General features: G+C 41.7%; 2 protein-coding genes across 5 annotated transcripts; one reads left to right on the forward strand and one right to left on the reverse strand.

The window, feature by feature from the left end:
* Positions 1-1,980: 1,980 nt before the first annotated feature.
* Positions 1,981-54,745, reverse strand: RBM18 (RNA binding motif protein 18). 3 transcript variants are annotated; one of them, XM_033961357.1, is made up of 8 exons: positions 54,589-54,745; positions 53,489-53,617; positions 49,060-49,178; positions 33,962-34,088; positions 33,476-33,562; positions 6,711-6,796; positions 4,037-4,091; positions 1,986-2,284 (listed from the first exon to the last, which is right to left on the reverse strand). In XM_033961357.1, exons 3-8 carry the CDS (start codon positions 49,170-49,172, stop codon positions 2,258-2,260), a joined length of 495 nt encoding a protein of 164 aa, XP_033817248.1. In that variant the 5' UTR covers positions 49,173-49,178; positions 53,489-53,617; positions 54,589-54,745; the 3' UTR covers positions 1,986-2,257. The 3 variants fall into 3 exon arrangements, 2 of the variants coding, with proteins under 2 accessions (XP_033817247.1, XP_033817248.1); XR_004540900.1 differs by having other exon boundaries at positions 2,145-2,284; positions 3,960-4,091; XM_033961356.1 differs by lacking the exon at positions 4,037-4,091 and having other exon boundaries at positions 1,981-2,284; positions 54,589-54,744.
* On the forward strand, positions 54,740-91,264 carry MRRF (mitochondrial ribosome recycling factor). 2 transcript variants are annotated; one of them, XM_033961354.1, is made up of 7 exons: positions 54,740-54,899; positions 66,899-67,099; positions 71,381-71,536; positions 74,361-74,479; positions 83,283-83,374; positions 90,129-90,288; positions 90,854-91,264. In XM_033961354.1, the coding sequence occupies exons 2-7, from the start codon at positions 66,922-66,924 to the stop codon at positions 90,935-90,937; spliced, it is 789 nt and encodes a 262-aa protein (XP_033817245.1). In that variant the 5' UTR covers positions 54,740-54,899; positions 66,899-66,921; the 3' UTR covers positions 90,938-91,264. The 2 variants fall into 2 exon arrangements, with proteins under 2 accessions (XP_033817245.1, XP_033817246.1); XM_033961355.1 differs by lacking the exon at positions 54,740-54,899 and adding an exon at positions 55,896-55,974.
* Positions 91,265-123,083: the final 31,819 nt, after the last annotated feature.

The raw sequence follows: 123,083 nt of genomic DNA on the forward strand, positions 1-123,083 counted from the left end.
AACTGTGGAGGATGCAGACACACTACCATTTTAAAGTACACATACAGAGGTACCAAACAATACAAATTATTCTTCCCATACAAAGGATGCTTAGCACCCATAGATCTAGTTCCTAGTCTACAGCAGGATGTGATCATAGCCTCTCTTCCTCCAGGAAGTTTCAGCCACTGCACACCTATACTACCTGCTTGTAGGCTCTAGTAGGAGAGCGAGCTCATGATCCTTACTAGAGAATGACCCGGGGACAAATTTTTCCCCGGCCCCGCAAATTTTTTCACTGTCCCTGTCCTATTCCTGTAAGCTCAGCCTTAACCTCACAAACCTCAAACACTTATTTATTAATCTTTTTTATTTGAAAAATTTCTATACCGTTTAAAACCTAAACGGTTTACATGATATCACATACATAAGTTTATAAAACAAAATAAAAACACAAACATAAGTAAACAAATTCTCAAAGTATCAGCAGCAGGAAAATCGATACCAGAAAATGCCTAGATGAGCAATTACATACAAAAATCTAAAAATATCAGCAGTCAATGTCTAAAAAAAGGCATTTACAAATAATTGTGTTTTAAATAATTTCCTAAATGTGCCTTTTCACCACATTTCCGTATTTGCCCTACAAGTGAGTTCCACAGTTTCAGCCCTGCACAACAAAAAAGTCATTGCGCTGGTTTCAACATATTTTGGGTTAACATTTGCCTTTAATAAGGCTGAATTCTCAGAATGCAATGTCTTTGAAGCTTGTACAGATGAGGACACAGCTTGCAGGAATGAGGCAGAGACAGTAAAAGAAATTGCCAGGACAGGGAAAAATTTGTCCCCATGTCATTCTCTAATCCTTACACCATTAATGCATGGCTACACTCCATGAAAGGGGGGGGGAAGGTTATAAATAAAGCAGATATATGTGATGGAGACATTTCAAGTCAGGTTCTGGACAAACAGAAATCCCTGAAAGGCAAAAATGAACCCGCTGAGTTACAGGGCAACGGGACTAAATCGCGCGAGACAACGGCGCGCCGACAACTGAGCGCAAGGTTGACGGCGCGCCGAAGAAAAGCACTATTTTAAAGGGCTCCGACGGGGGGGGTGTGGGGGGGAACCCCCCCACTTTACTTAACAGACATTGCGCTGGCGTTGTGGGGGCTTTGGGGGGTTGTAACCCCCCACATTATACTTAAAATTGAACTTTTTCCCTAAAAAACAGGCAAAAAGTTCGGTTTCAAGTATAATGAGGGGGGTTACAACCCCCCAAGCCCCCCCACAACGCCAGCGCGATGTCTGTTAAGTAAAATAGGGGGGTTCCCCACCAACACCCCCCATTGGAACCCTTTAAAATAGTGCTTTTCTTCGGCGTGCCGTCAACCTTGCGCTCAGTTGTCGGCGCGCCGTTGTCTCGCACGATTTTGTCTATGAACCGAGTTACAGAACTATCCTCCAGCACCGCTTTGGAAAGGGCAGTACCAATGCCTCTGGGATGGGAGCAGCAAAAAAGCACTTTGCTACATAGAGTGACTGAAGCAAACACCAGACCACCATGGACTGCTAAAAAGCAATGCAGTGCCACTTGAGTGGATAAACCCAGGTCATGATGCAATGACTGTTTATGTACAGGAATTAATGGAGGTGAACAGAGTCGCTGTGAGTAAGGATATAGAAAGGAAAAAAAAATATTAAAAAAGACATCATATCCAACCACTCAACCCAGTAACTACTGAGCATGATTTAACACCTACTACTGCACATTTCTTTTGTTTTTTCCAGTATTTCAATATGCTTACAACAGTTCATCTCCATCCCAGCATTTAGTTGCAAGAAAGTGAACTTCCAGTGATTCACTGCACTGGCTTTGCAGTTGTAAACTAACAGAGTGACACATCTCAGTGTTAATTATGGTGCTAAACTTAACATGATTTCTACAGGCAAAGTACTGCTGTCTGTAAACACACTGTGAGAAGTAAAGAGACCAGGACATTAAAAATAGTATTCTTCTTTAACAAAATAGACTACAACTGTGCTCTACTGGTTGTGCCATTCCAAAGCTACAACATACAGAAAGCATCTGACAGTTTCTGAGTTTTATACAAGTTGTTCTGCTCCAATAGGCGTTTGTAAGTATTATCTTCTGGATTTCCAACCAGTCCTAGAATAAGGTGTAGTCCTTTTTTTCTCTGGTGGTTTAAAATAGGAATGAGCTGGTGGGCCTGGCAGATCTGCATCTGGGTTTTCTGCCATCATTTTCAATTTGGCTTCAATGGCTTTTATTTTTGCGCTGACACTGGAAAACAAAAATCATTTGAACAATAGAATTTGGAATTTTTATGGACTGGTGCACTATTGGCCTTTTGTTAAAAAATTGAGTTTGCTTATTCATCAAACACTAAAGCAATTAAATAACAAGACTCCTAAGGGAAAGTCTATAAAGATGCCTATTTTTATAACAGCAATACAGATGCTTAGAACAGGCACCCAAAACATGTCCTACACACATGCAAATACTCATTCACAAAATTATACCTACTTTAAAGGTGTATCTGTGCATTTTATAAAATATGCATGTAAATTACTCCATTCAAACTAAGGACTTAGGAACACCTATGCACGCAGTTTGCATTATAGTACATGTATGTACAAACTTTCAGCATTCATACTTTTTACATGTGTATATCCCCACTCATTAAGAGCCCATGTCCACATCTAAAACAGGCTTTAGAGGTGGAGAATGGTTTATAACACCCCCCTCCCCCATTGTTTTCAGTGAAAGACACAATGTTAAAAGCAAACTAATCTAGGCACCTAAGGAGTCTTTTCACATAGTCAGAAACAGTGGTTCTCTACCCAGTGTTCAGAATACATCCAGCCATTCTGATTTTCAAGATATCCACAATGAATACGCCTGAAACAGATCTACATGTGCTGTCATCACTGTATGCAAATTTCTCATGTCTATTCATTGTGGAGATCCTGAAAACCAGACTGGCTGGGTGTGTTCCTAGGATAGGGCTGAGAACCTCAGAAAGGGAGGCATCAATATCTTGTTGATATTAGAGATCCCTGTTCTTGAATTTACTTACATACGTTTGCATATTTACAGTGTGCTATCAAGGGTACCTTACAGTACAGCAGTTAAATCAAGTGATGTAGTCCGCATTGTGCACATTTAGGGAGACTGAATGAAATTAATGCCAAGAGTTGGAGGAATTATTTCACAGATCTGGTACTAAATATCTGTAACCCCACTTCTATGCTTTAACCCAGGGGTAGGGAACTCCGGTCCTCGAGAGCTGTATTCCAGTCAGGTTTTCAGGATTTCCCCAATGACTATGCATTGAAAGCAGTGCATGCACATAGATCTCATGCATATTCATTGGGGAAATCCTGAAAACCTGACTGGAATACGGCTCTCGAGGACCGGAGTCCCCTACCCCTGCTTTAACCTGACACTTCATCAGAAAACTCCTATCCTAGCTATCATCCATTAGTATTCAAGGCTGTATTATACATTTGTTTCTACAGCACCTATTACAAGAATAATAACAATTTGTTTACAGACACCTGAAACAGCTTATAATTGGGGCTAGGGGGAGGGGGATTTGAAACAAACTTTTGGTTCTTGGACCACGTGGAGAGAATGATGAACACAGCTGTAATATCTACTCTCAACAAACTTAGGCCCTCTTTTACTAAGGCACGCTAAAACAACACATGTGTTAACCGCTAACGCGTCCATAGGATAACATGCAGTGCGTGATTAGCGCTCACTAATATTTATTGCGCGCTAAAAAGCATAGCATACCTTAGTATAAGAGGGGGTAAATTTTGTAAAAAAAAAAAAAAAGATTTAAAACGAACAGCTGGAGAATATTGATATTAATGCCATGACCCTACTTAGGAGTCGTACTACTTTTACAGCTCAGTTTATCCTGCTGGAACCAGGAAACAATTTAACCTACCGTATATTTGTTCCTTCTCCCCCAGTTCTTTTGAACACTTGATAATTTGTGACTCAAAAATGCTCTGCCACACTTACTGCTCCTGAAGTGCATTCCATAATTTGTTTGAGGTGTTTCATGCACAAAGTAAACCTTCAATAAATCAAGATCACAGCCTATTAGTTTGCACGGGGTATTTGGTGTAAAATAACACCAATATCACAATCTGCAAGTATGTCACAAGCCTCTTTGAAAGAGGGTACTACACAAGTGCAAACTATCGCCTACTTTAAGGGCATCTCATTGCATAAGCTGTTCTCATTGACTCTCCAATCTCTCACAAACTGACAACTCCTTAAAGACTTAGCCTGGAGTAGCCAGAAAAACCCAATTTGGAGGCGATTTTCAAAACCAATGGACTTCACTACAAAGATAAGTGTGTGCATAGTATTGTTTATAAAGTGCCAGTGTACATAGTCCCGTACAAGATAATTCAGTTAGGTCAGGGGTGTCCAATGTCGGTCCTCGAGGGTCGCAGTCCAATCGGATTTTCAGGATTTCCCCAATGAATGTACATGAGGTCTATTTGCATGCACTGCTTTCACTGTATGCTAATAGATCTCATGCATATTCATTGGGGAAATCCTGAAAACCCGACTGGATTGCGGCCCTCGAGGACCGACATTGGACACCCCTGAGTTAGGTGATCTTCGGTCCACAAGTTTTCAGTTGAAAAGTTAAGCATAATTTGGCCATGTGACAGGGTATATTTTAGGTTTATATATTGAGCTAGTGTTAAAACACTAGCTCAGTATGTTAACACTATCTTAGAAAGGAAATCTCTCCCGCTCCTTAAAAAATAAGCGCAACGAAACATCCCACAGAAAATATTTTTATTCCGATTCCACTAGGGGAAAGCTCCAAGGACAACTGGTGAACAATGGACAAGAGTGAGTAAAAGAATTAACTTTTGGTTCCAAACTGATTTTATTTTTCTGCTAAAAAAATAAAATAAAAGTGCTATCCAGTTGCAAATGAATGGTACTGAAAGTCTTAATGTGTGAATTACTTTTCATGATCTCTGTGCAAGGGAGTTGGTAAATTTCTCAGCACTGCTTTACATTAGGCATTATCACATTAACAGATACACTGTTCAGAGATCTGATTCCTAAAGAATTCATATGAATGACTGCATTACTGGAAAAGATTAACATTACCAAAAGAAAAACAAACAATCTCTATAAGACCTTCACCAAAATGTTTACAAGGCTGTGGTAGAAAGCAGGTCTTTGGCGTGCTAAGGCCATTATTACTGCTGCCGGAAAATGGCCGATTTTCTATTTTCCGAATTAATGGCCGCGTGCTAAATGTTGGCATTGCCTCACAGCCATTACAAAAATTTAGCATGGGGGCCCTTACCGCCACCTGTTTTTGTATGCAGTAAGGGCTCACACACGAATCCTACACTAATCAGTGAGAATGCAGCAATGTAGCAATTCTCCATCCTCCGGACATGCCCCCCTCCCAGAAAAAAATTAGCACATGGTACGCACACGTGCATTCAGAATTTACTGCAGGATGCCTCAGTGTGTCTTGCGGTAAGCTCTTTTAAGTTGTGGTAAACATGAGCTAGTACTTAGTGCAGCTTAGTAAAATAAGCCCTAAAAATTAAATAGTACTGTGCTGAGAGAAAGCCAAAATTTTTTGAGGAGGGGGGAAAAGGAGAAGTTCATAGAAGCAGTTAACAGGAGAACCTTTTGAGCTGAAATTGTCGTCTAATGCTGTGATTGGCCCTGTTTGGGGCTAATGTCATCGGAGTTGCCCTATTTTAGAGCGATAGAGAACGCTGCGGCCATTTTAAGCTGCCAGAGACTATGTTGAAGCATGCAAGCATTATGAATCAAGGTATGTAGTTAGAATTGGAGCGCTTCCCCTGTTATTATATTGAAATTGAGAGGGAATGATAAGTTTTTAAATGCTCTTTCTTTATGTTTTGTAGATTTCCCGTCCTGATGAAGTGATAGTGAAACGCGTCGGCTAAGGGGACAGAAATCATATATATAAAAGCTAAGTTGGCTTTATATACATACATAAAGTACATTACATAGATGAAATAAGTAAAAAGAAAAAATTTGTTAAAACGTCATAAATGCTAGGTTGGGATTAATGAGGATCTTACCACCATGAGCTATGCTACTCGGGTGGCTGTCTGAAAATCCCTGGATACCTAAGCATTGACGTATGCATAGTTAAGCTCACTATAACACTGGTTCTTTATCACTTGTGGAAGTAATATACGAGTTGCAAGGAGTTAAGCAGGTCATCACAAGTAACAAGCCCTTTTGGCACATAAAATGCTGATTTATACATATTTTTTTAAAAATCTTAGCAAGTCACTTCTAAGAGTATGCCAATGCAAGTAGGTGGTACTTGTAGAGTAGGCATACTTAGGGGAAGAGTTTGGACAGTCACAATTTATGTGTGAATCTAATAAAATATAAGCGTACTTAAAGTGTTAATGGTTGAACCTAGTCCAGAGTAGGTATAAAACATCAACACCCAAAGTCTAGGTGGTATTTCTGTAGGATCTGTGCTAGTATTTTATATATAGGCAAATGGGTGCCAGTGCCTCTATAAGATGGGCACTTTCCTGCCCTGTTAATCTAGGTGTCCTGTTATAAAATTACCTTAAAATCTATATACCCAGAGCATCAAAATAATGTTATAATGGTATATTGTTTACTACATTTCAATTGGAATGCAAACTCTTACCTGAGATTAGACTGAGTGGGCTCTGTGCTGGAGGATGGCTCAAGGCTGATTGGAAGTATTTTGTCATTTTTATGGTGGTCATACCTCTGTTAACAAGAAACAAGGAGAAACTCAGACTCTACCATATTTTACATTTTGTAAAACACTTATTTCAAAAATATATAACTCAGCCTAAAAGCACATTAGTTTTCCAGTTCCTGCTCTCAATGCTGTTAAATGTGTAAGGGTTCATACGAGGGTAAATCAAAAAGTAAAAGCAAAATACATTTAACAGCAGTAACTGTGAGCAATTGAACATATCACTTTTCCACATAGTCCCCATACAAGATGACGCATTTGTTGTATTGTTTAGCTAGCTTCTGTATTCCTGCAGAGAAGAAGTTTTTTGGCTACTCCCAAAGCCAGGCGAGCACTGCTTCCTTTACTTCATCATGCTTTGTTTTTTGCTCTCTGGGTTGCAGTGATACATCCACGTCTCGTCGCTGATGACAATTCTCTCCAGAATACTCTGATCTTCTTCATACCGTCTCAGGAACCGGGTCAAAATCTCTATATACTGTTGCTTGTGCAGATCAGTAAGCTGTTTTGGAACCCATCATGCACAGACTTTCCTGTATCCCATAGCCGATATCCAAATTTGCAGCGAATTGAGAGACTGTTATCTGTCGGTCTTCTCTAATCATGGCATCTGCCCTATCAATGTGCTTTTGTGTGCGCAATGTTGATTGGCAACCAGAACGACCTTCATCAGTTACACCTGCTCTTCCTGCTTTAAAACCTTTTTACCTACTCATAAACCTTTCGTTGATTCATGGTGCTATGTCCATACTGAGTCAGTATCTGATGGTGAATTTCCACATGTTTCACTCCCTCTGCCCATAGAAAGTGCAATACTGAATATTGTTCTTTGATGGTGCATCTTGCAATGGTTCATCCATGTTTCTGACCTCATGGCTGCCACACGACTAAAGGCCAAATGGTGCACTTTGTGTGCACTATCCAACAGGCAATGTTCAACTATATATGTTACATTTCGTTAGCTCTGTTCCAGTTATCGCGTAATTTAACAACTGCCTTTAAATTTTTTGATTCACCCTAGTATAATACCTTCCATTTGGTTAGGACATATCCTGAAAGGTAACACTTAGACATCACAATTCATCCTTAGCTCTTATTTATAAAAATAAATACAAGCAATAAAGTTGTTAGTCCATTAAAAAGATATTATCTACATTGAGACATTTTTTACTAGTTTTTAGTATCTGAGCTTTCTAGTTTGAGCCAATGAAGACTAATCCAATATGCATCACTTATAACTTGTTTACCCTAATTTCTAAATTTTTAAGGGGCCCTTTTACTAAAGCACTAGTTCAAGTTCAAGTTTATTTGATAAATCGCCTATTTAAAACATTCTAAGCGATGAACAATATTAAAACAAAATATAGGGAAACAAACAAATTTTAAAACAATTTTAAAACAATATGTTAGACAACAAATGTTATTAAGACACAAGTAAAAAGTCAAAGTGCTAAGAGAGTTTCTTTATACATGTGGCTTAGTGACAAACATGATATAAAAGGGAAAAGGGAAAAAGTTACAATATTCTAAGCAAGAAAAAACATAAAAGGGATAAAAACACAGGGAGGGGGTAGGAAATTGAGGAAAAAAAAGAAAAAACAACAACATTAGTTTGGTCGTTTAATTATTAAAAGCATTGTTAAATAAAAATGTTTTTAAAAGTTTTTTTAAAAGAGATAAGGTCTTTTTCTTGTCTGATATAAAGTGGCAAAGCATTCCAGGTTTGAGGAGCTATAACAGAGAACATTTCATTTCTCCTTGTTCCCACAATTTTTAGGGATGGAACCGATAAAGTCTTGAGATGATGATCGAAGAGATCGAGATAAATGATATGGAGTGATCATTCTAGATAAAAACTGCGGTTCGTTAAATAATAGTATTTTAAATACCAGAAATGCTATTTTAAAGGTAATTCGATGATTGATAGGCAACCAATGGGACTTAATTAATAACGGTGTTACGTGACTAAAACGGCTAACGCACCTTAGTAAAAGATGGCAAACCAGTGTCCTTTTAAAAATTTAAATATTACATTAAGATTGCCAAACGTGACAGGAAAGTAAGAAATATACACTATACATTCACTCCCGTGACCTTCTGCCACCCCGGGAATATCCTTCTCTCAGTGCCTGAAAATACACCACATATTCTTTTATAGCTTGCTTGACAACCTTTATTTCAACAAATAACTTAAACCAAACAAGATATGGCTAAAGGGTTGTCAGTTTTAATCATCCAAGATCCTTGCGTGATGGCTTTACCTAAGTGTAAAACCCCAGTGTCTGTAAGATTTTATTTGGGATGGGGTGGATCAGGATTTGGGCTGGAAGAAGCGTTAATTTGACTGGTCAGTGGCTTGTTTCCATCAAGTTTGAAGACATAACAACCATGTGATTACTAACAACTTACCTGAATTTATATTTTAATGTAATTATTTTTGCAGTTCTCCTCCAGGGCAATTTCTTTTGACAATGTAAGTTACAATTTTATTTACTGAGATTTCTAAGTGTCTACAATTTTTAAAATCTGAATGTTTACTCCTGTATTAGGTACCGTGTTTAAGAGAAAAGACAAATATAAAAAACTGGATAAACCTTATTTCCTAGTACAAATAAATTTCAAGCCATTTAAAAGTACAGATTTATAATGTACTGAGTGCATGGGGTATTTTACAAATACAGGTTATTATTGAAGGTCAATAAACAAACCAGTATTTCAAAAAAGACAGATAAAATAATATAAAGTTGAATTTAAAAGAGAAATATTACTTTAAATATTTGGTGCTAATATTCATTTGCAGATGATTATGGTAAAGCTAATCCATATTTAGAAGCCCACAGTCACCTCTGTACTGTGTACACTCCTGACCTTGGTCAGGAAGAAAACTGAAAAGCCGGGCATTTCATCATCATTATTGCTCAAAAATGTTTTGATCCTAATAGCTTGCTGTTGGACAAAATCCTGTTCTCACAGAACAGAGCACAATATTTCCTCTGAACCTTCTTCCCTCTGATGACTTATTTCAAGGACAAGGAGTCATGACTTGAAGCTGGAAGGAAGGTGGGTCACAAGAAACATGGGAAAATACTTTGCTGATAGGGTAGGACCTGCCTGATGTAGTTAGTAGCAGAGATGGTAGAAACCAATAATGTGACAATTCAAGCATACTTGGGAAAAATGGATAGAGGAAAGTAGTAAGAACAGGGTTGAGAAGGGTTGCAGTTTTGGGAAAGAGGACGAGGAGAGAAAAAACTCCCCAAAAGGCAGACACAGAAATGCTGCAGGGTTATAGGGTAGTAACAATGAAATCAGCAGCATACATCACCCTAGCATACAACACCCATTCATCACCTTCCCATTTAGGAATAGAATATAACCAGATGCAATAACCACATCCTGACAGATCATAAGAACATAAGCAGTGCCTCTGCTGGGTCAGACCAGGGGTCCGTCATGCCCAGCAGTCCGCTCACGTGACGGTCCATCAGGTCCAGGACCTGTTAGTAACCCTCTATCTATACCCTTCTATCCCCTTTTCCTTCAGGAAATTGTCCAATCCCTTCTTGAACTCCAATACCGTACCCTGTCCTACCATGCCATCTGGAAGCGCATTCCAGGTGTCCACCACCCGTTGGGTGAAGAAGAACTTCCTAGCATTGATCGACAGGTACAATCCCCTTTCTTCAGAATTTTATCTTGGAATATATTTCAGTAAGCCTTGAACTATCTTCTCTGACTTAACACAAATCTATGCTGCTGCTTCTGAGCAAGTCAGCCTATCCCCTTAAAATGTTTGTGCTGATGAACCTCTGTAAAACTGGTTCTGCTGGTTCTCAGAATTAATAAACTTACCTTTAGTGGGGGATAAAAATGGTAGGAAAATTACAGGAAATCAGCATTCTTGAACTCCCGCCCCCCAATTTTTTTTTTTTTTTTAATAATTTACACACATACATGTTTGAACTGCAACTTAAGTTCTCAGCTTTAAGTGTCAAAATAAATATATGATGTCACAAGCATGTAAGACAAATTTTGTGCAGAACTATATATACATTTTTTTTATCATATAATAAACCATTTAGTGGCAAGTGACCAAGGGTATGGAAGAATTTAAACATTCTTAGAAATCAAACATAAAAAGATAAAGCGGACATTAGAAAATATAAACTGTTTATGCCTCGCATTAGCAGCTGAGCTATTAAATTCTACAAGATTGATTTTTTTTATTAAAAGAAAAAAATAAAAAGGACATATCTTTTCATGTTTATATTTTTCTTAAGCAGAACAGTTTTAATATTTTCATGATGATTTTGAGCTGAAGAAATATTGCATTCAGTCTAACTGAAGAAATTAACAGGCACAGCAAGAGGACTATAGATATTTGAGAGCTCCAGAAAATAAAGTTTCCTGCTTTCTGATTGGCTATGGACATTCCAGGCTCAGACACTACTATAACACTGGCCAACACTCATTTTGATGCCTCAAATGCTAGACTTGTTTCTGGGTATATTTCACCTATTGATTTCAAAAATGGCACCAATTTTCTCCTATCAGCTCTAGTTTTTGAGATACAGAAAGTGCCATATACCATTCTTCACTCTGTTCGCCCATTAAAAAAATCAGGATATTTTAATATCTTTTAAGCATGAAGTTAACATATTAAAAATTAAAAGTGTACAACATGAAAATGTACTTATTTCATGCCAAAAGCACAAGATACAAACTTTCCAGTTATTCGACATTTAAGTTACTTACCTTTTACAATCCAATGTTTTGGATGTAAAACTACAGTTGGAAATATGTAAACTTTCTCACTATATCTGCTAACTTGTACACAAAAACACAAACCAGATAACAGAAAACAAAGTTGAAAAATCCATTAGAATTTAAATCTATGTACAACTGTTTTAAACAGATCAGGTTGAGAAACCTTTGAAATACATATTTATGTAGTCTAAGGAAACCATGTTTACATATACATTTTTTGTATATAATTATGTAATATAACAGAACAAAGGTGATTTTGTCATTTGAGTCTCAAATTTTTATGCCAGTGTGCATTATTGGAAAGGAAGTAGACAAATAGTTGTGAAACAAAGGTCATTATGCACAAAAAATGTGGTCAATCTATATATATATATATATATATATATATATATATATATAAAATCGGAGGTATGTATGTGTGTATGTATGTGTGTATGTGCCGCGATCACGCAAAAACGGCTTGACCGATTTGAACGAAACTTGGTATGCAGATCCCTCACTACCTGGGGTGATATGTTCTGGGGGTCTCGCGGCCCAACTGCACACGTGGGCGGAGCTACAAACAGTAAATCAGATTTCACCCATTCATATCAATGGAAAAAATGTAAAAAGCTGCCATTCTCACTGTAATTCAAAAACGGCTTGACCGGTTTGAACGAAACTTGGTATGCAGATCCCTCACTACCTGGGGTGATATGTTCTGGGGGTCTCGCGGCCCACCTGCACACGTGGGCGGAGCTACAAACAGAACATCAGATTTCACCCATTCATGTCAATGGAAAAAATGTAAAACGCTGCCATTCTCACAGTAATTCTAAAACGGCTTGACCGATTTGAACGAAACTTGGTATGCAGATCCCTCACTACCTGGGGTGATATGTTCTGGGGGTCACGCGGCCCACCTGCACACGTGGGCGGAGCTATAAACATAAAATCAGATTTCACCCATTCATGTCAATGGAAAAAATGTACAAAGCTGCCATTCTCACAGTAATTCAAAAACGGCTTGACCGATTTGAACGAAACTTGGTATGCGGATCCCTCACTACCTGGGGTGATATGTTCTGGGGGTCTCGCGGCCCACCTGCACACGTGGGCGGAACTACTAACAGAAAATCAGATTTCACCCATTCATGTCAATGGAAAAAATGTAAAAAGCTGCCATTCTCACAGTAATTCAAAAACGGCTTGACCAATTTGAACAAAACTTGGTATGCAGATCCCTCACTACCTGGGGTGATATGTTCTGGGGGTCTCGCGGCCCACCTGCACACATGGGCGGAGCTACAAACAGTAAATCAGATTTCACCCATTCATGTCAATGGAAAAAATGTAAAAAGTTGCCATTCTCACTGTAATTCAAAAACGGCTTGACCGGTTTGAACGAAACTTGGTATGCAGATCCCTCACTACCTGGGGTGATATGTTCTGGGGGTCTCGCGGCCCACCTGCACACGTGGGTGGAGCTACAAACAGAAAATCAGATATCACCCATTCATGTCAATGGAAAAAATGTAAACAGCTGCCATTCTCACAGTAATTCAAAAACGGCTTGACCGATTTGAACGAAACTTGGTATGCAGATCCCTCATTACCTGGGGTGATATGTTCTGGGGGTCTCTCGGCCCACAACTCTATGTTGCTTGCTCAAGGGTGGGTTCACCCAACAATTTATATGTTCTTGCTCCTGGAGGTGAAACTAAAAATGTTGTTTTTAATCACGTTTTGCGTTAGTTGTATTGTATTCATTTTGTCAAATATTTCACATTATAATTTGAATATTGTACTTTTTATTAAGCTGTAAAAAAATAATTTTATTCACCACTATAAAGTATCTTTATTTGAATCCATTTACAGTGTTATTGCTATAATTAAATACCCGTGCAACGCCGGGGCATCAGCTAGTAAATACATAAATTTCCCATTCAAAAAAGAAAGTTTGTTACGACATCCTGATTCTACAGAAGAGATCTTTTAAATAGCAATAAAAAATGTAATAAATTCAACCATATCTAAGAAACTAGAGCTGATGCGGTCTATTCAATGCACTTTTCTGAATCAGTGCCCCCCAAAACCCCAGGAACAGGTCAAAAAAACCCAAGGCACCAAGAAAATGTGAGTGTGTGTGTGTGGTTTTTTTTAAATACTACCCTGTTGGCAGAGAGTAAGAAAGACCTCAAGAAGTTGATCCTGAAACTGAAAGAAGAAAGCGAGAAGATGGAACTTTACCTGAACATAATAATGTATTGATTATGGTTTAATAATGTCTGTATTGAAACCTTCCCAGGAAACACATACTCTGTATTGTAACACCATTACAAAGCTCATATAAACCACTCTGAATTGACTCCCCCAGTCATTAGCAGCGGTATAGAAGCTTTCAGTAAACAATAAACACCAAGAAGACCAAAATCATGACTAGTGCCAACAAGAAAGTCCACATAAAGATCAACAATAAAGAAAGAAAAGTGGTTGCCAGCTTTGTTTTTCTTGGGTCCCTCACTGATCACAGTGGCGGCTTGACAACAGAGATCAAACATCGATTAAACGTGGGGTGTGCAGCCATGGTAAGCATGTACTAAATATGGAAGTGCAAGGACGTCTCAGTCACCATCAAACAAAGACTGATCACTGCCATGTGGCCAATTGCGACATATGGCTGTGACACATGGACACTCACGAAAGCAGATAGAAGAAAAATCGACGGCTTTGAGCTGTGGTGCTGGAGAAGATTTCTACGAATCCCATGGACAGCTAGGATCACCAACAAAGATGCTCTTGATCATATAAACCCAGTGTTGTCCCTGAAAGGCAAGATTACAATACAGAAACTGACCTATTTTGGACATGTGATGCGGGTGAATTCACTAGAAAAGGAGGTGTTACTTGGAATGGTCAATGGTAAAAAGGAAGCAGGGGAGACCAAAGACCCGTTGGCTGGACACCTTCAAGAATGACACAGGAATGAACATCAAGCAATTGAAAGAAGCCGTGGAAAACAGGGAAGCATGGCGAGGGCTGGCCTACAGAGTATCCAAGGGTCGGACACAACTGAATGAATAGTAGTAGTGTTTCTTTTTTTTTTTTTGAGGGGGGGGCATGGTGTGTTCCTATCAAAAAGTACAAATGTCTAGATATAAATAAAATTACAAAGTGTATCACAGACCTTTCAGTAAAGCAGCCTTTTTATTTACAGTCTACTGAAACAATTTATATTAACAGCATCCAAAATTGCAGTCCACATACCAGTGTATATCTGATTTCCAACATACGTCTCTACAATCCAAAAGCAAATCATCCGTCCTACAGAGGGTGCATGATTTTAGGGCCTCTGGTGAAGAACATCTGGTCCAAGTGTCCTACATTTTTAATGATAACCTACTTCTACTCTTCAGCAGAAGCTGTGAGGAAGGAACCCTCTCTTACTCAGTTCTACTATTTAGGTCAAGAACACCAACATGGCCAAAAGTTTGTACACTGCTGATTTAAGCAGTTTTCAAAACTAAAATAACTGGTGCACTTTATCATAAATGATACAAAATTTAACAGCCATAAAACTTTAATTCAGATGAAACAACAAAAAACAATTAAAAAAAAATGCTGAAGCCTCAAAGATAAATCATTCATATTTAAGTTTCTAAAAGAAATATCATATATCTTTAAAAAATCATATACCTAGTGGGCCTCTCATAAAGTATCCATAAATATTTAGGTTTTGTTACATTAGATAATTTTGTTAGACAAGAATGGTTAATTATTTGTAGCTACATCTTCAGAAGCATATTTTCTTGCTCTGTTCCTGTGCCCTTATCCTTTGAGGGTCAATGGGTCTCCTGATGCTTTCCTAATAGATCCTGTTTCCTTAGAAACTATTTCATTTGGAACACACTCAAACCTGTTTTTCAGCAAAACTATTGAATGAAAATGGCAGCACATTTTTCCGGCTTCTGCTACTTAACTTTTGTTATGACATTACCAACTAGTACAATTAAAATCTGCTCAACACATCTTATGATCTACAACAGTGAGAGTAACTAAGAGCTAGATTCACTAACCTGCCCGAATTGGAACAATCCGTTTCAGGCAGGTCCAACTGATTCACAGATCAGTCATATTCAAATGGGGAGCGATCAGAGGAATGCCCCCATTTTCAAGCAGGGATCCAAATGTGCGATCCCTGCTCATGCGCAGACCCTGACAGTAGTGACAGGAGAAGCAGCCTCCTGTCACTGCTGTCAGGGCTCTGCCCCGATCTCTCCTGCCTGCTCGCTCCACTCTCTGGCTCCCCCGACTCTCTTACTTTCTGGCCCCCTTCCCCGCAGTGCTAGTCCATGGTTTAAAAGCAGGGCTGCACTGCAGGGAACGGTGGCAGAGAGTAGGAGAGTCAGCAAGAATAGCCCACCCACCAGCCCGACACCCCGGCCCAGCCCCCCGTACATACAATTCGGGAGCAAGAGGGGTACTCAGTCCCTCCTGCTCCGTTGGCCTCACCCCCGACTGGCCCCACTGCAGCACGACCGGCCTACCCCAGATCGGGACCCGCCCACCCGCCCCGCGAACCTTTTAAATTGTTGGGAGTCCCTCCTGCTCCTTACGGCAAGGCTCCTCTTCGGGAGCAGGAGGGGTGCCCGGTCCCTCTTGCTCCTAGGCCTCAATCTTTGGGAGCAGGAGAAAGCACAAAGTCCTCCTGCACTTCCGCTGGCCGCTGCACAATAGCAGCCTTAGGCCACGCCCCAGTGCATTATCTGAGCCTTGATTGGCTGAGGCCTAAGGCTATTGCGCAGTGGCCAGTGGTGGTACAGGAGGACTTCGCGCTTCCTCCTGCTCCTGAAGATTGAGGCCTAGGAGCAGGAGGATCCGGGAACTCCTCCTGCTTTTAAAGAGGAGCATTGACCTAAGGAGCAGGAGAGGCCGAGCACCAATCCTGCTCCCAACTATTTAAAAGGTACGGGGAGGGAGGTGAGTGCAGGCAGGCCAGGCGGGGGTGGGAGGCCTATGGAGCAGGAGGGACTGAGCACCCCTCCTGCTTCCAACTTTTTGGTGCTGGGGATGAGTGGCCCGTGCTGGGAAGGGGGGAGGGCTGTGCTATGCCGGTCGCAGGGAGGGAGGGTAAGGGCCGTGCTGGGAGGGGGGGAAGTGTTGTGCTGCAGCATCGACAATGTGCTTTTTGGTTTTTTGAAGCGCTTATGGCAGGAGGGAGTTGGCTTGGGGAGCGCGTTTGTGTGTGTGTGGGCACATTTTTTTGACAGACCTGCCTGTCTTTTATTAATTTTTCTTTTATGAGGCAGATATTTTGCATGTGTAACGCACACAAAATATCTGTGCCATGGAAAAAAAATGAATAAACAAGATAGGCAGGCCCTTCAAAAAACCTGCAGACTTGTCGGTAACTCAGTTACCGACAGGTCTTGCAGCAGTCAGGTTTGCCAATAGTAAAACCCGATTCGAAATAGCCAAGCAATTGTTAGTGAATCAATAGCTTGGCTATTTTGTATGGGATTTTGCTAATTTGCATGGGAAGATAACCAGATCTCTAACCTACTGATAACCACCCCAGACTACAAGATATTCAGAAAAGAATTAAAAACCATACTCTTCAAGAAATTCCTGAAACAATCCTGACATGTTCCACTCTTTACCACTCTTGAAATAACAAAAGATCTACTCTCAACAACTCTAGAAAGGACAAATGTTCTTCCATTTTACAACCTGATTAAAAAAAAAAAAACAACAAATGATCTTCCTTTAGTTTCCCTGTCTTCCTAAATTTCGACCTACTCCTCTCCATTATTTACCTTTCAAATACTGACAAATGTTCTACTCCTTACAACTCTTGAAATGACAAATGATCTACTCTTTTCAACGTTAGTAATGACAAATGTTCTTCCATTGTAACCCCCCTTTCATAAATCTTTTGTAATCCGCCTTGAACCGCAAGGTAATGGCGGAATAGAAATCTCTAATGTAATGTAATGTAAGATCAGGGTCAGATCACTACAGGCATTAGTGAATGGGGTTGGAGGGAAATTTGGTCGCAAAGGGCTCGCAAACCGATCGGTACATGATCGGTTTGCTTAGAAAATATAGCCCTAAGAAGCAATTTCAGAAACTCCTAAACACTCATTCCCCTTTGAGAAGGAGTACATACTGTTGTTGACTGCCTGACTCACTGAAAATACTTGATTAGCACTGCAGTTTTAGTATGATGCACAGAAAAACTAAAACTATTATGGGAAATCAAATAACTGCGTAGACTTAATCTAAAATATTCATTAAACTCGTCGAGCTAGGTAATCAAAAAAGCAAATATCCAGATAACAAGCTACTATTATCTGGATATTTGCACTGACCAGACTTATCCATGTAGTACCTTTGAATATCCTTCCAGAATGTTTTGGCATTATCCAGATAATGCTGAAGCAGTACAGGACAGAGCATGGGAGGAGGAAGACATCACCTAGAGAGTGGCAACATTCAACTCACTCTCTGGATAAAGTTAGGTTGAATATCACTGCTCGTCAGATAGCAGAAGCAACTGCTGCTTTACACAGATATCTGGAGAAGCCTGAATATTCCCATTTAATTAACAACCACAGCTGGCATTAAAAATCACACAGAATATTGACCAGACTTTTTAGTATACCTGTACCTCTCCTTGCCAAGACAAAATTCACTTGAGATCTACATACATATATCTTCATCTGGAAAGACTCGCATGTAGACATGAACAGAAGGTCAGGGTCATCAACAATTAAAAGTACAACCAACTCCATCATAGCAACCCTCCCCCCTAAAAAAGAACAAGAAAAAAAGAACAAGAAAACCCACCCCCCAAACTCTTTTACGATGCTTCACCAAGAATTTCCTGTAGGCAGGGTAGGAGTGGATCTTAAATGAGCAGCTGTGAAACACTATCACTCTGGGATGGAACTGTAGGTTATGGAAGCTACCGTAGCCTTAATTCCCAGAGCCAAGGCATCAAATTGCCTTTTCAATACCACATCCACCCTAAGATCCTGTGCATCCTTCAGAATTGCACCACCTTCACTAGACAAGGAAGTTCACTTGCTGACCTGAGCTACCAGCAAATCCACTTTAAGCTGAACAAACAGTTGTTGAAATTCAGGAGCCATGGGGTAAAGTTTTGACATAGTCTTAGTTAGAGAATGACATGGGGAAAAAATTTGTCCCCGTCACCGGCCCATCCTTGCGACAACCGTCCCAATCACCGTCCCGTCCCCACAACCACTGTCCCTGCAGCATCCATACAAGCCTCAGTACTGCAATATTTAGCTTATTCCTTCCTTATAAAGCAAAGTTCTGGCTGCTGAACTAGATAAAAAGATGTTCAGCTGGCAGGGCTTTGTTTATAAATTTTTAACCATAAAATATCAGAGACTTTGTTTCTTCAAAGGTGATAACCATATAACAATTCAAAAAATAATCACCTTATTTCCACATAAATAAACAACCAAATACCTTTATGGTCACATAGTGACTCTAGATTTCTAAGTGAAAGCTCAGACCCATAACCAAACTCTAGTGAAAAGTCACGGAGTCAGTTATAATAGAGACCATCACAGCAAGTTCACTGTCTCTGCCACCTGCTAATAACATACAAGAAAAGATATGTAACTTATCTGAATGCAGGATGCACTGCTGTTGCTCTTTCACTGCTCCAGGTACATATTTAAAGTACTAACACATTGCAACTGCCATAAAATGTTAAACCCCCCAACCCGGGCTTTACGATTGGCTTCATCAGGAGGGGTACTGCAAAGGAAAAACAATAACATTCTAACCACCTTCTACCTATCTTTTTCTTGTATGTTATTAGCAGGTGGCAGAGACAGTGAACTTACTGTGATGGTCTCTATTATAACTGACTCTGTGACTTTTCACTAGAGTTTGGTTATGGGTCTGAGCGTTTACTTAGAAATCTAGAGTACCTGTGTGACCATATAAGTATTTGGTTGTTTATTTATGTGGAAATAAGGTGATTATTTTTTTAATTATAAATTTTTATCAACACAACCAATATACTACTTTATCCTAAAGCAAAAAAAAGAACAAATAAAAATTTTTTATCTATCTTTGTTGTCTGGTTTCTGCTTTCCTCATCTTCTCATTCAATTCCTTTCATCCACTGTCTGACTTCTCTCTCTGTCTTCCATTTGCTCTGTTACTGTGCCTCTCCCTTCACCCCCCCAATTGGTCTGGCACCCATCTTCTTCCCTCCGCTCCCTCCATAGTCTGGCATCTCTGTCTTCTTCCTTCCAGAATCTTCTCCCCACTCTCTGTTCCCCATTTCCCTTCAGCTTCTTCTCCCCACTCTCTGTTCCCCATTTCCCTTCAGAGTCTTCTCACCACTCTGTCTTCCACATTTCCCTTCAACATCTGTTCCTCTCCACCCCCCTTCAGCGTCTGTTCCATTCCTTTCCATCACCACCCTTCCCTTTCGCCACCCCCTTCAGCATCTGTTCTTTCAGCACCCCTCGGTCGGTCGGTCCGACCGACTATCTATCTATACATCCATCCATCTATCTATCTCCCTCTTACCTTCATGGCATGTTAAATGTAATTTGTGCAAGCTACCGGAGCCTGCGAGCTCGGTTCCCGTTCCGTCCCCACAAACCATCTCGCTTCTGTGTTCATATTTTCCCCATTTCTAATATCTCCCCTCTGTATCTGGCCTTGCTCCCCCCCTGTGTCCATATACCATCCCCATGTATCTCCCCTTTATGTCTCTGTCCCTATACCCCCATGCACATAATTTCCCCTCTGTTTCTGTTACCTTCCTGTGTCCTGATTTCCCCTCTCTTCCTCTTCCACACCTATGTGTCTCTTCTCTCCAACCCCATCTAGCTTCTTTCCCTCTTTCTCTTCCCCCCCTCCCTGCTTCCAGCATCTGGCTCATCTGCCTGTCCTCCTCCCCTTTCTTTCCTGCTGGGGTTTATTTCTCTCCCTCTTCATCCCCTTGGCCCAACATCTTTCCATTTCACGCCCTCCTTCTAGTGTGAGAGAACACACGCAATCATGGATTGAGCGGTCCAGCAGCCCCCTCCCACTCGATCGCCGCATCCCGCCATCTCCCTCCGTCCACCTCATTTTAGGTGCCAAATTTAATTCTTCTTCTCCAAGCGGCAAGCTTTCAATAAGTCGCGCGCGCGGCTGCTTGAATTGTTGAATCTTCTCCTCTAACACAACTGGAAACAGGAAGTTGCATCAGAGGAGAAGATTCAACAACTCAAGCAGCTTCGCGCGACTTATTGAAAGCGTGCTGCTGGGAGAAGAAAAATTAAATTCGGCACCTACAGTGAGGTGGAGGGAAGGAGGGAGACGGCAGGACATGGGATGCGGCGATCAGGTGGGGATGCTGGACCGCGCAGAGACGAGACCATTCACCGCTCCACGGGCAGTGAATGGCCTTGTCCCCGTCCCTGCAGCAACCACTATTTTTTCCCTCCCCGTTTCAGTGGGATACCCGCGGGTAACAACCACCTTGTCATTCTCTAGTCTTAGTTACACGAAGAGAACCCTCTGTGGCCTTCCAATGTGCCGTGATTAACATGGTTAATATCTGGATGTGAGGAAAAAATGTGGTTTGCGTTTTTGAACCACTTATAACAGAGCACCATGAAGTTGAAGCTTGCGGTAGTTCCAATTTCAATTCCCGCAGAAAATCTAAAATCACTTCCAGAAGAGCTGTGGACTTAAGAAGGCGGCGTATTGTGGGGTCCTCTCCATGGTCCAAGGGCTGCCAACGCCTCTTGACTAATGTTCTCTGTCGGAGATCCTGCATCCCCCAGGAGTGAAACCTCACTCTGGGATATCAAAGGCATGGACTCTGATCGCCATTCGTCCCAGTCCTTCTTTGACTTGTCGTCATAGTCACGATCAGGGTCCAATTCTGGGAGAAGTTCGTTTGGTGAGGAAATCCCCGGCTGTGCCACAACCGTTGCATCAGCAGACAGGACGGGAGGACCTTGCCAATTTAAGTATGCTTTCCAAATAAGGTTTACAAAAGCAGGGGTAAAGCCCTGTATAGAAGGACCTCTATAGGGACTCACTATGCCTTTTCCCAGGCAAAGTGTTGATGCATCTGTGTTTTGCCATTTTACTGTTTGAGGGCTCTGGAAGGGGCTTCTTCCCCACAAAATGAGTCTCCTGCGGATCCCCTGCCCTAGGGGTATCGGGGTAGGGACTAAGCACATGGTTCATAGCACGGGGTACACAGACGTTCCTCAACTGATCATCCATAACAAAACTGGCATGATATAGGGGTAGAAAGGCCCGAGGAGTCAATTTCCATCAATTTTGAGCAAAATCGAGGGTTTTGAGGCAGAGAGAGGCTTTAGGGAAAAAAAAAAAAATCAAATTGGAAAAACCAAGATGATCGCCATGATAACACTTTTGTGACAAAACACCGCCCAGAGAAGCTCTGCCAACAACAATCAAAAAATTGTGGAAAGGGTGTTTTTTTTTTGGAGGAGAGGGGATACTAGCCCTGGCCCAAGAAACTGCCAAAACTCCAAATTTTAGGACCCACCCTCGATTTTCCCTATAGGCTATAACAGCCTTACTCACAGTGCCATGTGGCACCTGCCTGCATCAGCATACAACTGCAGCTGGAAGACAGAGAAGACTTTTTGTCTCAGAATGGGATCCAATGGTACAAACCTTTCAACATTTGGCCTGCCAGTCTGGTCAAAGCTGGACTGAGACCTCAGACAACCACAAGATCACATATTGCAATGAGGGGGTAATAAAGCAACTAGCACCCACAAAGCCCACAGACTACCATGGGGCCAAACAGCCTGTGCTCAAGTGCCTAATAAATCAGGCAGTGAGCTAGAATCAAGGGAAACGGACCCCAAAGTCCACAAATATTAATGCAGGTAGGCTAAACTGGGACCAAATGGTTGCCCTGCTAGTTGCAGACTGCTGCAGTGAGAGCCTGCGTCTTCTCCCAGGCAGAGTTACTCCAGCTGAATGGGAACTCTTGGGCACCAAAAGCCTCTGGATACAGATTTTAAAAAACCCCAAAATAACAAAAACTGCACAGCAGATCAGAAAGCACAGTTACTTACCGTAACAGGTGTTATCCAGGGACAGCAGGCAGATATTCTTGACTGATGGGTGACGGCACCGACGGAGCCCCGGTACGGACAATTTTAGAGTGATTGCACTCTAAGAACTTTAGAAAGTTCTAGCTCGGCCGCACCGCGCACGCGCGAGTGCCTTCCCGCCCGACAGAGGCGCGCGGTCCCTCAGTTAGTATAAGCCAGCTAAGAAGCCAACCCGGGGAGGTGGGTGGGACGCAAGAATATCTGCCTGCTGTCCCTGGATAACACCTGTTACGGTAAGTAACTGTGCTTTATCCCAGGACAAGCAGGCAGCATATTCTTGACTGATGGGTGACCTCCAAGCTAACAAAAAGAGGGATGGAGGGAAGGTTGGCCATTAAGAAAACAAATTTTGCAAAACAGATTGGCCGAAGTGTCCATCCCGTCTGGAGAAAGCATCCAGACAATAATGAGATGTAAAAGTGTGAACTGAGGACCAAGTAGCAGCCTTGCAGATTTCCTCAATAGGAGTGGAACGGAGGAAAGCTACAGATGCTGCCATTGCTCTGACTCTATGGGCCGTGACAGAACCTTCCAGTGTCAGTCCGGTCTGAGCATAACAGAATGAAATGCACGCTGCCAGCCAATTAGACAACGTACGTTTAGAAACGGGACGTCCCAATTTATTTGGATCAAAGGACAGAAAAAGTTGAGGAACTGATCTGTGGGGTTTCGTACGCTCTAGATAGTAAGCCAGAGCCCTTTTACAATCCAAAGTATGTAGAGCTTGTTCTCCAGAATGAGAATGAGGTTTTGGAAAGAAAACAGGTAGAACAATGGATTGGTTGAGATGGAATTCAGAGACAACCTTAGGGAGAAACTTTGGATGTGTACGCAGAACCACCTTGTCATGGTGAAAAACCGTAAAGGGTGGATCTGCGACCAGTGCATGAAGCTCACTGACCCTCCTGGCAGAGGTAAGGGCAATAAGGAAAAGCACTTTCCAAGTGAGAAACTTGAAAGGAGAGGTAGCCAAAGGTTCAAATGGAGGCTTCATTAAGGCAGAAAGAACCACATTGAGATCCCAGATAACAGGAGGGGCTTTAAGAGGTGGTTTCACATTGAAAAGCCCACGCATGAACCTGGACACCAGGGGATGAGCTGAGAGAAGTTTTCCATGGACTGGCTCATGAAAAGCTGAAATGGCACTGAGGTGGACTCTGATGGAAGAAGACTTAAGGCCAGAGTCAGACAAAGAGAGCAAATAGTCCAACAACGTCTCCACTGCCAGGGAAGTGGGATCAAGATGATGAAGAAAACACCAGGAGGAAAATCTCGTCCACTTCTGATGGTAACATTGCAGAGTGGTTGGTTTCCTGGAGGCATCCAGAATGGAACGAACAGGCTGAGATAAAAGAGTATCATGAGATGTCAGCCCGAGAGATACCAAGCTGTCAGGTGCAGAGACTGGAGGTTGGGATGTAGAAGGGTTTCCTGCTGTTGTGTAAGCAGAGAAGGAAACAGAGGAAGAAGAAAAGGTTCCCTGGAACTGAGTTGAAGTAGAAGGGAGAACCAATGTTGCCTGGGCCACCTCGGAGCAATCAGAATCATGGTGGCTCGTTCCCTCTTGAGCTTGAATAAGGTTCTCAACATTAGAGGCAGAGGAGGGAAGGCGTACAGGAACAGATTCGACCAGTCGAGGAGAAAAGCATCCGCTGCCAGACGGTGAGGAGAGTAAAGTCTGGAGCAGAATAGGGGCAGCTGGTGATTGTGAGGAGCTGCAAAGAGGTCTATCTGAGGAGTGCCCCATTGAGTGAAGATAGACTGCAGAGTTACAGGATCGAGTGTCCACTCGTGAGGCTGGAGAATTCTGCTGAGTTTGTCCGCTAAAGAATTCTGTGCTCCCTGAATGTAGATAGCTTTCAGGAAGAGATGGTGATCTATGGCCCAATTCCAGATCTTTTGGGCTTCTTGGCATAAAAGGCGAGAGCCTGTCCCACCCTGTTTGTTGATGTAGTACATCGCAACTTGATTGTCTGTGCACAACAGGAGGACCTGAGGAAAGAGAAGATGTTGGAAGGCCTTGAGGGCATAAAACATCGCTCTGAGTTCCAGGAAATTGATTTGATGCTTCTTTTCCTGGGCTGTCCAAAGACCTTGAGTCTGGAACTCGTTCAAGTGAGCTCCCCATGCATAAAGAGAGGCGTCGGTGGTGATGACCAGTTGATGAGGGGGCTGATGGAACAGAAGACCTCTGGATAGATTTGAGGATACCAACCACCATTGAAGAGACTGACGAAGAGATGATGTCACAGATATGTGTCGTGAGCAAGGATCCGTCGCTTGGGACCACTGAGTAGCAAGGGTCCATTGAGGAGTGCGCAGGTGAAGACGTGCGAGGGGTGTGACATGAACTGTGGAAGCCATGTGACCCAAGAGAATCATCATTCGCTTTGCTGAGATGGAAATCTGTTGAAGCACCTGCTGACAGAGAGAAAGAAGAGTTTGAAGACGGTTGGACGGTAGGAACGCTCTCATGAGGGTTGTGTCCAAGATAGCTCCTATGAATTGAAGCCTCTGAGTGGGGATGAGATGAGATTTGGGTAAATTGATCTCGAACCCTAGAATTTGAAGAAACCTGATGGTCTGGTTGGTGGCTTGGAGCACTGTCTGAGAAGAATTGGTCTTTATCAACCAATCGTCTAGGTAAGGAAACACCTGAAGGTGGTGGGAGCGTAGAAAAGCAGCTACCACAATCAGACATTTGGTAAACACTCTTGGAGAGGAGGCAAGGCCGAAGGGTAGCACCTTGTATTGGTAATGACAACGATTGACCATGAAGCGGAGGTATTGTCTGGAAGCCAGATTGACTGGTATGTGAGTGTATGCTTCTTTGAGATCGAGGGAACATAGCCAGTCGCCTTGATTCAGTAGAGGATAAAGAGTGGCTAGAGAGAGCATTTTGAACTTTTCTTTGACCAGATATTTGTTGAGATCGCGGAGATCTAGAATGGGTCTGAGATCTCCTGTTTTTTTGGGGACCAAAAAGTAACGGGAGTAGAATCCCTGTCCTTTTTGATCTAGAGGGACCTCCTCTATGGCATTTAGAATGAGAAGGGATTGAACCTCCTGGAGAAGAAGAAGAGACTGAGGTGTGTGCAAAGCAGACTCTTTTGGTTGACTTGGAGGAGGTAGAGATTGGAAGTTGAGAGAGTAGCCGTGTTGAATGATATTCAGGACCCACTGATCTGACGTGATAAGTTCCCAACGGCTTATGAAATAAGAAAGGCGTCCTCCTATAGGCTGTGGAATTTGGGTAGAAGGAGCAAGACTGGCTATGTTTTGGAGAACCAAGTCAAAAGGGCTGAGTGGACTTTTGAGCAGGTGTAGGTTTTACCTGCTGCTGCTGCTGAGGTTGTCTAGCAGCTGGACGTTGTTGCCTCTGACGTCTCGGCTGTTGTGCAGTTTGAGGCAGAGGGCGAGCCACAAATCTACGCTGGTAGGATGACTGTGGACGAAAAGGCCTGGATGGAGGAGGCTTTTTAGGCTTCAGAAGTGTGTCCCATCTGGTCTCATGAGCGGACAATTTTTGAGTTGTGGAGTCCATGGAATCTCCAAACAGCTCATCCCCTAAGCAAGGTGTATTGGCTAGCCTATCTTGGTGGTTAACGTCCAGTTCTGAAACACGAAGCCAGGCTAGCCGTCGCATGGCCACTGACATGGCTGTGGCCCTGGAGGTCAGCTCGAAAGTATCATATATGGATCTTACCATGAATTTTCGGAGCTGCAACAGAGATGAACAAGTCTGGTGAAAAGTAGGCTTTTTCCGATCAGGAAGATATTTCTCAAAAGCAGTGAGATTTTGGATTAACTGCTTAAGGTAAAAAGAGAAATGGAAAGCATAATTTCCTGATCGATTAGCTAACATAGCGTTTTGGTATAGCCTTTTACCAAACTTGTCCATAGATTTGCCTTCTCTGCCAGGAGGGACTGAGGCATAAACACTAGCCCCTTTGGACTTTTTTAAGGTGGACTCAACCAAAAGGGACTCATGAGGTAGTTGGGGCTTGTCAAACCCAGGGATAGGAATGACTTTATACAATGAGTCTAATTTTCTGGGAGCTCCAGGAATAGTCAGAGGAGTTTCCAGATTTTTATAAAACGTCTCTCTCAGAATATCATGGAGAGGTAATTTAAGATATTCCTTTGGGGGCTGGTCAAAGTCCAAGGCATCCAAAAAAGCCTTGGATTTCTTTGACTCAGCCTCCAAAGGAATGGAGAGAGAGTCACACATTTCCTTCAAAAAGGAAGAAAAGGAAGACACTTCTGGTTTAGAGGAGGCTCCTAAAACAGACGGGTCCTCATCACCAGAAGAGCATTCTCCCTCCGAAAGAAGAGGATCCTCTGAGTCACCCCATAAGTCAGGGTCTCGAACCTGATAACTCCGGTCTCGAGACTCTGGAGTAGAAGGCTCTAAATGCCGGGACTTGTGAAGAGACTTCCCCGACCTGCCTGATTCGGTACCGGGAGATGCTACGGTACGCACCGGAGCCGAAGTCTGTACAGCTTGATGGTGAGCTCTCGGCTCCGGCGCTAGAATCGGCATGGAGACAGAGGAAACCGACTGTACCGGTACCGATAGAGTGGGCGTCGATAAAATAGGACGGTCCACTATCGGTACCGGTGGCTCAGACTGGACTGGTACCGGTATGGTCGATGCCAGGACTGAAGGTAAGAGGTGCTGTAGCTGTTCTTTAAGTTGCGCCCTCAGAACAGTAGCTATACGCTCCTCAAGGGAAGGCACCGGTACCGTCTTTTTCTTTAAAGGTACCTGCGGTGCCGCTCTACGCTCCGAGGATGAGGACCCCGATGTCGAGGGGCTCACCTCTATTGGAGCGGAGCGCTTCCGTGAGCGCCTCGAGGTCGGCAGGATTGGGCTCGCTGCCACTGAGACCGGAGGACGTTCTAACGGGGAAGGCTTCTTAGCCGGCTTACCTGGAGCCGACACCGCCGCGGTATCGCGTGGTGTCGAAGATGTGGGTGCCGACTGCACCGGTGCCGATGTCTGTACCGGTGTAGAATCAGACATTTCGGCACCAAACAATAATTTTTGTTGAATCTCACGATTCTTAAGAGTTCTCTTTTTCAAAGTTGCACAGCGGGTGCAGGTGGACGCTCGATGGTCGGGACCAAGACACTGAAGGCACCAATTATGAGGATCAGTCAGTGAAATTGGCCGTGCACACCGCTGGCACTTTTTGAAGCCGGGTTGGGGGGGCATGAATGTAAAAACGGCTTCAGCCAAATCGAAGGCCGAGGCCTCGATGGTGGCTATAGGCCCCGCTGGGGCAAAACCGAAAATAATGGAAAAACAATAAAGAAACAATTTTTTTTTTTTTTTTTTAGAAAATAATAAAAAAAGGAAAGGAAATATTATCTCCTTAACCAGTTTTCGCGAGCGGGAATTCACGAAAGATTCTCTCACAACGGCCGTTGAGAGAGACGCGTCTTCTTAGCTCCGCGGAAACTAAGAAACTGAGGGACCGCGCGCCTCTGTCGGGCGGGAAGGCACTCGCGCGTGCGCGGTGCGGCCGAGCTAGAACTTTCTAAAGTTCTTAGAGTGCAATCACTCTAAAATTGTCCGTACCGGGGCTCCGTCGGTGCCGTCACCCATCAGTCAAGAATATGCTGCCTGCTTGTCCTGGGATAAAAGCACCTTCTCAACTCACTTGCATAAGGTGAAAACTGAGGAGACAGGGGTCAGACTACTGAGGAAGGAGACAGAGCTGAAATATATAGATGACATCATTCTGCAAACAACTTGTAGCTTTGCGGAGAACCCTAGGGTACAAGAATCCCAGATGCATTGCACCAGAAGGGGGTCCTTACTTATTTATATTCTGCCTAAGGTGCTATTTGGCTCACATCACAAGCACAATAATTACAACAAATAAAAATTCAAAGAAAACAACTTTGTTAGATGGAATAAAACACTAATTTATGGTCGTTACCTCTGTGGCCAGAGTAAGTTACAAAGTATTCAGTAGTTGCAGCTCTTTGAGCAATGACATTTACGGCCTCTTTTACAAAGCTGTTCTAGCGGCTGCCCTTTAAATCTCTATGGGCTTCGGGACCGTTAGCGCAGCGCAGCTGCTAGTGCGGCTTTGTAAAAGAGGCCGTTAGTTTCCTCAAAATATGTCAAGCAGTTGTCTGCATGCCCAATATTTTGCATTTTTTTCCATAATAATTACTTCCTCATTGTATTATGCTTTAATTCTAGTAGAGATTCAAGAGCCAAAGTAAATGCTGATAAGGAGAAAATCTCCTAGTCTTGTCACTCGTGATGCAGTATAGTGCCCTGACATTTTTAATTCTGTAAGCTTTCTAAGGGGTTCCACATCAGGCAGCTAAATCCACTTAATAAAAGCTTGTATTTCAAACCCAGCAAAAACAAATGAACATTTACTGATGCCACATGCTTTTATTGCCAACATGTTAAACACAGTTACTTACCGTAACAGGTGTTATTCAGAGACAGCAGGCAGATATTCTCACATGTGGGTGACATCATCCACGGAGCCCGGTATGGACAGTGAAAAGTGCACCGGTACTTTAAGAGCTTAAAAGCTTTCAGTCTGCCCGCACCGCGCATGTGCGAGTGCCTTCCCGCCCGACAAGGGCTCGCAGTACCTCAGTTCCATAAGCAAGCTAAGAAGTCAACTAGGGGAGATGGGTGGGATGTGAGAATATCTGCCTGCTGTCTCTGGATAACACCTGTTACAGTAAGTAACTGTGTTTTATCCTAGGACAAGCAGGCAGCATATTCTCACATGTGGGACTCCCTAGCTGAATATAATGGAATGGAGGGAGTTGGCCATTAAGAAGAAAATTAATTCTATAATACTTTTTGTGTACGGTAATGAGATGGTGTGGATCGTAAGAAAGTCACTGAGGCTGCCATCGCTCAAACTTTGTGTGCTGTAACACATCCCTCGAAGTGCAACCCAGCCTGAGCATAGCAGAAGGAAATATAGGCTGCCAACCATGCAGAAATAGTTCTCTTGGTGACAGGATGGTCTAGTTTGTTAGAATCAAAAGAGATAACAGTTGAGGTGAAGTCCTGTGTGACTTAGTTCTTTGTAGATTGGACTGTAAGCATGCCTTACGTACTACGTATGAAGAGCTACTTCTCCAGGATGAGAATGAGGCTTTGGAAAGAAGACTGGAAGCACAATGGATTGATTCAGATGAAATTCCGTGACAACTTTTGGAAGGCATTTAGAATGAGTGCGAAGAACCACCTTGTCAAGGTGAAATACTGTATATGGTGGGTTGGAAATGAACTCGACGAGCAGAAGTGACAGTGATCAAGAAAACCACCTTCCAAGTAAGGAACTTGAGATGAGTAGAAACAAGTGGCTTAAATGGAGGCTTCATTAACATGGTAAGAACTACATTAAGATCCCAGACAACTGGAGGCAGTTTCAGTGGAGGTTTGGAGTTAAAAAGTCCCTTCATAAAGCTCAAAACCAGAAGATGAGTTGCCAGAGGTTTATTGTCAAAAAAGGAGACTGACTTCATATATATATATATATATATATATATATATATATATATATATATATATATATAAAACTGTCTGCAGAGGGTGATCAGTTTGTATGTGATGCGCTCAGACACATGAAACTCTAAAGGGAATGTTGAAAACTGCCCTTACGAAAAGAGTTCACCTTCCAGTCATTGCAACCTCATATATTCCTCATCACTCTGAGACTTGGTGGAAATATTATATATATCTTGTACTTCTTTAATCATTCTAAAAATGCATGGCAGATTCGACTTTCTCTCAAAAAAGCTCCTCTCCCACACATGGTCTTGTAGATTTATATCCATATCGGAGATCCAAAGTCAGGCAAGTCGTTTCATAGCATGGCCATGGATGAAAGCTCGAATGCATCAAAAGCAGAACGAGCCATATATCTTCTGGTTTGTAGCAGAGCATGAGTGATATGTTGGAATTCAGTAGTATGGGCAGGTGCAATGTATTGTTCAAATACTGTTATCTTCCTTATATGTTTGAAATAAAAAGACATAAAGAGACTGTAATTCAATACTCTGTTGGATAACATGGAATTCTGATAGAGACAACGGCCAAATCTGCCCATAGTTCTATCCTCACAACCTGGAGGGGCTGTGGCATAAGACTCTTGAGATAGATGACTTTTTAAAGGTAGATTCTACCAGCAACAACCGATATTGGAGTTGCAGTCTATCAAACCCTGGACATGAAATAATTCTATAGAGGGAGGCCAATTTTCTAGGAGCTATAGTCTCTGTAAGTGGAGTCTCCCAATTTTTTAGAAGAAACTTTTTCAAAAGATTGTGAAGTGGTAATTTTAAAAGCTCTTTGGGAGGTTCCTCAAAATCTAATGCCTCCAGCAGTTCAGCTCTGGATTCAATGTCTGCTTCTAGTTTTACAGGCAGCTCCATACCCAATTGCCTAATATATTTGGTAAAAGAGAGCCCTTCAGGAGGTAATCTTCTCCTAGATGGAGGAGGAGACGGCTCAGAGGGGATTCCATATGACTCAGGAGCTGATAAATCATCCTCCCACTCCATCACTGTAATCAGAAAGTAAATCAAGAGTCCTCATCAAGGTTTGAAGAGTCTCTGCAACAACGGTACTGACCTGAGGAAGTTGAAGATGGTCAGTACTGAGATGAACATGAAGATGCATGCTTTGAAGTAGAATAGTAGGCTGAGAACGTCGATGTTTCGAGGAAGAACGTCGATGCTTCGATGAGGAACGTCGATGTTTCAATGCAGCTTTTTGGTGTCCCAATGCAGAGCCTTGATGTGAAGAAGAACGTCAGTGTCTTGATGGTGATTCATGCTCCAATGAAGAATATTGTTGATGGCGTGATTGAGAGCGTCAATGCCTTTTGGAAACAGAAGGAAACTCCAAGGACAAGTGTCGCAATCGACCTGAATATCTATACGAAGCAGAGCCTGTGAGAACTATGCTCGGGCTGGGTCAGTGTGGATGCTGGCATAGAGATTAACTTTAGCTTGAACTTGTCACCAATCTCTTTGCGCTGAAAATCATCAACCTTGGATCGACTATCCTGCACCGATACCCAAGACAGAGCAGGTATCAATGGTGCAGAAGGGTGCCTCGAGGTGGGAGACATGGAAGAGGATGTACACCCCATAGGACACAGCCTGCACAGAAGCAGAGTGTCAGCATTGAGGTTTGGCCTGCATCAAGGGACTCGATGCTAATAAGGCCTGCAATGCTGGCTGGGAAGTGGTTAGCTTCTTAGCATGCTACCTGGAAGTAGGGACATCTGATGCAGGTATCGGCGGTACCAATGATGGAGACTTATCTGTCATAATGGGACCAAACATTTTCTCCTGCTGAAGCTGCCGGACCTTTAGTGAACGCTTTTGAAGAGTAGAACAACGAATGCAGGAATCCACAAGGTATTCAGGCCCCAAGTTGTGTGGGTCGGTGATGGAAATATGCCGCTGATACCGACAGCACTTCTTAAACCTTTGACATGGACGGGAAAATGTGAGCAGCTAATTCAAACTCAATTTTCAAAGAGAAAAGAAAATAACTCAATGCACAAAATAGTTAGACCCCCAGGCCTCAAAAGAGGGATGTGGGAAAAAACAAAAGTAAATTTAAGTATCTTTTTTTTTTCTACTTATGAACTGAAGTTAAAGAAGAAAAATCCAACGGAAAGAAATAGTAAGAGAAAATAAATCTCATAAATGAGCGTGCTGAGGGAAAGCAATGCAACACATAACTTTTTTGCTTTTTGGAAAAATGAAGAACTGTGGTACTGCGAGTCCTCGTCGGGCAGGAAGGCACTCGCACATTTGCGATGCAGGAAGATTGAAAGCTTTTATTTTATTTTAATTTAAAACATTTCTTACTTGCTATATTCTTCAAATCTATGCAAGTTACAAAATACAAATTAAAAAAAAAACCAAACAAAAATCACTCCAGTGTGAAAAATACACTGTCTATGCCCCAGTAAGTATGATTCTAAAGCGAAAGAAAAGCCTCAGATCAACGGAGAGGTGTACCCACACTCTTCCACCCTGACATCATAGGCAAAAACATTTGCAAACGTTAAATATTGGCAGGTGGGAGACTCAAAATAGCCAAGAAAAAAAAGATGTGGTAAAACCACTCAACATATCCCCAGGTCGACAATCATTTCATGGATGAAACCACTGTTTCAGGGCCAATGCTCCAGGCTATCAATTCGCAGTTCCACTTTGCTGCAGCTGTTTCACTTTTATGCAAATGCATTGCTGAAGTTGGAATGGAGACATTAGTGGGAAGACATTTAATACCTTGGCATATTTTACCTGCCAAATCGGTGTCAGGTCAAAAGCTCGCCGGGACAAAGGCGCGCCCAGACAATTGAGCGCAGTGCGGAGGCGCGCGCCGCTCAAAATTACTGTTTTTAGGGGCTCTGACGGGGGTTTTTGTTGGGGAACCCCCCCACTTTACTTAATAGACATCGCGCCGCGTTGTGGGAGGTTTGGGGGGTTGTAACCCCCCACATTTTACTGAAAACTTCACTTTTTCTCTGTTTTTAGGGAAAAAGTTAAGTTTACAGTAAAATGTGGAGGGTTACAACCCCCCAAACCCCCCATAATGCCGGCACGATGTCTATTAAGTAAAGTGGGGGGGTTCCCCAACAAAACCCCCATCGGAGCCCCTAAAAACAGTAATTTTGAGCGGCGCGTGCCTCCACGCTGCGCTCAATTGTCTGGGCGCGCCTTTGTCTTTCGCGCTGTTGTCTATGAACCGCCAAATCTGCTAAATGTATTTACCTTCACTTGTGCATGTGCCCATCGAACCACCAGCTTCTTAGATAGTGCCAGCTTACCATTTAAGCACTGTATTGCCTTCTCTGCTTCCTACACAACAGATTAAACACAATAAATCAAAAAGGTTCCTTCGATCCTATAATAAAATTATTCATCCATTAAGACATTCAATTCCCAAAATGGAAACCTTCTATATTGCACAATGAGATGTGGCTAGTATTTACTTTAAGCCTTTTTTTAAATAACTCTTCTGGAGTTCCACTGTTTAAGGTTACTGGTTGAGATAGAAAATGGAAGGACTTGAAAATGGGCAAATCCTCCCTGACTTATTACAGAGGGTTATGCATTATTCATTCTGGAACTGGGAGATAGATGGTTAATGAACAGCCAGGCGCTGCATGGGGTACAGTCAAAATATTTACGAACTGGTATCCTGGGTGAATGCAGAAATTAACAGTAACTTAAAAATATAACAAAACCCCTCCCTACCTGCTTTGTTTCGAAGTTGACAAAGCAGTATCCCCGAGGCTGACCCTCTAAACGGCCCGATTTGTGGAACAGAAAGTCAAATTGCTTCACCTTACCAAGTTTCTGAAGGAGTTTTAAAAGATGGTACCTGAGTAATGAAAACAAACAACATTCATATTATTAGCAGAGGAACTGAGTAGCAGTGATCACAGTATTAATCACTGATCATTTCTTGCTGCAAACAGGGCACTAATCAAGTGTAATTTAAATACTGCAGCAACTAATGTCCCCTAAACAGTCCACTATAATCCTTATTTAACTATAGTTCCTCACTGAAACTGATCTTCCCCAGAAAACTTATTTTATAACTTAATATGTAAGAGAAATGTAGAAGGGAAGATTAGTTAATTATTTAGTAATTTTCTGTCTAGTAAATAGGTACCTCATTCCTGAGCTCTAGGTAGTCAACTTCTTCCCGTGAGATTTGTGTAGAGCCTCATTAGCGCGGCTCTCTGTATGATGGTGCCTCATTAGAATGGCTCTCTGCATGATTCATTCTGGAACTGGGAGATAGATGGTTAATAAACAGCTAGACGCTGCATGGGGTACAGTCAAAATGTTTAAGAACTGGTAACCTGGGTGGATGCAGAAATGAACAGAAGGAGATCCCCCTGCGGAATACCGTGTTGGTTTCGATAGTGCATCACTGAGCACTACACTTTGGGATCAATTATTCAGGAAGGAGGCGAACCATAATAATACGGTGTCTCGGACAGCAATTTTAGAGAGCCGCATAAAGAGGAAAGGATGGTCAATAGTGTCGAACATTACGCTGAGATCCAGCAGCACTAGGAGGACATCATTATCCTTATCCATGAGTTTCTAGCAGTTGTCAATGATGTTGAGAAAGGCAGTTTTAGTACTGTGGAATTTCCTGAATCCCGACTTGAAGGTGGATAGTGCTCCTTGTTCGTCAATGAAAGAGTGCAATTGGTTGTGCAATTGGTTTAACACAGTTTTTTTTCCCCATGATCTTGGAGACAAAAGGGTAGGTTGGAGACAGGTGTAAAGTTCTAGGCATGTTAGGGTTGAGTGTGGGTTTTTTCAAAATTGGCCTGATGACCGCTGACTTCCAGTTTGTGGGCATTATGCCTGTATGTAGAGAGGTGTTGATGAGATGAAGGATGGACTCTACAAAGGCATCTTTCACAGCCACTAGGAGGTATGGTGGACAGGAATCTAGGTTTGAGTCAGAAGGGCTAATAGCATCTAGTATTTTGGCGATGTCATCATGGGAGACAGTTTCGGAGTGAGTTAGGCTTCCTGTTGTAGTTTTAATTTAGAGAATGACAAGAGGCAAATTTTTCCCCATCCCCACGAGAACTCATTTTCCCATCCTGGCGAGTTCTTTTCCTGTCCCTGTGCCTTCCTGCAAGCTCCGTCCTCATCTGCACAAGCCTCAAACCCTTTAAAATCATAAGTGTTGGAGGCTTGTGCGGTTAAGGCAGAGCTTACAGGAATGGGGCAAGGACAGGGAAACTGAGTTCCTGCGATGGGGAAAATTTGTCCCTGTGTCATTCTCTATTTTAATTATCTTGTCTGAGTTGTGGAGGGATGATGTCTGTAGTGCGGCGGAGTTGAGTGAGACTGTATTTTGTCTACTTTGTCAGTAAAGTAGTCTGAGAGCATTTCACTGTCGAGTTTGGTGTCAAGGCATTGGCTGTCTCCTTGCGATTCTGTGAATATCTTTTTTTATTAAATTTAAAAAAGTTTTTCATTCTATTGGGGGGTCTTTAATAGTTGTTGTGAGTAGTATATCTTTTTAGCCTCTAGGGTGGCTTTTTTATATTCTTAATGCAGTTCATTCCATTTGGACCTATCACTGTTAAGCCTGATTGGTACTGTTTACTTTCCGCTTTCCTTAGTTCTTAAGTCGTCGGTAAACCAGAGGGAGGAGTATTTGAGGGGATAGCATTTGATCTCTTTGACTGGCGCTAGCCCTTCATTTAGGTTTTTTATCTCAGTGTGCCAGTCCACAGCAGCCTTGTCAATAGATTCAGATTTGGGTTTTAATATTTCCACTAGGTTGGAAAGGCCTGTGGAGATATCCTCTAAATTGACAGCATCGATATTGGTAGCATCGTTGTTGCATATTTTCTTATGCTGGGTTTACTTCCTAGTTGACTGTTAAGTAGTTGTGTAAGTGTGATTGAATGTAATCAAATAGTGATCAGATCAGGATACTGTTTTGATAGTGCAGCTAGGAGTTCCAGTGGTGAGTATATTTTTCAATAAAGAATAGGTCTAGGATGTGTCCCGCAGAGTGAGCTGGTGAGAAGATCATTTGATGGAAGCCTAGGTCCAATAGTGAAGTGCTGAAGTCTGCCTGGGATCCAGCCACATTTGGGTAACTTGTGAAGTTAAAGTCTCCAAGTATTATGACCCGGTTGTATGTGATGACCAGTTTGCTAAGGACGGATAGCAGGCCATCTAAGATGGCCACTGGAGAGTGCGGTGCTCTGTAAATGAAGCTGAAGGTTAGGTTTCTGTTGTGAACCACCAAGAAGGTGAGGCACTCTAGCGCGTCTATTGTGATGGTGTCTATCAGTCTTGGGTTGAGGCTGGACTTAATGATGGCAGCTGCACCTCCACTTCAAGTGTTGATGCATGAGCAAGCTATAGCTTGGTATCCTGGTGGACAAAGAATACCCAAGGTAGCTCCGTCACTGTCTTTAAGCCAGGTTTTGGTGCTAAAATTGCTGCTGCAGCAGCCATCTTCATAAAGCATATTGAAGAATTCTAGTGGCTCCCTTTTCCTTTTCTGGGGTTTTGCAGCAGTTGCGCATAGCTGAGGACACACATTCGCTCTTTCCTGGCTCTAACCAGGACTTTTGGCCTGGAACTCGAGTCATTTAGAAAACTATACCCCCATGGCTTCTGCCCAATCTCACATGCCATATGGCACGTGGAAAACAGACGGCTCACAGTCTGCCATCCAGCGCAAATCCAAAGTACCCTGACCTGAGGAGTCCATCTCACCTGATTTTAAGCTAAACTGAGATGTTTTGAAACAGATAGGGGCTTTTGTTTTCAAACTGAGAAATTCAAGATGGCCGCAGCAGCAGCAGAAATTTTAGCACCAAAAATGGCCATGGAAGCTACACTAGGGGGGTCAAAAAATAGCAATTTGGGGATTTTAGGGTTAGGGGATCCTATCTCTAGCCCCAGCACCCAAATGGAAGAGCTTCTGCCTCAAATAAGCCTGGAACCTGGACTGCTTGCTTCTTATGGCTGCCTCTCCGATCCACCGACTGGCTGGAGCCCTCAACCCAATTTGTGCGCACAGGAGAGAGGGGAGGAAACGCAGTGGCTCCGATCCTGGAAGAAACCGCCCTGGAGCCACTCCACCTGTGCTCAAGCACACTGCAGAGAGAACCTGAGGCAAGCCTTGCTCCCAAGGGAACGGTCCCTGAGCTCCTGAACTGTTAGTGCAGGTTGGCTAAGCGGGTGCACTGCAAAGCAGTCTGCCCCTTGGCTACAGACAACTGGCCTCAGATTCTGAACTCTAGTAGATGTCCCAAATCTGGGAGCCTCTGCAGCATCGAAAAGCCTCACATATCAGATGAAAAATCAAACCGTGAAATAAAGGAAAAAAAAAACATGAGCAGAACACACTGGCTCCTACCATCTCAAGTGTAGAGAGACAAACTGAGTTGTCACAAGACAGCCCAGAAGGATGGGAGGTGGAGCGAAGAAAATGCTAATGAGGCTCTGTACACAAATCTCATGGGAAGGGATTGATTACTTAAGAGTTCAGGAATGAGATGCCTATTGTACTAGAAGTCTGGATTATAAAAAGTTGTCCACTGAATATAGATTTCATGAATAATTTGTCTTAATTTAGAAACTGATTTTTTTTTGCAAGACATACCCTATTATTGAAGATATTTCAGACTCTTACGGTGGTCATTTAATTCAGAAATAAATTTTAATTGTATTCTGTGTTTACTTAAGGTAGTTAAGGAACAAATTTTGTTGCAATGCCGAAAACAGATGCTAAAAGGAGACAAAATTAGTATTTAAATTTTTCGAAAAAGCAATGCAAATATGTTTTGTGGACAATAGCACATACAGCATTTGCATTTATATTTTAAAACTCTCATATAAAGAGACAGCCATTTAGAGCCTGATTCTATATAGTCTGCCTAAAAATCTGTCACTGACTAGTGCAGCGCTAAGTGTGATTCTATAAGAGTTAGTCACACTGAAATAGACTCATGCTTAGCGCTGCCTAAGTAACATTCGGCGTCACTAGGCATCCTTACTATTTATCCCAGGGCTTTCTTCCCTCAATACCAGGATAATATCTCCACACCCATGCCACACCATCTCCCAGAAAATTACCTGACGTGCGCACTAAAAAGGTATATTACAGCAGAATACCTTACTGTCATGTGGTACCCGTTAGCACACATTAAGGGCTTAACGCTCTTTAGTAAATATATCCCTAAGTTTATAACTAAGACCAAGAGTTAAGTAAGGTGCCCAAGATCACAAGAAGCCACAGAGGAATTAGAATGGTGCCTTGGATCGGTCGCACGGAACGCTGCTACTGTAAAGACCGGCTATTGGACTAGATGGACAATTGGGTCTGACCCAGTAAGGCTATTCTGTTTTTAAACATATTTTGGCTTTAGCAAAATACATCTCATTAACCATATTTTGAGTGTAATCACCAGGGCAAAATAAAAAAACACAACATATATGTACATGAATTATTTGCATGCATAATTGTAGTTTGAAAATTTAATAAAGATTTAAAAAACAAAAACAAACAGAGCTGTACAAATTAAACAAAGACTATGCAGCCTATAAGCTTGAAAACTACACACCAAAAGTGATTTGGCAAATGAATAAAAAAAACAACACCTCACACAATAAACAAATATGACAAACTGAGATATATTGCTAGGTAAAACTTACAGAATTGTTTCTATTATGGTGTCTTGGCTATATTTTACTCATGTGCTTTCATATGGACATTTCTCCAACAGATTGCTGTTTAAGCCAGGTTTACTGTTTGCCTGTAAGCAGAGTTGCTGTCATCATCTGATCGGAATTCTAGTCAACAACTCTCCCATTTCCTTCCAGTAAGTTTCTTCCTGGCATACTTAAGACTATTCAAATTTAATATTAACAATGCATTTCAACAATGCTATTCCTAAAATACAATACTCAATCACATGCAAAAAACATCATTCCTAGGACTCTCAACCTATCGTTATTATAAGTTCCCTCGTTTGTGCTGTGTCATTCAGTCATATGTCTTTAATTTTTTTTTTCTAGTTTATGACTACCTTTGCAGTCAAGATTATTACTATCTTTATGATGGTTTATACAGGCATACTATGGTAAATAGGTAGTGTAAAAGGCAAATTAAATAAACAAGACCGATAAGATGACACAAAATGAAGAAAGAAAATGTAAGAAGGAAAAATTATGTTCTTACCTGTTAATTTTCTTTCCCTTAGACACAGCAGATGAATCCAGAGACCAATGGGATAGCTCACATCTACCAGCAGGAGGAGATAGAGAAACTGATTAACAGGTGGTCCTATTGGCTGGCACTCCTCCTGTTTATCCAGTATAGCTCCTTGCCCAAGCATCCGTAACCATCAATAGGCATAGCATGTAAAAAACTTCTTTTCCATAACAAATCTCAAAATGCAATAATACAGAAAACAACCTGTCATAATAACAAACTGCGAAAGTTGCAAAAGAAAAAACCGAGAGACAATATCCAGAAAGGGTGGGGCTCTGGATTCATCTGCTGCGTCTAAGGGAAAGAAAATTAACAGGAAAGAACATAATTTTTCCTTCCCTAGCAACAGCAGCAGATGAATCCAGAGACCAATGGGATGTAGCAAAGCAATCCTCAATCTGGGTGGGAAGCAAACGCCGCCTCCGCAACAACCGAAGCACAAAACGCCCCTACCGCATTCGCCCCCACATCCAAGCAGAAATGCGGAGAGAAAGCACTCTCGGAAGACCAATTAGCCAGGAGACAAATCTCCTCCAAGGAAAAAACCTCTGGGCCAAGCCCAAGAAGTAGCCATCGCTCCGGCGGAATGGTCATGAAGTTCTTTCGCCAACCGCTTCCCTGCCAGCAAGCAAGCATAAAGAATGTCCTCCTGGACCCATTGAGCAATGGAGGCTTTGGACGCCGCCATACGTTTGAGGCGTCCCTTGAAGAATACTGAAAGGAGATATAAACAACTAAAAGTCGTTAGAAACCGAGCTCGCGGAGAACGCTACGTACGTATAAAAAAATGCAGTGAATAAAAGCACTGCTCCCAATTTCTCCTCCCAGAAAGGAAGGAAAAGCGAGCATGACATAAAAGAAAGGATGACACCCCCCTAGAAAGAAATAGTGGTACCATCCGAACTGATACCCCATATTTCGGAAATCAGAAATAGGAATCCCCGTTAAACAAGGCCTGCAACATAGAAAACTGCAGAGCTGAAGCCATGGCCACAAGAAACCCCATGTTCAACGGCACAGCCCTTTAGAGTCCCAAAAGACAAGGATGAAATGAAGCCTTCGGTAAACTGAGAAGAAGTACGTGAAGATTGTACTCCAAACCGGGCTTTCTAAGAGGCGCATGAATATACCGCACTCTGTTTAGGAATTGAACTACATGAAGCTGAGAAGTAAGAGAAGAGCAATATACCTAGCCCTTGTAACAAGCCAAGAATGGCACTAGAAGCTGAAGGGAATTAAACGCTAAGCCCTCGGCAATACACTTGTGCCAAAAAAGGAACTCTGGAGTGGTTCAAACGTTAAGAAGCACCCAAGAAAGGAAAAACCTCCAAAAGGAAGCAGAAGCCACAGGAGAAGACGTCCGTAGCACCTGGATAAGAGAAGAAACAACCTGCTTCGCATAACCCTTACACGTCAGCCAAGATTTTCCAAAAAACTAGGTCGTAATACTAAAGTCGTATAAATATCCATGTTGATCGGACCCTAGGCGAGCAAAGCCGGAGATAACAGGAAACTTCTTAGTCCGGCTGTCGAAAGACTCATCAAATCTGCATAGTAAGGATGGCGCCGCCAATCCAGAGATTCTACAAATACTGTGCCCGGAAAGCGAGCTCGAGATGGCAAATCCAAGCCATCATCAGCCAGCGGAAAACACTGAAAAAGAGAAGGCAGAGGCGAGAAAGGAGCCATGCAGCTACCCCCTCTAACTCCCACTCCCTGGGCCCGCCGAAGAAGCTAGGAAGCTTAGAATTGAGAGACGAGGCCATGAGGTCTAGGTCAAGGAGATCTCACGTCCATAAAAAGAGCTAGAACGCCTGAGCCACAAATCTCAATATCCAGGATGCAGAAGATTACACTATTACTAACATGCACACTTTCCAGAGCGTACACAGCGCTGTACACTGTAACATACAAGAAATGGGCCATGCTCAGATTCTGCAGAGAGAAAGTCTATCCTGATCCATAAAAGGATCTGCCAACAGAAGACGAAGATGAGAGTCCACCCATTGAAGCAGACCAACTTCACCTGCCAACTGAGTACAACACCTACTGCCCAAGCTGTAGAGAAATACCCCCATCCCAATACTGACCAAAAGGACCCTCAGCGGCAATCCGGAAGAATGATCTGAAGCTCCAGAAAGGTAGCCTGACCCTGCTCAAGAGTAGAAGAATGAACAAGTACTGAGTCGCCTCTGAAGACTAGACTCCTGGAGCTGAGGATGGAAGCCACCGAGTCCCCCAACCCGACAGCCCGGGATGGTCGGTGGTCATGAGCTAGTCCAGCAAAGACCGAGGCATGCCTTGAAAAGAGAAATCGCGCTGAGCCACCAAATCATACAGAGCGATGCAGGAGGAGCATACCAAATAATTGGAGCCCTGAGATACTGGGAACCACTGGAACAAAAGCGACTGCTGTAGCGTAAGAAGGGGAAAGCAAGCCGAAGTTCCCAGTGGAGTCAGCAATATGGATCCCAGAAACTGTACAGAATCCCATACTCTTGGTCATGGTAAGCGAAGAAGAATACCTATCTGAGACCGAGACCCCACGCCCAAGTCTCCGGAAAGAAACACATGTCTCTCCTATATGAATAAAAACATTACCCCGATATACCTATAAATAGTACAGGAGAAAAGAGCGCTGTGCAAATTCAAAGATGCATGTGTAAAGAACTGAGGAAAAGATACCACCCTTTTCGTGTCAGTCAAATGGCCCGACTGGAAGTCGTCCGAATCAAGCAGGCAGTCAAGAAGAAATTAGATGAATCGCCTGGTAGCGCCAAAACGGTACCACCGCCCACATCACCTAAAACGTTCGTGAAGCCTTGGGTAGGCGAAATGGCATGTGCCAAATCCGAAAGCGCTGCTCCAAGAGAGGCAGGCAAACCGAGTGCCAATTCGGAGTCCATAGAGAAAATGTAAATATACTCCCAGGTTGTCTGCAGAAATGTGTAACCCCGAGAAACTAATTCAGCAGAATGGGATCCAGCCTGCCCAATGCCCCCGTCTCGGGCACCATGCAGTAAGTGGAACAACGTCCCTTAGTTCCCGAAGAACTACAAGAACTGTCCTGAGGACCAGTAACACTGAAAAGGGAAACACACAACATAGAGACTCCAAGAACGAACTGGAAACCTGAGGAGGATGCAAAGATGCAAGCATCCTGAAAAATCTTCACAGCCCCCTGACCTGACATTAAAGCGTCTTCTCCCTCATGAGAAAGCCTGAAGAGTCTTTGGAAGAAGTCAAGATCCCCTCAGAATGAAGTGCAGAAGGTCAGGGAATGGCAAGATGAGACTGTAGGATCTGCAAGAAGATTCTCCTAGGAAAAATCAAGTTTCACAATGTAAAGAGGAATATACTGGAACCATGAAAACAGTACTAACCCCATGCAACATGAGCGAAATACGTATGTCCTTTAAAGTGAATACGTACTAGACTCAATCAAGATGCTATATCTACCGCCCTGTGGAAAACAACAGCATCCTTACAGGTATCAGACAAAGCTCACATCGCTAATGAGAGCTTCAGGGATGAGGCTAACAGCCACATAGCGCGTGATCCTCTGCAGGTTTGATAGAATAGGTAACTGGATCCTGGTTAAAAGAAGCTGTACAGCCCTTCCTGTCTGGTCGGGGGGCCCGTCTAGCATGTGCCATGAGAAAATGGTGACAGGAGAAACCAGCGTGATAAGCATGGAAATCTGAAGTCCAGGCCCCCTCAGAAATAGAGAAAGAGAGTCCTGGCCGCAGGAAGATGCGCAGTGTTATTATGCCCATAGAGACAGCCCGAACTTGGAAACTGTTTGTACTATCTTTAGGCATAAATATCCTGTGCCACTACTAGACACATGCAGCTCAGCACAGAGGCCCAAATAAGGACAGTTACCAATAGACAAAGGCTCAATCTGCAGGGACCCCAAGAGAGACAATGAGATACCTGTGTGAAATACAGGGCACCATCTTACTGCTGATCTCACCGTGCCGTGAGATGCCTTATGTCGCCCCAGTCCGGAGACAAACCGAGACTGGGTGACCTAGCCCAGGTCAGAGTCTCTCTGGTAAACCCCTTGAGTGCTAACCCCAGAGTCCAATTAAACAAGCAGCTTCCTTCAAGGGAGTACAGCAGGAACACAGACATAGACATATAAATCTGCCCAAGCTTGTCCCAAAGCTGGTGAAACACATACAACTTGTCTGAACCGGAAAGGAGAGAAGCCCGGCATACCCTGACCAAAGTCAGCTGGAAACAAAGTACCGGAACGCTGCAGCTCCCGCCATCGCCGGAGACCCAAGCGCACACCTGATTCTCGCCGACACGTGGTCGCTGCATCAACGCTCCTAGAAACATAGTCGGATTTGAGCCCCGCAAAATTTACCCTGCCGCGGCTTGCATAGAAAGAAAATCAGACTCAGGGAATAACCAGAAGAACGGCCCACAGCGCTGGAAAAAACATGTCCCATCTCATGCGCGCTGCTATAAACCGGCACATGCACAATCAGCTGCACATGGCCGTGACAAACACCGATGAAAGAGAGCCTCAGAATAAACAGGACTACTGCTGCACTGAAACCCAACAATGAGAACAAGTGCGAGCATGAATTGCACCGCTACTGCCGCGCTGTAACCAACAAGGAAACCAAGCACGTGCATGCAAAGGGCGGGAAGTCCCGGCTCCCTCCACGGATTTCTAGTCATAAAACTTAGCCTCAATAAAATATCCATACCTTAAATGTACGATGACCGAACCCACAGTACTAAGACTCCCAAACAGAACCTGAAGTTCAAACAACCGTAAAAGCCAGACATACTTGTTGTTAGGGCTGGTTGAAGCCAGTTTGCAGCAAAAGCATGGCAGAATGTAGCAACTATGGTCTCTCTTTTTTTTTTTTTACAGAGAAGGGAAAGAAGAAAAAAAATCGAGACCCAGTCAGACCCTCTAGCAATGGAGGGAGGGTGAGGCAGGGACCTGGGGGGGCCCAGGTGTAACCCCTAAAGCCGGCACCGTTCAGCTGGACACCCCTGTCTCACTGAAGAGAAAATCTCAACAGGAGAAATAGCATTGCCAGCTCACTGAAGAGAAACCTCAACAGGAGAAACAGAATGGCAGTCTCACTGAAGAGAAATCTCAACAGGAGAAAATAAAGTTCCAGTCACAGCCAGAATTCAGGAGCTAGTTGAATAGCGACCTTTTCCTGCTGGGAGATAGAGAATACTGGATAAACAGGAGGAGTTTAAACAGTTTCTTTATCTCCGCCTGCTGGTAGATGTGAGCTATCCCATTGGTCTCTGGATTCATCTGCTGCTGTTGCTAGGTAATGTAGTTTTTGATGTGGAAATTGAAAGTGAAAACAGATGATTTATAAATGGGAAAGAGAGCTTAATTTAGAAGAGTAACAATAGAGGCAGAAGAAAAGAAAGGACAGAACATAAGGTGACATGAAGGCTAAGACAACAGGTGATGTGCTAGAGCTTTAAATCTGAGAAAAAAAGCAAAGAACTTGCATTGTACCCAATGAAATAGGGAGCCTTAAAGGCTCAACAGTATCAAGGCAGCATACCCAAAGATGACTGCAGGGGGAAAAACAAGGAAATACATTGACAAGGATCCAACAAACTAAAAAGGAAGGGATTCAGGTCAGGTGAGGATCTAATAATAATAAACAAGATCTAAAGACCACATACCTTTTAAGTTCAGAGTGGCATACAAAATAACAAAACTAGTAATATCCAGGAACTTATAATTAAGTTTTTATGATCAACCAAGAAATTAGACTCATAAGGCCCCAATTCCTAAATGGTGCAGATAATGGCGGCCGCATGTCAATCACACAACAGCACTGTTTAGAGAATTGCACCCTCTGGGAAAGATAGGTGCCAGAAATGTAGGCCAGGGTTTTCAAGGCCTACATTTCTTTGCCATGAATCACACCTACATAGATGCTTTATGGCACCTAATACCACTTCTGACGTTAGCCACCTCTATAATGGTGTGAGGTGACAGTAGGTGCCTCCGGAGGTTGCAATTCCAGCGTCTTTTGTTTAGGTGCCAGTAGGCACTTTAAATTTAATGTTGCTTGCCATTTCAAACGGTGTTTCTCAATTAATTTAAATGCTGGTAGGGCACCTACTAGTGCCTAAGTTTAGGTGGCATTTATAAAAATCCCCTCTAAGTTAAAATATCGGTAACATTTTTTAAACAGATAGGCTTTAATATTATGACATAATAGAGTATAGGAAGAAGAGGATCTGAGAATGAAATAAATATCTTTTCCTAGTGTAGTGGCTTGGTATCACTATACTTGTTCAAATAGCTTTAATCTTTTTATACCTCTAGGAAAAGGAAAAAAAAAAAAAAGAGAAATCATCATTTAAATCTCTAAGGGTTCCTTTACTAAACGGCGCTAGAAATTTTTTAGCATGGGCCAGTGAGGTAAATGCTCTGCTGCTCATAGAATTCCTATGAGCATCGAAGCATCTACCTCACTGGCCCACACTAAAACTAGAACCATTTAGTAAAGGATCCCTTAAGTCTTTCTACTCCATTCCTTAAATGGAATTGAGAATAAAAATAATTTGGTACCATGCCATAATACAGTTTATACAGAAAGCAAGATAGTTTAAAAAATCCTAGTTTTGACTGGAAGCCAATGGGATCTTACACAAAGTAGGGCATTACTTTTATCAAATTTATGCAAAGAATAGATCATACATAATATAATACAATACAACTTCTTATATCCCGCAATTTTTGACAGGGAATCATTGCGGCTTACAGCAAGAAAGACTACATTCGTGATTCCAGATTAGAAATGAGCAGATTTAACAGATAGTTCAGGGTTGGAGGAAGTAATAAATGGGAAGCGTTAGGCCAAGGCAGGGATCTCAAAGTCCCTCCCTGAGGGCCGCAATCCAGTCAGGTTTTCAGGATTTCCCCAATGAATATGCACTGAAAGTAGTGCATGCACATAGATCTCATACATATTGGGGAAATCCTAAAAACCCGACTGGATTGCGGCCCTCAAGGAGGGACTTTGACATCCCTGGGCCAAGGGTAGTGCTCGTAACTACAAGGGGAAAAGGTATGTCTTTAGACTTTTCCTGAAAAGACAGTGTGTGAGAATCTGCCGCAGATGAGTTGATAAGACTGTTCCAGATGCATGGTCCAAGCACTCAAAAGTTCTGTGTGGTTTGTAATCTTTTATGTAATTGCTTTGAGCAGCCTGCATATGCCATACTGCAGTAATCACCATAATTTTGAATTTTAGATTGTACATAAAGTCTGAAATGATCCATAGTGAAATATTTACATCATGTGCTAACCCCCGCGGCTGGCTAAAAAACTAACGGCTGCTCAATGCAGGCATTAGCGGCTAGCGCGGCAGGCGGTATTATGCGTGTTAAACCCCTACCGCAGCTTGATAAAAGGACCCCTAAGTGTTTTCAGTAAGAAGAAAACTTTTCTAATCAACTGATTAATCTGATAATCTAAAGCTAACGGGATGGCTAGATAAAATAACAAAAATCTTGATGGTAGATTTTAATGTGTATTCTACAGAATTTAGACAGATCTTAGAGGGAATGTGATTCAATGAATTACCAAAGCAGATATACTTAGTTTTGTCTGTGTAATTCCAGCCATGTCTAGCCATTCAATTATCTTTATATTAATTCCTGATTGTATCTTAGTGTCTCCTTCTGTAAAGATTTAGGGCTAGATTCACTAACCTCCTTTCCGTGTCCGAGCCGTACCCAACTGCATGCAGGCCAAGGAATTCACTAAAGGCCTGCATGCAAATGGGGATGATCATTGGCACCCCCCCCACCCACCGCACGATTGTTAGAGAGCTATCCTTGAGCATGCGCAGACCATCTTCCTTGTCTGTCGATGGTCTGCGCATGCTCTCAGTAGGAAACTTTTTTTTTTTTTTTGCAAGCCCCCGATTTTAACCCATGAACCTATGAACCTCGGCAGCAGCACAGAGCATTCAGCACGCCAACCTGCGCTAAAAACCGCTTTTGCAGTTTTGTAAAAGTTTGCGGGGGGGGGATAAAATTACTAGCCCTTTTGAAAAAGTACATAGATCATGCATGGAGTTCAATATCATGTGTTTGTATGATTATTTTCCCCAAACTCCGCACAACAACACATTTGCGGACAAGGAAAGTTTCAAGTTTATTAAAATTTTGATAAAATGCCAATCATGAATTCTAGTATTCTAAATTATTAAATTCAGGGGGTGCTTATACTAGTTGAAATGCGGTCTATACTCCCGGCCGGCTGCCATGTTGAGAGAGTGATGTTTAATTGTTATGTTGCGTTCGATAGCGTTCACTCCGCCCTGCAACATCTCTCACAGCTGAGCCGGAGAGTATTTAACCTAAGCGGTAGTGCACCGCGGCCATCTTGTCAAACATATCGGGTGGTCGCGTCGTGAAGTCTGAATTCATCGAGGTAATTGCTTGCCTATAACCAGTTGTAGTTAAGTTTTTACAGGTCCATTATTTATTGAAGTTGGTTTTATATTTTAGGGAATGGAGTCCTGAGGAAACCCCCCAGGGGTGAAACATGTTGGCAAACATATCCCTTGTTTCTTACAACCTAAGATAAGTACAATATATATTTTCAAAAGTTGTTAAAAAAGTATAAAAATCAAGAAAATAGTCTATATTTATAGAATGACCTTATGAAGATTCGGATGCATAAAGCCAAGTGTCATGAAAATTTAATTGAACACTTGGTGGCATTTCAGAGGGTCTGAAGCAATATTATATAGAAGATATTTCAGGGGTAGTTTAGAACACTTTACCCCAATATATATACTGTGGTTGGAACCTTCTATTAGCATTGAATAGCTAAGCCTACCATTAGAAATCATGAATTCTAAGCATTGTACAATAAAAGAATGGGGAAACAACTAAAATACAGATTTAAATAAAAACTGCATAACATACAGAAACATAATACCTACAGACATAATGTAAGATAAAAGGAAAGTAGGGAGAACTACAATATTTAAAGTAAAGGAGAACAAATAAGGAAAAAACAAATGGGGGAAGACAATGTTCTGAATAGAGAGAAAAAAAAAGATCGATCAGAAGGCTGAAAAAGTTTACGAGATCAAAGGTTAATCTGAGTAACTGAAATAAGATTTACGTGATTCTCCACATTTAGGGCTCCTTTTACTAAGCTGCGCTAGCGTTTTTAGCACGCGTTAACCCCGCGCTACACAAAAATACTAACGCCAGAACTACACAGTATTTAAAACCATTCAGGTATAAAAGCATAAAAGAAAGAACTTACAGTATAACTGCGGACTGGAGGCAAAATGACTTGACTAAAGTAACTAAGTGTGTCCACTGGAGAATTAGATTTGAACTTTGATTTCCCTGCTTACAATCATATTGTTCTCATCATCAGGCCATTTCTCCTCCAAGATCTAATTACATTCTGTACGAGCTTTGCTCTATTTTGCATCTACCTGTGTAATCATACAATTACTTTCTCAGCTGTGTCCTCAACTTTAAAATGGTTTGGGATGGCTACTTTATAAAATTAAGGACATGATTTCAGGCTTACTCTGTTATTTTAGGATCTAGGTTCCCAATCCACAGTCGATGACCTTCCTGTAGTGAACCCTCCGAAAGGATGGATGCATTTTCCAAAGGAAGTGTTTTCGTTTCCGCCTCCATCAGTCTCTAGATATTAAATATTAATAGAGCCATAAACAAGTGCAGCAATATTTTATTCTATTCAAAATTTTGCAAATTTTATTCACACTGTGACAACGGGCCGATTCAGTTCATGTCCCAGTAAGAATTTTAATTAAATGAAAAAAATATGTTAAAATCAGGCCCTGTGAATTCCATTTTTAGGTCAAAGGGTAAAAGGTAAAAGGGCCATGGCACAACTAAAGTGGTCTACATTTATTATGTTAATCAGGTTTTCTATTCTGCCTTTAATTATTCAGTTCAAGGTCTGATTACATTACAAGAGGATGGGTCAATTACCCAGGAAGTTTGACACAGACATTCAATAGAGTTCCTAGTACAGGTAGATCAATACAGTTATTAATAAAGTTAGGTCATAGTTCAAGATGGTAATCGTTGGCTCATCGTTATTTAATTTAAAATTTCTCACAAGGCAAGTTATAGCATAACACATACAAAACCAATCTCCATATACTGTACATGACAAATATCCCATGCTCTATATAAAACATAATTCTGACCCTTATGATTTAATTTATTCAAAAAAGCTTGTCCATGGAGTTGCATTAGACAGTTTAGAAATGGGCTTTTACAACTGCCATTTCAGTTACTTCAGTTTTGGCTCCCTCTCTTGGTATAGAAATGTTTTTTAAAGTTCTGAACCTGAGACAGTGGTGACAAGATCGTAGTGTAAGTGGTAGTTGGTTCCAGCATTTTGATATTGGATGGATAAGGTAATTTTCCTGGTAGACTTTATATTGTTGTATACTGGGAATTTTAAGTGGAGAAAATTTCTGACGGAATATCTGTTGAAGGGGCCCTAGAGTAGGATGGTCAACTCTTGCTGGATTTTACAAAGCCGTGGTACAGGTTTCTACTGCTGGCTGGCAAAGCAAATGCTTCAAAGCTCATAGAATTCCTATAAGCATTAGAGCAATTACCTCGCCAGCCAGCGGTAGAAAAGGAGCTCTCTGTTAGGTAGCTGGGGCATTGCCTGTCATGATCTTAAAGGCAATGATGCTAAAATAAACTTACCGTAATCCTTGTTGTTATGGGCAACCAGTGTAGTTTCATATAGTAGGGCTGTAGGTGTTCTGATTTCCATAGTTCGTATATGAATCTTACTGCAGCATTTTGAACTAGTTGTAGATGCAATAGCAATGTTTTAGAGCAAAGAACTACATTACAATAGTCTAGTCAAGATAGGATTTGGGATTGCACTAAGATTCAGAAAGCCTCTATTTCGAAGTATTTTCTGATGGATCTTAGCTTTCTCTTCACAAGGAAAGATTGTTTTATCATCGATTGTTATGTGGCTCTTCATGGATAGGTGGTTATCAATTTCTATTCCTAAGATTCGGGATTGTAGTTTTAATGGAAAGTCTGTGTTGTCTACTGCATTCCTTGGAGTGTAGTGTGGGTCAATTGAGGGGCCTACCAAAGGAATTTGGTTTTGTTCTTATTTAGTTTGAGGCGGTGGGTTGAAGTCAAGTTTTCTATGATGTGGACACATTTTTTGACAGTGGTGAAGAAGTTGGCTAACACAGTCATTACAGGTAGCCTGATTATTATGTTGTCTGCTTAGGTGAAATGTTTTATTTGTGCGAGATCTAGGCTGGCTCTCAAGGATTGCATTAGAACGAGTTGAATACTGATGGTGAAAGTGGGGATCTTTGGTAGGGTGCCAGATGTCAGAAAATTCACCATCCTTACATATAGCATAGTGCTGAATGGTTAGAAGCCTTGGAACCAGGAGAGGACTGGGCCGCTAAATCCAAAATCACTACTAGTCTACTAGGTCAAATGCGCTGCTTAGGTCAAATTGAATTACGATTGCACTGTGATCCTTGCTTAGTAATTCTTTGCCGTATGTTTTTAATGCTATCAGTCCCAGCCAGGTGTACTAAAACAACAAAAAATCCCTCCTATGGGTGTCCGAGCTGTTACCACCACGGCCAGCGCTAAAAACGCTAGCGCGCCTTTGTAAAGGAGGGGGAGGGGAAAAGACAAATCTGTTCCCCTCTCCTGACACTCTTTTTCTACGCTATGCCCATAAGGAATTAAAATGTTCCTTCCTCCCCCCCTCCTCAATTGCCTAACTGTTAGAGCATTAACTAGCCAAAAATAAAAGTATTTAACAAGTTTTTATAACACAAAAAAAAAGTATCCTAAAATTAATTCAACCAGCTGTGCTACACTGCCTAACCTAGTTCATCTCCAACAAGACTCAAATTAATCCAACAGTCTAAATGACAAGTACCCAACAAATCCCTTAAAAGAACACCTTGTTCCCACACTTAGGGGTGAATTCTGTAAAGTACGTCTAAAAGTTAGGGGTCGTTTAGACATTCAGAAGCATAATGCTGAGTGTGATTCTATTAGGCATAGACACACAATAGAAAATCGCGCTCAGCAGCACTAAGCAAATTTAAGTGCATCTATATAGTTAGGCATGCTTTATAGAATTGTCTTTTAGATGTCACAGATGTCTTCACAACGTTTATAACGTTGTTGCATTTCAGCGTTATGTCATTAGAACAGCAATTTTATGCTGTTTTTTAACATTAAAATTGTATGCAGTAAAATAGCATGCAGAAGGAAGCCCAGTTTTATATTCAGCTACTTTATCATATTCCTCTTCTATTCTGGTGGGCTCAAGGAGATTAAGTGACTTGCCCAAGGTCACAAGAAGCTGTGAAGAGTTTGAACCCACAAGCTCAGGGTACTGAGGCTGTAGCACCAACCACTATACCACACAGACTCAGATAGTAAACCATACATCAATTCACAAGCCAAGCTTATATCCTTCTGATTCATAAGCAGTCATTTATCTAGGATAAATATCAAAAATGTACCTTCAGCACTTGCCCAGCACCTCTTTTGGCCTGTGTTCCTCAATCAAAGCACATGAAAAATTATATGTATTGCATACTAAACCTTCTATTTTTTTGGTGTAAAGGGAACTCCTTTGCAAAACCAGGTCTACTTTTGGGTGTTAGTTGGGCGTGAGTTATGTGGACACAACTTAGGCATCACTTAAGCATGCCGGAGGTGTCCATGTATAGGTGAACAGGGTTTCTATTTGGGGGGATATAGAGGACTCCTCTTTGATAATAATGGAAAAAGATGTTTAATAATGCATTACTTAAGCAAAGCACATGAAAAAAATATATGCATACTAAACCTTCCATTTTTTGCACCTAGATGGCAGAATGCCACTAAAAAATAGGAATATGTGCTGGGGTACCCGGCCATACTAGGAATTTGAACCCATGACTTGTGGAAGATGGAAGCAGTGCCTTTAACCACTGAGCCACATGCACTTCCTTTAAGGCATGGGGTTCCTGCCACGTGAGATGATATCTTAAGAGATCACAGCCATCTCAGGGTAAAAAATAAGTTTCCCTCTGAACTCTGGAAAGGGCAGACTGCAAATGTAAATGGCAAAGTCTACAACCCACATTCGCTTATAAGACCAAAAGGAAGCTGTTGAGGTACCGGGGTGGGGGGTTGTGTTGTGTGGATTTGAACCCATAACCTGTGGAAGATGGAAGCAGTGCCTTTAACCACTGAGCCACAGGCACTTCCTTTTAGACTGAGGTTCCTATTATTTTTTTATTGACATTCTGCCATCTAGGTGTATATTGATGATATCAAGATTGTGCATCAGACATGTTCACTCACTCTGAACGACAGCCATTGTGAATAGTTTCTCTTTTTATTTTCTTAACCTTTTGGAAATGAAGTTTAATATGCAATATATATATATATATATTTAATGTGCTTTGTTTAAGTAATGCATTATTAAACATCTTTAGACCTTTATATCAAACTAGAGTCCTCTTTATCCCCCCCAATAAAGTCCCGTTCACCTATATGTGGATGCCTCCGGCACACCTAAGTGATGCCTAAATCGTGAAGGCCCAACTCACACTCAAAAGTAGACCTGCTTTTGCAATACCTACATTTTAGGCATTAGATAGATGCGTTAGGACGCTGAGCGGCATGCAATTCTAAAAATGGATGTCTATATCAAAGCCATGCCCACATCTATGCCATTAGGCCCAGCTTTTTCCAATGGGCATCCACAAAACTGTTGACGTCTATTTTGTGAATCGCGCACAGCCTTTAGACTAACTTCCAATTATTGCTTGTTAAAGTCATCAATTGGGCTTATTATCCAATTTATTTGGATGCCTAGGTTGCTGGACATTCACATTATAGACACCTAACTTTAGACAGCCTTTAAAGAATTTGCCCCTTAATTTCCAAGGATGAATAATGGCAGTCCCATCTACCTTGCAAATAATTTTTTAATGGACTTCTCCTTCAGGAACTCTTCAAGTCCTCTTTTGGAATCTTGCTATGTTGGTTGTCTTGAACACATAAACATCCTCCGGGAACAGATTCCACAGCTTAATTGCATGCTGCATGAAAAAATGTTCTACAATTAGTTTTTAATCTGATCATGAAGATGGAGTGTTTACTCATTTTTGTGGTATTTGACAGAAAAGCAGAAAAGCCCTAACCTCTTTACCTAGCCCTAACCTTTTCTAGTTGTACTATCTTCTTTTTGAAATGGGGTGACCAGAACCATCACCGTACTCAAGGTGTGGACACAACAGGGACAGAGTTTTGCTCTCCATCCCTTTTTTTTATGATCCCTAATATTTGATTTGCTTTTTTAACAGCTGCAATACATTAAGCTGAAAATTAACATATCCACAATATCGTCGGAGCCCAGCATTTTGCACCTATAGCTGGGATTAATTTTCCTAATCTCACAGAAAGGGCTGAGTTGAGAAACAGTGAAAAAGGAATCTGCAACATAGCTCTGTATTCATTCATAAATCTGTCAAAAGTACAATCTCAGGTGTGCTCAGAAAACTATACACTGTACACAAATAATTATGGACGTCCTATTGTCTGTTAAATGAGCTATAACTTAATGAATGGTTTGTTAACACTAAAAGAAATATCCTGCATTAAGCTATACAACTGTCAAAATTGGAAAGGCTTGAAAGTTTTGCCTAAGTTAATCGTTTTTCACATATTTATTAAGAAAGACCAACGACTACACTGTATTACTTTAACAAAACCAGATGAATTTCATAACACTATATGCAGAATATTCCCGAGGAGTAGAAAATATGTACAGACTTAAGCAAAGTATCATAAGCCTACATCAAACAGAAAAAAAAACAACCCAAAACAAACACGGATATCCACTTTTCCGTGGTATAAACAAATATCAAGTGTAGAAACCCCAGGTACGTCGCTTACTAAAGACACATCGAGCGCACAAACAGGGATTTAGAATAGGCCTATGGGAGATCTTAGAACAGCAAGCCTGAACTGGGAGTGCGAAGAAGGAGCAAAACCACAGCGGGAATCTCACCGGAGAAATGAAGGAAGACGAAATGGACAGAGCAAGAGCAAGAACAGTTTCACGACGCCACCGTCATACCACCCGAGGATGAAGGCAACAGCTATAGCTAGAGTAAAAGAAGGCGGAGCTGGTACCCAATAATGTACGCACGCACGCGCTGACTGATGACGTAACGGCTTCTGCTGCGGGCGCAGTTGGATGAGCTCAGAGCAGCGGCGCTGCATGTGCTGGGGTTCACGGCAACTCATTCTGGAGGTGCTGCGTGTGATTTGGGGATACACCGGCAGCAGATAAGTCCATGCTTAGGTGTTTCTGAACAGGTAGGAAGTTGGCAGGTTATCGGAATTGGTTAGACATTTGTGTATGGGGTTTTTTTTTGTTTTTTTTTGGGGGGGGGGGGAGTGGAATGGGAATTTGGTTTTAGTTTCCCATTTTCAATGTAGGCAGGGTCATAGAGAGAGGTTTTAGACCAGTTCTAGGGAATTTAGGCAACCATTTTTGGTGCACTATGGGATTTGCAATGCTGATTTTATTTATTAGGATTTTTTTACTGCCTTTTTGAAGGAATTCTCTCAAGGCGGTGTATAGCAAGAAAACCTAAACAAAACAATTATAATGATAAAAATGTTCAAATAAAACAAAGTATGACATACGATAGTATGATACATTACAATGTCATCAAAATATACAATAAAACATTTTAATGGGCAGCAAAGAGTATAAGCCAGTGGTCTTTCCTGCAAGGCTTATGAACCAATAGAGGCTCTCCGAGACTTCTGGAGTGGCCTGCGGAGTGTGGAGGCTGTGCAGAATATAATCCCCCACCCTCACTGTCAGGGCCCAGCACTTTTTTACCTTTTTTGTTTCCTGTGCTGCATTCTTCGGGCTGCGTGCAGTGTGAATGAAATAAACACACTGCCTTCGGCAATCATGGAAGCTTCCCCATTGCTACAGCTTCCTCCCATAAGGACAGGGAAGGCAGCATACTGTCACTGCTGTTAGGGCTTCTGTTTTGTTTGTTTTTTTAATGGCACAGATGTGTGTGTTAAACACACATCATCTGTCCATTAAAAAAGCCCCCCTGCGCTAGCTCCCCCGAGCCACCATCCCCCCTTTCCAAACCCCCAAAAGATGGCAGGAGGGATGTCCACTCCCTCCTGCTAAGAAAGACCTCCCCCCTGCCCTCCCACCCCCAAAGAAAAAGGCAGAAGAGATGCTCACTCCCTCCCCCCCAAAAAAGAGGCCCCCGTGTCCCGTACCTTAAAAGTTGGGAGCAGGAGGAATCCGAGGCATCTGAGCCAATCAGGGCCTTAGGCCCCTCCCTGTGCATCATGTCATCGGTGAGAGAGGAGGAGCAGGAACTGTTTTCAGTACCTTCTGCTCCCAACTTTTAAGGTATGGGGCACGGGGGCCTGGAGGGGGGCCTCCGGTGATAGGAGGGAGTGGGCATTCCTGCTGCCTTTTTTGGAAGGGTGGGAGGAGGGGGTAGGGTGCAGGTTCTTCATTGTAGGGAGTGGGTATCCCTCCTGCCATTTGTTTTAACTTCAGGTAGACCATCGCATTTGTTGGTCAGGGGGCAGTTCATATTTGTCAGGGGTCGTTGGGGTTTCGTATGGGGAGGACCATCAGCGGCGGTGGGGGATTTTTTTTTTTCATTTTTTTATGGGACAGATATTTTGTGTATGTAATACATGCAAAATATCTGTGCCATTGAAAAAATATGTAAAAAAAACCCAAACAGGCAAACTTGGTCTACAGCAATTGGGTTTTAGGATCGTTAAAACCTGATACTAAATAGCCAAGCGATGTAAGTGAATCAATCGCTTGGCTATTTTGCATGGGGTTTTACTAATTTGCATAGGTTGGATCGGATCGGAAAATGGGCGATTGAGGGGAAAAACACACGGTGGGCGGTTTAGTGAATCGGGACTTAAAGTCCTAAGTATGTGTACCATAGAGAACAGAAGAAGGTAGAGGATATGATAGAAATGTTTGAAAGCTACAAAGGTATAAATAATGCACAAGTAAATAGGATGTTATGTATAGAGTGAGAAGTTGTGATATCAAACTCTAGTGGGATAGGCTTAGGATTAACTTCAAAAATATTAATTCATCCATTTTATTGGAATCTTCTACAAAGGATTTGGTCACACCAGCAACATTGTTAGCAACTGTTGCTTTAGCACCAGATAAGAATTGGATTATGAAGATGTTCTTTAAAAATAGAACTAAAGAGTTCCTGGGACAAAAAGTACAGATTTTTCCAGACGTTACCAAAGAGACTCAAAAACGGAGAAGGCAGTTCTTGTTATTAAAACCAGGAGTAATTTCAGTGGGGGGAAAGTTTTTTCTTAGATTTCCCTGTAAATGTATTGTTCTTCATGGTTTAGATAAATATGTTTTTTTGAACCAATGCACCTAACAAATTTTGTGGCTTTGAAACGTCTTGAGAAAGAAGGAACAACTGGAATAATAACTGACTCAAGATTAGACTACTCCCTCCACTTCAGCCACTTTGTCTTGCTTATTATTGGTCATTTTTTCCCCTTTTTAATTGGTAATGTCACTTTTTGAAAGTCTTGGATCCAATAATTGGGGACTATAGATTGCTTAAGTGTAAGAGAATATGTTATATGTTTTCTTATTATTATTTATGTTAAGGATTACAATCTTACTGTACAAGATATAATGCTTGATAATTTTTTTTGTAAAATGATAAATAAATAATAAAATAAAAAATAAAAAATATTAATTCATGGACAGTGTGGTGGATACATATAGTAACCTTCTAGAGGGTATGGTGGAGGTAAAAGTTTAGACAAGATTAGGACAGAGGCCCTGATTCTAGAAAGCTCACCTAAAGTTAGTTGCCTAATTTAATTGAGCAGTAGGCTCAGTGCCGATATTGACATTCAATACCTCACAATCAGCTTCAATTGGACTTAATTGAATGTTAAACGGTGCTTAACTCAAAGAATGTTGTTTTGTGAAAAGTAGGCACCTAGTTCAAAGCACCTACACTAAAAATGGGTGTGGTTAGGGGGCGCATCATGGGCGTATATTTGAGTTAGGTACCTCTTTGTGAATCAGTTGCTAATAGGATCTGATATTGGTGCCTAACTTTAGGCAAAGAAAACTCTGGCATAAATTGGGGACACCTAAATATTAGGACACTGTACATGATTCTATAATGGGCATCTTAAGTTTTATAGAATCTGTGCTGATATCAGCGCTTACCTTTAGACGAACTTTAGAGAATCAAGGTCGGAAAGATGATACGAGATCTACTTAAACAGATCTGTTGCCCTCATCTGGCATTATATTCTGAAGCCAATTTACTAATTAAGTTAGGCAACTCTTATAGAATTTTCCCCAAATTGTTTACTCTTTTCAAAAGTACAGTACAAGGCTAGAGGGCATGCAATTAAGCTACTAAGTAGTACATCTAAAACAAACTGTAAAAAATATTTATTCACTCAGCAAATAATTAAGCTCTGGAATTCATTTGCCAAAAATGTGGTAAAAGCTGTTAGCATAGCAGGGGTTTTAAAAGGTTTAGACAAGTTCCTGGAAGAAAAGTCCATAAAGTGTTACTAAAGTAGACTTAGGGAAAATCCACTGCTTATTCCTGGGATAAGAAGCATGGAATCCATTATTCTTTTGTGGTCTTGTATTTGCCATTGTTGGATACAGGATACTGGGCTTCATGGACTTTTGATCTGTTCCAGTACAGCAATGCTTATACACTTACTGGTATATCAGTGTGAAGGTGACTTGTAACAGTTGTTGCTAATGATGGAGTGAGATTTACAATATATTTTTTATATTTGCTGCCTTTGCTGTACCCTCATTTGTGTGCATGCTTTGCTAATCATATGTAGTACAGCTATAGTAAATTTTCTAGTACTTTTAGTTTAGGGTGAATTTGATTTAAATATTAAGCCTTGCATGAATATACAGCCTACATATTTGATGAAAAACTTTTGAACTATAATATATCTTAAATAGAAAATTATTTTTAGATAGATTTTCCTCAAAAAAGGCATTTTATTGAAAAACAGTTTAAATAAAATCCGTTTTAAATATATATATATAGAGAGAGATTTTTATCCACCCTACTTTATTTCAAATGCTTTACACTTTATTGAAGGGTGGTACATTTGCAATTTTATAGCGGCCCAATCCATTTTATGGTGCCGACACAAAGTTTAATTCCTTGAAAAAGGTGCAGGTGATATTTGGGGTACTAGATCAGCAGTATGCCCATAAAATGTTCAAGGATGGCTCATCATAATTTATGTAGTATCATGTGGCTTGTCCATGCAATAGTAGAATTCAGAGAAAGCTAATTTGCAGATATCCTTTCCTGGATGTCCAGAAAAACACATACTTAATGGTCATAAGCACATGTCCAATTTCTTTAGTGAGGGGAACAATAAAGCTGAGAGCTGACAGTATAATTACAGTATGAAAGCTTTCTCCTTGCTGGGAAATAATGCCAGCCCAGGGAGCTAAGTACACAGGGAACAGAATGCCCCCCCCAATTAACAGACCCTTATGAAACTCCACAGATGATCAGATGAGATAGGAGCATTACCATTTCTAGACTTGAACACAAAATGACCCTCAAAGATAGATTTTATCAGGCATGTTCTGCTTAGATGTTGGTAAAGCTGCCAAGGATCAGGTGCATGATTGTTTCTTTCAAGACTGATGTAATAACGGAGCAGGAAATGGGGCAGCAGAACTCATCTGATGGAGTTTCATAGGAAATTTCCTTGCATCTTAGCCTGTGGTCCTTTATTGTTCTGCCTGCAGTTCCATAAGTGATTGTGACCAGTGCCTATAGTTCCATAAGTGATTGTGACCAGTGCTGTATTAGTTTTTGTGAGGGGTTTGGCTGGAGTTATTTTAGGGCTGCTGATGCGCTGAAAGGCCCAGGGCAGTCTAATAAAAAAAATAAAATAAAAAGTGCTCTTTCATGGCTGGGATCACCCATGGCAGCCCTGGAGGTGGCGGATAGCAGCACCATGGGGAGAAGTGGTAATTAATTTTGCAGCAGCTTTGTGAAGGCTGAGTTTTCATTTTAAAAAATTAGTGGGGCACTGCCAGTGATGTCGGAGGGCTAAGAAAGTGTTGGTGCTGACAGTGTTGATGAGCCTATTGCTTTGTTTCTTAAAAGCAATAATCCTTATTTTTAATTGGAGTTTGGACTGCCTTGGATTACAAAGTGAAATAAAAGAGAGAAAATTGAAGAGATGTGAATGATGCTTCTTGTGAGAGTCAAAAGGGCTGATAAGGTGTTGGAGAAAGTCTTTCGAAGGCTGTCTCAAACTTTTGAGCTCTTTCTCTCGCTCAATAGATTCTTTGTGTCAGTGCACTCTTTCTTTCTTTTTTCCTTTCTTCCTTCCTTCTCGTAACCTTCCCCCCAAAAAAACTATCTCATAGCCATAATCAAACTGGAACATAAGAATAGCCTTACTGGGTCAGACCAATAGTCCATCAAGCCCAGTAGCCTATTCTCATGGTGGCCAATCCAGGTCCTTAATACCTGGCCAAAACCCAAGGAATAGCAACATTCCATGCTACCGATCCAGGACAAGCAGTGTCTTTCTCAATAACAGACTATGGACTTTTCCTCCACATTCAACAGGGCTAAAAAAATTTGGACGTATTTTTCGAAAATGTGTCCTAAGCTGTTTTTTACTTTGGGCGACTTGGATGAAAAAAGACTTAGACGTTCTTTTCGATTATGCCCCTCCACGCTACTCCTTTTACCTGCTTGCTGCTTTGTTAAGAATGGCCTAAATACCTGCAGCTGAGAGCCTGATTTTCCTTTTCAGTTTCACTTTCAGGGGAAAGGGAAAGAGCCCGACCAAAATTTGTTTTCGTTTCTGGTGCAGAAACTGACCCGAACAGCTGTTTTTTATACAGGTTTTGGTTTGTGGTATTGAATTCCTTCTATTTTTTGTTATGGCAGAAATTTAGCTCCAAATTTAAGGTGGTTGTTGAACCTCCCCCCTCCCTAGTCTGGAAGAGTCACCTCTGGCAGGAAAAAAGGTTTACCGTACTATACTTATTCTTAGAAGGTACAGTGCTGCTTTCAGCTTTCTGTTCTGACTAGAGCAGGCTGGACTCCTACATTGAAAGAGGAGCTTGGGCAGCAACCAATATAAATCAAGCACCCACCCACCAGTTAACCAGATGGGATGCTTATTGGCCATTGCAGCTTAGGATTTTCTGTTTTCTCTGACTGGGACCAGCTGAAATCCTCACCCTGGAAAGAAGAGCTCAGGCAGCACACAATGGCAATCAAGCCCATGCTCACCAGCTAACCAACTTCTACAGTTACTACTTACCATTTCTTTCCTGTGCAAACAGCATATGATTCCTTATGGGTGGGTTGCGTAGCCCCAACTCGCGAGTTGGATTGTAGAAGACATCAGTCATTTTTCTCAGTTCCACCTCATTGTCCCGCTGGGCAGTGCCTTCTCTCTTCAGTCTTACCTTCTCAACTCGCTGTGCTAAGAGGTTCCCGGTAGTCCTGGGACAGCTCTGTCTGGGAGAAGACTTTGGGGTCTGAAGCCAGGAGGACCACACTTTTAAAAAGAATATCTGCCTGGCCTACTCTAATACTTGGAGCTTGGGAATAGGTTACCTAAGAGCTCCAGACAAAAATTCCAGTGTAATAATAGCTGATGGACAGCTGTGGAAGAAATACTCCAGTGTTCTCCCTAGGGCCTTTTAGCCGGGCGCTTCGCCCGGCTAATTTAGATGACCGCCCGGTTGTTATCCGATCGCGAATCCTGCTGCTGCTGCTGCTGCCGCCGCCGCTGCTCAACAGTTTAAAAAAAAACTGGTTTGGAGATTTTATGCCTTAGCCCGTAGCAAACTTATGCTCCGGGGCTCTAACGTGTGTGTGCCGGCTTCCCTTCTCTTCCCTCCGAAATTAGAAGTTATATCCAGGGGGGGGGGGAGAGAATGGAAACCAGCACGCACACATTAGAGCCCCGGAGCATGAGTTCGCTACGGGCTAAGGCGGGAGATAGGTCAGTGATGGAGGGAAGCTTACAATTTGCTGCTCTTGTTGCCGGGTCCTGCCTACTTTCTGTTTCCGCGAAGGCAGGACCCGGCAGCACTTCTCTACAACATCGCTCCTTAGTTTTATCAAGTGGTGCAGTGAGGAGCCATCAGCTGTGGTTGCATCTTATCACCTCTTTTTTTTATTATTTATTTTTTCTCCTCATGGTTCTTTATTCTAAGCAGCTCTGGCACTAACAGTACTACGGGTGCCTTATGCTACTTTCACTACCACGTGCGGTCAGGTTTGGCATTTTATCATGATTTGGGGGTTTTTATTTAGTTTTTCACCAGTATTTTCATTTATTTATTAAAGCAGCCTTTTTTGACAGCCCAATGCCCCTTCCCCTATCAGTGTGCATCCAATCCACTGCCGACACTTTTTTGGCGCCTCTTTCAACGAATCAAATATCATAGCCCCATTGTCGCGTGTTCACATTTGTTCTGCTTACGAGTTTATCTCATCAGTGGAGAGACCTTTTCAGTAAGTCCATTTTACTCCCCCCCATTTTTACTTTCCCGAGTGCTGTGGTTTTATTCTTTGGTTTTAATAGAAGCTCATTTGAACAGTAATTTAGATCTTTCCCAGGTTTCACTTTTCATCTACCCGGTCGGCTTGTCTTTGAGCTACTATCGGCTTATGTTTTCAAGATACACTCTGTATTATAAGCTATTCATTTCCTATACGTTTACTTTTGACCTGTTTAGGTCTATGTAGTCTAGACATACTGTTTGTAACCAGCCGTCATTTTAAGTATGTATATGCCCTATTTTAGGGTTTGTTTGTTTTTTTAGTTCTTTTAGCATTTTATTTAATTAATTCTGAGTTCGGTGTTACAATATGTTGTTCTTGGTTTTTAGTTTACACATTACTTATTCTTTTTTATGACATGTTCGCATCGCAATTTTACTCAAAAGTAGAAATAGGTATCCATATTTACATTCAAGTTTCATCACGGTGCTCTGGTTTTGGCTCCAGTATTTATCACTTCCATCCACCAGGTCTGGCAATCCGTTAACGTCTCATATTTTAAAGACTCACTCATTGTAATTAGCAGTGATCCACACGTCTCTTCATAATGGACATGTCCAATTTTAGCGTTTGAATCTTAGTACTATGGGTTTGGTCTTTTCTGGTTTCCTTTCTGTAATCTGCTTTTCGTTTGGAGTCGTTTGAGTTTAGAATTAAATTTTATGACATATTTTTGTGGATATAATTGTATGACATGTCTAAATCAGTCAAGTTATCCATTATTTTATTATTTTTTGTCCCCTCATACAGTGGCAGACTGTCCCGGGTGCCAGCCCTAGGAGGGGTAAACAGCCGTCTGGATCCAGAACCTTCCGAGCTGCTCTAAATGGCATCTGCACCTCAGCGCGGCTGCTGTACTTATTCCGAAGCAGAGTCAGCAGCCGCATTGAAGTGCAGGAAGGTCCCGTGATGACTGCGTTTGCCGCCTCTGCCTCCAGAAGACGTGAGTGACGTCAGAAGGGGTGGACCGGCAGCTGCAGTCATCACAGAACCTTGCCGCAACTCCCTGTGTCTGCCGGCCCACCCCCTCTGACGTCACTTACATCTTCCGGAGGCAGAGGCAACAGAAGCAATCATCGTGGGACCCTGCTAGTTTGGAGGGAGAGAGGAGCATAGAAGGGTGGTAGAGAGAGAAAAAGGGGGTCAGGGTGGTATGGAAGGGTGGTGGAGGGAGAGAAAGGGGGCAGATGCTGATGGAATTGGTGTGCAGGGAAAGGAGAGAGAGACATAAGGGGGAAGAATACTGGATGGAATTGGGTTGGAGGGAAAGAAAGGGGGCAGATGCTGATGGAAGTGGGGGGAAGGGAGAGGAGAAAGGGAAATGGCAGACCATGGGGGTGTGGGAGAGGGAAGGGAAGAAGAGGAGAGAGATGCCAGACTATTAGAGGAGGGAAGTGAAGAAGATGGATGCCAGACCAATGGGGGTGAAGGGAGAGATGGAAGGGGAATGTAAGGAGAGAAGATGCCATATAGAAGGGGCAGAGAGAGGGTAGACAGTGGATGAAAGGAAGAGAGTGACAAGACTATGAAGAAAGCAGAAACCAGAGAAGACAAGGTAGAAAAAAATTATATTTATTTTTTTTTTTTTTCTTTAGGGGAGATGCATCGCTATTTCTGTGGTGTTGCATTGTATGCAGTCCAGCTTCTTGGTGGTTCAATTTTACCTTTGTCTACGTTTTTCTATTTTATCTCCCCTTTTACAAAACTGTAGAGCGTTTTTTAGCACCGACAATGGTGGTAATTACTCGGAATTCTATGAGAGTCTGAGCTGTTACCACCATGGCTAAAAACCACATTACAGTTTTGTAAAAGGGAGAGGGGTTAGTTTGTGATTAAATATTCCATACTAGGCGAAGGTGTTTTCTGTGTTCTGTGTGTTCAAAAGACATGGTTTTCAGTTAGGATTGACTGTGTAGGATTGATCTGTACTAGTCTGGCTTGTTTAGTTTTACAATGGGTGTATTGATGTAATGCTCACTGCAGTATGTAAGATGCTGCCTTTTCCTAGATACACTCTTGTGTGATAAGTGGATTGTTACTAAAAATCATGTTTTTCATACAGATGGGGGGGGGGGGGGTCAAAAAATGATGGGCCTCGGGTGTCACATATGCTAGGTATGCCACTGACTTCATAGTTTATGTTTATATATAATCCACAAGCCTGCTTTTAGGACCTGCAGGGTATGTATCCCTCTGATTCATGACAATTTCACTTCTCATGTTATCTTATCCATTCTTTTTATTATACAACTGCACAGATAAGCATCATTCTTTGACATGATTGGTCTGTGAAAATTAACGGCAACAGTGTTCTCCCCATAAATTTTTTCCAGCCATGAAAAACATTTGCTGCATTTAGTAGGTTACAAAAAACATTTGCTCCGTTTAGTGTGCTGGAGTTAAAAAAGTTTGAGAGACGCTGCTCTATACCATTTGAAAGAGGGCAAATATCTAATTATTCACTTCTAGAATTGGATACTTCTTAAATTTAATAAAAATATTATGGAACAAGTGGCAAACCTTAAGAAAGGAAGTCATATTGAGCATTGGAAAATAACTAATAATAATTAATTAATACAAATAGTTCACATTTAGGGCTCCTTTTACTAAGCTGCGATAGCAGAATTGCCACACGCGCTAGACGCTAATGCCAGCATTGAGCTGGCGTTAGTTCTAGCCGTGTAGCGCGGCAATTCTGCGTGCGTTAAAAATGCTATTGCAGCTTAGTAAAAGGAGCCCTTAATTTTCCCCACCACCAAATTTCCCCGTCCCGCCCCACCCGGCTACTTTTTCATGCCACCTGGCTGGAAAAAATTTCTGGGGAGAACACTGTACTCATTGTTAAAAAATTACATATTTAAAGTGATCTCCTATCTTTAAAGGAAATCAATGTATTTAAAATGTCCCTTTACATATGAAAGGAAACATTCTGAGCTAGAGTCTGTTCCATAAGACATACAATCCAAGGGGCCAGCCAAAGAAAGTTTAGACCACATTTTGCAAGAGAATAAAAATATTGATTTGATTGTGACTGTTTTATAAATAACGTATGAATGAGTTTTGTATGTGAGAATTGAAGCAAAATAAATCTTTCTTTTGGAGTTCATTGACAGGGACAAACCAAAACTTAAAGCTCTATTTTTTCATATAGTGAGTCACACTAAGGGAGCTTTTACTAAAATTTGGTGAAGTTTTGCTGTGCAATTATTTTGTAGAAACTGCCAAGCCTCTTTGTTAACAGTTGCCCTACAGATATGCTTAATGCCACCTATTGAAATTACCGTACTTGCATTATCTGCTGTCAACCGTAAGCTTTTAGTACAGGTTTACTTAGTACCTCCACACTAACACCCTCTTTTACAAAACTGCGGGCCATTCAGCGCGGCTCCCCGCGCTAGAAACTGGTACTGCAGTTTTGTAAAAGGAGGCCTAAGTATAACCAAGTTAATGCATCAATGTGGCGATTGCAGGTGGCATGCTGGGCATGTTCTCAACCATTACTGCACTGCCTTTAGACTTACCATGCTTCCATTTTTGCTGTTCAGACATGCTATGCATAAAGGTATAGTACGCTTTAGTAAAATAACTCCCATATCAATCCATAAAACACATAAAAAATTTAAAATAGCATATAAATATGATAAGGAAAAGGAGAACCAAACAAAAAAGAAACAGAAGGAAAAGGTCAACTAGGATTTTTTTTACATGCACAGACAGAATGAAGTTTATTTTTTTTTAATTTTGATAAATTTTTATTAAATTTTCAACACTGATACAGCAAAAAAAACCAAAAACAAACAGACAAACCTACACACACCAAAGTGAGTCACACATGTTTGTTTTTCACGGTGGCCCCAGCAAAACCAATACAAGAACCAAGACTGTCTCCCCACCCCTACACACTGTTATATATTCATCAAGTAGCTATGGGCTTCGTCAAATTGTAGAGCAAAGCTTTTTTGTTCAGAATTTTTTTTATAAAATAAGCATAAGAAAATGCAATTCATGTCTCAAAATGAAGAAGAAAAACAGACATCATGTCCAAAAAATCCACTTCATGAGCAAAAAGGGGATCTTAAGAATCCCTCTCCCCCCAAAAATATGAAAATAGCAATCGTAGTTAGAAACCACACTATTGGAGGTGAGAAGTGGCCTAGTGGTAGAGCTGCTGCTGATCCCAACGCTGCTCCTTGTGACCCTGGGCAAGTCATTTAATCCTCTGTTGGCCCTGCATATATGTAAATTGCTTTGAATATGTAACCATAAAAAGGTGGTATATAAGTGCCATCCCTTCCCTTCCCCTTTCTACATCAGCCCAAAAAAAACCAAAACCCTCCTAATACTTACCCAGTGTCGACTGATTATACATTATGTAATTCCCCCACCTGAGCACAGTGTATTGATGCACATTTTTGTCCATTTTTTCTGTCTTGGCTAGACTTTAAGCTCTTTAGAGCAGAGACTCTCTCTTCTGTGTTTTGATGTATAGCACTGTGTATGTCTAGTAGCGCTATAGGACAAGGATTTTTAAATGCCCTAGTACATTGAAATATAAGAGCAGATAAAAATTCTAATGCTGCTGTCTCTACTATCTTCATTGGGATACACTACATTAATTGTGAACTCAATAAAGAAATGTTCTTTCTGACATGATTACTTCTTATGTCTGTTTTCTCTAGTGCTTTGTTCTTTGTTTTAATTTTCCAGCTTGGATCAGGAGTGCAGCAAGCATGGCACTAAGATGTGTTCACCGGCTGAATCCGCTGATTTCTGCTTCCCTCTTGGTAATGGCGAGGCCTAGTCTCAGGACCATAAAGGGGAACATTGCACCATTCTTGTTTGCCCATAGGCAATGTGAAGTCCAGAAAACAGTGCTGACAAGATCTCTCGCCACTAAAAAAAGTAAAGGTAAACAAACATGCCTGGGATTTCTATTCTTCAGGTTTATTTCCTCTTTCACTCCTCCACCATTCATTAAGCTTTTTTTTTTAGTTTGACAGCGGCAACAGTCATAGTACACTTCTCCCTCAATATTCGCAGGGATTAGGGTCGGAGCCGGCCCGCGAATATTGAAAAAAATGCAAAAAACTTTTAGGGCCGACTCTGACCTTTCCCCGCCTCCCAGACCTCTCCACACCTTACCTGGTGGTCTAGTGGTGAAGCGGGGCAGAAGTGCTCTTCCTACACTCCTGCCCCGTGCAGAGCTGTCCACAAAAATGGCTGCCATGAATTCCTGCTGTAGTCTCATGAGACCGCAGGAACTCACAGCAGTCATTTTTGTGGATGGCTTTGTATGGGGCAGGAGCGTAGGAAGAGTGCTTCTGCCCTACTTCACTGCTAGACCACCAGGTAAGGTGTTGAGCGGTCCGGGAGGCAGGTGGGGGTCGGTCCAGGTTTAGAAACTCCCGAATAACCGAAGTCGTGAGTCCTAAACTCGCCAATCTGGAGGGAGAAGTGTAGTGCAATTCATGTTGCTTTACTAGTGGTGCATTTGCAGACAAACAGAAATAAGTAACTTGGGCCCCAATGCTCTAAAGCAGGGGTAAGGAACTCCGGTCCTCGATAGCTGTATTCCAGTTGGGTTTTCAGGATTTCCCCAATGAATATGCATGAGATCTATTTGCATGCTCTGCTTTCAATGCATATTCATTGGGGAAATCCTGAAAACCCAACTGGAATACAGCTCTCGAGGACCGGAGTTCCCTACACCTGCTCTAAAGCTTTCCATGGCAGTAAAAATCGTTAAAGCACTCTCACTGGCACAGAAAATTGCTTTGCCAGTGCACAAAATGATTCTCTTTGGCTACTACCTATTATCGTAGCAGCCACCAAGAATCCTATGCTAATACATTACAAGGTGTTCATTAGTATTCTAATGAGCACTCATTGTAATGCACAGCAAGAAACGCTCAGTTTTACTGTGCATACTTTTATGGCAGGATCTGAGCTGTTGTAACCTTACCTTTCTGTCAGTGCCTGATGCTGATTGGCTCAAGCAAATAGGAAACTAAGGAAAACAGGAAAATAAGGCTGTAAAAGTTTCACCCTCCTGCCGAGCCCCCCCCCCCATTAAAAAAAAAAACAGTCCATGGATATCCACCCCCTCCTGTCGAGGTCCAGTGGTCTGTACTGGGCCAGGCCATCACTCCTTGACAATTTCCTGATACCTTCTTACCTTTAAATTGAAGATAGGCAGGAGAGATGCACTGGGAAGGCTCTAAAGCCCTGATTGGCTTAAATGCCTGAGCCAATCGTGGCCTTAGGACTCCACCCCAGTACTTCACAAGATGCACTGGGAAGGGAAAGGCTTGCCATTTAGAAGATGCGGGCCTGCTGGCAGGAGAGAGTGGACATCCCTCCTGCCTATCTTCAATTTCAAGGTACAGAGGGGTGTCAGGAGATTGTTTTGGGGGGGTTCATGGCAGGGGGAGAGACATGACCCTGTGGCAGGAGGGAATGGGCATCCCTCTTGTTGATTAAAAAAAAAAAGTACAAAGGCATCAGAGATGGGGGGGGGGCTTGTGGAACTTTATTTTTAAGTTTTTATTTTATTTTATTTTAATGGGCACAGCTGTTGTGCTCACAGAACATACGAGCAACAGCTGTGCCCATTAAGCAGCCCCCTGTTCTCCCTGCCTGTCGGTTCAGCTGATCCGGGCAGGGGAATCCCCGATCTGCTGAGCCTGCAAGCAGGGAGAGCAGGGGCTGCTTTTTATTTTTGGCAGTTCAGGCAGGCAGGAGGAGGAGGAGGAGCTGTGTTAGCGATTGCTTTTCTGAGCAAGCACTAGGCACGGTTCTTTCCCCTTTTACCAGCAATATTCCATACAAATAGCATACATATAATTTGCATGCTATTGCACTGAGCATTGCCAGAAAAAAAAAAAAAATTGCTCTCACCACTTTATTTTTACCGTGGCATTGGAGCTTTGTGCATCCAAGCCTCAGTACTAAGGGTTGATAGTAGGGTGAGAGTGAATGGTAGCTAAGGAAGAGCAAGAGAAGTGGCAAGAGTTGGCAACTTCTGTGACTTCTAATACAGGTACTCGTCGACTTACAACCTATTCAAGTTACGACTGTAGGACTTTACGACGCGTTTACTACAGTTCCCCCCGCCAGCTTTTAATAGCCCCAGTCTCCCGCACTCCCAAGTCTCGCTACGCAGCAATAATAATATAAAGAGGAGGAGATGCCACAACAAATGTTCACCACAAAGGGATTGTGCTGTGCTTGACTTGGAAAGTAAGAAAATGTTGATAAAATATAACTTTAAGATGATTACAATATCATTACCCAGTCTAATACAGCATTCTTCCCTTAGTCTAGCATAGGCCAACTTACGTCCCGATCAACTTACGACCTGTCAGTCGGGACCAATTATGGTCGTAAGTCGACAAGTACCTGTACTGTACAAGTCCAAATATCTGGACTGTTTGGGGATTGAATCAGTCTGGAATTTTGAATTTTCTAGATTCTCAGGTAGTACTTGTAAAATTCATATTAAGGAATAATGAAGAATTGAACAAGCCAATTTTGTTGATTTATTCACTAATATAGAGAATGCTTCATTTATCAAAATGGGTATATTTACAGGAAATTATAAAAAGAAACTTAAATATTATATATCGTGGAATTAGACCAGGTTAGGAGAATCATAGAAAATATAGCATTTTACTGTAAAATAATTTTTGGAATGTACAGGTTTTTTTTCCTGTTTGTAATATTTACTGTAAAAGCTCCAGCATCACCTTCTTGCTGTCTTTCCCCAAGAGTCTAGATTCTCAGGCAGTCTGTTTTAACAAATTTAAAGGGTCCAGATTCTCAGGTGGCCTGGATTTCTGACATTTGAATTTTTGGAATTGTACTGTACCCTGTTTTTTTTTGTTTTCCCTGTTTTAATACCATATGCTGTGCCAACACTGGAATAAGCAGTTAAAAACATAAGTATACAGGGTCAGACTGATTATACATCTAGTCTAGTATCCTGCTTCCAACAATGGCCAATCCAGGTCACAAGTACTTGGTAGAATCTCAAAGAATAGCAGGATTCTATGCTATCAATCGCAGGGATAAGTAGTGGCTTTCCCCATGTTCATATTAATAGCAAATTATGGATTTTACCTTTAGGAACTTGTGTAAAGCTTTTTAAAACCCAGATGCACTAAGTTTTGTTACCATATCCTCTGGCAACAAGTTCCAGAGTTTTTTTAACTATATTTGTTGAGTGAAAAAATATTTTCTCGTATTTGTTTAAAAAGTATTACCATAGAATTTCATGGAATGCTGCCTAATTCCCCAGTTGGCAGTTCGAGAGTTGCAAAGGGACAGAAATTTCAATCATCTCTGCCCATCCCCAATGAAATGGAAATCTAACCCATACCTACCCAAACTTGCTAAGATCCAGTACATCCCCACCCATACCCACAGGACTCGACAGCATTATTTACTTGCTTAGGGCCCTCTTTTTCCTCCCAACCCCAACAGCCACCTCTGTTTTTTTGGATAGTATTCACTATTCAACCAAGCCTCAGTCTGGTATTCCAGCTGCCTCTCTCAGTGCATTTGAAATGTCATTCTGGAGTCACAAGAGGGGAATCCCTCAGTCTCCTTCTTCATGCAGATCTCTAGTTGGCAGTACTGGATGGCTCAGTGGATTTGTACTTGGATCAAATTTAGATGTGGCTCAGTCTTTATCAGCTAGTGTCTGCTCCGTGGTATGTATATTTGGTTCCTAGTAGACAAAGGCCTGCATTGCTGAAGCCAGCCCACTTAAAACTACTGTAAATGGGCTTTTAGTGGGCATCTGAGCTAAAAGGTCAAAGATGGAATGGTAACAGAACTACCTTTCTATATCATATTACCACAAAAATGAACCATGCAGAAATTTTGACAGAATTTAGGACCTTTTTTTTATATTTGCAATGCAGTTGCAAACACACCTCTTTGACAACTAATGCTTTTTGTTACTGTTTTAGCTCCTCTCCCTCTACCCAATCCCCTCCTCTTGTCCTTTCCTTCCCCCCCCCCTATTTCCCTCTCCCTTCCCTGTTCCCCTTCCCCCCATCCCCTGTCCCCTCCTAATCTCCTGTTCTAGAGGTTTGTGTGACTTACAAATGGAAGATTCGATTACATTTCACAGTCTCTCTTCCTTTTCACTGTATTGCTGAGCTACATCTCTTTTGTCATTTACAGCTAAAGGTAAAGGTCACACACAGTCTAAAGTGAATATCAACACAAGCTTAGTAGAGGACATCATCGGTTTGGAAGAGGTAAAAGAGGAGATGCAAGTGGTGATGGAAAGTCTGAAGGAGGATTTCAGCAAGAATCTCAGCATAAGATCTTCACCAGGTCTGATTTTCTTTAATAATTATGTTCCTTTCTGAAAGAAGTTATAATACTAGTTTTCTTAATAAATGTATGTTTAGAATTGCTGCAAACTTTCTGGCTTGGAAATAAGAGATCCACATTTAGGGCTTCTTTTACTAAGCTGTGATAGCAGTTTTAGCGCGAGTGCTTAAATTGCCCCGCACGCTAGATGCTAACGCCAGCATTGAGCTGCTAGCCGCATAGTGCGGATTTAGCGTGCGCGGCAATTCTGCATGCGCTAAAAACGCTATCGCAGCTTAGTAAAAGGAGCCCTTAATGCAAATTTAGTAAAGATGTCTGCCCGTATATGTTTTGAGCTCGTATGCAGGAAAAAGCCGCGGTTAGCGGCGAAACGGGACCCGCCGGTTTGCACTATCTGTCTATTAACAGTTTGGGCCAGCATAAGCTATCAATTCAATGGCGAGATAAGTGAAACAATTTTTTATGCTTTCTAACACCAGTATTTTGGAGCAAAGCATATTGCCTAACAATTTGGTAATTTAATTATGGCATTTTCTGACAGCAAATACGATGTTGGTATAAAAGTTTTTCGGTCAGGAGAAAAACCTTTTAGAAACTAAAACAAAGAAAAATATTTTTAGATTTTGAAAAGTTCAGATAAAAGTTAGATAGAATATGAGTAAAATATTAAATTATTAAATTAAGTATGTGAGAATAGTTAAATAAAATGAAGGTTTGGTCCATGAAAGATAACTATTACCACTGAAAATTAGGGTGAAAGCTCATGTGATCCTTCGAAGTGGTGTTCTGAGACACATTCCTTCATAGCTAGACATCTTCACTAAATTTGCATTAAATGTGGATCTTGTTTTGAGTGGCAAATTACCGTATTTGCCGGCGTATAGGACGACTGGGCGTATAAGACGACCCCCCAACTTTTAGTTAAAAAATAGAGTTTTGTGTTATACTCGCCGTATAAGACGACCCCTTCTTCCTTCTCCACCCCTTTGTATTCCCCCATGTGCTTTCAGCGTTCTTCTCCCTCCTCTGTCTTCAAGTGCTTTCAGAGTCCTTCCCCCCCCCCCCTTCTCTACCGCCCCGGGTGCAGCACAGCCAGCCAGGTCCCCTTACTTTTGTGGCACTTCCCCGACCGACCGACAACAGCCCGGGTCCGACAAACTTCCCTGCCCTTAACCGCGAATCTAAATTACCTTCTTACAGCTGCTGTAAGAAGGTAATTTAGATTCGCGGCTACAGGGCAGGGAGGATTGTCGGACCCGGGCTGTTATCGGTCGGTCGGGGAAGTGCCACAAAAGTAAGGGGACCTGGCCGGCTGTGCTGCAACCGGGGCGGGGTGGCCGCCCCTCTCTCTTGGTACTCTCTCTCTCCTTACCTGCCATGCCTGCAGCAGAGCCGAACGGAAGTCTTCCCGACGTCAGCGCTGACGTCGGAGGGAGGGAGGGCTTTGTTTAAGCTTTGTTTAAGCCCTCCCTCCCCTCCGACGTCAGCGCTGACGTCGGGAAGACTTCCGTTCGGCTCTGTGCTGCAAGCAGAGAAGGTAGGGAGAAGAAGAGCCGCGCGACTGAGTACATCCAGCCCCGCAAGTAAGGGCATGTAAACTGTACCCGGCGTATAAGACGACCCCCGACTTTGGGGAGGATTTTAAGGTACTAAAAAGTCGTCTTATACGCCGGCAAATACGGTAGTTTTTTCACTTTGGTTTTGGAAATAAGAGAGGCACTCTATTTCTCTGCAAATGGCTTTCTTTAAATTTTCTGGGCACTAAGAAGTCTAACTATGAAGTCTCTAAGTAAAGCCCTCTTTCACCTTGGGCTTGACCAGGAAGAATCCATTTTTGTTAATAACTTCCTGAATATGGGGGTTTTGTAGGTGGAAAATGTCAAACATGTCCAAGTAGAAATGGTTGCAGATGTGAGGGAAGAAACAGGTTTTTGACTAACGGTGCACCATGGCAAGAAAACTACAATTGCCATCTGATTAGCCTTTTGATCATAGGCAGCAGGCTTACGTTAAGCACGTGCAGGTTTCAGGCTTACAAATACGTGGGCCCTAGGCCTTCATAATGCTCTTGTTGACATTCCTTGGGTCCACTTTGAAAAAGGATCGATTGCTAATGACACAGAAGGAACATTATATTTGTGTGTTAAGTGCTTCAGGTTAGATAAATAAATTGTATTTTAAGAAAGAGAATAATAATTCCCAAAGTGCACTGAGATAAGAATTAAGACACTAAGGGGCTCATAATCGAAAGAGAAAAACATCCAAAAACCGGCCTAAGATGGCACTTGGACGATCACAAGCGAAAGACATCCAAGCACCGATAATCAAACCGGGTTTTGGACGTATTTCTAAACGACCTAGGCCTTCATAGTGCCGCTGAATGACCATAGCTAAACGGGGCGTTTCAGGAGGAGTGTTGAGGGTGGGACGTGGGCAGGCTTAGACTTAGTCGTACAGCATGTATAACCGAAAGTTTTACAACAGAGCCTAGACGGAACTTGGACATTGTGACTTAGACCATTTAAAACATGGTCTAAGTCACAAAAACTCACCTAAAGTCACCAGATAAGCACTGGAAACACATAATACAGACCCCCCCACACACTACCTAGTGATCACCGATTCCCCCCCTCCCAACCCCATAAAAATATTAATCACACCTTTAAAATTCAGCCGCCAGACCAACATCACCTGGCAGCCTGGTATAAGAAAGCCTAGTTTCACAAAATAGCCCCGAGACACTGTAATTGAAATTTTTGCTTAATATTTGATTTCATTTTTAACGTTCTGTTTAATTTTGACATGCTATTAGTTCTTATTTAAGGAGCTCTTGAAAGCATAACTGTGACCACGAAAGATGGAAAGTTTCCTCTGAATCAGCTTGGACAGATCTCTGTGAAATCACATCAGCTGCTTATTGTAAACATGACCGACTTTCCAGAGGTGAGAGGGCACAAATGATTTGCATTGCTCCTTTTGTGAAGGGGTGGATCTAGGAGTGGGTTCTTACCTACTGCCATCGAGATGACATTAACTGTCATTTTTGAGAATACTTACTGTTGTTGCACCTGGCGTGCATTGTATAGTTTCGATCTCCCTTTTTAAATGAACAGAATTTTTAAAAAAGTTTTCTAATGCAGTTTATAAGTGCAGGACGATTTTGGTGGCTTGGTTGAATAGTGTTATGCATTTCCATTGTGGAATGTCCCTGGTTTGATTCCCAGATTGAGTCTTCCACATTCTGAGTCATTTGTGGGGGAGGGGGATGCTGTAGAGGCAGCACTAGCCGCCTTTGGGAGGAGTTCTGTTCCTCATTAAGGGCCCCTTTTATCAAGCTGCGCTAGAGGTTTTTTTTGCACGAACCAGTGCAGTAAATGCTCTGAAGCTCATAGAATTCCTATGAGTGTCGGAGCACTTATTTTGCCGACCCGTGCTATAAGCTTCTAACGCAACTTGATAAGGGGGGGGTTAAGTGTGGCACCTGATGGTCCAATTTAAGGCTCATGGCACAAGAATCACAGCTCTGGTTCCGATTGATCTGGAAGAAGAAAGTAGGAACCCCCTGGCTGTTCTCCTCCCCTCCCAGAACTCTGTACAGGGGTTCAAGGTAGGTTTGGATAGGTTCCTGGAGGATAAGGGGATAGAGGGGTATAGATAGAAGTTGAGGTAGGTTATAGAAGTGGTCAGAAACCACTTCACAGGTCGCAGACCTGATGGGCCACCGCGGGAGCGGACCGCTGGGCGGGATGGACCTCTGGTCTGACCCAGTGGAGGCAACTTCTTATGTTCCCCCCTAAACAAGAACAAATGAAATTGTTTCAATTTTCCATATTGTTTTGGAATTTTACTTCATTCCTGAGGAGAGGTAAATTTTGAATAACTAAAAATGCCTTCTTGATTCTGCCCCATCTATTGCCGTGGACCAGCAGGATCAAGATTTGGCTGATCCTGTTTCATATTATAAATAAAGGCAGATGTAGTCCTAATTGTATCCCGTGGTGTCCAAAGGCTTGCATTTTCAGCTGCTCAGAAGAAAGACAGTGGGATAAAACCAGGACTGGCAGACATAACATAAAGTGTGGTGTGCTAGCGATGCTTATACTTTTGAACTAGAGAATGACACGGTGACAAAATTCATCACCGTTCCCGTCCCCGCGGATAACCGTGGGAAACCATCTTCATGTCATTCTTTAAGGAGGGAGGGAAGAATCAGAGTATAATTGGGCACAACCACTGACCCGCAAGCTTTGCTTTGAAGAATTCTGGTGTAGAAGGACCGAGGTTGAAATAGACACTAGAAAATGACATGGGATTATTTCCCGCGAATATCCGCGGGAACAGGAACGGTGATGAATTTTATCACCGTGTCATTCTCTATTTTGAACTATCAATACAACGTAAGAATATTGAGATTGTCCCACCAGGCAGAAACATCTTTGAGAAAATATGAGAAAAATGTGAAGCATACAGAGAAGAAAGCAAATTAAAAGACAGAGATAGAGCGGAGCTAAGAAACAAATCAAGCTGATATTCTGAACATAGAGCAGGGCTGGAAATGGTGTAGCAAAAGAGTGTTAAAATTGCTACCACTTCCTCTGAACATGCAGAATGAGCTCTGTATGACATTTAAAGAGTTGCGTTCTAGCATGCATATCATTTAATATTACTTTCTTTTGGGGTTTTGATTTTGCATTTTTGACCCATGATCCTTCATATGCAACTGTTCAGAGGATTTCTCCCCTGCCTAGGTTACCAGACGTCCGGATTTCCCTGGGCACGTCTTCCTTTTGAGGAAATGCCCGGGGGTCCGGATGGCTTTTCAAAAACCGGCACTTTGTCCGGGTTTTGAAAAGCCTCCTCTCAATCGCATTGGGCAGGAGGCAATCCGCGCATGTGCAGATGTTGCGCAATGATGTCAAGTTTCAAGTTTATTTACTTTTTAATATACCAACCATCGACAAGTATCTGGCCGGTTAACAATAAAATTTTAAAAAGAGAAAAAAAATAATAGATATTTAAAAATAATGAGGGTGAACATCGAAGACATTAACTGGACAGACTTGAAAGTGAAGGTAAAAAGGGAAAGGAGGGGAGAAGTTACATGCTTTGAGAAGAGAAGGAGAAAGTGGGAGTGGGGTAAAACATATTGGGTGGGGTCGCTTTTTTAAAGCGGTTGGTTGAGCAAGAGAGGAACAGAAAAGAGAAGGAGAGAGAAAAGAAGAAAAAGAAAGAAAAAAAAATGGAAGAAAAGAATTCTAAACACAAGTAAAGGTGTTGCGAAATAAAAAAGTTTTCAGGCTTATCTTGAATTTATATGTCATGCGCATGGCATCTGCGTATGGATGGATTGCCTTTGCAGGCAGTGGGGGTGGAGGACGGGTCTAGGGTGTCTGGCAACACTACTCCCTGCATATTTAGTCTGGTTATTGCGACAACAGTCCTTGGTCAGGGCCATGTAATCATGTATCCTGTTACTACTAGGGGCCCCATGATCCCTTTCTAATCAAGAGTCTGATGCTTCTCCCTCGTTTTTGATGTTCAGTAATAATTTGTTGTGGTGATCCCTGAATAATTTTTGAAGTTTTTTTCTAAAGATGTGATTTTGTAAAAGTTTTTGGACTAAATACGCGAATATATATTTTTGAATGAAACTGTGGTTTGGATGTGAACTATGACCACTTTTGGATGCTTCACGTTGATAAGGATGCTTTTATTACCTATAGGGGTAGTGACAGACTTTTTTCCTTCCAGGACTGAGTGCTGCCTCTGCAGCATCCCCTGGTGTCTGAAGGCCTAAGAGAGGAATCAAACCCAGTTCTTGCCACATAGTCATGTGCAGCACTTCTAATGAACTACCCAGCCCAGCCTTCGCTTACATTTTTCTAGTATGTCGCTCAACCATATTTTGCTCAGAAAGCACATGTTTTCCACAGATGGAATTTCTGTAAAGTTAAAAAGTTGAATTTTCATTGAATCCTGGAATTTCTGACTCTGGGCAAGTCACTTAACCCTCCATTGCCCTGGATACAAAATAAGTACCCAGGGCAATGGAGTATATATAAATATATAACATATAAAACTACTTTGCTTTTAACCATAGAAAAATATTAGAGTTCAAATAAAAGAACTGTCTTCTCATTCAAATTGGTAACCAAACTTCAGGATTGCAACCGTCACCTTTGAAAGTCACTCAGAGGTATAGAGTTCTTCAAGAAGAGAGTTGCGCCCTCTAGTGATGAACCAAAGTATATTTTTCAGTCGTTGCAACTTTATTAGTTCTGGTTACGCTCCAAGTTTGATTACAAAAGTAAATAAATAAATAAATAAATGTCTTTACAGTCTTTCAAACACTTGTATGAAAATACTTTGTTTTTTCTTATCTTTACAAATCTTTTCAAATGAACATCGCTCTGTGAGAAAATTGAGAGCAGCTTGATAATTCAGTTTATAACAGGTTCGGGGTCTCTACGTGGCCCCGTTTCGATTCCTTCTTCAGGAGACCCTATTGTATGTAAATTGAAAAACCTTTTCAACGCTGATAGAATGCTTCAAGTTTGCGATGTGGTAACATCGTCAAAAGAACGCTGTCGGTGCTGTGAATTTAAACTGTCAGAGAAAACAGCATCAGCTGTCTCTTTAACCATAGAAAAGCAGTATATCAAATCCCATCTCCACTCATCCCTCCAACCCTACTGGCATGTTGGTCATTCCTTTATTTGCCCATAGTGTTGATGCAATGAATGTAAATGGAAGGAAACTTAAAAAATGATTTGCACCTGATTCACCAGGATCTTGATTTGCTGTATCGCATAACTACCATCTGTGTGGTAGCCTGCTGGAGCAGCTAATGATGGGGCAGGAAAGGGTCGCTAAAGCACACTCCCAGTTTTTGAAATTAAAGTGAACAAGTGTTGAAGTATTAAGAGAGCAGGTTTCTTGCTATAATTGCTTAGGTCGAAGAGCAAAATAGATTTTGTCATTGTGAATATTTCCTGTGTACATTAGTACTCTGCATTTGTAGAAACACAAGGGAATTCTAACATGCTAAAAGCAGCGTGAGCATTGCAGACTTCTGCATAAGAAGCGATGTCAGATTTCATAGTATTAAGACTAATCATGGAAAGACAGGGCTGGAAAGGATCACAAGAGGTCAGCTAGTCCATGCGCCTGTCTGCAGGCAAGGTTCATGACACCTAAACCAGAAGTTTGGATGATCTGCCTCTTTAAACCCAGCCAGCGACAGAGATTCTTGTATATAACACCACAAATCCTTGTGTATTGAAAAATAACTATATAATTAAGGTTAAAGCAGAGCATAGTACTCTGATCAGAAATAGTAGGCAATTTGAAAATGAATGCTATGCAGAAGACCATGCATCTCTTGTTGCGGTAGAAGTCTGCTTTTGTTTAAAAAGAAATTGCTCACTGAAATGGTAGTGTCTGCTGAGCACTTTCAGCGCTCCCATGTCATTCTGCTGAAATATCAAAGATGGTAAAAAGCAGAGAGAGATGTAATGTAGGGCCCCCTCCTCCCTGAGGCCATAGTGCTTCACGAGTGATGAAGGGACTTTTAAAACCACCCTAAGGAAAAGGAGGCCTTACTCGCTTGAGCAGTTTCTTTTCAGGGCTGATCTTCCTATTATGTTATTGATTGCATTATACACACAGCTGGAAACAATTTTGCAAAAATCTTTATTTTTTTTTAATCTTGAAATTTAATCCTGGAGATCTTTACCCCAGATTTTGGGGGGGGGGATTTCCAAATATCACATATCTGGAAAGTAATAACTAATAATTATTTACTCTGCCTTTAAAGATGCAAATAGTTTTAGTTTTTGCACATTTCATATGAAGATGTGTATACTGTACATACATCTATATACAGTGTCTGGCTACTCACTTTATGAATAGATTATACAGAGAAGAAAGCACAGCTGTGTGTATGTGTATCCTAAAATTTATATTTCAAAGAGTGTTGTAAATTAAACACTGTAGGAGTTACACAAGGCTTGCTGTTTATAAAATGTATGTTTGAGTATTTGTTAAACCTCACCCTATCTCTGGCACCCAGATCTAGGCAGTATAAAATTCTGAAAAAGAGAGTCAAAGCTGGAAAAGAACATCAAATGATATAGTCACAAACCTGTCTTTTATTAATGGTGAAAACCTTTATCGCCCCTCCCCCCCTTTATGAAGCCGCGTTAGGGTTTTTTATTGCAAGCTATGGCGCTAAAAGCTCCAATGCTCATAGGAATTTTATGAATGTCTTAGCTTTTTCCACCCGGTGATTTTTTAAAAAAAACCCAATCCCTAACATGACTTCATTAATGATTGTACCAGTGGAAACAGCATTGATAATAGTTGCTTGAATATTTATCTTGAATAATTTTAGTGTTTACCTTAAATGACTTCCCTTGGCTGTGTTGTAATTACGGTAGGTGTTTATCTATTAAATTGTGAGCTCTTTTACTAAGCTGTGTTAGGTGCTAACGTATGCCTGTCACAGAATAAAATGACCTAACATGGTGTGCACTAAAGTCCATCATGACATTCTAATCTTCCTACTCTCCGAGATAGGCATCAGCTCCACGGTCCTCGACTGGTTCTCGAATTTCTTACGTTCCCGCTCTTATAACGTTACCAAGAATGGTACCTCATCCTCCCCGTGGAAACCGACATGTGGAGTTCCTCAAGGCTCCCCCCTATCTCCTATCCTCTTCAACATTTATATGTCCTCCCTGAACCTCCTCCACCTCTCCCCCCTAGAAATACTCTACACTTACGCTGACGATATCCTGGTCCTCCTCGAGACCGACGCAAACCTCACCAATCTCGCAGCAAACATCTCTTCATGCATAACCAAACTTCAATCCTGGGCTCTCGCTGTACAAATGAAACTGAATGAGTCCAAAACCAAACTACTTTGGCTTGGCCCTAAACTTGATCATTTACCCACTTCCATCCCACTGCCCACAGGCTCCTCCCTACAACTAGAGTTCTCTAGCAAAGTTCTGGGCATCACCATAGATTCCTCGCTATCCTTCAACGACCACCTCAACTCCCTGATAAAAACATGCTTTCACAGCCTTCACATGCTGAGGAAAGTGAGGTCCTGCTTCCACCAAAAACACTTTGCCGTGCTCGTTCAGTCCATCATCCTCTCCAGATTGGACTATTGCAATTCCATTTACCTTAGCTTAACAAAGAAAAACCTCCACAAACTCCAACTAATCCAGAACACCGCGGCCAAACTTATCTTCTCAAAAAGCAAATTTGACCATGTCTCTCCGCTCCTGTCCAAGCTGCACTGGCTTCCTGTCATCTCCAGGGTCCATTTTAAATGTGCTTGCTTAACCTTCAAGATACTCCACGGCATCCTTCCACCTCTTATTCCTCTATCCTGGAGTTCCTCAAATCCACTCTCCACTAGATCCACGCAAAAATTAAAATTATCCTTCCCCTCCCCAAAAGGTATCTCCCTCGTCGGTAAACTCGGGTCCTCCCTCCACTTCAGAATCGCTCAGCTCTGGAATAGTCTCCCTTCCCCTCTCCTTAATTTGAGCCCCCTCCTACCATTCCGTAAGCTTCTGAAGACTTGGCTCTTCTCCAAAACGTAACCCGTCTCCTCCCTAGTATTATCACACCTAACCTCTCTCTTACTTACTTCTATAAATCCACTGGAGTTCCGTTCCTTCCCTAACCATGTAAACCGTGTCGAGCTCCACCTGTGGAGATGATGCGGTATATAAACCCAAGATTTAGTTTAGTTTAGTTTAGTGTTCCATGTTGGCATGATAATTTATTATTTTTTTTACAGGGGGCATTTCAGTGCAGGTAATAGGTGTGGTGCAGAGAAGAGGCGTGCTTTTCAGCTAGTATGTTGTCATTAGTGCACATGCTAACGAAATGACATAGACTTAGGCCCTGTTTTACTAAGGTGCACTAACTGATGGTTCATAATAAGTGGCGCCATCGCACCGACAATCCAGCGCTGACAATTCAGCGCAAGACAGAAGCGCGCCGCCAAAAAACTTATTTTTTAAGAACTCTGACGGGGTGTGTGTGGGAAACCCCACCCCACTTTAATGCATAGTGTTCGCGCTGCCTTTGGGGGAGGGGGGGTGGGGGGTACAACCCCCCACATTATAGAGAAAATGGAACAGTTTCTGATTTTTTTCAGGAAAAGTTCCATTTTGTCTATAATGTGGGGGGTTGCATCCCCCACACACCCCCAACGGCAGCACAAACACTATGCATTAAAGTGGGGGGGTTTCCTCCAAACACACACCGTCTCAAAGTCCCTCCTCGAGGGCCGCAATCCAGTCGGGTTTTCAGGATTTCCCCAGTGAATATGAATGAGATCTATTTGCATGCACTGCTTTCATTGTATGCTAATAGATCTCATGCATATTCATTGGGGAAATCCTGAAAACCCGACTGGATTGCGGCCCTCGAGGAGGGACTTTGAGATCCCTGCTTTAGATTGTAAGCCTTCCAGTTATGGGTAAATACCTACCATAACTAGATGTAACTATTCTTGAACTACAACTGAAAAACGTGTAAGCTAAATACAAAATCCCTTTCCTTCACTTATATGAAGCAGGAGCCTGTACTGGAAATCAGTTTCAAGCTCTCTGAGGCTAGCTATTTAAAATATTTTTGTACTGCCATTCATAACATTCTCAGTGGTATAAGGTCTCATTGCTAGTTACATTTCCCTCAAGTGCAGCTCATTGGCAGCGTAGTAAAAAGTAATACAAGGACCTAGAGAAATAGTCACCACAACATATCAACCACTAGGTAATGGTGGCATATTGTACAGCAATTTCTTCAGATATGCAGCAGAGGAAAAAAAACTCAGGACCCACCCTTCACTCAGTTTAGTGATTGGAATTACAGGGTAACAATGTCACAGGCATTTTAAAAAAAAAACCTCCCGCATTTGTCTCTTAAAACTATGCAATAACATTTATTGGTAACCCATAAGAAAATCTTCAAAAGAGTGACTTTCCAACAAACATGCTGATGACACTAGTAATGTCAATCCACCAACTTTGGCCAGAGTTTTGCCGTGGCTGCTTCCGAGTGTGGCAATCAATTAGCTCTCTCACACAGTTGAATAGTAAGATTGCTCTCATTACCTAGTGGTTGATATGTTGTGGTGATCTCAGTAAAAAAAATGACAAAAGGAAAGGGGATTTTTCATTTCTTCCATAACATTCATTAATTCTAATACATTTTACTAATCGGAGAACCCTATCTAGACACCAAACGGTTAAAAGATTTTAGCTTTTTTCCAGTGTATTATAAGCAATATAATTCCATTCTACGTTTTGCTGTAGGATTTGAATTCCCACAGTGAGATTTCCTAAAGTTGAGAAAAAAAAACCTTATCCAGAACCTTACATTTGTCTTTATTTCTGCTTTGCATAGTCTAGCAGTTTCCCAGAGGGTTTTATTGTGGTTTTTGATCTGCATTACCTCAAGCCACGGAAATAATTTCAAAGGCTTGGAGCTTTCTCAGTATGGTTGTGCCTCCTCTGCAGTACTGAGGTACTACTGGACGACCAAGTTTGTAGTTCATAGGATCAAAGTCTCCCACACCAGAAAACTCCCTGATCTTCCTGGTAACAAATCTAAATGTTTCCATCGCCTGGCTAGATGGATTGCCAGCTACAGACAGTGCATTCTGGCATCTGGGAGTGATTATTAACTAATTTCTCTTTTGTCTTTTGATCTGCTGCAGTGTACAGCTGCAGCTGTGAAGGCTCTGCAAGAGAGTCGAATGAACCTGAACCCCGAAGTTGACGGGACAGTAATTCGTGTGCCAGTTCCTAAGTATGTAATTATTGCATGCGTCTTTAAACATAACTCATTGACTTTCTAGCAAACTGGGTTAGACTGGTGGCTGTACATTGTAATTCTTGGTTATTTTTCACTTGTTTTAAGTTAGCTTAATATCCATGCTGAAATGTGTCCATTTGTGTTGCAAACACCTTTCCAGTGCAATAGAGATGGTATGCTGAACCATAAGTTTCTATCCATCTGTGCTCGCGAGCATACTGCAGAAGATGTCAATCACAGCTTTATAACTTCTCTTCATCCTCTACAGTCTCTGCTGTCCCCTTCAGTTCTTCCTTCTGCAGACAAGCATGAAGGTGTCTCTCTGATCTGCTCCGTTTATTTCTTTATTGTTTCGTGGTGTCTTTTTCGGGTTTTCAGCTTGTGCGTGGATTTTTTTGTGTGACTTCAAGGGACTGCTTTGCTTGGCTTGGAGAGGAGCAGATGTTTAAGTCTGCTGCTGGCAGGTGTAACTTTCGGGGACCTGTACAGCCAGCCTGCTAAAGATTTGTGCAGCTCAGGGTTCTGGGCCTTCAGCACTTGCTCACTTCCTTGACTTGGTCAGGAGCTTGAGCGCAGGCTACTAGGCATCAATAGCAGTCCTTTGAGGTGCTCAGGTGCCAGCTGCAGCTTCGCCTCCCTCCACCCTTTTTCTGCGTCGTGCTTTGTGGCCCAGGGAGGTAGAAGACTAGGCCGACTAAGGTCCAACTGACAGTCTGAAGATCTCAGCATGGCAACTGACCAGCGACTTGAGGCAGTGAACCCCTCCAGATCCAGCTACACTTTAGAGCTTAAGCAGACTGCAGCACCATTTCCCCAACACATGGTCTGTGAATATAGGCTGTGTAAGCCTTTGGGGAAAATCAAGGGGGGGGAGGGGAAAAGTGATCTTGAAAACTGTGTTTTGACTGTTTTTGCAGTTAGGTTTTTGGTCCCCCTCCTCTAAAATCCTATTTTTTGGTCAGCATTGAAGTGTATTGAAGCCAATTTTTGGTGCCAAAATGCTGACACAGTGGATTTCCAGGAATTTTTTTTTTCCTAAGTTCTTCAACTTCTTCAAAACACCTTGTTTTGCCTCAAAATTGATAGGGATAGAGTCCTCAGACCCTAATACTCCTATACAATTTGCGCTGTATAGACAGCTGAAGAGTGCCCATACACATATCTAGGGATCTTATTCAACCTGGCAGAAGGCCGAGTCTGTATGGGCGGCTGAAGAATGCCCATACACGTACTGTACGACATGAGATAGAGGGGTGGAAGCTTCAGGCTTAGCCCCTATGCAGTCTTTGAGTTGGAGAAAAGCAGATGGTTCTCTCGGGGGAAATTGATCACCTTCTGGAGCCCCAACACAGCGGCCCTTCGTACTGTAAGGGCGTAGATGCTTCGCAGCCCAATAAAAGGTGTTTGATCCACTCTAAGGGGCAAGAAGAGTTTCCCACACTGGCCTATACCCTAAAGTTTATTAATATCCTATGGCAGGTTTATGCACAGGGTAGAACTATGTTTGTTAGGTTCACTGGTGAGCAGACTAGTGTGCAGTCCCCTCTGGATGCTCAGAGCATTTGTTTCCTGAGAGCGGAGGCTCTTCTGGACTCTGATGGTCCTTCAGACAGAGACTTGAAGGACGAAGATCAGATTTAATCTCTTTATTGTCCCAAGGTGAGGCTTCTTTGATGGAGAGGCAGCCTCTCACATGGAGGTCCAGGAGGTGATATCGGCCAAAGACCAGGGAGAGGATCCCTCTGTTCGCTGACTCTTTGCATTGCTCAAGAATATTACTGAGTCCCTTTGAGAACTGAGGATAGACCTTCCACAAACCCTGTCCTCTCAGTGTTCATAGCAGGGTCCGGGCTCAACCCACTTCTTTTCCGTGGTACCCAGACATGTGGATCCTAGTCACAGAGCCCTGGGAGATCCCTGAAGGCTCTCTAACGGTGGCTAAAACCAAGATTAAACTGTATCCCATGAATCAGGAATTCCTGCAAATGTTTGCTCTGCCAAAGGTGGATTCCCTGGTAGCCCAGGTGACCAAACGCACTTTCTTACCAAGTGAATATGGTCCTCAGGAGGCAGTTTGAGGTTCTAGCCTTAGGTATTAAGTCTGCAGCCATAACCTCCTTTGTGCCACGCACTTGTCATCCAGGCTACAAAATCAGAACCTGATGGAGGCTGAACCCCTGCCATGGCTTATGTTAACTGGAGTAGAATCTGTGAAATAATCAGTCATGAAGAAAGTTTCAGCATATTTTATCTCTGCCTGTTGTATGCTTTGAAACGGACAGTGGGCGGGTGATTTGACCTCTAAAGCAATGCTGAGCAGGCTCCTGTTCAGAGGACAGATACTGTTTTGGAAGGACCTAGTTGATCTTATGGCCAGTGTGCAAGATTGGCATCCAAGATCTCTACCAGACAGCAGACCCGAGCAGCTGTGTCATGGCGCTCTCGCCTGTAGTCAACAGGAACCTTTACCCAGAGAGCCTTTCAAGGTTCCAGACAGAAAATTCTCTGGGAACCAGAGGAGCCAAGGTTCAGGTTCCTGTTCCGCAGTGTCAGCTAAAATGCCACAAGGACACCAGCCCTCAAGCCGTTACTCTGAAGATTGGAGGTTGGCTCTCAGACTATCTGGAGGTCTGGGAACAGATAACGACTGGGTCCCGGAGATTATCAGAGAGAGTTACATGATGGAATTTGCGTCTCTCTCCGACTGATTTATAGATTCTCTAGGAAGCTGGCCAGAGAAGTGGAAAAGGTCTGGGCAGCGTTATAAAGATTGCTAGATATTCAAGCCATAGAACCAATTCCTCCAGAACATTTGGGCTCCGGCAGATTCTCCATATACTTTGTCATGCCAAAGAAAGGCTCAGAGGAGTGGAGACCCATCCTGGATCTCAAACATGTTCACATGGCCCTGAGAGTTCCTCGGTTCTCATCATCGGCTGGAGGTGGAGCCAGGAAAATTTCTGGCCACCTTTGATTTGAAGGAAGCTTATCTTCATATCCTAATCTTTCCGGAACACAGAAAGTTCCTGAGATTCCATGTGTTGGAGAATGCTTTCAACTCCTAGCTCCTTTCACCCTATATGTGTGTCCAAGTTAGATTGTAAGCTCTTCCGATCAGGGACCGTCTATAAATATCAAAATGTACAGCGCTGCATACACCTTTCAGCGCTATATAAGTGACAAGTAGTAGTAATGGTGCCTTGAACTGTCACAGAGCGGGTTGGCAAGTGCATCCAAAAAGGTGGTAGCAGCAATTGTGGAGAAGTTAGAGTCTGGAATGGATTATAAACTTTCAAAAGAGCCACCTAGTTCCGACACAGTCCCTGGATATCTAGGGGTCTTACTCAACCTGGCAGAAGGCCGAGTCTTTCTTCCAGAAGCGCACAGACAGAAACTTCGTGGTCAGATTACAGACCTGTTGGCCAAGCCAGTGCCTACTACGTGGCATTACTTTCAAGTTCTTGGGTCAGTGGCGGCCACAATAGAGGTGGTGCCATGTGGCACACGTGCCCCTTACAGGACGCATATTTGTCTTGCTGGTCACTTCAGAGAGACTCCCTGCAAGTTCCACTCCCTTAGACCTTGGACAGCGGCAGCCAGAAGCAATGTGATATAGTGGCTCTGCTCACAGTCTCTAGTGAAGAGAATCCCACTCTGGATCAATTCCTCATCATCCTAATGACAGATGCTTGTTTGGCTAGGGGGCTTATTGCAACGGACACCCAATTCAAGGACAATGGACTCCCATCTCAGCAGGAATGGTCTATCAACAGGCTGCAAATGTGAGCTGTTCATGTGGTGCTGCAACGACTGCAATCTTTCTTAGAGGGCAAAGCAGTTAGTGTCTTCTCCAACAGTGCCACTGCAGTGGTCTAGGTCAGCAAGCAGAGAGGCACCAGAAGCGCTGTGCTCTGGCAGGAGGTGAAAGCATTGTTCTGTTGGGCAGAAACACACATGCAGGTGATCTCTGTGGCGCATGTGGCTGGGGTGGATAATATTCAAGTGGATTATCTCAGCAGACAGACATTAGACCCGGGAAAGTGGTCATTGTCCTTTAAAGCTTTCCAAGTCATTGTGAGACAATGGGTTCATCTGACGTTTGACCTCATGGCGACTGCAAAGAACAATAAGACAACTTGTTTCTTCATCAGAAGAGGTAAAAACTCAGAAGTGCAGTGCTAGATGCCCTGGTTCAACCATGACCAGAGACTGGGCTACTGTACATGTTCCCCCGGCCCATGATAGGCCGGGTAATCTGCCAAATAGCAAATCACCAGGGAATGGTAGTTCAAGTTTCATGTTTATTAGGTTTTGATAAACCGCTTGTCTAAAAAAATTTAGGCAGAGTACAGTAAAATGTTTAAAAATAATTTAACAGTACAAGTGAATATATTATATACATAAAAAGACTTTTTACAGAAACAAAAAGGGAAGAAGGGAGGAGAAATACAATTTATGGAAAGGAAAGCTGGGGAGGGAAAAAGAACGGAGGAGGTTAACCTCCCCTCCCCCCCAAAAAAGAATATTGCAAATCAAAGTCCTGCTGAGTCCTAACAACCATAAATGTCTTTAAATAGAAAAATATTTAAATTAAAACCCATACCTGATCTCCTTCATCATGTACTCTTACTGCTCCTCTCAAAGGAGTAGCTGCCAAATGGTATGATTTGTTGCATCAAGGGTAGCCTGTGTCCATGCCACAATTGATGAGTGCTTGGAATACTGGCTTAGATATTACTGCAGGTGATGAGCTATGGCAAAATGTGTGGTCCAGAGCTTTTAAGTCAATTAGATCAGCTTCAGTTCTTCAGTCAATATACTTCTTCCTACATCGAGCTCACTGGACCCCAAATAAGCTTAGCAAATTCTCACACAAAGTTTCTAATTTATGTTGGTCCTGTGGGTTATCAGTGGGAACGCTACCCCACATGATATTTCAATGCACTCATCTCACAGTTAACTGGGATAAGGTTTGGCATATCATCACATCCATATTGAAGATCCGTGAACCGTTGCATCTTAAAATTATTGTCCTTGACCAACAGGGCCTTGCGCAACCTCTTTCAGAACCAAATGCTCGCCTCCTCAATAGATTATTATTTTTAGCTATTAAGAACATATTGCATTCCTGGAAGAATTTATCCAAAGTAGAATTCATGGTCTGGTGGAACACTATATGCATCACTACCAAATTTGAAGGTGCAATCGCAGGAAAACATCAATCCACTGGCACATTTCTTAAAATCTAGAGCCCTGTCCAAAATTACTGCGTTTTGGACCATTGACATACAGTACCGTAATTTAGAACATATTGCTTAATACATATAATGATTACTTTTTGTTGGGTTAACATGATGCTTTCTGAGTGTACTCCTTCATATTCATGTTCACAATATTTCTCCTACTGATAATATGTGTACTGACTCCACTATGTATTACTTCATGTATGTTATTACATAATCATATGTATATACTATCATGATTTGTACAGTTAAATGGTAAGTTTGTTAATCTTGCTATCTGAGGTGAATAGGCAGAGCATTCCATAGAGTTGGAGCAACAACAGAGAAAATAGATTTACGAGTGGTATCGTAAACAATGGCATGCAGAGAAGGAACAGTTAGGCATTGATTAGTGGAGCGTAGTGATCTAGAAGTAGAATATAGTATGATCAGTTTATCAATGAAGGTGGGAGAATGGGTCGATTTTGTTTTAAATGTAAGAATTAGAATTTTAAACGTAATACGGTGGAAAATTGGTAGCCAGTGAGCTTTTTTTCAACAAAGGAGTCACGTGATCAATTTTTTTTTTTTTTTTTTTTTGCATTTGCATTGCATTATAGATGAGTTTTATTGCTGTATTTTAAATGATTTGGAGCTTTCGAATCTCTTTCTGGGTAATTCCAGGGTAGAGGGAATTGCAATAATCCAAGTGAGAGATAACCAAGGAATGGACCAGAATATTGAGGGATGCAGGTTCTAAAGCAAAGAGATCGAACGGATCATCTTCAGTTTATAGAAACATTTTTGAACAACAAAACTTAATATGTGGGAATGTGTGATGCAGTGGTTAGAGCTATAGCCCTGGGCAGCATCCTGGGGTTGTGAGTTCAAATCCCACACTTAATCCCCCAGTGGCCCAGTACATTAGATAGAATGTGAGCCCACCAGGATAGATAGGGTAAAATGCTTGAGTACCTGAATAATTTGTAATCTGCATAGAATTGTAGGATATGTGGAATATAAATAAATAAATAGAAATATGATGGTGGAAAGTTAGCTTATCGAAGGGGGTAGCAGAGACTGTGGAGAAGGAGGAATAATTGAAAAGCTGTGATTGACATCTTCTGCAGTATGCTTGTGAGCACAGATGGATAACCCTATGGTTCAGCATACCATCCCTATCTACTGGAAAATATATTATCAAGGTAAGAACCTAATCTCTTTTTAGAAGATGAGAGAGAGAGAGAGAGAGAGATGAACAACAACAACCAAACCACCTGCCCAGTTGGCACTTGATTTGAATCTTCAATGGTTTTTGCTTGAAGCCTGTGACTCCACCTCTGTGATTTCCAACCCTGTTCTGGAGACACATGCCAAGCCAACCATATAAAGAATGCTTCTGAAATATTATGTTTTAAAAATACTGTTTAGCAGTTGTTGTGGATAGTTGGGTACCCTTGTGAGTACAATGTTCAGCTTCTCCTAAGACTAGCTTTTCTAACTGTATGGTTCTTTATTATTCAAAGAGTAACAAGAGAGCACAGGGAAAATTTGGCAAAATTGGCAAAGCAACTGACAAACAAGGGGAAAGATTCCCTCCGAAAAGTTCGAAGCAGTGCCATGGCGGAAGTCAAGAAATCAAAAAGCATGGTTTCTGAAGACATAATAAGGTTAATAGAGAAGCAGGTGAGAGCTCTTAACCACCTTTTATTGACCTTATGAATGGCTTGGCAGTCAAATGCAGTTAGGTTTGTTTGGTTTTTTTAAATCTCAGTACTACTACTCCCTCCAGCAATGCTGCCCTAAGAGAACACAAACTTGTCAAATCTTTGAAGATATGCAGGATCAGGCCCAGTGGCTCCTGATTGGGGCCCTGATCACTCTACTTTGTAATAGACAAGATGTCACCACCACTGCCACTGTTGTTCTGTTTTCTGATCTTGGGGGAAGACTGTTTTTAAAGTGATATGCTTTAAAAGAGAGAATATTTCATTGTGAAGCTTTAGCACATCGTTCACTATTTCAGTGACTTCTTGAGTGACAAAAAAGAGTGGGGGGAGGGGAGTGTAACGAAGTACTGACCTCAATTTTTTTAAAAAATGGTTCATGGATCCAGATATTGAATGTATTCTTATATTATTTTAAAACAAAGTAAATATCATTTCTTTCTCTTATTAATGAAAATCAGATTTTATGTATATTAAAAAATCCTTGTGTAAAATTGAAAGTTGTGGTGTTGTCTAACTTGCAGATCCAGCAAATGGTAGATGATACTGTGGCAGAAATGGACAAACAGTTGGCAACAAAGACAAAAGAACTTCTGGGTTCTGAATGAGCTAGGCCAACTGCCTCACTGACATTTCACTGCTGTTGCACAGGAGTGGTCATGGGAAGAGCACCTGATTACAAGTGTCGGACCCAGCACGAATCTCTTCAATACATAGGTGGTCAGCTTATGTAATAGTGAGGCTTGTGCCTGTTTGGGACTTGCAGCTCGTGTACCCCTTGTACATTTGCCTTCTGCTAGAATATGGATGTGATCTATCCTTTTTTCAAACTATAGGAGTCCAATTTCAATAAATCCTATACACTTCTCATAATCTCTATATGCTTTATGGTATAGGATATATTTCAATAAACATTGTTTTATTTTAAATTTCAATATATAGCCTTATGCTTTTAAATATGTGAAGTATTCAATATCATTCTAACTGCATGTGAGCTGCTGCTAGTTGTTACTAGGGGACAAAGTTTTTATTTTTTTTCCTAAAGTAGTGATAGGAAGGTAATAATTTCAGATTACAGTACTCCCCCGAAATTCACAGGGGTTCCATTCCAGGAGCACCCGCGAATTTCGAAAAACCGCAAATGCGGTTTAGAAGCGGATCGAAGGTGGGAGAGGGCTGCAGGGGCGGCAGCAGGTGCTAAATAAACAATATTTAGGCTGCCAGGCGGTTTGGCTGTGCAGAAGGTTGGCAGGGGAGAGAGGAGGAGGAATTGGCTGTGCAGAAGGCTGATTGGCTGACCGGGGGGGAGAGGAGGAGGAATCGGCTGTGCAGAAGGCTGATTGGCTGACCGGGGGGGGGGGGGAGAGGAGGAGGAATCAGCTGTGCAGAAGGCTGATTGGCTGACCGGGGAGGGGGGGTGGAGAGGAGGAGGAATCGGCTGTGCAGAAGGCTGATTTGTGGACTCAGTCATTCCCTGTATTTTCTGACCGGAAGAGGCAGTCAGAAAATACCACGAATGACTGAGTCTGCGATTACCGAACCACAAATTTGTGGGGGTCTACTGTATATGGAAGAGAGCCTTATATGAAAAAGAGCCCTCCAGTACCATCTTGTATTGAACTCTGAAGGGAGCGTTAAAATATGTAAATTAAACATGAAGCATTCATTCTAGAATATCTACAATCAAGACAAAATGAAAGCAAACGGGGTATGTACTGTAATCTGAGTTGGAGCCATCAAATATTTTAAAAACCAAGCAAGCAAGCTTATAAGCAATACAAGTTTGAATGGGCAACCAATAGATTTTTATCAGAGTTGATCTATTGAATTCCTTTAGTCAAAAATTTAACTTGAAGTATTCTGAAGAATTTGAAATTTCAATAATGATTTAGCTGTAAGGGAGCTTTATAAACTACAGTATAACAATAATCTAGGGATGATAAAATTAGAGTCTGAATTAGTATAATAAAGTGCTTTTTCCCCAGAAACAAAGGGTGTAAATCAGCGGTCTCAAACTCAAACCCTTTGCAGGGCCACATTTTGGATTTGTAGGTACTTGGAGGGCTGCAGAAAAAAATAGTTAATGTCTTATTAAAGCAATTACAATTTTGCATGAGGTAAAACTCTTTATAGTTTATAAATCTTTCCTTTTGGCCAAGTCTTAATAATAATATTGTCATTTATAGCTAAAGAGACATATGATCAAGAAACTGTTTTATTTTACTTTTGTGATTATGATAAACATACCGAGGGCCTCAAAATAGTACCTGGTGGGCTGCATGCGGCCCCGGGCCACAAGTTTGAGACCATTGGTTTAAATGATAAAGCTGATGGAGTCTAAAAAAAAAGTTGAATGTACCACTTGGCTTATTTGAACATCAAAAGAAAGTGTCATATTCAAGTGAAAAACAAGAAGATTTCTCAACAATTAATATCAAGCCATCTGATAATATAAAATGTTCAAAAGATACAGCCATGTCATTCTGTCACCATAATAATTTGGTTTTGTCTTTGTTAAGCTTGAATCCTTGTAAGTTGAAGAATGTTCAACTGCATTAATACAAGTAGAAATTTGTACAAGAGTTGTATTTTGGTCATGATTGACAGGAACCAAAAAGAGCATGTCATTTGCATAAGAATAAAAATTAACATCCAGAGATTTAAAAAAACAGATCTGAAGAAGACATGCATATATTAAAGAGAATAGGTAAGAGCAGGAAGCCCTAAGAGATTTCACAGGGAGGAATCCAAGTTTCTGATAAATTGTCAGTCATCTTAACTTTGTACTACACTTCTCCCTCCATATTCGCGGGGGATGCGGGCAGATCATAGGCGTGAATACGGAAAATCTTCAAATAACTTTTTAAATGTTATTTGCAGTTTTTAGAAAAAAGCTTTCCGTTTTTATTATTGGAACCGCGAATAACTTTTCTACAGCGATTCCTGGGCAGGCAAGTAAGCAGCAATTCCTGGGCGGGCATGCTGGGAAGAAACCTTTCTATGGATGCTGGGAAGCGGCGTTTTTCTCAGTGCACACTGAGAAGCATGGAAGCAGCAAATTTGTGAGAGAAAGCATGGTAGCAGCCATATTCAGAGTGAATGGTAAGCGATACACTTTTTTATCGGTACAGTAAAAGGAAAAATAACTTTAATGATGATGTAATTTGGGGGGGGCGGAGTCAGCATCCAAAAAATCGCAAATAAGCGAATCCGCAGATATGGAAACCGCGGATACGGAGGGAGAAGTGTACTTCAAATGATGGGTATCAGTTGGCACAGATACCCATCAGCCTTTATTATAGCAAAAAACTAGCCTTTATAAGGCTGCCACCCAATCCTTATTGTTTTTACCTTTACAGAGTTACTTTCCTATCACAATTGTAGTTCTACCCTTCTTTCCTTTAATTCTAGTAAGTGAGCTTATGTCTTAGTATTGTCTGTGTTTTTACCCTAACGTTTATTGTAAATTGCTTAGAAATACATATAAGCGTTTTATCAAATTTTTAATAAAACTTGGATCAGTTGGCACAGTCAAGCTCTCACTGTCAGGTGATCCCACACTGCCAAACTACTTTTATATACTGGTATGATCCCTTACTGTTTTGATATCTGGTGGGGCCCAGTTCAACTGGCAGTACAAATCTTTTCCCATCACACAACTGGGCTCCTCTACTGTACTGTTACCTGTTTGGTTTTTAGAGTCTGGGCTTCCTACCAGTCTGCTGAGTTCCTCCTGCACTACCTTTGTGGTTGACAGGGCCTGATTGTCTTGCCAGATGCACACCTAAGTTGTTCCATCCATTACTTAATACTATGATATTGGACCATTGGTTGCTTTCCATCTGGTGAGGCCTGAGCTTTAGTCTCTACCAATGCAAAGCTTCCAAATTACCCACCAGATTGTTTGGTTAGTTCTGGTTTTGAACTTACATGCCAAAATCAGTGAGGTATTTGTAATCCCTGGATTAACCCTTTGAAATCAGTGCTGTAGGTTCTATAGTACATCAAGATGGGGGTAGTCTGAAATCCAGGATGAGCCTAAAATCTCCCTCCCAGAACTGGGTGACTTGGTACCTCTTTCAGTAGCACGGCTCAGCTACTCTGCCACATTGTTTTGCAAACATGAAATAGGGGAAGTCTATTAGACTCTGTTTCCAAAAGAATGGCATTTGAATGTGCATAATTCCTAGCCACATGTAGTGAATTGCTTTCCATACGTCATATATCTATAGGACTTATTTTGAAATTTAAAAACTGTACAGTTCATACTTTTCTAAGAGACACACGACTGTTGAAGATTTTATCTCTCTCTAAAGGTGAATGACAAAGTTAGAGGGATGATGGTCATCCTATGAGCATTCTCCATTTCCAGTAGGGTAGGGTGGAAGATATGGGTCATAGTCATTTAGGAGAGAACTAGGTTTATAGTGCAGTAGTATGAAAGCATGGGCTGTTTCCTTATAGTATTGCTAAGAATGCTAATTTGACCTCTATACTTACCAGTATAAATGCTAATTTTGACCTCTGCTAGACAAACGCAGCACTATACTTTAAAATATTCAAGAGAGAGACCCTGCTCAGTAGAGCTTACAATCTGATCAGACACACAAGATAAGTAGGGCTGCTGGTATAAATTCTGATCTGAACTTCTTTCAGATATTTCTGTTTTCATATTTATGCCAACAGCAAGAAAGAATGAGTAAAACATATATACGTTTCTTAACAGTTGTTTATTTCTCTCGCAGAAACTGTGAAACTGTTGCCACAGAATTCAAGATGTCTTATAAACATTTGAAGAAAGGGGCATTTGCGAGTGATTCATTGCCTGTGAAGGTGATTTGTATAGCTCATATATATCTAAGTAGCTTACAGTGTATAGTGATCAGGTACTCTTAAAGTTTTTCCCTGTCTGTCCCAGTGCAGTACCTGGGACAGACAAAAGGTGTGATGCTGGGATTGAACTACAATGTCAGGGTGCTGAGGCAGCAGCATTAACCACCAGGCCACTCCTCCACACTCCATACACACTTGAATACCTTAGAAAGGAATAACACTAATGTTTTCTGCCTACACATACATCCCGCCCTAACCACTCCTCCAGAAACACCCCTTTTAGCTCTGGGTGCATAGTAGCATTCAGTGGCCTAAAAAGTCCCTGGCTATATCCAAAAAATAGGTTTGATTATTAGCACTTGGATAACCTGTCTTTTAGGTCATCCAAGTGCTGATTTGGGCGGGTTTTTAGACGTGTTTAAGTTTTGATTATGAGCCCCTTATTATATAACTTTAGGGCTATATCCTTACTGATCAACAGACTTGCTAAAATAAACATTTAAGATTTATAAAAGTAAAATAATAATGCTACTAGGAAAGAAATGTATATTTTTTATCTTCATTCATGTCTCTAAAGTAAGCAATCACAGTTGTAGAAAAATCATTTGCTTCCTGTTGTGTTTAGGACAAAATGTTAAATTCTTAACCTAAATTTTAAGGTCCTTATCTCTGACTAACTGATGTTTATTAAATCTTCTGGTCCCCTGTTTGTATGCCCTGCAATTCCAAAAGAGAAGGTACTTATCATCTCCCTCCACTTTCTCCCAAGTGTACATGTTAATCAGCTTTCTAATTTGCACCCCTCCCCCCCCTTGTAATTCTCTACCAAAGATTCCAGCTCTCTCCACTTAAAAAGTTCCTATTGCAGATTCAAAGTTGTCTTAAAGGCATATTGGGGTAGATTCCTAGAAAGTGTCAAAAGTCGGGCACAAAAATAAATTAAGTTAGGTGCTATTTCAAAACTTTGCACCCATGTTTATAGAATTAGTTGGAGTGTACCAGCCAAAACTGCCCTTACAAACTTAAGGCAGTCAAGAGAAAAGTAGGAGTGCAGTTTCCAAATTTTCAGGTGTACTCTCAAGCCTTCCTCCTGAATCAGGGCTATAGGTTGCTTTACAATGTATTTTTTTATCTACAACACACAGAGTGCTTTTACACCTGATTGATGCGGTTTGTGTGGGAAAGATGACCACCAATTAATTTAAAGAGAATGCTGTGCCTTATATGGTATGTTCTTTCCCTCTCGTGGTCCGGCATCACTTCTTTCTTCCATTCCTTCCCCCGTGGCTTTCCATTGAGCCATTCTTTGGCTCTCCCAGACAATGACATCCCTGTTGACAAGCTGCCTGTAGCCTACACCGGGCCTTTCTCCCTGCCGTGACTCGAACCACCCCTTTCTGAGGGAAAGGTAGGGTACAGGCCACATGCAGCTTTTCAACAGGGCCAAAGAACAGCTTAATGGTAAGCCTTGGGGAAGGAAATGGAAGGAAAAAGTGAGGCCAGACCTTGAGAGGTAAGGCTTAAGGCAAATCGAAGGGGATTGAGCCATGGTGCTGGAGGGGGAGGGAGGCAGGGAGAGAAGAAGGCAGAAAGAAAGTTGTCTGTGTGTTTTTTACCTGGGCTCACTCAGTGGGGAAGGTCCAGAGCAGTTTTCCAGCAGGGCTCACACAAGCAGGGCCAAAGAATGCCTTAATGGTAAACCGCTGGGGAGAGGAGGAAGTAATGATGCCAAACTGTAAGAGGGAAGGCTTAAGACAAATTAAGTGGGATCGAATCATGGCAGGGGGGGGGGGGGGAGGTGGACTATTCAGCCGCGGTGAGTGGCAATCAGCAACTGGTGTACTGCAGTGTGAAGGAAGTTGTCTGGCCACACAGCTTAGAGGGAACATTGATTCACCATGTAAAGATTTACGTGAACAAGTCTATCTCTCTGTTGCTGATGAAAATGAAAGGTTGGAGTTAACACTTGGATATTTGGGAAGGGTCTCCCTCTTAACACATTCTTTACCACCATTACAAAGAAGATATAGAAAATGAACCCTCTGAGATGTCTTGTTTTTAAATTTGTACAGTAGTAAATTAAGTAATATTAATTTGTAGCCCACTGGCTACTGCTTAGTGAAGTGTTCTTAAGTTGAAACCTAGATGAGGAAAATATGTAGTGAAGTGTTTCAGAAGCATACATTTAACTACATGAAAGGACTCGCCTACCTTATAAACATTCAGGCAAGTAGTACTTTTTTTTTTTTTTGCATGCATATATCTGCATTTTCAATAGCTCCCTATCATTAAGAAAGAAATCTCATATTGCAGTATTCAGAAGAGAACCCTGATTTTTTTGCATACTGACCAACAAACATGGTGGTTATAAACAGTGGGAAGAACGGCTTATTTTGGCAAAGGTATCACATGGGCATCTCTTAATAGCTCAAGAGTGCTCTATGGTCTTTAAATAAGCAAAACCCTAGTTGGTGCATAGGCAAAAAAAATAGAAATCTGTACTTGGATTACACATGTCAACAATTTTTCTACTTTGTGTATTTTGGCTGAAACTTGTATAGCATGATAAATGAATAAAGGGAAGTTGTAAGCCCCTGGCAATTATAAGACTAGGGAAATTGCTTTCAGCTGATTACGTTATTTCTTTTGACATTTATCAAACAGTTTTTTTGGGGGGGTTGATCTGTTTCTGCAAAGCAGTTGAATTAGGGATATCTTTACCTAGCTAAAATGATTTTCCTGCATGGTAGCATTTGTACAGTGAGGCTGTAGTCGTAGATCCTCTGATAGTCAGTACTGAGAATTGTTTGAATGGACGGAGAGACATCATAGTTCACTAAGGTCTTTACTTGTGTGTTAAGAACACACGTTAACCTATAAATATAGCCTTTTCTAAGTTTTGCATTCAAGGTCGTTATGCTGGAAACACATGGGAGCTACTACTGATCTGTATTAATAGTACCAATGATAAATACAGCTGAATCCTTTATCCCACCACACTTCTTAAAGAATTGCTTGCCACAGAAAAGGTAACTCCCCGAGAGGACATTTCTCCTTGAGTAGCTCATCCCCAAAGCAAACCAATCCAAAAGAAATCACCCAAATAGCTCATCCCTGAAACAATCCCTCAATTGGACTATGTCTCCCTAATACAGTGATTCCCAACCCTGTCCTGGAGGAACACCAGGCCAATCGGGTTTTCAGGCTAGCCCTAATGAATATGCATGAGAGAGATTTGCATATGATGGAAGTGATAGGCATGCAAATTTGCTTCATGCATATTCATTAAGGCTAGCCTGAAAACCCAATTGGCCTGGTGTTCCTCCAGGACAGGGTTGGGAACCACTGTCCTAATACATTGTCCCCTGGAAGCAGACCCCACCTACCCTTATTTAGTTATTTTTATTTATTGGGATTTATTAACTGCCTTTTTATGAAATGATTCACCCAAGGTATGTATATATAGCAAGTACAACTTGACATAGAACTTAAATTTTGTTAACAGCATAACAATATCAAAATGAGCAAATATCTATAAGCATAAATACAAACGATGTGGAGGAGAAGTCTTGTGGTTAGAGTGGGAGGGAGGCAATTCCAGTTCATGAGATTTCCAGGCAGGTCAGGTTTTCAGGATATTCCTTCGAAGAATGGAAAAAGGATTCGAATGAAGAAAATAAGAAGAGACACAAGCACTGGCACTGTCTTGTTTGTCAGTTGTAAATTCTGCTTAGTTTTAGTTTATATTTTAGGGTGCAATAGCTGGTCTGTGCTAAGTTTTAGGTGTTTTATTATTTTAAGTTTCATGATGTTATAGACTTATTTAATATGCATGTTTTTTTGTTACCCATCTAGAATAATAGGATAAGTGGGATATAAATTGTTTAAATAAATAAATAAGATGCAAAGCATTGACAAAGAAAGCTAAGAAAGAATATGAAGAGAAACTTACCAAAGAGGCAAAAACTCATAACAATTTTTTTAGGCACATCAGAAGCAGAAAACCTGTGAGAGAATCTGTGGGACCGTTGGATAATCAAGGAGCAAAAGGGGCACTTGGGGAGAATAAGACCATAGCGAAGAGACTGGGGGCTCCTTTTATCAAGCCGTGCTAGCGGTTTAACATGCGTTAAATCGGTAGCCGCTACCGCCTCCTCTTGAGCAGGTGGTAGCTTTTGGCCAGCGCCGGGGTTAGCGCGTGATGAAAAGTCGCGCGTGTTAACCCCGCTAGCGCGGCTTAGTAAAAGGAGCCCTGAATGAATTCTTTGCTTCGGTCTTTATGGAAGAAGATGTAACATGAAATTGCTGACCTGTTAGTGATCTGTAACCTGTCGCTAAAATCGTTTATAGTACCTGAAGTTTGGAGGGTGGCCAGTGTTGCGCCGATTTTTAAAAAGGGTTCCGAGGAGATCCGGGAAATTACTGACTTCAGTGCCAGACAAAATGGTGGAAACAATTATAAAAAATAAAATTGTGGAACATGTAGGCAAACATGATTTGAGACAGAATTAGCATGGGTTCAGCCAAGGGAGATCTTGCTTCACCAATTTGCTTGACTTCTTTGAAGGTATGAATAAAGGTGAGCCGGTTGGTATAGTGTATCTAGATTTTCAGAAAGCTTTTGATAAAGTTCCTCATGAGAGGCTCCTGAGAAAATTAAGGAGTCATGGGATAGATGGCAAAGTTCAGTTGTGGATTAGGAATTGGTTATCAGATAGAAAACAGAGTGTAGGATTAAATGGTCATTTTTCTCAATGGAGGAGAATAAACAGCAGAGTGCCTCAAGTATCTGTTCTGGGACCGGTGCTATTTAACTTATTTATAAACGATCTGTAAATTGGAACGACGAGTGAGGTGGTTAAATTTGCAGATGACACTAAACTTCAAAGTTATTAAAACGCATGCGGTTTGTGAAACATTGCAGGCAGACCTTAGGAAATTGGAAGACTGGGCGTCCAAGTGGCAGATGAAATTTAATGTGGACAAATGCAAAGTGATGCATATTGGGAAGAAAACCCCAAATCACAGTTACCAGATGCTAGGGTCAACCTTTGGGGGTTAGCACCCAAGAAAGGGATCTGGGTGTCATTAAGATGAAACTTTCCACCCAATGTGCATCCTATTGGGGAACATTGACGGGGGTGGGGGGGTCGTGGGGTGTTGGCAGGAGGGATTGGGCATCCTTCCAGCTAGGGAACATTGGGGGAGGGTTTAGGGGATCACAGCAGGAGATATAGGGCATCTCTCCTGCCAGGGAATGTAGGCAGCTTTAAGCAGGAGGGACTGGGCATCCCTCCTTCCACAATCATTGCGGGAGGGAGGGAAGGGGGGAGGATGGTTCCATGATTCTCTAACCGGTGCTTATGACAGACGCTGGTTAGAGAATCATTCTTTTAGGTGAAGGACTGGTCCCTCCCATGCCTAAAAGGTCTTGTTTTGGGTGTTTGGGACTTGGGCGATTTTTTTTTTTTTTTTTTTAAGAATAGGGCATAGTGGTGGTCTGGGCGATTAAACTGCTTAACGTATAGGTAGGCCATTCTTGAAAAAAAACCCACTTTTTGGATGTGTTTTTCAAGAATGGACATTTCCCTGCTGCCTACTTTGTGCACCTAGGGCCTTAGATCAAAAGGGAACTTAGTCATTGTTTTTGATTATGCACCTCCATGTGTTTATGGAAGCCTTTTGACACAATGATGGTATTATCTCTAAGGGAAGAAAACACAAGATCAATTATTTAGTTTGTAAACATGTTATAAATGTGTTGTAGTTTTATATTGTTTTGTTTTTATGTATACATATTAGGTAGTATGCAAAAAGAATCAACCTTGTCAAATCTTGTCTCCACAAGTCTTATTTTTGTCCACTTAGTATGTCTTGCTCATGTGTTATGTATGTGTAGATTATAGGTGATTGAATAATTAGTTTGTATGGCATCATCTAGTTTGTGATCTGCACCTGAAAACTTGGGAAGTCAGTCTGTTAGCTTTTAAATTTCTAGACTGCCATGTTGACTGGATGCTCTTCAACTGGTCAATTGTTAGCACTATGACAAAGGAAAACCTTTACAGGAAAGCTATAAGTTGGCATGCGAGTCAACGATAGTGGTATGGATCGAGCCAGGATATTAACACAATACATAGACTCTTGTGTTAAGAAGTTAAAGAAACTACATGAATAATATTTATCCCTAAAGAACCACAGAACTCGTCAACAAAAAGGTGATAGATTGAGTTTACTTTTAAAGATTTCTTCAAACAGTTGTGTGATATTTAAAAAAAAAAAGATTTTATGACAACTTAAAAATGAAGGAAATTGAGAATTCCTACAGAAGCAAAGACAGAATGTGCTTTCTTGCTGTATGAGTGGAATTGACCTTCAAACAACTGTAAAAGAATGCAGAAAGAGGCAGCGCGAGGAAAAAAAATCACGAGGAAAGGCAGACCAAAGCAGTTACCCATATAATATGTGAATTTTCTTGAAGAAACATCCCACAGAGTGGACTAAAGATCCAGTTTTCAAGGAACTTTGGAATCGGGTATCCAAACTGACTGTTGTTAATGATGCAGAACGAGGGATAAGCCTCATTGGAAAATACAGTGATACTTTGACAAAAGATGAAGAACAGAAGCAATTTGTTCTTCGGCTTGTGGCCAGCCACCGAAAGAAGTTTCCTTCTGCATCAAAGGCGGCTCTTGTGTCATAGACCGTTGATTATTTGTCAAGTTGACAAGAATTACAATATAATGTTAAGCTTAAAAACCAGCGAGATGGAGTGATCCCTAAACTTTGTAAGTAAAATTTTGTGTGGTTTTCAATTTTATATAAAGGAATAAAATTAGCCTTGTGGACAAACAAAATGTGTTTATTAATTTTTTGGACCATCCTAATATCGGGCTAGATTAAATAAATATTGCCCAAATTTGGGCACTCTGGGATAAATGCATTTTATAGTACAGCGCATAGCGTCAATTCCTATAACTAAAATTAGGTGCCAGGACTTATACCTGCTGAAACTAGGTATAAATCCTGGCATGCAAGTTGGGCACAAATCCCCCCTAATTCTTTCACACCATGTGTAAATTTCGGGAATGCCTATGGCCTACCTATGACTCTCCCTGATCTTGTCCCTTTTTGGGTTGAATGTGAAAGGGTGTAGGCTCATTTCTTTATAGAATCGCGCATAGGCAATTCCAAAATTAATTCCAATTAATGCCAATAATTGGTTGTTTCCAAAAATATATATAAACTGACCTCTCATTCAAGCAGGTAACCTAAACATGGATTGTGGTCAACAAATTGTTAGTCACTCAGAGTACGTGAAACTCTACAAGGAGGGAACGCTCTTCCCTAGAGAAGAACCAGAGTTTGCCTTCCAGTCATTGCAACTGTTTCAATGCTGGTCACGCTCCATGTTAGATTCCAAGTAAATAAATAAATAAAGGTTACAGTCTTGCAATCTTCTATCTGAGTGCTTGCTTTCTTTTGTCTTGTTTCTTTTTATACAAACATCACTCTATGAGCTATAGAGATTTTAAAACTTAGCTTCAACTTGGGTTTATAACAGGTGAGGGGTCTCTACGTGGCCCCGTTTCGATTCCTTCTTCAGGAGACCCGAAACATGACTTGTGGTGAAAATCAGTGATTCAAAACTTATATGTTTTTAAACTCCGTGATGAAACTATATCACCGGAGAGACGCTGTCAGTGTCAGACTGGAAGGCAAACTCTGGTTCTTCTCTAGGGGGGAGCGTTCCCTCTTTGTAGAGTTTCACGTCTCTGAGTGACTAACAATTTGTTGACCACAATCCATGTTTAGGTTACCTGCTTGAATGAGAGGTCAGTTTATATATATTTTTGGATCCAAGCATTTTTCTGACTAGGTTCTAATTAGCAATACCCCTGCAATTTCTGAAGGAAATAATTGATTGTTAGCAGCCAATTATTGAGTGTTAATGCTTCATTTACTAATTTAGTTGTTTGCACAACTCAGATTTGCACCCAAATTTGGGTGACCTCTATAGAATCCAGGGGATTATGTATGTTTTAACTGTTAACAACCAGGGAGGAATGGAGGGAAGTATAATACAAAAATTCAAAAATATCACTCCTATTATGCTTGGGTGGAAGAGTGTGGGTAAACCTCTCCGTTTTGAGGCTTTTCTTTCGCTTAAGTAATAATAATAATAAGCTTTATTTATATCCCATCATATCTTTTCAGTTCAAGACAGTGTACAACAAAAGGAGCTGTAAGACAGCGATGTGGCATTACATCAGTTAGATTTGGGAAGGAGTGGAAGACGGGGCGGTAAGGAGAATAAGGTAGGAACGTGTAGGATGAGGTAGGTGATGAGCAGAATTGAAGGATCAGATATACTTGTCGAATAAGTAGGTTTTTAGTATTTTTCTGAATGAGTGGTATGTTAGTACGTTCAGGATTAGGGCGCTTAAGGTGCTGTTCCATATCCCTGCTTGAAAGGAGAGTGTCCTGTTGAGGAAACTTTTGAATTTGCACCCTTTGGGAGAAGGCAATGTGAACAGTAATGTTCTGCGAGAGAGGTGGAGTTTGTCCTGTAGGGTGAGGTGATGTAGAAGGTAGATGGGAGTGAAGCCGAGGAGGGTCTTGAAGCAGAGGCACCCAAATTTGAAGATTATTCTGGCATCGATGAGTAGCCAGTTTCTTGTAGTACGGGGTGATGTGGTCTGATTTTTTTCAAGCCAAAGATTAGTCAAATGGCTGTGTTCTGGATGTTCTGGTGCTTTTGTTTTGGAGTGATCTTTTTGAATTTTTGTTTTAACTGTTATCTACCTAGTATATTGGATAATGCAGGCTATACATTTTTAACTACAGAGGCAATTGTCGCGGCAGGCAGCGGTAATCACTCCACCCATAGGGATTCAATGGGCGTCGGAGTGCTTACTGTGTGGCAGCAGTTACCACACCTTTGTAAAAGGAAGGGTAGAGTTGTTGGGATAAACAGATAAGTGCTAAATTGAAAGTAAATTATGATATGCACATCTGATTAAACTAAAACTTAGCTTTATATACTAGGTCATCAACCAAAGGAAGCTCGACTCGGTTAACAATAATTTAAAAACTAAAAGGATAAACGATCAATAATTTCTATCGGACTAATTTCCGAAGTGTTTAGCAAATAGGAAAGTTTTTAAAGATTTGTGGAAAAGTTGAAAAGGACTAGGACCCCTCAAGATTAGAGGGAGTTTATTCCATGATTGAGAGAATTTAAAAACTAAAGATTGGCTGAAGTTCTAGGAAATGGTTTTAATTACAAGGTGTGTGGCAAACTAGCCTAGAATATTGAGTATTGAGTCACCACATGTAATAAAGGTTTGGGAAAAGTGCAAGTTTTTCACCTGCTTCCTCAAGTAGAGGTAGTCATGCTAGATATAGCTTTTCTGGGAGTAAGTTCCAGAGTGTGAGAATGCTTACTGGTGGGGTATCCCTTCATGAATTTCTTTCAATAAGGGTACAGATAGTAAAGCTCCTTAAGAAGACCTTAGAGGCCTCATATGTTTAGAAGGCTTATTCTATAGGTACTCTGGCTCATTTTGTTTGAAGGTCTTCAAAATCAAACATTTTGCTCTGCAAGGTACTGGTAGCTGATGCAGTTTTTGCAGGACAGGTGCAATGTGGGCATGCCACTTTCATTCCTCTTAGATGTGCTAATGTAGATTCTTTTTTGTTTGACCAATGTACAGGGTATTACCGTAGTCTAGCCATGACAATATCATGATATGAACCACTGTGATGAGACTCATATTTTTAATATATGGAGAGAGATTTTGAAGTTGCTACAGATGATAGAAGCAGTTTTTAAAGGAGGACCATGCCTATCAAGACTACCTGTATTTCAGGAAGCAGGTGAAAATCTGGCTCTTCTCCTAAGCCTTTTATCTATCCAAATAATGGAGTTCCTTTCTTTGTTTTTGTTTTTTTTATATTGTAAACCACTGTATTTTACTAAAGAGTAATATAGCAGTATATAAAGTAAATACACCTGTAGCCTGTTGAGGGATCAAAGTAAGTTATGAATCTAGCACTATTCCAGGATTCTTGACCTGAGATTTTAGGGGGGAGTTAATACTTCCCAAGTAGTATTTTACAGTCGGGAACATGACCACTTCAGTAGCAATGTGGGAATCGCGTCAGAATAGACCATTATGGTCTATGCCTAAGATTAATGACATGAATTTGATACTGGTAGAAAAAAGTTAAGATATTGGGGATTCATTGTGATAGTTCTTTGGATTTTAAATCTCAAATAGGTATGGTAGTCAAAGGTTGCTTTTTTTCATTTGCAGTTTATTAATCAACTAAGACTTTTTGAATGAATCTAATTTGGTAAAGATTGTGCATGTTGTAATAACTAGTCAATTAGATTATTGCAATTCCTTGTACAATAGATTAAGTAAGAATTGTTTAGCAAGATTGCAACTAGTGCAAAATACTGCTGCCAAATTGAAAAAAAAGAAATCAGACCACGTTTAACCTATATTAGTTAATTTGCATTGGTTGCCTTTTACAGGACAAATTATTATGTTATGTTTGGTGTTTAAAACTTTGAAGTGGAATGTCCCACAGTATTTGTCAGATAAATTGAGTAAATGTGCTCCAACACATGTTCTACATTCATCTCAGAAGAACTTGCTTCAATTATCACCACTGGATAAAATGAGATTGACTGGAACACAGAAAAAAAGCATTCAGTTATGCTGGACCTAACTTGTAGAATAAGCTGCCAATTGAATTGCAGTTGATGGAAAGCTACTTGGGGTTTCATAAGCTATTGAAAACATAGCTTTTTACTGAAAACGTTTGTATTGTGGAATGAACACTAGAACATGGATAGTAAGGAAAGTCAGACTGCTTCGGGTACAGCTATTTATTGAGGTCTTTTATATAGTTAATGAGTGGATTTGATAATGAGGGTTACAATTAGATGATTATTATTCAACCAACAAACATAAGACAAGCTCACACCTGAAATTCATCTCCCCACCGGTTAGAGGATGTAAATTTAAAAGACACCATCAACATCTCCTCTCATATCAAGCAGCATACAAATAACTATGGTGAATTTAGGAAACACCTAAAAACATATCTGTTCTTGAATTACCTAGGTAGCTGATCCGCACAATCTCCCACAACAACCACTCTCATATTCTGTTAGTCACTAACCTCCAACTATGTAAGTTCTACTCAATTGTAGCATTCTTTTTAATCATTGTAAACCGCATAGAACTTCACGTTCCTGCGGTATATAAACTGCTGCTATTATTATTATTATATTTGGGGTGGGTCCTATGGATGTGATGGAATAATTAGTATAATAATAATTGTTGCACAATGAGATGTTTGTAAGTTTGTAACTTGTTATAATGAGCTGTTTTTAGAATTATAAACCGCTATAGCACGTCAGTTTTTAGCGGTATATTAAGTATTAAAATCAAATCAAAATCACAGAATTTCTGTTTTAATTGGGTTGGGGCACACTTTGTAGGTTTTTGCCCATTCCTGAGCTGCTGTTACACAGGCCATTAATTTACTTAAAGCTGTTAACTGGGCAAGAGTGAACCCCATTTGCACCTCCTTGTTGGCTCTGATGTTCCAAATACCACTGACAGGGCTGATACTCTCCTCTGCCTCAAACATGAATGGCAATAAAGATCCTTCATTTTTGAGATTAGAGACTATGAGATACAAATGAATGGATACTTTTAGAACCGTCAGAATTCTGGAGGGAGGGCCTGAGGTATCTGCCTAATGGGTCAGGGATAGGGATAGAGGTTTTCCTGACCTGCAAGTGGGCATGACATGTTTAGGGCAGGTGAACATTAGAGGGAACTATACTTCCAAGAGGGGTTTGTTTCAAGCTGTAGCTATTCCTTTAAAATAAAAAAGCAACATTTGGCTGGTGGGTTAGCCTGCTATTACTCATAGGTAAAGTTAATTATACCTTTTGAGGTATAGTTATCATCCAAATTTCCAAGTTTATTTATAATTTAATATACCGATCATCTACGAGTATCTGGCCAGTTTACAATGCTAAAAATATAAAAATAAATGTATGGCAGGGTAAAAGAAAAATTATAGAAAATGAAGACTAAGACATTGACATAACTGGACATGAGAGGAGTTGGGGGAGAGGAAAGTTGATAATTACATCATTAAAAATAAAAGTGAGGGGAGGTGGAAAAACAGCATAAAATGGAGGTTGCTTCATAGAAGCAGTTCTCTTTGAGGAGTGTGCTGCAGTTGGAGAAGGGTTTTTATCTTGTTCTATGGAATGCGTCTTGGAATAAAAAGGTTTTGAATTTTTCGAGAGAGTTTTCATGGCGGAGATGAGATGACATGGCATTCCAGAGTGCAGGGGCCATAGCGGAAAAGATTGTATTTCTAGTGTAATAAAGTTCTTTAATTGGTGGAACAGTCAATAAGTTCTGGTCTGCTGATCTGAAGGCCCTAGATGAAGAGTAGGGAATGATGTGTTTATCGAGAAATGCTGGAGAGCGCGTAAGTTTTATTTTGAAGACGAGCAGAAGAATTTTATATGTGGTGTGATGTGAGACAGGTAGCCAGTATGCTTCTTGGAGAAGAGGAGCGACATGGTCATATTTTCTAGCTTTGTATATAAGTCTGATGGCTGTATTTTGGATAAACTGCGGATGACATGTTTCCTTTTGAGTGATCCCATAATATAAAGAGTTGCAGTAGTCAAGATGAGAGATGACTAATGAATGAATTAGGGTTTCAATAGAGGTGGTTTCGAGGACAGAAGTTAAGAAGCGAATGAGACGAATTTTGTAGAAGCATTTTTTTTGTGACAGAGCTGATTTGGTCATGGTACGTTAAATCTTTATCTAGGATGACTCCTAGCAGTTTTATTTTGGATTCCATTTGAATTGGACAAGGTTAGATGCAAATTTGTCCGTTTATGGTTTTGTTGTTTTTGATCAGAAAGAATAGGCCATGGGATTTGGTTATGTTAAGGGCTAATCTGTTAGTTTGGAGCCAATTGCTGTTTTTATCAAGTTTAATGTTGATTTCCTGTATGTTGATAGAACTTGTGGGATTAATGGGGTGTAGAAGTTGGATGTCGTCTGCATATGCAAAAGTAGTGAATCCGATAGATTGGGCTAGAGTCAGTAGAGAGCCCAAGAAGATATTGAACAGAAAAAGGGGAGAGAATTGAGCCTTGTGGGACACCGTAGGTTTGGATAATTGGTGGAGAAGAAGTTTCTTTGGAATGGACTTGGAAATTACGGTCTTTGAAATAAGAGGTGAACCAGAGAAGGGCAGAACCTGAGATTCCACAGTTTTTGAGGCGAATGAGGAGAAGGTTATGGTTGATGGTGTCAAATGCTGCTGAAAAGTCAAGAGATATTAGAAGAATGGATTTACAATGGTCGTGAAAGTTGTAGATGGTAACATGCAGGTATAAATGAACCTTAATACAGATTTAAGTGATATTAAGAGCCAGATTCAGTTAGTGCATTAGCACTTTTTAATAAAAGGGCTCATGAGAAGTAACAGCTGGGCCAATATTTAAACCAAAATATGTATTCCCTGATAGCAATGTATTTTAAAAAGTTATATAGATAGTGCTGGGCCATTTAAATTACTAAACAGACTGATATTATCCAAATAAAAGCAGGCCAGGCTAGCGATGAAGGCAGACCAAAAAAAATTATTCAGATAGCAGCGATATTCCACCTTCATCTAGATAAATTTATCCATTTAATTTAAGCCTGCTGATACATATATTCACTGCCTCTACCTATATGCATATATGGATTAAGTAAAAAATATTAGCCTTAACTTAAACCCATTGACTGCCAACTGAAAATCTGAGCCATATTTCAAGGGCTTTCATAGAATACCTTCATGCATTCTTCTGTGCTTTTCATATGCTAGATTCTGCTCAGAGTTATTTATATCTTCAGGAGTGGAAATAATTATAGAAAACATAGGAACCATTCATAACGTTTTAAATACCTGGGTCAATTATTTCTTAATTATTTATTGCTTTTTTAAAAATTTCTTTATTGCTGATATTATGTTGCTTCTAATTTCATTTGTCTTCTGAAAATGCATTTATTTTTTAGCTTAATACCTTATTATGTTTATTTTTTCCCTTTATTTTTAAATGTTGCTTTTTTTAAATTTTAGGAACACCAAATTTTAGATGCCCAGGTGACCTTGTTTGTCATATGTATCCAACCCTGTATTTGTTATTAGTATCTCTGTAATCATTAATCCAGTACTCCACTCCATTTTTTTCATGGTTCATGCAACTGGGGATCACTCCTATCAATGAACTACCAAGGAATTAAGTACAAGCCCAGGGGTAAAAGTGAAAGTTTGATTGGGGAATCTACCTTGGAGAGGCCTCTACTTCAGGAGAGGTGAACGGGGGAATCTTATTGAGGGTCTCTACTTTGGGGAGGAGAGCAGACCAGAGGATCTTGTTGGGGGGGAGCTCTAATTCAGAGGGGGCCAGACCATAATCATTCTATAATCTGGGTAGGAAGCTGGAATAAGCATGTTTGCGGGAATTTTCTAGTAGAAGGGATTGTGCTGACAGTGCAGAAAGTCTTCTCTCGCCTTGTGATCACAGAGGTCGGTGTGGGTTATAGGTTGACAGTTTTTCTGCTATGAAGGATGGGACCATTTTGCTGTTATAGAATTCACACTTAAACTCATTTTTAGCACCTAAATGTATGTAGGCAACTGGAATTGTCCTTTAATTGGGCTGCTTTTGGGTGCCAATATTATAAAGGCACATCAGTACTTACAGTATCTTGCCTTTATAAAATAGGTGCATTTTTGGACTTTTCTTCTATGCGCTCTGTTATACGATTACCCCACTGTGTCCCAGACCAAAATCTCTCAAACTAAGAATATGGATCATTAGTACTACTACAATAAAAAAAAAACCAATCCGTTTCTGCTTAAGGCTTCCATTTCCAGTCCCTGAGCACAGCCTTATGATCATGCTGGATATGTTTTAATGGCTGTGGTTAACTCCCTTTATTATCCACTGGTCTCTTGAAATATCATGAGATATTTTGTGATGGACTATATGATTAATGATAAAAAAAAAAATAACAGATGCTGCATCTGTAACAAGGGCAAGAGAATGAGTAACTGGGCAAAATAATAAGTCTCCTGCACCAGCTCAATCTGAAAAGTTCAATTCTTTAGGTCAATGGTTGGGACCTTGGTCTGGAGCCAGGAGATTACAAACTCAGATCCTGAGAACCCTGCTTGGAAAAACATACAGTGATATTATGAAGTGCTGGTGGGACTGTGAAAACTTGGGCCTCACTTTCTTCTATTGGCTGAGAACAGAATTATTTGGAGTACAGATGTCAATGTTGGACTTGGAAGAGTGCCAAAAGTTCTTTGTCCACCACAGACTTTTTCTTTTCATACTATACAGAAAAGGAAGTGTACTTTACAAGTGAGTATTCCAGTGAGGTGTAACCTTAAAGTGAACAAGAATCCTAATGGTTAGAGCAATGAGCTGAGATCCAAGGAAGCTTGTTCAAATTCCATTGCCCCAGGTACAAGCATTTACTGCCCGATGCTCAGTGGTATTTGGCTGTCTGGGAACAGCTCCCGGCCAGTTAAATAGTGCTAAGCCAGCTAACCACCGATATACAATGCGAGATAGCGATATTGCTGAAGGGTTGTCAGGTAAGATTTGCCTCTTTGTAGATGATACCAAAATCTGCAATAGAGTAGACACACCAAATGATATGAATAACATGAAGAAAGACCTGGCGAAGCTTGAAGAATGGTCTGAAATTTGGCAGCTTAAATTTAATGCTAAGAAATGCAAGGTCATGCATTTGGGCTGCAAAAACCCAAGGAAATAGTACAATTTAGGGGGTGAAGAATTTATGTGCACGACAAGAGCGAGACTTGGGTGTGATTGTATGTGATGAGCTTAAGGTGGCCAAATAGATTAAAAAGGTGACGGTGAAAGCTAGAAGGATGCTAGGTTGCATAGGGAGAGGTATGGCTAGTCGGAAAAAGGGGGTATTGATGCCCCTGTATAAGACTGTGGTGAGACCTCATTTAGAATCTTCAAAAAGATATAAAAAGGATGGAGTCGGTCCAGAGGAAGGCCACTAAAATGGTGTGTGGTCTTCGTGATAAGGCTTATGGGGACAGACTTAAAGATCTCAATCTGTATACTTTGGAGGAAAGGCGGGAGAAGGGAGATATGAGAAGAGATGTTTAAATGCCTGTGCAATGTAAATGCGCATGAGTCGAGTCTCTTTCAATTGAAAGGAAACTGCAATGAGAGGGCATAGGATGAAGTTAAGAGGTGATAGGCTCAGGAGTAATCTAAGGAAATACTTTTTTACAGAAAGGGTGGTAGAAGTATGGAACAGTCTCCCAGAAGAGGTGGTGGAGATAGAGACTGTCTCTGAATTCAAAAGGGCCATGGGATCTCTCAGAGAGAGAAAGAGATAATTGTTTCTGTGGATGGGTAGACTAGATGGGCCATTTAGCCTTTATCTGCCATCATGTTTCTAAGTTTCTATCCTGATCACTGGCTATATCACATGATATAGTCAACCAGCACCAATATTCATTAACTGACTGCCTAAGCCTAGTGGTTAGATAGACCTATCTAAATAGCAGGTCCAGTGGCATAGCGAGGGTGAGAGGCGCCTGAGGTGTTAATGCCCCTCCCCTGCCCTCTTCTCTGCCCTTCTACCTCCACACACTCCTTTCTTGCCCCCTCCTGCTGTACGTACCACTTCCCTTCCCCCATACCTCTATAACATTCCTGGCGCAAACAGTAATCCCCAAGGCTGCTGTTGCGCCAGCATCGGCTCTTCCTCTGATGTCACTTCCTAGGCACAGGTCCAGGAAGTGATGTCAGAGGAAGAGCCGGCGCTGGCACGACAGCAGCTTGGGGATTGCTTCTTGTGCCTGGACCTTTACAGAGGTACGGGGGAAGGGAAGCAACATGTACGCATGGCATGGGGGACCAGGGTAGGAGCAGGGGGGGGGGGGACAGAGAGGAGAACGGGTGCCTGCATCCCACCAAGTTGGTACATGGGGCGGACTGCCCCTCCTCCCTGCCCCTCCTCCCTGCCCCCCTTACCACACCACTGAGCAGGTCTGTCTGGCTGCTATGACTTAACTGACCAGATGATAAATATCGGCTTGGCTGGTTATGCCGGCCACGGCTTAACTTAGACCGGAAATTCAATGCCAGTGGCTGGATACAGCCCTAGCATTGAATTTCCAGGTTTGCTGCTGACCATGGGAGGTAGCCAGGCTGCCTTAAACAGTCTGAATATCAGCCCCTTAGAGTATAAGCACCCTAGGGACAGCAAAATACCTACCGTACCTGAATATGATTTACTTTGAGCTACTGCTGAAAAAAATAATGAACCCAAATTCAAAATCTATTAAGATGTGCTTCAATGTGCCTTATCTACTTTAAAAAAAACAGGATGTGGTTTGAGGAATTAAACCTGGGACTGTTGTATGCTTGAGCCAAGCCAAGTGCCACCACTGAGCTTTAGGCCCAGCTTATCAGGTTATTTCTTTCCGAATTAAGAATGTACATCTTTCTCCATCAGGAACATCTACTTTGCAATTTTGAGCAAGAAACCTCTTTTGAGGTTTTGGCCAGGGCCAAAGGTTCACTGAAGCATAGGTTCACAAGGACCTGGTGATAAGTCATTATGCCTTTCAAAAGAATAACATGGACACAAAGAAATAGGGAAGTGATGAGGGAGGGAAAATAAAACACCTCTAATGGGCTTTGCATAGCTAGGTAGAAAGCAATATTACTCTTTAAAACAGAGATGATCGAGCTCCTTGTGAGGAAAGAGGCACTAAAATTGTGAAATTTTGTGCCCAGTCGCTGATTGTGTGCTGTCTAGATTTTGATAAAATGGAACATGGATGGCATGTCAGAGTTTGTAAGTCGCATGCATTTTGAGCAGTGAGCTTTGCAAATTGCATCAGTCTAATCTGTGCTGCCTATATTCAGGGCTGATTAGACACTATTTCTGCCTGGATTTTCAGCAGCCTCAAGTGCTTTTTTTAATCACTACAGAAGCTCATTATTGCTTTCCAGTGACTCTTATGTCCTTCAGTTATCCTTTTTAGATTGGATTCTACAGTCAGATGAATATTGAATGATTTTATTACATACAAATGCAATCAACAGTTTTGCATAAATTTCTTCTCTTTTCTTGAGTTTCAATTGACCTTAGCACCCATGGAGACAGGCACAATACAAGTGCAAATGGAGCTGAATTTGCAGCATAGATATGAACGCAGAGAGAGCATAAACAGAAAATAGACTCCATATAATATTCCAAGATTTTTTTTTAAAAAAGCAGCACTACCACAAAAAGATGTCTTTTCAATAAGAAACTTGGAAAGAAAATGTAAACGAAAAACTGTTTAACCCAGTTTACAGCCAAAGATAAAAAGAGGATTTTTCATTTTCAGAGCTGCATATATAAAAGGTAACAGAGAAAAGGCTTCTTATTAAAATTTTATTATGCACAGGGTGCATATCTATTCTCTAATTCAAATTTATGGAGGAAGCACTTAGGGGTGAGGGGGAGGGGATTGCTAGTTGCTAATGTACATAATAAAAGTTATATTTCTGTGTGAAAGCTACTCTGTACATTGAAAGGCTCACTAGTCATGTGAATATGTTCCTGAGCTACCACTGCACAAGGAATCCAACCACTACTCATGCTCAGTTTTCATAAAGCTGAGCATACATGGGAGAAGCCTGCCCCTTGCACATGCTCAGTTTTCACACATGTGTTAGGGATGGCCTCACTCATGCATGCTCAGTATCATAAAAACCAAGCGTGTTTTGTGTGTGGGAGGGGGTGGTGTGGCAGCAGCCTTGCAAAAGCACTGCCAGGCTTTGGGTGGAGGAGGGCTTCGGAACCCCAAACCAAAGCCACAATTTTTGGGGACCTAAATCTAAATTGGGGGGGGGGGGGAGCCCAGGTTCCCAAGGCCCCCCAGGGCTATGCCACCAAATTATAGCAACATGCACAGTGAGTAATCTACCCTGTGATGTTTCATGGCAGAGTATAGGGGCAGTTTGCCATTGACTTCTCCTGTGGCAGTTCCACTGTTTAGGGTTACTAGATGTCTGGATTTACCCGCACATGCCCTCTTTTTAGAGGGCATGTCCGGGCGGCTTTTCAAAACCCAGCACTTTGTCCAGGTTTTGAAAATCAGATTGCATTCGGAGGGGCATCCCCACCTGCGTGGATGCAACGCGGTGACATGTGCGCATGCATAGATGCCATCCCAACCGAGACAAGCAGGCTGAGAGGGCGAGGCTGGGGCAGGTAATGGGTGGAACTGGGGGTAGGTCTAAGGGTCTGTGATGCACAACATAGGGCAAGTTTCAAGTTTTATTAATGCTTGATAAATCGCCTATTTAATTTCCTAAGCGATGTACAATACAAATTAAAATATAACAACTAATACAATAATAAATAAAAGACAAACTAAATAAGACAATACACGAATAGGGAAGGAAAAAAGGGAGAAATTACAATTTCTTTTCAAGAGTTAAAGAACATATAAAGGAAAATAACATAAGGGGAATAGGACTTTAAAATAGCAAGGGCACCTCAACCTATGGTATTACCAAGTGCTCTCCTCTCCAGGTACTAGCCAAGCCTGACCCTGCTTAGCTTCTGATAGTAAGAGTGTGCCTACTCAGTATGGCCAGGCTATAGACTTTGAGGGAAAAGTAGATCTATATAAATTAGCTCAAATTAGGTGCCTATGTGCACTTCCTATCTATAAATTTGCTCTAAAAATGTCTAATTTTGAATCTAACGTTATGCTTTTTCTGTCTTTTTCAGTGTTTCTGCTCTGACCTCCAAATCAATAGACACTTTGCAGACACCTTTGCTTAATTTTACTTCCCACAGGACGAGGCAAAATGTGCAGAGTCTGTGGAATGTAGCTCTCCTCTCCTGGAATGAATCTGCATCTGTATATGTCAGGTTTTCCTTTAGGGCACTGTCCAGAATGTTTCTGGGTTGTAGCAAGTTTCACTCCCCTCCTCCCTTCATGCAGAATTGGTTATAGCCTGCAGGAAGCTTAGCAGTAGGGAAAGAACTGAGTTACTAAGTTTGTTTGTCCAACTCGGAGATCATATTTCATTTCTAAAACAGATTTTCAGTTAAAGCAAAATTACCCTAGGTGAGTGTTTGTATAATGAGAATTTGCTATAGTAGTCGTTAATAAGGAAGTATTACGATACCAATATAGAAAATCTATGCAAGAAATGTAATTTTGTAGGATGATAGAACAGATTTGAGATTTGTAAACCCCATGGGAATATTATTCTCACCATCTTACAAGCTCATTAAAGGGAAATCCTATGCAAGATCGCCTTTTCAAAATTTTCATTCATTCATTTATTTATTTTTAGAATCTTATATACTGCCCCCATCGCTGTTGTGAGATCCGTCCAAGCCGGGGCCTTTTTTTTTTTTTTTTTTTAAAGTTTAACTTTTTATTGTTTTTAGCCCTGCGAGCCCGTGGTTTTAACCCGCTTTAAACCCGCGGGTTAAACCCATGGGCTCACAGGCCGGGGAAGGGCAGGAGAGATTCGGGGAAGATTGGGGCAGAACAGGGCGGCATTCAGGGGGAAGATCGAGCAGGGTGGCATTCGGGGAGAAGATCGAGCAGGGCGGCATTCAGGGGGCAGAGCAGGGTGACATTCGGGGGGGGAAGATTGGGGCAGAGCAGGCAGGACAGATTGCTGGGCAGAGAGCAGGGCTTCCGGTCGGAAAGACGTTTGCGACTGGTCCCCAGCAGTTGCTTCTTCAGTTGATCGGCCAGCCCAGTCGGATCGGATTGATTGTGTTGTGAATCGTGCCCCTGCCTACTTTGCATGTGTTTCACCTCATTTGCATGCACGGATTCGAAGCGGATCGCAGGAGAGGTAAGTGAATCAGGCCAGAGGGAAATTTGCTCGTAAAGGAGTCGCAAACCGATCAGTACACGATTGGTTTGCTTTGTGAATCTAGTCCTAAGTCACAGTTATGCGCATAACTGCCCTTAATCAGGATTTTAGAAGTTGAGCTTGCAAAGTTAATTATCCACGCTGGTGCTTTGAGGAGGGGAAAAGGGGCATGGGCAAACAACAATTAGGCACAGGTATTTACACCACCCATTAAGTTAGCATAAGTTTATACACTTAGGGCTCCTTTTCCAAAGGTGTGCTAGCGTTTTTAGCGCACGCACAAGATTAGCACGCGCTATAGTGCGCGTTAGCTGAAAAATTACTGCCTGCTTAAAAGGAGACGATAGCAGCTAGCGCGCACGACATTTTAGCGTGCACTATTCCGCGCGTTAATGCCCTAACGCACCTTTGTTATAGGAGCCCTTAAAGTTAGGTACATAACTTTTTTGAATTATGCTAGTATTCTATACTGAGAATTAATTACCTAAATGTTAATATAGACCCCCTTTTATCACATTAAGGTTTTTTTAATCACCGAATGCTGCGGTAAAAGCTGCAACGCTCATAAGAATTCTATGAGCGTCGAAGCTTTTACCGCAGCAGCCGGTGATAAAAAAAAAATCCCCTAATGCAATTTGATAAAAGGGGGCAATAGAATTTGTGCTTAGCATGCATTCTGGCATCTAATTTTAGGTGATCTGTAGAGAATCCCCCTTTAATCTTTTAAAATTCTGTCCATAATTACATTGCAAAGCTTTTTATATTCCACCAAAGACCTTATGAATTCCAGGTGGATTACAATAAAGCAGATGACCGGAAACAAACCCGATTAAACAGGCAATATTGAAAAACATCAGTTCAAAAATGTATTGAATAAAACTGTTTTAAAAATCTTTCTAAAAACTAAATAATTAGTTTCTGATCTAACAGTGAGAGGAAGTTTATTCCAAATATTTGGAGCTTGACGGAATAGCTTAATTGATTTAGGCGATGGAAATTGTAAATAGAATTGATTCTATTGTATATGATCCTGTCTGCCAATCATTAAGGAAACTAAATCCAGCAAATAAGAAGGAACGTTTAGCAGATAACCCTGGAATCAGCACAGACAGTGACATGGAGTATACCAGCGTAGGCATTCTTTTAAATATTTAGATCTTATTCATTTGCATCAATAACGTAAAGACAGTCATACAGAAAATGATGGCAGATAAAGACCTGCCCAACAAGGCAATCATTGCCATAATCGCTACTCTGTCAGGAAATAGTCATTCATGCTTAAACACTGGTTGACAATTTGCCCTCAGGCCAACCACCTATAAGCAGTTAAATATTGGGACAGTAAATATTACAAATAGTAATACTTTTGGTTAACTTATTTCAACATGTAGATGATTTCTCCCTCCCCCCTTGAGATGCACCGTACCCTCACCCATAGCATCTAAGATAATAAAACCCTAAACGCGCATGCGCACTCCCACCTGCGTGTTCCGTTTTCCGTGAGCTATAGGGCCCCGCGGCCAAGAGTGCGCATGCACGCTTCTACTCCCTCCCTCCCTCACTGTAACTTTGCCGCCATCGTTCGCCACCGTCGTGGCCCCCCCCCCCCCCGTGCACCCTTTCCCGGTGCACACGAGAATCTCTCTCTCTCCCCCGAGGCAGATATCGGCCGCAGCTGTCGGCGGCTGCAGGTCGTGGCAGCCGAGCCCGGAGCCAGTGTAGATGGCTGAAGCCTGGATGGATGAAGAGGAGCTGCGAGAGCTCCACAAAGGCAGGAGGTAATGGATTCGGGGGAGGGAGTGGGAGAAGGGAGAGATGTTGGACTCAAGTGAGGAAAGGAGACAGAGACAGAGACAGATGGATGAGAAGGACAGAGGGGCTACTAGGGGGACCGGGAGAGATGGTAGGGGATAGGGAGAGATAGACTTCAGGGAGTATGGAGGGGTCAGGAGAGAGAGATGGTCATGGGGAAGGACAGAGGGGGACAGGAAAGGGAAAGATGGCAAAAGGGGTGAAACAGGGTCAGAGAGAGATGGTAGAGGGTGTGAAAGGGGGAAAGGGAGAGATGGAAATGGTAGGACCACTGCTGCTTTGGGGCACTGAGGGAGGAAAGGTTGGTACGTCAGGACTGCTGCTGCCGTCTCGGGTAAGTAAAGACCCTGTCAGGTGATAAATGCAATGGAGGATCAATGAGGACCAAAAGGGTACAAAGGAAATGGTGAAAGGTGAGGTGGTGAGACTGGGATCAATGGGAGGCAGGTTCCGGGCATGATAGAGGCGGGGCATGGGTGGAGTCAGGGTATAGGTGGGGCTATTCTAGCACCCGTTACTGTAACGAATTTAACGGGCTAAAACACTAGTATGATAATAAAATGGTACACAATATGCAGACAATAGAAGTCCATCCAGCACTGGCCTTGGTTTCCAATTAACCCCCCCCCCCCTTTTACAAACCACGCAAGAGGTTTATAGCTCCAGCTGGCCGGTGCTAAAAACCTCTTGCGTAGCTTTGTAAAAGAGGGAGGGGGGGGGGTGTTAAATTCTCTCTCTGACTTTTCTGTGCACATAATAAGGTTTTGACTGAAGAGATAATTTAGAGTTGTTCTCTGACTGTTCAATGGTGGGAAGTATTTTGGTTTAATTTTCAGGCATATACTCCTGTGTTTTAATAAAGCTGTCTCTTGCCATTTGCAGGACACAGATCACATAAGTCTGTCTGCCCTTTTTTTGTATTGGCAGCCATTGGGAAGTAATGGAATTGCATCCAACATTTAGTGACACCTATCTAAGGATGGCTTACTCTCGCCAAAAGAACTTTAAAGAACTTTTAAGTCCATCTGACATCACAGATTTACACCCAACCACTGCTCAATTTGCAGGCCACTTCAAATGTGGAAAATGCTCTATTTGCATGATAACACGGGAACTTACTGACTTTTTTGTTCATCCAAGTACAGGTCAGACGTTCAAATTGAAACACATTACCTCATGCATTTCCACTTTTGTGGTCTATATTTTAATTTGCCCTTGCCCTATGATCTATGTGGGTCAAACGATTCGCCCTTTTAAAACATGGGCAACCGAACACAAAAGTTGTATCCGAAACAATAGACTTCAAGCCCCTATGGTTACTCATTGTTTAGAGTACAATCATTCTTTTACGGACTTACAGTGTTGTGTGATTGACCACATAGATGAAAGCTATACAGATCGACAACAGCGACTTTTAAGGGCAGAACAAATATGGATTCACAGATTGAACAGTGAAGAACCGAATGGACTAAATTCAAGACTTGAATGGAGTATATTTCTGTAACTCCTGTCATTTTGATTTTTTGCATATTCTTCTTTTTGCACATCCTTATCTTGGGATTGCAATTCCAGATTATCAGGTTTTTCACGTTTTTTTCACGTTGCTTTTGAGTACTAACAATAATAGTAACGAGGTATTAGTTTCGACATGGGGACATATAAATAACATACTGGAATCCTCAATTCCATTAACCTATGATGTAGTAATCTGTGGGACATTATTGCATACTAAACCCTCATTGGATTGGTATAAAAGCAGGCTTTTCATTATTATGACCGGGATTGCCATGCAAATGGTTACTCAGAATTGGAAAAGTTGTGATTGGCTTAATTTTTCCTTTTGGTGGTCAAATTTATGCTTATGTTATAAATATGAGAAAATGAACTTAAATATGTTGGGATGTAATCATTTATTCAGATTAATTTGGGGTCTATTAACGACTTTGTTTCTTCGGTATAGTTGTCTCTTACCTTTAATTTCCTGTTGTGTTACTCACATATCCAGGGAAGAGTGGGGGGTGGGAGGGGGAGGATATCTCTTTTGTTTGATTCCTTGATTGGATGTACTGGAAGAGGGGGGGGGAATTCATTTTGTATTGTTATTGATTGATTGTAAGTGCTGATTCTGATTATTAATGTATGTGTAATTTTATGCATTTTGTATTAGTATTGAAAATTTAATAAAGATTTATAAATAAAATTGACTGGGCTGGCTGATCAACCCAAGAAGCGACTGCTGGAGACCAGTTGAAAATGTCTTTCCGATTCTCCAGCTCCATAGAAGCCCTGCTCTGCCCCTGAATGCCGTCCTGCTTTGCCCCGTGTCTCCTGCCTGTTCACCCCAAATGCCGCCCTGTTCTGCCCCGTGTCTCCTGCCTTCTCGCCCCAATCTTCCAGCCTTGCTCTCTGCCCCAATCTGTAGGAAGAGGTTTGCAGCACCGGGGGAATAAAAACGTGCAGCTCCTGTCCCTGCTCTGCTCTTTGCCCCGATCTTCCAGCCCTGCTTTCTGCCCTGAGCTCCTACTCTCTGCTGCCTTCCCACAGGTTTAAAGTGGGGCTGCAGGCCTCAGTGCAGCCCCGCTTTAAACTTGCGGACTCGCACTGCAGGGAAGGCGGCAGAGAGCAGGAGAGTCTGGGTGGCAAGAGCAGGGCCTGGAAGGGGAGAGCAGGAGGGCGCATGTAGTAAAGTTAAAAAAAAAATAAAAAAAAGGCATGGCTGGATGGATCTAGATGCATGCGCAGACCATCTATAGATGATCTGCGCATGCATTTGGATTGCAGACCTGCGATCCATTCCTCCGATCGCCCCTATTTGCATATTGAAGTTTCCTGAATTCATCAGACCTGCCCAGATCAGGCCCGATCGGGCAGGTTCGTGAATCTAATCCTTAGTATGGTAGTTTGTTCTTAATCTTCTTGTTCTGATTTTACCCCCCTGATGCAGTTAGAAATACAGGGGGTTATGTTCTAGAAGTGATCACAAATTTTGAAAAACCGCAAATATTGGATGCAATACAAAAATGGAGTGGAAGAAGCTTTTGGAGCCAGGAGCCCGGTGCGCCTGGGAGAGTTTCCGCTGCTTTATTATTTTTAAACGTTTGGTATGCTGATAATTGGCATAATACTTTTAAAAATAGTTCATATAAAAAAGAAAGAGAAAAGAGTAAATCGAAGAGTAGAATCAGGTCAGGTTTTACTTTTTACCTCCGGAGGATACTCGGGACTCACTGTCATTGGCTATCACTCCCTGGCTGAATCCCATCACGGCAGGTCTAGTCTGCTGCGACTCAAACACCCCCCTCCCCCCCGGGCTCAATCTGTTTCTGCATACTCCGGTCAGCTCCAAACATACTCAGCACTGCCCAGAAGCACTGGAGCCATGGAAAAGTAAAAATTTAATAAAACAAAATCCAATTTACTTTTGATTAGGCTACCCGAGGACTGAGGTCTCGGGCAGATCGTACCTGAGATCCAGGTTACTGCGGAGCAAGTCCTCTGTGAAACTCCACATATCACACACAGTATTACCACTACCACAGACCCTATCAGTTGCAGCCGTCCGTTTCTGTTTTCAAAAAGCAGAACGTGACACGCAATCAGTCGTTAAAAAATTGCAGAGGGAAAACCACGAATAACTGCGGCCGCGAACTCTGAACTGTGAATTTGCGGGGTATACTGTATTAATGTGGGGAAATCACTGTAAGCCCCCCCCCCCAATGCTAAAGGGTAGCACAGAGGGAAAGCAAAATGCCTGTAATCTGCTCCCGCTGTGAAAAGCTGTGCTAAAATCTAGTATGTTTTACACAGTTGGGGAGGCAGATGCAGCATGAATTATTGCTTTCTTCTTTTCAACTGGGGTAGGACGGTGGGGGTGGGGTGGGGGATAATTATTATAAAAATTTTGGGGATGGGTGAGAAAGGATTCAGTTTGCTTCTACATGGAACAACTCAACTTTGTGCCTCATGCGTACACAGCTGATACCAATTTGTGTGCCAGATTGGAGGCACCAAACCAATGTAAGCCACACTCTGTCAGATTTCCAGTTGAGCATTAATAAGAGTAGAAGCTATAGCCTGGCTTTTATTTTCAGGAAATCAATAAAAGCACAAAACAACTACAAAATATGTTTCAGGTATTGGGGGGGGGGGGGGGTTCCCTTTCTCTTTCCCCCTGGGAGGGTCCTATAGCCCCTACTTGTTACCTATAGCAGGTTGGTTCTGAGTTACTCATGTGACTGATTTGTTGTTCTCTGTTTACTTGTTTAATGTTTATTGATCATTGTTGAATGTTTCTTGCTGGGGAAGTTCCCTTTGCCTCTTCTTATGTTTCAGTGACGTTTGATTGCTTTGGTATCAACTGAGGAGGTTGCTGTGCTCCTCTGCAGAAGGGGAGGAGTTCTTAAAGGAATATCCTTCTGCAGTTCATGGGAAATGGGAATCAATGGCTCAAGTATATCCTAACAGAACCCAGATTACTGAGGTAAGAACCTAATCTGTCATTAAAAATATTCTGTACTGCACTTCCACCAGATCAGAGTAGTTTACAGTGGAAAATGGCTGAAAACAAGCTAGTAATTCACGGTATGTTTTCCTCATATAAATGTTGACATTGTGCTTTTCTTGATTGATGGGTTCTTCTGTGTTGTAGATGAGTTGAAGGTTTACACAAACCAGGAGAAGAGTCAGTAGGTCAGGACCAGGAGGTAACAAGGAACCAGCAGCAAGGCAGGGATTCTTAACCTTGTAGTGCCACTTTGAGAGTCTGCTGAAACCTAAGGACCCCCTCTCAAAAAAAAATGTATTTAGCATAAAATGTAACCTATAAATTATATATTATGTATATTGATATTAGATCCCTAGTATGTGTCAAGTTAGGATAAAAACTTGTACTGTAACTATGGCAAATTGTAACCCTTTAACTGTATATTATGGGACTCATAATTGAAACTGAAATTTGTCTAAAAGCCCACCCAAATCGACACTTAAACAATCTAAAAGACAGGTCATCCAAGTGCTGATAACTGAAACAGTTTTTTGGACATATCCAGGGACATTTTAGGCCTCTGAATCCTGCTGTGCACCCAGAGATGAAA

This window comes from Geotrypetes seraphini, chromosome 10 (genome assembly GCF_902459505.1).
Source record: "Geotrypetes seraphini chromosome 10, aGeoSer1.1, whole genome shotgun sequence".
NCBI classification, from domain to species: domain Eukaryota; kingdom Metazoa; phylum Chordata; class Amphibia; order Gymnophiona; family Dermophiidae; genus Geotrypetes; species Geotrypetes seraphini.

Excerpts from the sequence above, each read along its gene's own strand:
- MRRF (XM_033961354.1), top strand. The coding sequence starts at position 66,922 with ATGGCACTAAGATGTGTTCACCGGCTGAATCCGCTGATTTCTGCTTCC. Across the intron at positions 71,537-74,360 it reads CAGCATAAGATCTTCACCAG|GAGCTCTTGAAAGCATAACT; the intron begins GTCTGATTTTCT and ends TTCTTATTTAAG. Across the intron at positions 74,480-83,282 it reads ACATGACCGACTTTCCAGAG|TGTACAGCTGCAGCTGTGAA; the intron begins GTGAGAGGGCAC and ends GATCTGCTGCAG.
- RBM18 (XM_033961356.1), bottom strand. The coding sequence starts at position 49,172 with ATGGAGGCGGAAACGAAAACACTTCCTTTGGAAAATGCATCCATCCTT. Across the intron at positions 33,563-33,961 it reads TCAACTTCGAAACAAAGCAG|GAAGCAGAGAAGGCAATACA; the intron begins GTAGGGAGGGGT and ends TCTGTTGTGTAG. Across the intron at positions 2,285-6,710 it reads CCCACTCAGTCTAATCTCAG|TGTCAGCGCAAAAATAAAAG; the intron begins GTAAGAGTTTGC and ends TTTGTTTTCCAG.